The following is a 144,179-nucleotide window of genomic DNA, read 5'->3' on the forward strand; positions in this document are numbered from 1 at the left end:
GTACAGCGCGGAGGAAGTGGGATGGAGTTCGGGACCCACGTGCTCAGGAAAGTTGAGGTCCCGGCGCCAGACAAATATCCTGTAGATAGGTGATAATAGTAGATTCAGGGGTAACCCCTTTTAGGGTGTAATAATAGTCCCTCACTTACGTTGTATTTCCGGGGTTGTAAAAATCCTCTGGAAAACTACAATGTGCGCAAAAATATTCTGTAACTAGATTTCTCTAGTTCTTGTATCACAAAATATTATTCTCATACACCTACAATGTAAAGCTTTCTGCAGCCTATTGTGTGTACGAAAATACAACGCAGGAGCGCCACGTGCGAGCGCACCCTGAGAGAGCCGGGATTCCCTGAGAGAGCCGGGATTCATTTTTTACTTTTTTTTTTTTTTTAAATAGATGGACCCTGTCAAAGAAATTAGTAGATTCAAAAATAAAAACTAAATAATAATAATAATAATAATAATAATAATAATAAAAAATAATAAAGACAAAATAATAAAACATAAAAGGACTTCATTGACCATGAATGTTCTATTCTGCGGACATCAGTTGCTCGGTTAACACTGGCGCCCCGACACAAGGATGAACGTTGCGCCACCACCTTTGGTTATTTATATTTATTTTGAAATCGCGTTTGCGGAGAAAAGCAGCGTCCTTATAACACCGACATCTCTCTCAATGTCGAGGTCGATTCACTGCAGAACAGATCCAAAAACATCAAAACATCACATTCAAAGTTTTTAACTCTAAAATATATATATTTTCAGCCTCCATTTTTTTTATAACCTGTGTTCAGAGAATATTTTCATCTTTCCTGGATAAAGAGAAGCGAATAAATACTGTCCATGAAAATGTACCAACATATTAAGATCTCAAGGATATTTCCTTCATGTGCTTAGATGTCACCGTGCAGGTTAATGGAGAAAAAACAAAAAAACATTTTTTCCTGCCATAACAATGCAAAGACAATGGAAGCTGCGCAATTGTAGATTGGTTTATAAAAGCAGCAGCAACTTTTTTTTTTTTTTAAGGGAATGTATTACAGGAAGCAGATGAGACGTAATATAAAAAGCGTTAAGTAATATTCAGCCTCAGCCGTTAACACTTTTTGTATGGATAATGTTTCATTAATCTGTCCGTACCCCGAGGAGTCCAATCTATTTTTAATGCAAGTTACACTGGAAAATGCAACAATAAATCCGTGCTTGTTCTGTAGTAAGAAACATTATAGGAATTTGCTTATGTTCTGGTTGGGCATTGGTACAATGTTTTACGAGTGACATCACCCTCCTGTTGGCATGGGGGGGACGACACATGACGTTTCAGCCCATGTGACCGCTGTAGCCAATCACAGACTGCAGCGGTCACATGGGATTAAAAGTCATCCCGGGAGGGAGAGTATGTATTTTTTTTTCCCTACATGCAGTTTTCCGCAGCGGACATTGGCTGCCGTTTCTCAGCAGGAGTCTAAATAAGAAACAAGCTACAGTAAGGCCTCGTTCACATCTGCGTTGGAGGCTCCATTAGGCGCCTCTGTCACATCCAGCCGAGATTACCGGAGACAATAGCGAAGCATGCTGCGCTATTGTTTCAGTTAAGCCTTTCCCGACATTTGTCGTATGGATAAGTCACGGAAAGCCAGTGCTTCCCGCATTTTGCCGTATCCATACGACCAATGGATGGCACCGGCTCAGAGGCTGAGTCGGTGCCATCATCGCCGATTGTCAGCAGTGTATTACCGTTGACATCTGGCTGTAACGGTGGGGACTGAAATTTGCTTCGATCACTGCCATTAACCCCTTAAATGCAGTGGTCAAAAGCGATCGCTGCATTTAAGGAGTTTGCAGCTCATCGGCACCCCAGCAATGACATTGCCAGGGTTCCGGTGGCTGCAATGGCAACCGGATGCCTAATACTGGCAGGGCCTGAAAGGCTTCCATAGCAGACAAGATGGCGTCGGCTCAGGAGACGAGCCAGCGTCATCAGTGGTGGATGTCAGCTGTATATTACAGCGGACATCCACCTGTAATGGCAGGAACCAGAGCTAGCAGCGATCCCTGCCATTAACCCCTTAGATGCAGCTATCGATCACTGCATCTTAGAGGTTGCTAGTAGATCGGAAGCCCTGCCATGCAATCAGGGCTGCCGACTGCTATTATGGCAACAGGAGGCCTAACAATGGCCTCCTGCTCTGCCATTAGGGAAGCAGATTAGGCCCAGTCAGGAGGCGAAGCTTAATCAGCATGCGGTCCGTGAAGGACTGGCCGACAGAATACATTGCACTACATAGGTTGTGCCCAAACCGCAGTTTATGACCATAAATGGGGTATTGCTGTACTCGGAAGAAATAGCTTTACAAATGTTGGGGTTCTTTTTCCTTTATTTGTTGAGAAAATGAAATTTTGAACTAAAGCTACGTCTTATTGAAGAAAAAGGACTGTTTTTATTTCCACTGCCCAATTCTAATAAATTCTATCAAACACCTGTGGGGTCAAAAAGCTCACTACACCCCTATATGAATTCCTCAAGGGGTGTAGTTTCCTAAATGGAGTCACTTTTTGGGTGGTTTCACGGTTTTGGTCCCTCAGGGGCTTTGCAAATGCGACATGGCCTCCGCAAACCATTCCAAGCTTAAAAATGAGCTAAACCTACATTTTCTTTGAAAAAAATGTAAAATTTTCTACTTTCAATAAATTTCACTATATCCCTAGATGATTTCCTTGAGGGGTGTACTCTGTCACTTTTGGTGGATTTCCACTGTTTTGGCACCGCAAGAGCCCTTCAAACCTGACATGGTGCCTAAAATATATTCTAATAAAATGGATGCCCAAAATCCTCTAGGTGCTCCTTTGATTCTGAGGCCGGTGCGTCACTCTTACCGCACTAGGGCCACATGTGGGATATTTTCTAAATCTGCAGAACCTGGGCAATAAATATGGAGTTGCATGTCTTTAAATTCTGCAAAACAAAATAACATTTGTAAATGTCACCTCTGTTTTCCTTTAATTCTTGTGAAACGCGGTTTTAAAAACTTTGAGGGGTGACGTTTTTTTTAAGATGGGGTGACTTATTGGGGGCATATAAGGCCCTCAAAGCCACTTCACAACTGAACTGGCCCCTGTAAAAATAGCCTTTTGAAATTTTCTTGAAAACGTGAGAAATTGCTGCTAAAGTTCTAAGCCTTGTAACGTCCTAGAAAAATAAAAAAAAGGACGTTCAAAAAAAAAATGATGACAATCGAAAGTAGACATAAGGGGGATGTTAATTAGCAACAATTGTGTGTGTGGTATAACTGACTGTCTTACAAACATTTCAATTTAGAAAAATGCTAATTTTTTGCAAAATTTGGGTGTTTTTCACAATTAAATACCGAATGCAAATTTTGCCAGTAACATAAAGTCCAATGTGTCACGAGAAAACAGTCTCTGAATCACTTGGATAGGTAAGAGCATTCCAAAGTTATCACCACATAAAGTGAAACATGTCAGTTCTGAAAAATAAGGCTCTGTCAGGAAGGTCAAAAGTGGCCAAAGAGGGAAGGGGTTAACACCACGGACTCCGACAGAACCCATTGAAGTCAATGGGTTCCGTTGACTGCCAAAGGTAACCATTGAGGAGCAGAACAGGGGAATATGGTAGGAACTGTTCTGTTGCACAGACTGAGCAGAATGGAATACACCGATACAGGTGTGAACATAGCCGAAAGATGAAACTCATTTATTAAGAGGCACACGGCTCCTGATAAATTTGTTGCATCTTCAGTTGACCGTGCGTGAATGAATCTACGCCAGCCAATATCATCCTAATACCGATTAACTTAGATTGGTATTAGAGTTATATAGTGCGTCAAAAAGGTACACAAGAGCCGCTGTCATCCGAGCCATCGGTACAGCTGTCTGACGGATTTGGCTTACAGCGGAATTCTGCAGCTTCACCGTACGAAGGATAAATAGTAGCTGCAGCACAAAAACAAAAACACAATTTGGAATACATTTCTATTATAAAAAGGTGTAACAAAAAAAACACTAAACACATACAACCAATAATAATCAAAACGGCTTCAAATGGTCATAGTCTTGAGCTGCACCGAACGGATATGGAACTGTAGGTGGAAAATAGGAATACTGATAATTTGGGCTTTTTTTCTCAGAGATAGCAAGAAAGTGATCTATAGTCAGTTAGATCAGTTCGGACGCCCTTGCCACGTCACATTCAGGACTGGGACAGAACGCAGCTCCATAGTGTGAGGACCCAGCAAACAGCTCCACATATCTCAGCTTCATAGACCACTGTGAATGAGAAGTGGGATATTGTAATTAACTTCTGTATGGACCAAGTAAGAGGGGCATTTTAACCTTAGAATGGGGCATTGGAACTCACTCAATGCGGATTGTTTGGATGAAGTCCATGCCCACAAGGCAGGGAATTTTTTTTTTTTTAAATTATAGGTCTTCGGACTTTCCAAATTTCATTATAATGAACTGCAGTTACGGCAAAAATGATCAGATTTGGTCTGTAATTAGGCTATAACCGTATACTACATTGGAGTTATGATGAGGGTAGTAGTCACCCGGTCACATTTCATAGGTAGGACATCAGTTCTTCTCAACTCTGAGAAACCCTATAGATAAAAAAAAAAAACCTTCCCGATCCTGCAGCATAATCTAGGTTACCACACCACATGCAGGAGATGATCAAGGGGCTTCTTTTCCTAAGTTCCTCAGCTTTGTGTATTCTTGCCATCGTCTGTGTTCACACTTTAAGAGGTAATTGAAGTGTCTTCTGACAAAGTTACACAGATTCCTTCCAGAAAACAACAACTTTACCTTTGCATGTGTTTAGTGTTCAGTTATTGCCAAGGGAACGGTGTTCGCACATTCTTCTATTGCTTTTATCACCCCGGTTTCTCTGATCAAGAGACTCATTTACCGCTGATTGTAGAACTCTTGAACCTGTCCCGGTAGCTGCGCGGTGTTCTGCCTTCCAGATAACGATTTACATATTCATGGCAAATACTTTTACCTCTGCTTTGAAGACCTGTTGACAAAGAAAAAATAAGTAAATAATCCATGTTCCTTCGGTCTTCTAACGTTGTTGTGTTATTTTGTCTTTGTGCTGCAGAAAACCGGGTACCGGTGCTGGAAAGGTCGCGCTCGAGGCATCAGGGAAGGATGGTCGCTACATGAGTCTCCAGGCGCACCAAGAAGATTTTGGCACGGCTCCCTTCACCAATAGAAACAGAACAACGCTGAGAATGCAAAGAAATTCCGCTCAGACGAAGAAGGAAAAAAAATAAAAATTCCAGTATCGGAGAAATGTCCTTGATATTAAGCTGCATTTTGGCCTTTCGAAAAAAAAAAATGCAAAAATTTTTGCTCAGTGTTAGAGACATACGGTTAAATGTCGTTACTTCTTTGTCATCCTATTGAGCAGGAAGGCAATAAAGATATTCTAAAATAGGTTTTATGTACAAGATTATAGCTAGGGTATATATATATTATATATGGAGATGAATATAGTGAAGACTTGAGTTTTTGATAATATAAAATATAGCAAGAACTAGGAGTGGTCCCCGGTTCATAAAGAAACCTGTATTGCACGTCGGGAGACCTCTGGCCTCATTCACACTATGATGTTAATGTGCAGTAATTGCCACTAATGATAATTTTTGAGTTTATGATAATTACCATAATTCACTCTTCTGCTTCTCACATTTGCTGATCTCAACACTGGAATAAATTACGTCAATTGGGGTTGGGAGTATTTTAAGTCACAGAGGCCAAAGTTACACAAACCTCCTAGTAGCTCATTCACAGTCCAACCTGTCATCACTTCTTGTGAACCTTCATGGTGGACCTTTTTGTTTACGGTTATGGATTGGGGCAATTAAAAAACAAAACAAAACGCTATTCGAGTAAAGTAAAATTCCTAAAAAACTGCAATGGCCCATGGAACTTTTTGGTAGCATGGCGGGGGTGCTAGAAATTGTCTGCATAAGCCACTTGACATGGACAGCTGTGGTTGAATATATATAATTACGCATTTTGAAGGAGAAGTCCATGTTGGGATGTTTTTGGATGTTTGGTGGGGGTCAAGATTCTTACAGCGGGTCTTTAGAGTTCATGCTCTTGTGTCATTATGCAGCCAACTTTGACTCAAGTAATGGTCAAGTGGTTGAAACTAGTCAACGTTGGGTGTGGGAGGTTGTGGTGATAATGGAGGAGGTGTGGTAGAAGTTTTGGTCGGGATGCAGTATCCAAATCCCTACAAAAAAAAATGGGACATATCCATTATAAGCTGCTCATTGCCTACATACCATAACCGATTCACTATTTAATGGGGCATCCCCATGATGTCAGGAGTTCCTCATGGGCTTATTACTCATTTTATACTCCTGATCTTCCAGTAAATATTTGCTCCCACTAAACAGTATGTAACCCAATAGTATATGGAATTTAAAAAGTTTTACAAAAAGTTAACGTAATCTGGGTACGGACGTTTTAAATTGATTAAGCAGAATGTGCTTTGTACTTGGCCTCGTAGCCTTTAGTGTAACTTCCTGTAGGTATATATATAATGTAAGCCGCTATGGAGTTGAATCTTTCGCCTTTTTACCACCGAGTTCTATTCTGCCACGTCCCATTGTGTAAACATTAGATCATCTGTAAACTCTGCACGTCCTGACACCACTGAGCATCCATATTGGAGCAGAGACGGTAGAGCAGATTCACCAGCGTTGAGGTTCGCCTTTTGGATACTCAATATAGAAGGGAAATTTAAGAATTGCGCTGGTCTCTGCTCAGCACCATCTAGTCAGCAGTTATCAAGGGTTGTGGATCATCTTTGTTTATGGACTAAGTGTGTGTTTGGTTTTACAGCAGATACAATGTTACTCAACAACCTAACACATTTTCAGCTCTGGGTTGTTCTCCATTGAGCAATGGGTCAAATCCAAGAGGGGTTCCAACAGCATGATGAGCAGCACAGGAGTAGGATTGTATTAGGGTATGTTCACACACTAGACTAAAAAAAAAAAAAAGTCTAAAATACGGAGCGGTTTTCAAGGAAAAACAGCTCCTGATTTTCAGACTTTTTTTTTTTAGCCACTCACGTTTTTGGCGGCGGTTTTCGCAGCGTTTTCTACGGCCATTTTTGGAGCAGTTTTCAATAGTCTATGAAAAACGGCTCCAAAAACGTCCCAAGAAGTGACCTGCACTTGTTTTTCGCGGCAGTTTTTCCAAACGGCCGCACGAAAAAAACGTCCCGTCGGAGCAGAACGCAGTTTTTCCCATTGCAATCAATGGGCAGATGTTTGGTGGCGTTCTGCTTCCGATTTTTCAGCCGTTTACGGCCCTAAAAACGGCCGTGTGAACATACCCTTACTTATGACCAGTAGAAAAAGGAGTTGTAGAGGTTGCAATTGCAACTGGCTGCACCATTCTGTGGGATCCATAGAACCCCCTGCCACATCAGAGAACATGCTTTGGGGTCTATAGGACCTTCCTGTGACCGAGAACATCCTCGGGAGTCTATAAGACCCTCCGGGGACATCAGAGAACATCCTTGGGAGTCCATAGGACCTCCTCAACCACACAAGAGGATCCAATTGAGTTCACGTTTTATAAATGAATATATCGTATATAGTTTCAGTAAGGTATGACAGCACCGGTAGTTGGGTAACGCACCCTAATATATCCTACGAGGTTCAAGCAATGCTTCTGGCCGGCCATGAAATTTCTCCAGAAGCACCGAGGCCTCATGCACATGGCCTAATGACCGCTCTGTTGCGTACCGAGCCGTAGTAGGGCAGCCATAGAAGTGCATGAGACCTCCACAGGAAAAATAAATAAATAAATATGCTCCCCTGGACTCCGTATGTTTGGAAGAATTCTTCCATGGAAGCACGGATTCTAGTAGAGAATATCTCCATACATACAGCACCCCACGGTCTCCTCTGCGCACTCCCATATAGGCTCCGCGCACTTGGCTCTGCTATGTGTAGGAGTCCTAACCATTGGGATCAGGATTTGAAACCCCATTGACTAATATAACCTATTAAGTGCCTAAATACCGTCTTTTAATGACTTTAGGAAATACGGAATACTCCATGATAACGTAACAGTGATTGACCCTAAAAGTCGCCTCCCCAGTGGGTGATCTACATCATGCAGCAAATGTAGGCAACCAAAGCTAATCCAATACTACAGCAGCCGATCTGTAATTTATTTGAAGAGTTTTCTGATTCTGCATTTACAATATTGTACTTTTTTTACAAAATTTTTGAATAACTATCGCTCATTTTATTGCCGTGTTCATGAACTTTTAGGAAAGAAATGAATTTATATGATTAAAAACTTATTTTATGCTCCCTTTTACATGTTGTATTGTTATCCGTCCCCCTTACTCTATAATTAACTCTATAGTCACAGGTGGTAATTTTACGGGTAATCTGTATAAAAAAAAATAATTGGATTTATCTTAAAGGAGCATCTTCTGGTTGTCCCCTTTACGGCATTTTAACAAGTGAACTATTATGTTATCTTATTCCAGTACTAAATCTAAAGTTTCAAGCAAATTACAGGCCTCTGTTAATAGCTTCTCTGCCTGTGTCCCTATGATAACACTCCTTGCTCTTAACTTCTGGAAGCTCAGAATACACTGGGGCTCATGACAACTTAAGTGAAAGCCGATTTTTAATAAGAAAATCAAACCGATCAGAGTGTCTGCAATGAGGTTTAGGCTACATACAATAGTATTACGTTTCCTAGGTACTAGAGCAGCAAGTGTTGTCATGGGGACAGCGCTCTATTTTCAACCACCGAAAACGTTTCCAAAGAATAACATTTGTAAAACACGTTGCCGCATTTTACATATGCTAAAAGTGTCTCGAATAGTACATTTCTGGTAGTTCCTCTTTAAATCTATAAATCCCAAAATTACCATAGCATGGATTTTTGTAGCTACAAAGCCTTCTTTCAAGTTATCAGTTCAGTTTCCATATTTGCAAATACAAAAGCAGTTCTTTTTATTTTATTTAATTGATAAATGGACTAAAACTACTGTGTATTATAATGAAACAAAACAACGAGAAAAACTTCAGTGTTACACCAATTCTATAATTACTTCGATATAGAAATAAAGATACCATGTAATATTTGGGCACAAAGTTAAAGCTTATATCATTTACAAAAACCACTATTACTATTACACAGATGTATGTAGATTAACCAACATCATATCGTAATGGACAGGTCACTGCCTCCTACAAGGATCATACATTTATATCCTGAAATACTCTGTGCTGCTGGGAACCCCTTCTCTCCATTCCCCTTCTTCCCGTCACACGCATCCCTATCCCCACTATCATCCTCATATGAACGAGCAGGTCACTGCCTTCACAAGATCAGTACACTCCTCTCCTGAAATACTCTGTGCTTCTTTAGTCCATACAGGAGACCGAGAAAGGTCTCTAAAACAGATTTACCCATTACATACATCTGTAAATCCCATAAGTTATTGAAAAGCTTTATACTTCTAGGACAATTTGGAAAAGAGCAACTCTTCTTGCCTTTAGTGCTATAATGAATAATGGTAAGGGATGCCCAGGAAAATGGGGGAAAAATATCAGCATAGGGCAAAAAAAATAAAAAAACACTGCGCTAAATAACTTACGATACTTGTTTGGCATTGGGCAGAGATCTCTAGAATTTGTGACCGCCAATATAGCATCTTCCGAACAGTAGGAAGGGAAGGGGAGGGGAGATCAGACCAGTCTCAGATTGGGAGGGAACTTGCTGCAGCAGAAAGCTTCTCCCATGACTATCTTCAATGAGAAACACTGCATGCCAATTCCCACCCCTTATCCAAGATCCTCCCAAGTTGGTCACCAACCAACATGGAACGAAGGAAATAGATGGGAGGTTTCTACAAGCCTATTTTATTCTGGCATCTTAAGACTTAAAGTGACGTGTGGCGCCCCGACTTTAGGTTTAGTTTCCCTTTAAGAGAATTTCCAACCAGCCCATAAAGGCGTTTGGGTGGATGACCAATGTGGCCCCTTTGTTTCTGGAAAATCATTGGGGTTGTCATCTAATGGATCATATAAGGCTCCGTTCACATGTCAGCATAAAATCAGACGTGTTTTTTTCTGCTGCAGAAATGTGAGACCGACCACCCCCCAATTTCTTAGGCAAATGTGCTGCCAAGTGTTAAGATCCGCACGAGGAGATTAGCCCTATTGTCATTCAATGGAGTCAATCCTCCGTTTTGTCGTCTGAAATAAGTAGCACTTATTTCCACAACTTTTTTCCCGACATGCACACTGCGCAGAAACTTTCCGTTGCATGAGAACAGGGTTGCAGAAACCCTATACACATGCATGGAATGCAGATTTCCGCACGGAGTCCATTTCAAAATGTGTGTCAAATCCAAAACACGTGTAAACAGGACCTACTGGGGCTCAAAATGCCAAATGGAAACGAGTCCAGTTTAAAAGACCGTGCTCTTTTAGAGAGATGTCCATCCATAACCCCCAGTATTTTACCGCATATCACATCCTCCATATGACCCTATCCAACAAAACAAGATTCAGTCCCTGGAGGCTGCACTTTTTTCACTTTACATAAATATATATGGCAGCAAAATGATTGAATGAAGTTATATTTTTTGGTTTACATTAATATATTACTAGTTACTATTACTATGGCTTAGAAGATCCACAATGTAGATGTTAATATAAATGAGAGATGTCCTCCATGTTCTTGTAGTAGTGCCAAGAGGGATCTGTCAGGGGCTGAAGAAATGTACTGCCAAGAACCCATTATCTTGGGGGCCTATGTCCTTCCTTAAAGGTGTTGTACAAGGTAAGAAAAGCATGGCTACCGTCTTCCAAAAACAGCACCGCACCTGGCCATGGGTCCTCTGGTACCGCACCTCAGCTCTATTAGAGGGGTTTTCCAGCTTCTGACAACGGATATCCACTGGATAGGTCATCAGTACATGATCTGTGGGGGTCTGACACCCGGGCCCCGCACAGATCAGCTGGTCCGGTGCCTCCGTGCACTGGACTCACATGCCAGAAGCACTTAGCTCCGGCCACGGAATAGCGGCCAAGCAGGAGTATTCAAGTGAATAGGAGCGGACCTGCAGTTCTGCAGCACAGCCACTATTCCATGTACGGAGTCAACTGCTTCCGGGCTCTGTACATAGCATTATGTGCAATAACATCCGGTGCCCACAGGCCACTAGAGCAGCTTATCCATCCGGGTGTCGGACCCGCACCGATGACATACTGATGACCTATCCGGTGGACAGGTCATCAGTTATCAGAAGGTGGACAACCCCTTTAAAGGTGAATAGGGCTGAGCGGTAATCCCACAAACGACCCGTGGACGGGTGTTGTTGGGCGGTTTATGGAAGGAAGCAGCCTTGTTTTTCTAATTCTTGACCGCTCCTTCAAAAAGACCCTTCTTCAGGAAGCGACCCACAGAGTTGCAGAACATCATAGTAGACTTCATGTTGGCTGAAGGACCAATGTGCCCAAGGTAGTTTCTAGTTACTGTGTGTACGCACGCACAGCGTTACTTTGTACTAACAATAGTGGTGTCCACAAGTTGGACGGTTTTATATTCTGTTGCAGAATGAGGCTCATTGAAGACCCCGAAGGACTGATCTGCAGAATGCTACTCAAATCTTTTTGTATGATCTTTAAATAGTATATTTTGCATATATCTCACATGGTACTAACACGGCTGGTTAAATAACCGATGCTTAGGTATTTTTGTAATGTCCTTTATGGTATCTGAATGTGCCGGTTACTTGGATATGTATGTACACCGTATAAAAACCGCTTGTATTCTACCTTAAAGAGCAACTCCAGTCATAAAAGAATCTTCTGCCTATTCTGGTCCACAGGGGCAGTAAGTTGTCCCATTACCCACAGCCTTTTTGTAGCGCATACATAAGCCTCTCTCAACAGGGGGCGATAATTAGCACAGGAGAAAACTACTCGCAGGATAATGACAGATTTGTGCTCCACCCCGAGGCATGATGGGAGGGACATTCAGAAGAACGAACACAGCCTTTTATTTATTCCACGTGTCTTCGCAATTGTCATTGAGGTTAATATTATTGACTGGAATTGCTCTTTAAGATGAAAACCGTATATGGAGTTTTTGGGTGCACATCGGTGACATAAGTCGCCGTAACTCTGCACATTTACAGTTTTGTTCACAGCATATTTCCTGTACATTGTAACTATAGAGACTATGCATATTATAACACTATGCATACTTACTTATTCATTTATTGACTTTCCTCCTGTACCAGGTGACCATAAAAATAAATACATTTTTGACAAAAATCTTGTTTGCCACTTTTGTTTTTTTACTTTACTACTCCAGTCAGAAGACAGCCAGGGTTTGACCTTGTGGCAGTAAATGTCTTGTGGGTTCTTCATATAGTAGCGGAGGAGATGGTCTCACCACAGCACACTGTGCTATTTCTGCGTAGACGTACAAGGGTCATGCCTCATCAAAATCTTCCCAACACGCCAATTTTGACAGGACCGGACCACTAATGACATATCAGGGAAAGGAGGATTGGGCATGTTGGATATCAATATGGCCGATACTTTGTTTCCGCAGTAGATAAGCCACTGCCAGAATAACAGGCCAGTAGCTTATTCCGCTCTCCCCATTGAAGAATATGCACGCTCGGTTGAGACAAGTTTTACCGGTGGAGCTTGGAGGAATATCTATTTGCTGACAGCTACCTAAAGTGTATAGTCTCCTCTAGAGAAGAGAAAGGAGTCAGTGTTTGGAGCTAGAGCGAAATTAATGGATACAATAGACAAATGCGGAAATCAAAATAATGTCCATACACATGGTAGCAGTTGGCCGGATGGTCGTTTTGCCGACAGCCATCTCACTGATTTAGGTTTATTTCAAGAGGGCGAGGGGCGAACAAGCCTCACACTTCTGGCAGCATCTTATCTCCTGTGGAACCAATAATTAAGCATGTTGGATTTCAACATGTCCAATCCTTGTTTTGTCAGGGTTCGATGGGGCTTCCTCCATACACAGAGCCTGGGAAGTACATTCAACTAAATGTGTATGCAACATCGGACTGTCCCACCACAGGATCCTCCGATGGGCCCAGACTCAGACCCAATGAGTCTCAATTGGAGCCAAGCACTTGCCACTAGGGTCTTTCTCACGGGTGATACCCAACCTATTAGACCTTATTGACAATTTGTCCCATGTGTACAACAAGTGGAAGTGCACATATTCTGTAGAGATGGTGGGTGGAAAGGAATAAAGTAACCCGGCCATGCACCTTAAAACAGTGGCCAATCAGCCGTTCAGAAATCTTACGAACGATTGCTCCAAAATGCGGATCAGACTGAATGGGCGTGAAGGTCATAACCATATAATATATGTTTTAAAGGACATTACTGGCTGATGTAGGAAACAAGACGTGTAAAAGACACGAACAATCAGCCAGCAATGCCATCCACATGCCGCACCATGAAAAATCAAGAGTCCATCCAACATGACGTCAGCAGATATCTATCAAGTATCAGCAATCGTTTTACAGAAACAGCCAAACTATTAGAAATATGCCATCGGGGGTCACATTCTAGACAGATTTCAGATTCATATCACGATTTTGATTTTTACGGCTAATGGTAGTGGGCAGAGAAGTGTCTCACGCAGTGGAAGTTCTGAGGTGGAGCGGTTTGTGCTCATAGCTCTCCAAGAGTAGACCCTACCAATCTAGAAGAGCTATAACCATGGAGGTCCCATCAAATTGCATCAGCTCCATGTACGAATTCATGTATTTGTCCATTTTTAACGCATGCTCGGCTGGATAATCAAAATGTACTTAACGTGGAAACGTCTCTTAATCTTTGTAACATTATAAAACCCCTAAGCTCTAAAGAGAATCCTGGAAGAAGGAGATTGTGAGATGAAGTAGATAACCTGTTCCCCGTTGTCCCTGAAAATGGATCAGCCCTCCGTTCCGTCATCCGCCTGGATGACTCGTGTTTATGGAAATGGTTCAATTGCACTTCATACTCTGGTGACCTTGTTCAATAAAACAGTATCCACGCTGCCGATTTCACACTATTGCATTTACATAATACAGGCCGTACCGCACGACAACGTGTCCTCTATTCTGAATTAGACGCGTAATTGGTTTATAGCAGTTAATGGGTAAGTGTTTGTGCCAAATGAAAGCTCTCCACATGCCGCAATCCAGTACAACAATCAAGGATGCCGGCACCTTATGCTTCATTTTCAAACAAGCAAAATTATGTATCAGCAGGTAAGATTAACCCTTGCCAGCCGGGCTCGTCTAACAACGTGGGACGGTCCGTAGGTAGAATCAAAAACAGGTCAAGCTGGTCCAAAAAGATCACCTATACAGATACAGGACTAGTGATTGCTCCGTAGCCATGTCTCACGAGATACTCTAGACAGACAGTTCATAATTTAAGGAGTTTTATCAAATTGGACGACAATTGGAACCCCCAACAATCTCAAGAATCACAGACCTAGGAGTTTTGACCACGTGTGATCCCCGCCACTGAAATTCAAGGGAGATACAAGAACTTTTAGAGCGCTCTCATACAGACAGATTTCTCTGACTCCCAATAATTTCAACAGAGGGGAACCACGCTGGACTGTTGTGTTGATGTCAAATCAGAGCCGGTTCTACCTACTTGACCCCATTTGACACCTACAACCAGAGGTGTCACCTGATGCACATGGAACCCAATGCAAAATCTGTAACAGGGCCCCCCACATACCACGTGCCATTTATGAAACGGTATCATAGTCCACTTAAAATACTTCTGTCAAGGGTTCCTTTTTAAAGCTTAAAATTTGGGTTTGACAAAACTTAATGGGTAGTCCGCTGTCAGCAAATGAATGTTATTTTGTATAATTAGAAGGAAAACTATTTTTCCAATATACACTCTGTATTCATTCCTCTATGGGACAAATAATCATTCAGTAGATATAGAAGGGGATTTAGTGGTAGATCAGAGCAGAGTGTGTCAGAAATTAGAGGTTTAATCTCGTCCCAGAAGAAGTGTATTCCGGGACCGGTCCAAAAAATATGGAATAGAGACCCTCTGGCCATTTGACATCTCCAGCATGCAGGCAGGCTAGTAGGGTTCAAACAGTGGAGGGATTCAGGGGTATGGTACCAGTACATCATCACTTTATATGGGTTCTCCCTGTATATTGTGCATACTGAAGTTTCGGCAGCCCTTCTCCAAACAGTCTTTCACGTAGCATCGGAGATCGGCCTTCTCAGATATCCTTCCCATCGCTGCATGTAAGTGCCTGGGTGGGTGGGTTTAGCAATAAGTGGTAGATAGCACAAATAAGTCCTTTGGTGGAGGTGCCCAGCCTACATAGTCTCTCGAACGAGGTAGGAATGGATACTGGTTGACCTCGGAAGAGGGAGTTGGCATAATGCATTATTAGTATGTTGTGGGATTTGCTCTGAATAGGTAGGGAGACTTTGTCTAGGAGCCAGTCAAAAGGATGTATCTTTCGGGTGTTGTGATCTACTATGTCGGCAAAATTAAATAGGCCCTTGTTAAACCAGGGCCTAGATAACGGAGCTGTCTGGCCATCGGGAAAGTGTGGACGATATAGAAACTATGTCAGGGTGGAGTTTGTTGAACGGAGAGGTAATCTGGAGCACGTCTTCCAGTTGTCACGGGTGTGCCACATCGTACCCAACAGGAGGGTCTGAGGTGGAGAGTATGGGATGTTCCATAATCTCAAATTCGGGTGTGTAGGGGCTAACCATATAGTTTATCAATTTCCATCCATTTGGTATAGGCCAGAAGCGTAGACCAAGCTGAGATACATACACCGTAGATGTGAGGCCCAATAATAATAGAGGATGTTTGGAACTGCAAGGCCAACGGAATACCGGTCATCCATCATGACCGATTTTGCAATGTGATGTCTTTCGCACCCATATGAAATGCAATAGAGCGGCTTGTATAGCTTTCAGATCTCCCATTGGCACAGGAATAGGAAGCTTTTCAAATAGGTAAAGTAGTTTTGGTAGCAGTCATTTTGACTGCAGAAATATGGCCAAAGAGAGACAGGTTTAACCATTTGTCCAACAAGGCATGTATATTCCCATACACAGGAGGGAAATCGGAAGCATAACATCAGTGATAAGTGGGACTCCCAAATAATTAAGAGTTGGTTTGCCAGTGAAATGAAAAATTGGCCTTCAGTCTTTGCAAAGAGTCAGGAGGGATGTACAGCGGAAGAGCCTCAGTTTTACTGGTATCAACCTTATACCCGGAAAGATGGACAAAATCCCGCAATAGGGCATGGAGATTAGGGAGAGTGGTAAGTGCGTGAGAGTAAGCAAAATATAGGTCTGCAAAAAAGGGATATTTAAAATTCTCAAGCCTTCACGCCTCGAATGTCTGGATGAGATTGTATGGCAGCAGCTAGAGGTTAAATAGAAAGGGCAAAAAGTAATGGGGAGAGGGGGCATCCCTGACGTGTGCCATTTCAGATACGAAATAAACGAGTGGAGGTATGTGGAAGCTTAATTGTTGCTGTCGGGTTGGAGTAGAGTTAGGGCACATAGGAAGGGACCAGACAGACCAAAAGCCCTCAGGCAAGAGCACATGAAAGGCCACCCCAGGCGATCAAACACCTTTTCGACGCCAAGGTTCAATAATAAGGTGGGCTCTGGAGCTCTATTAGTGACTTCAATAAGGTCAATAATTCTTAGAGCATTGTCCCCTCCTTGCTGAAACGGGACAAACCCCACTTTATCTTTGTGGATAAGTGACGGTAGCCAAACGTTGAGGGGTGTGGCTAGAATTTGTGTGAAGAGTTTGAGATCAGCGTTCAAGAACGCGATGGGTCTACAGTTTTTGCAGTCTGTCTGGTCCCTGCCCAATTTAGGATTTAAGGAATAAAAGCAAAAAAGCCAAAAAAACGGGTGTCTATGCGCTATTGATCAATAGCGCATAGAAGACACCCGTTTTTTTGGCTTTTTTGCTTTTATTCCTTCATTCATTATTGAGACTTTGTACTTCAAGTTCTCAAACCGGGTCCTATGCTGCAAGCTGATCCTGCCACCAATCTACCGTGGAGGCTACCTAAGTGGAATTTGTTACACTGGATGTTATGCTCCCAGCATAACCCCACCAGGTGAGCGTATTTAGAACCTTGTTCACACGTGTAAAATCACAGTGTCACGCACTATTGTGCGCTTTGTGTTTTTTCTACCTTTCTCCAATTTAGGATTTAAGGTAATGTGGGAATGTAGCATAGTAGGAGATAGGGTCCCCAGACAGGAAGGAGTTAAAAGGAGGTAATAGACAAGGTAACACATCAGAGCTAAATATTTAGTAGTAAAGATAAGTCAGTCCATTAGGGCCTGGAGATTTCTCGTTAGGTAGGTCTTTGATGGCAGAGTCAATGTCCTCAATGGTGATGGGCTCATTAAGGGAAGCAAGGGGAGAGAGTGGGTAGATTGCAAGACTCAAGGAAGGAGTTCAAGCGGTCCACCCTCTCCTCCATATTGTCCGGTAGACAGTCAGACAAGGAATATAGCTTAGAGAGTTGTAATCCTGGCAGACGCCAGCAATAGCATCCGGATCATATGTATCCTGGCCATCACTTCCCCTAAGAGCACATGGTATCGATTGTTCATTTTGGTCACAAAGTTGTTTGGCTGTAAGAGTTTATTGCCTCTTTCATAGCACTTCTGTCTAGTGTAGAGAAGCAGTCTGTCCACTTTGTGAACTAGTAGGTCTTTAATGTGGGCACGAGTGTCTATTAAGTGTTTCAGTGTACGTTAGGTAGGGTTAAGCGCCATATTAGATTCTAGAAAGCGCATGTCTAGTTCAGAGCTCAGTCCGTTTAAGGGTTGAATCTTCTTTAAGACTAGAGTAAGGCTGGGTTAACACGACCTATTTTCAGACGTAAACGAGGCGTATTATGCCTCGTTTTACGTCTGAAAATAGGGCTCCAATACGTCGGCAAACATCTGCCCATTCATTTGAATGGGTTTGCCGACGTACTGTGCAGACGACCTGTTATTTACGCGTCGTCGTTTGACAGCTGTCAAACGACGACGCGTAAAAATACAGCCTCGTCAAAAGAAGTGCAGGACACTTCTTTGGACGTTTTTGGAGCTGTTTTCTCATAGACTCCAATGAAAACAGCTCCAAAAACGGACGTAAAAACGCTGCGAAAAACGCGAGTTGGTAAAAAAACGTCTGAAAAGCAGGGTCTGTTTTCCCTTGAAAACAGCTCTGGATTTTCAGACGTTTTTGGTCACTACGTGTGCACATACCCTAAAAAGCAATACAGTGTCCCCTCAGGACAGCCTTATGCGCCTCCCAAAGGGTGGACTCCAGTCAGACAGATCTGACATTTTGGTCAAAGAACGGTCGTAGATGTGAGCGGAGTTGTTCCCTAGTCTGCGGTCTCTTAAGGAGAGTCTTGTTAAGCCTCCTATGGCACACACTAGTGTGGACCTGTGAGGTCCTAAGGGATACAGTGACTGGAGAATAATCCGACCAGGTCACAGAAACCATACGGGCATCCATCATATGCAAAAGCGGGGTGTTTCCAAACAATCTTTACAGGTATGGGTTCCATTCACCGGCGAGAAGGAGTACGACTTGTCAGCGGGATTATTAATTCGTCAAAGGTCGTATAAGGAGGACCTACTTATAAGCTTTCTGAAGTCTGAGGGAAGTGTGGATTGGTTATGGTGTGGGGGATCTGCCTGTCAGGGAGAGTCGGTCTACATGGTCGGAGAATATTACATTATAGTCACCCCCAAGTAGAAGAGCGGCAGAGGGGAGGTTAGCCAACTTAGTGAGTATTCTAGAAATGAAGAAGCCGATTCGGGATTTGTTAGGTGCATATGAATTGCAGGAGATGATTGTGGAGCCCCAAAGTGTCCCATGGAGGATGACATATCTGCCTTCAGGGTCAAGTTGTGAGGAGGTAATTTGCAGAGGGCACGTAGCGGGCGATAAACTGCCAGTGCCTTTTTGCGGGCATTGGCAGTGGAGTATCTTCTGGCCAAGTTAAACGACCCTGTAGAGTCAAAGTGGATCTCCTGAAGTAAAGCCACACCAGATTTCAGAGCCCTGAGTTCATTAAGTGCCAGACGCTTCTTCGTATTGGAGTGAAGACTTCTGACATTTAATGTAACACAGTTCAACATGGTGGAGATATGTGCAAGGGAGGAAGAGCAAGAATGTACTCACCCTAGTGACCGTCCACAAGCAGCGAGGAACACCAGTCTCAGCGAGGGAAGAAGTAGATGCGGTTTGCAGTCTGGAAGTATGACGGGAGAACCAATATTCAAGTAGCGATGAAGGGAAACGGATCACAAGATCATATATATATATGCGCAGGAGCACCAGAGAACAAGAGATTCAGTACTCTTCCAGTTGTAGAGGGAAATTTTTTTAAAAAAAATCCCCTGTTGTAGGGGTGCCCAAATATAAGCACGGTCAAACAAATGTAAACTAAAAAAGTAAAATAAACCTCAGCAAAAAAGTCCTCAACCTGTAAAAGACGTATAAACTTTTCAGGACATCAAATGCAATGATGTAGATTGAGTAAGTCCTCTTGAATGAACATCGGAGTGGTAGCCAATGTGCGGCTCCGTGGGTTCTAGACTGTAGTATAATGGCTGCGTCGTTCAAGGTGGGAAAGTCAGCGCTTAGGAGACACTCTAGGTGACACTCTAGGCGACATTCCAGATGAACCCACAGAGGGGGGGGGGGGATGTTGTCGCTTGCTCTGGCCTGGTGTCCAATTAGGCGGAGTAGGAGGTGATGGAGAAGCTGCCAGTCCGAAGATAGTTTCCAGAGTGACCCGTAGGTCTTAGTCTCCTGGTGCCTCAGGGAAGCTGTCTATTCTGATGGTTTCTATAGCCTCTAGGTGACGAGCAGTGCCTTTCAGTGCCATCCCATGAATGTGCAGTCTCTTGAAGACGAGAGATGTACGAACAGGTATCAGTGTGAGCCTTTTCCAGGGCGTCTACCTGGGTTGTGAGTTGTTGGAGATCTTTGTGAACCACCGCTATTTTGGATTCACATGTTTGGGGCTTCGTCCCGAAGGGGTTAAATTCAGCAGGTTTTGCTCTGTGGTTATTCGTAGCTTGGGATAGGACCGGGACAGTCCGGAAGCTTGTCGCTGGGATTACATTACATACTGGTGCTAGGGAGTCATGTGGTACATCTCAGAAAACATCATGTTATACAAGAGGCTCACATGTTCCTCCAAAATTAGGGGTTCACATAATGTTTGTCAGGCAGATAAAATATTAGGTGGTTTGTAAAATTTTGTCCATTGCAAAAAACCGTAAGTGCTTTTGTTCAAAACCCGTGGGGAAAAAAACTAGAACTAGACCGAAGCCTAGGGAAATGGGGCTGGAACCCCTGCGGAAGCTGTAGTAATGGTAATGATGGTCACCCAGAAACCCATCCAGGAAACGGGTCATCAACTGAGGGACTTAATGAGGGGGAGGAGTAAAATCTAACCTTAATTTGTCAAGAAAAAAATAAATAATTGCGAAGAGCTAAACTTTATATTGGCTTACTACACAGGGAAAAAAAAACTTAGGGGGTGGTGGGGTTTAATAATATAGTAAGTATAAATTGTGGGTGGAGGGGGTGGGGGAGGGGAATTTTGCCATCTACGTCATTAACACCAACATACTTGGAAAACCCCCCCATTTATAAATCCTTTCCTACCAATATATTGGCTTGAGATTTAGCTATTGGGAAATGCTCCCTGGGAAAAAAAAAAAAAGTATGTAAAATAGCTCTTCTACAGAAGGAGGAGTGTTCTTTTGCACCCGCCTATAGGTGGCACTAGAGACCTTTTTTTTCCTTCTGGAGAGCCATTTCAGCTTCCTAGATGTGGCACTAGGGACCCTTTTCTTTCTGGAGGAGAGTTATTGTGCAGCCGCCTATAGGTGGCACTAGAGAGGTCCTCTTCTTCCTTCTGGAGGAGAGGCATTTCAGCTTCCTATAGGTGGCATGAGAGACCCTCTTTTCTAGAGGTTAGCTATTTTGCATACCCGAGTAGCTGAAATCATGGCAGTTAGATCAATGCCGTGTCGGTCTATCCAGCCACAATCATGAGGTTTTCAGAACAGCCAAGAAAGTGTCAAAATCAGGCATGGGGCTGGCCTCAATCCCTCCCTAAGCATTTAGCCAGTTGGCATTTCATTAGCCGACAATTCTTTTTATATGCACCCGCTTAACAATGCATCATAATGACTATGATTACTTGTAAAATCCACATGGAGTTGTTGCACTTTGTTCGCCACCCTGGTGGAACGACTTCAATAACTTCTCATTCATACGTGCAATAATATTACATTGAGATGTTAAGATGGTCGCAGAAAAAAAAAAAATTCCCAAGAAAACCCTTCACGAGCACAGAGGCCTTTATGAGGCTCAGATCCGGCAGATTCCTCTTGTAAACTCCCATTTTCCAAGCAGCGTGAGAATAGAGAGAGAAAGTGCCGCAACTGCTCGTCGCTTTATACGCGACTATCCTCAGCCAGCTCAAGGTCACACGGCGTTAAAGGGCTTGTCAAATCCTATGACGGCTAGTGGACGGAGGACTTCTAATGAATTTATCACTCTTTATAATGCAGGATACCTTCCTAAGGAAACTTTATTTAAAGGCTCCATATTATATACACTTAAAGGGGAGCTCCACGTCAAATTTTATAATTACGAATCTCATCCATGAAAGAATTTTCTCCAAAAACAACAAACACAATGGCAGCAAACAAAACCTTGAATAACACGGTCAACTCTTCAGGCATTTCTTAGATCTTAAAAAAAATACTGGGTGACAACCAGTATGACCTCCATTATGGCGTCTCCAGGGGTTGTCACCCAGCTTAGAGATCTATAAATACACCACTGCCCCCTTATAGCTGCAGAACTGGGCAGATTTGTTATTTCAGGGTCTAAAGGTTGGTTGATAACCAAGGCAGGATTCCGATCAGTGTTCCCTCGAATGCAGACCATACACGCGATAACTTTCTCTCCCGACTCCTCTATATACATTCACAATCGAATCAGCAGAGCATGCATGTGTATTACATGGGAAGCTCCGGTCTGACAGATCGGTCTTTGTTCCTGCAGGAGATAAGGATCGGTCAGAGGGGGGAGGTCCCCATACTAATACGTTCATCAGCCGATCCTGCTGAAATGGTCGAGTTCGGACAATGTGTACAGCCAGTACTGCAATGACCGTTATTTTGGTTGTCACTCACACATACACATTTGACAAACTTCTGACGTGTCATGTGAGTGATCAGCCGATTTGGATCAGTTCGGCTTTTTCCAGAAATCAAAGTTTCAGAGTACAGGCTAAATACAAAGCCTATACTCCGTTTTTGTTCGGCTTTTTCAGGAAAGCCGATGTATCGAAGTGGCTGAGTGCTCACACAAGCTCTTCTGCCGCTTAGTTTTAGCGATTGGTCTCATAAGTTTTGATTGATGGGGGTCCGAGCACTGACATGTCACTAGGGACACGTTTGACAAACTTCTAACCTTTACACTTTAAAAGATCTATCCGTGCCTAAAACGCTGCGAAAAAAATAAAAAAAAAGCTGCAGGGGCTCCGGAATGTGGTGTAAATACATGAATTATGTTTATTTCCATCATGTCCATTATTAAAGCATAATTTGCATTTACCGTTTTCTAAAAGACTTCCCTACTGTAGGCGGAGCTTCTGTGTCATGACATGACGGTGGAGCCTCTGAGGAGTGGAGCCGGACAGGGCTGTAGCTAAAGGCTCAGGGGCCCTAGTAAAATAATTCAGCTTGGGGCCCCCCTATCCCTCCCTAACCCCACCAGACCCCTATGCACGCCTATGCCCAGCCACCTTGCCCAACAGACACCATGAATGCCCCTGATAGCTGCCCCATACAGTACAATGCCCCCATATAGTATAATGCCCCCTCAGCAGCTACCATATCAGCCCCCCTTCCCATACACATTATAATACCCCCATAGGCACGTACCGAATACAAAATATTTTAATTACTTACCTATCCCGTTCCCCCGCCGGGTGGAGAATCCTTCTCCTGCTCCGCACTGTGCTTTGAGTGACTCTATGTAGACAGGCATGATGACGTCACTGCATCGCGCCTGCCTCCGCCGAGCCGTTCGCAGCACAGTGAATGCTGGCGCAAGGCTGAGGGTGCAGATACAGTTGGAAACGGGACCAGCACTGTGGCAACGGGAGCCCTGCGGGCCCTATAGCTACGCCACTGGAGCCCGACATCTTGCTGGTGTGGGAGAACATGTCAAGAACCTCCAGCTGCCACATAATTGGAATCACGTGGTGTAAATGAATACAGGGAAGAGGTTACAAATATGACAACGTTACTATAAAAGGTTTTTCTTTGTTTTTCCTCTTTAGGCTATGCTCACATATGGTGGATATGCGGCGTGACTGTACACAGCGCAACCACTATGGACCCAACAAAAATTGTTGCAATTCATTAACCAGAATGTCCACTGCGTAAAAAAATAAATTGATTTTACTTACCCGTTGTCATGGTGGCGCATCCCTCTGATGTCCTGCAGCCCGGCCTCCAGGGATGACGTTTCATCCCATGTAACCACTGCAGAATGATTGGCTGCAGCAGTCACATGGGATGAAGCATCAACCCTGGTGAGCGGGCTGGACGTAGGAGCAAAGAGTAAGTATAAGTGTAAGTATACATAGTTGGTTTTTTTCGGAGTTGCGACTTTTGCGGCAGAATTGCAGCTTTTCCGCCGTAAAAATTGCAACATTTAACCTCCCATTGAATTCAATGTAAAAAACCTGCAACAGAAAGCCAGCGATTTATAAACCAGCGATCAATAAATTTACATGCTGTGGCTTAAAACTGCTAGTCGATGTAAAAAACAAATATTACATTCCCAGTGGTGAACTCAGGACTAGCAGGGGGAAATCTGGGACATTTTGGAGGCGTAGATTAGTCACACACACTCATCTGCAGGACTGGATCATCTGCAGGGTGAAGAGAACTAGGTCAACTCAGCGCCTTCAGATTTATCATCAAGTTTTCAAAGTTCATGTTTTTTTTCTGTATTTTCTATGTATTTCAGTCCCATAATCCTCCGTTATATCTTCTATCTGCCGCATCCTCATTAACATACAGAATAATCTTAGATAAATCATAAGCTCAATTTAAATTGATGACATATCCTTAGGATAGGACCCCCGAGACACCCAATAATCAGCAGAACGTTCCAGCAAGCACCGTGGCCCCTGTACGGTCGTACTAGACAGCGGCGCTTCCATTCAGGGGGTTCTTACAGAAACCAGGACTTTGATATTGATGACCTATCCGGATCGGTGGGGGTCCAACTCCCGGCACCCTCACGATCATCTGATTAAAAGTGCCACGTGGCTCCGGTGAGTGCTGCAGACTGTTCATGGCTTACCAGGCACAGCGCCGTACATTAGTTAGTGGTGGTGCCGGTATTGCAGATCTTTGCAGCGAAGTCCCATTCAAGGGAAAGAGATTGAGCTGCAGTACCAGGCACAGCCACTAACGAATGTACAGCGCTGTGCTTGGTAAGCCATGAACAGTCTCCAACGCTCCCCAGATCAGGTGATCGCTGAAGGTGCCAAATGTTTCAAGTCAGATCATCATCAAGATGCAGGTTCGTAAAGAGAAATCTTCAAACACACGATTTATTGGCCGATGTACGTAGGTAATACGCTGGTTGCAGAGTCTGTACAGACGCTATGTGGCCGGCTTCACCGTATTTGCAGAGGAATTTCAGTTGCAGATTCTGCAGCACGTAAAATACAGAGCAATGCAAGTGAAGAGGTTTTGTAAAAAAACAAACAAACCCTACTACAGATTCAAGGCATGTTGCAGTTTTCAAATGTTATAATTTAAGATCTCTGCTTGCAGTTTGCGAATGAGAACACTTGTTTACGTCCAGAAAACCTGTGACAACGTAAGGGGATGTTCACACTGAGTTTTTTTGCTGGCCGAAAATTTTGCCCCAAAATTCCATTTGGAATTTTGAGGCAGATTTTGATCTGCCTGCATTCCGTTTGCCGTGATTTTCGCTCGCAGCCATTGAGCGCCACGGGCAAAAACAGTGAAATACACTTTCTCTGCCTCCCATTGAAGTCAATGGGAGACATTTTCGGCCGTTTTTTTGGTGAGTTTTCAGATGCAGTTTCTGCGTCAAAACTGTGAACTAGGCCTAAATACTTCACAGCTGAGGATTTGCTAAAATAGTATCAAGTCTAGACAATCCTTTGTGAGCTTAACAGCAGCACAAAAGTCTCTCCTGTTTCACAATTTTTCTATGATGTATCAATGGAGGGTAAGGGTCAACGCACACTATGCGTATTACGTGCGATTCCGCCAAGCAAATCCGCAGCGTAATACGGTACCAGCATAGTCAACGAGACTCCAGTAAATTTCCTGTACGTGCTGCGGTATTTTTCCCACACGTAAATTGACCTGCAGTGTAGATTTTAAAATCTGCAGCATGTTAATTTATTTAGCGTTTCCGCTTGTGAATTGTGTCTGCCTAGTGCCGAGGAAAACCGCACCAAAACCCTCAGCATGAAAACGTGCCGTAAAACGCATCAAAACAACGCATCGAATAACGCACGATTAGGTGCATATTTTACCTGCGAATTTCCAGCGGTTTTGGTGCGTATTTTCCACAGCAATGTGTGCAGGCAGCCTAAAATGTGTCTGGAGCTTTATTTAAATAAAATTGAAAAAATAAAATAAAAAACACTTTACAAGATTGTAATGAATAGATATTGGAGACAAAACCAGCATCAATCTATCGACCCACCGATTTATCTACAGAATATCTAATATGTATCTATTATCTAATATCTGATACAATTAGGTGCTTTATTTTGCATAGGACGCCTTCACTATCCTTGTTACGATTTACTCGCTCCTTAAAGGTTCATTCTTATTTTAGCATTTTCTGACAGCTGTAGCGATCAGACCCCCACTCTATAAACAGTGGCGGATCATCATATGGGCGTTTCGGGTGGCCGCCCGGGGCCCGAGGCTCCCAGGGGGCCCATGGCAGCCCGAACCGCACATCATCTCCTAAATCTATTCAGCGCGCTAGCGCTGCTAACGGCCGAAGAGGAGCAGGAGCAGGGAATTGGCCGGGAAATAGGTAGGACACGCCTCCCTGACAAGTGCGGGCCTCCGCCATTGAGTAACAGAACAGCGACGGACGGCTGTTCTGTTACTCCAAAGCAGCAAGAGAAGAGCCGGGCGGGCGGTCACCGACGCTGAGGTCAGTACAGGCTTATCCTCCTGTCCAACTGGTTCCCGACCGCTGGCTGTATTTTTACGGCCAGCGGTCAGGGACGGGTCCTTAAAACTCGAGCCATAGACTTTCTACGGCTCGGGTTTTAACTTGCTGCCCGCGCGATCGGGCAGCTGAATGTCGGGTCTCCGGCTGTCAGTGACTGCCGGGGACCCTGAGGAGAAGATAGAAGCAGCTTTCGCTGCTTCTGTCTTCTCTGATCTCTTTTACACAGCGTTCAATGAACGCTGTGTATAGGAATAGAGACAGCAGCAGCGGCACTGTCTCTATTCCTCCCGGTGATCATGTGACTGGTCACATGATCGCCGGGTGCCGTTAGTGGCAGACTGCTGCTGGGTCGGTCTTACAAGACCCAGCACAGCCCTATTAGTGACAATCGTCACTATGAGAGGGCTGATTTCCCTGCTGTGCAGCTCCAGTTACAGGGGAAAAGATGGTGTAAAAGAAAGAAAAAAATTATATAAAGTTCCCCAAAGGTCTTTTTTGACCTTTGGGGGACAGACCATAGTAATAAAAAAATAGTAAAGTGCAAAAAAAAATAAAAATAATAAATACACATAAAATACCCACCCCAAAAAAAACCGTTCCCCCCCGCCAATCATTGTAGTAACGCTAGCGCTGACCCAATTACCCTAATATAGACATGTAATATATTAAAATTTACGGTAGACAATGGACGATCACAAATAAAAGGTCTATTTTAGGGTAAAACTATGTTATTACTAAAAAAAAAAATAGCTGAAACGTAAAAAAGCTTATTTTTTTTACTATTATTTTCAAACTTTATGAATAAAAATTCTAAAATAGCAAAAAAGGTGTGTATAAAAATGATAAAAAATGAAACTTGCATTGCCTACGGAAAAAAAACGTCGCAAAAATCACGTCGGTTTTATTTATTTTTAATAAAAATGTGTGTTTGGGGCAACTTTGTAATTATGTTTTATTAAAAAATATTTTCACTTTCTGAGATACAGCTGCTTTGTATCCTGTATCCGTCAGGTCAGCAGGACTGACGGGATCAGTGAAACGGGCCCTGCGCTAAATTATAATCTTAAATGTGATAGATTTGAGGTGGATCCTGCGTGTCACTGATCCTGTCAGTCCTGCTGACCTGACGGATACAGGATACAAAGCAGCTGTATCACAAAAAGTAAAGATATTTTTTAATAAAATCAATCACACTGATACACACATACATTATATATATATATATATATAATTATAATATAAAGTTTTTAAATGTGTACATAACCTTGTGGCACTATATACAAGGGGGAGCGCTGTGAGGCACTATATACAAGAGTGAGCGCTGTGAGGCACTATATACAAGAGTGAGCGCTGTGAGGCACTATATACAAGAGTGAGCGCTGTGAGGCACTATATACAAGAGTGAGCGCTGTGAGGCACTATATACAAGAGTGAGCGCTGTGAGGCACTATATACAAGAGTGAGCGCTGTGAGGCACTATATACAAGAGTGAGCGCTGTGAGGCACTATATACAAGAGTGAGCGCTGTGAGGCACTATATACAAGAGTGAGCGCTGTGAGGCACTATATACAAGAGTGAGCGCTGTGAGGCACTATATACAAGAGTGAGCGCTGTGAGGCACTATATACAAGAGTGAGCGCTGTGAGGCACTATATACAAGAGTGAGCGCTGTGAGGCACTATATACAAGAGTGAGCGCTGTGAGGCACTATATACAAGAGTGAGCGCTGTGAGGCACTATATACAAGAGTGAGCGCTGTGAGGCACTGTATACAAGAGTGAGCGCTGTGAGGCACTGTATACAAGAGTGAGCGCTGTGAGGCACTATATACAAGAGTGAGCGCTGTGAGGCACTATATACAAGAGTGAGCGCTGTGAGGCACTATATACAAGAGTGAGCGCTGTGAGGCACTATATACAAGAGTGAGCGCTGTGAGGCACTATATACAAGAGTGAGCGCTGTGAGGCACTATATACAAGAGTGAGCGCTGTGAGGCACTATATACAAGAGTGAGCGCTGTGAGGCACTATATACAAGAGTGAGCGCTGTGAGGCACTATATACAAGAGTGAGCGCTGTGAGGCACTATATACAAGAGTGAGCGCTGTGAGGCACTATATACAAGAGTGAGCGCTGTGAGGCACTATATACAAGAGTGAGCGCTGTGAGGCACTATATACAAGGGGGAGCGCTGTGAGGCACTATATACAAGGGGGAGCGCTGTGAGGCACTATATACAAGGGGGAGCGCTGTGAGGCACTATATACAAGGGGGAGCGCTGTGAGGCACTATATACAAGGGGGAGCGCTGTGAGGCACTATATACAAGGGGGAGCGCTGTGAGGCACTATATACAAGGGGGAGCGCTGTGAGGCACTATATACAAGGGGGAGCGCTGTGAGGCACTATATACAAGGGGGAGCGCTGTGAGGCACTATATACAAGGGGGAGCGCTGTGAGGCACTATATACAAGGGGGAGCGCTGTGAGGCACTATATACAAGGGGGAGCGCTGTGAGGCACTATATACAAGGGGGAGCGCTGTGAGGCACTATATACAAGGGGGAGCGCTGTGAGGCACTATATACAAGGGGGAGCGCTGTGAGGCACTATATACAAGGGGGAGCGCTGTGAGGCACTATATACAAGGGGGAGCGCTGTGAGGCACTATATACAAGGGGGAGCGCTGTGAGGCACTATATACAAGGGGGAGCGCTGTGAGGCACTATATACAAGGGGGAGCGCTGTGAGGCACTATATACAAGGGGGAGCGCTGTGAGGCACTATATACAAGGGGGAGCGCTGTGAGGCACTATATACAAGGGGGAGCGCTGTGAGGCACTATATACAAGGGGGAGCGCTGTGAGGCACTATATACAAGGGGGAGCGCTGTGAGGCACTATATACAAGGGGGAGCGCTGTGAGGCACTATATACAAGGGGGAGCGCTGTGAGGCACTATATACAAGGGGGAGCGCTGTGAGGCACTATATACAAGGGGGAGCGCTGTGAGGCACTATATACAAGGGGGAGCGCTGTGAGGCACTATATACAAGGGGGAGCGCTGTGAGGCACTATATACAAGGGGGAGCGCTGTGAGGCACTATATACAAGGGGGAGCGCTGTGAGGCACTATATACAAGGGGGAGCGCTGTGAGGCACTATATACAAGGGGGAGCGCTGTGAGGCACTATATACAAGGGGGAGCGCTGTGAGGCACTATATACAAGGGGGAGCGCTGTGAGGCACTATATACAAGGGGGAGCGCTGTGAGGCACTATATACAAGGGGGAGCGCTGTGAGGCACTATATACAAGGAGGAGCGCTGTGTGGCACTATATATAAGGAGGAGCGCTGTGTGGCACTATATACAAGGGGGAGCGCTGTGTGGCACTATATACAAGGGGGGGGCTGTGTAGTGCTATCCACAGTGGTATGTGTGTGGCGCTCTTTATAGGGGGGGCTTTTGGTGCTATTTACCAGAGGGGGAGGGCTCTCTACTGGGGGGCTGTGTGTAACGCTCTCTACGAGGGGGATGTGTGATATATAGAGGGGGCTGTGTATGGCGATATCTATGGGGGTGTGTAATATCTACAGGGGCTGTGTGGCACTATGTACAGGGGCCTGTGTGTATGTGGTGTTTTACAGTGTGTGGTATTATATTCAGGCGCGCAGTGTTTGGTGCTATTATATTTAGGGGTACAGTATGTGGCACCATGATAACTTTATTTTCGTTTATAGCTGTGGAAATGTTGGAAAAGTGAGCAGACGTCTGAGTGGCAAATTCTGCAGAAATGCGTCATGGCCGGGAGAAGTCGTCATGAGCGCTGGACCGGATGGAGAAGAAAAGAGGAAAAAAACTACTAGAATCTGAGACGTCGGCACCTGTGAGTCACTAGATTTATAGAGAATCTGTCACCTCTCCTGACATGTTTATTATAGGAAATCCTTGTATTTCAAAAAGTCTTTCTGCAGTCCAGGACTGATAGACAATTCCCCTTGTCAGGAGGTTGTGTCCCTGCACAGTGTGATCCTGTCAGTATGTAGGGACACCGCGCTGTGACAAGGGAAATCGTAACACTGTTAATGCTTGCCCAAAAAGGTAGTGTTAAAAATAGTTACGGCGCGGCAGGGCGGCGGTGAGGAAGGGGGGCCCAAGTTTGGGTAACAGCCCAGGGCCCATGGTCTACTTAATCCGCCACTGTCTATAAAGGTCACCACCTGTCAGAAGTCCCAAAAAGTTCAGCAATGAAAGGTTTTACGGCTGATTTCAGCAGTGACTGCCCCAAAAGTTTCCATTACAAGGGACTAATAGAGAGATATCAAGTTTCTCAGACGTAAGCCCCTCCCCTGAATATCCTACCCACCCGTTTCAAACCCACCCCTGCTTAGCGAATCAAGCAACAAAAAATCTGTGCTTCAGTGCCCAGAGGAAATGATGCCTTTTTTTTTGTGTGTGTGTGCCAAAGTGTCTTATCAAGACGCAGTGTTCATTCCCAGACTACAACCTCATCGTCCCAACACAGTGAAGCCAATCACCGACTTCTGGCATGTGACTACTTCTTCCTGTCTCCAGAAATATGTATATGCATGAGCAGCAACATATAACCGATCGCTGCTGGAAATAAGGGCTGTCAACTCCCTGGCCAGGTGCCAGTGTCAATTTCTAGAAATAACCCTCAAATTTTTAGGGTAGGAACACACACTGTATTCAGGGCGGACAACGATTTTTGCTGCGGAATCAACCTGCAACAGAAGAGCCGCGATTCCACAGCATTAATGGACACGCTGCGGTTGAAGAATTGGTGCGCGTTTTTTTGCAGTGCGGGGACGAGATTTGTTGAAATCTCCCAGACACTGCTGCTACTGTAATACACTGCGGATTTTCCGCTATTAATCCATTGCGGAAAATCTGTTTACGTTGTATGTGTTCGTACCCTTAGGCTCCTCGATATTGCTAAACTAGAGGACTGAAGGGTGAACTTCTAGAACTCGGCTGTTGTAATTATATTGGATATAAACTTTCCAGCACAGCCGGATATATTTTGGAAGGTGATTTATTTTTTAACTTGAAAAACCAAAAATAAAAACCAGATGGATGGTGTTACTCCTGTATGTGGTCTCCTGGGCACAGGAGCTAGCAGTTATTTGGGCCAGCATTAATTGCCACAAAAGTTTTAGAAAAACTGGGGCAGATACAATTAGGACGTGGCCTGAGAATCTCCTCTCCTGTGCGCTCCGAAAGCTTCTCCCCTTCACTCCCTGACACTTTCCATTGACAAGCAGAGACTCCCGAAATGCCTAATTAGTTGTTCATACAGATGGCAAACAATAACATAACCAGGGCCAGTCATGCCAAGCGTCCCACGGTACTGGGATTTAGGGTTTATTTTCAGAAAGATTGTTAGCTCTTCAGAGTACAAGACTAATTCTAGTTTACATCTGAAGGAAAATAAAATAGCTCAGTCACTGATTTCAACCAAACTAAAAAACACATTATGCATAAAATAGAAAACTGAAAGATGAAATAAAATTATGTTGATAAATCCATGGCAGACACAATCCGACCATCATACAATTATATTACACTCTGAACACAGAACAGCCTACATGTCCCGAGCACTGCACATCATAACTCTAATATACTCTAAACAGAAGACACTACAACCCCCAACATGACCATAATACAATTCTATTATACTCTAGACATAGAACACTACAACCCCCAACAGAACCAGTCAATTGGGCACGTCAATAATACAATTCTATTATACTGTATTCATTTTCTTAGTAGAACAGGACATAATACTTCTCGCTTCCTCCAGTTGGGCGGTTAGTGCGGTGGGTTATACCAGGATTATAGCAAGACGTAATTGGAGTTCTCACAGGCAGTAATATTTGGGGAAGGGGGTAACAATTGTTCTAAACAATCTAGAAACTGAAAATGTCCAAAAAAATACATACATAAAAAAAAAAAAAGTGAAGGGAAGGAGCGTGCAGATTAAACTGGTTTAACATCTTCATGGTGAAGAAGATCCATCCATTGCCAGCTCACTCCTGACCTCCCAGACGCCCAATCAGTTTAGTTGAGACTTCACAAGGGTGTAGGTGGCGAAACTTAGAAGATTTATCATTTAATCCTATGCCAGCCACATCACAACTATTAGAGAAATATTGGGCTGATCCAACCACATGTGTATAACCCCCCCCCCCCCCAAAAAAAAAAGTTCCCCTATCTAGCATTGCTCCCCTATGCAGTGGGAATATCCTGCAGGGACATTATCTGGTCAGTGTTGTGGTCATCCTTCTGTTCGGGCTGAGCCTATTTTACAGACACATTAGGCACATCTAGAATATAACATGATGGGTATAAATTATTCGTACACGAGCCACACATACTGCACTTACTCCAGCAATAATAGGCAGATGCAGTAATCCAATGGATATGCACAGTCCAAAAACGCCAGCAACCCATATCAACGCTCTCTAGATGAAGATAACTAGGGGCACAGCCGCCCATTAGTCTGCCTTGGGGGGGGCCAATGAGAACATCTCATCTGTGATCAGAAGACCAAAGGTGAGTGACATCACTAAACTTCCATTTACAGGTAGAACAACATGTATTGGATGTACACAAGAAGGTAGTTTAAAGGGGGCTTCCGTACATATGACATGTTAAAGTAACACTCCGGGTAAGACAGATGCACTATTATATCTAGTGCAGGATCTTTGGGGATGGCGAGAGAAAGAACATTAAGAATCCTTGAGTCATATACCATCTCCTCAGGTCCTATATATTGCAAGAGCCATACGGCGAGGGGTCTTATATCTGAAAAAAATAAAGGATGCCCTGGAACGAATTCATAGTGAGACGACCGTGTATGAGTGACCATCTCTCGGTGGAAGTCAATAAGGCCATGTTCACACAGTTTCTTGCAGGCAGAAAAATCTGCCTCAAAATTCCTTGAGGAATTTTGAGGAAGAGTTTAACCTGCCTGCACTTGATTTGCCACGTTTCTTGGCCGCGGCTATTGAGCATCGCAGGAAAAACAAACAAACAGCGAAAGCACTTTCTCTGCCTCCCGTTGATATCAAATGGGAGGTCAGAGACGGAACCGCGAGAACAAAAGAGCACATCACATTTTTTCCCGCTCACGGGAAAAACCATCTCTGACTCATTAAAATCAATGGGAGGTGATTTGACTTTTTGGGCGTGGTTGCTGCATAAAAACAGCGCCAAAAAACTGTGTGACCTAGCCCTTAAAGTTTTAGTCCACGTCTACTTTTCATCCTCATTTTGTTTATATTTTGGCTCAATTCATCTAAAGAAAATCTTAATATGCCCAAAATTCTGTACGGATTAATTTTATAATACATCCAGCTTCATTAAGGTTAGAGCAGATACACTGCACCAAAACTACCCTTCACACAACCATGGGTTAAAATGATAAAATTATTTCTGCCTGCAGCCACCACTAGGGGGAGCTTACTGCATTAAACATTGATCTTATCCATAAAGCTGCATGCAATCTGCTCTAAAGCTCCATCTAGTGGCGGCAGCAGACAATCTTTACATCCATGCAGAGGACTTGGAGCTCTGTATCAGAAAACTGGAGCTTTGATCCCCATAAAGATATATTAAGAAATTACTCAGCACAGAATGTTGGACCTAAAAATTAAACACTTCCAAAAAGGCAGAAAATCCCTTTAAGAAAACCATCTACAGTTATTGTATTGGGGGTCTCAGGATGACCCCCATGATAGAACAGTCTATCCTGGAAAAGCGCTACATTTCTATTAGCCCTACTAATCGCCCAATTTCCAGAATGTTCCTTATTGTATTAAAGAAAATGGAGATAAGAGCTTCACACTCGCGAGCAGGAATCCATCATAGTTAATATACCTTTAAAACCCAACATATTTTTATGGCGCAGCAGGAAATCCAGGCTGAATGTAATCGTGGAGCACATTTCGGTGCATAATTCTGATTTGAAACACACATCTTTTATGTATCTCTTGTAATGTGTAACTTCAGAGAGTGCTGTCACTTCTCAGATGCTAGGAAAGTGGATGGCATACTTGAATAGTTTATTTTTATGCAGTAGGATGGTATAAAACCACAGGAAAGATCTGAAGTGATGCAAATTTAATTTGCACTGATACCAATGCAGGTTTCACATCTCAACTTTAAATGCCAGAGAAAGTGAATAATAGGCAGTTAAAATAGACTTTCCGAAGTCGGAGGAGACGTCATTTTTTTTTTCTTCTACTTTCAGGAAGTTTGAAATGTTATTTTTCTTCCATCGTAGATTAAAGCCTCTTCACGGCTCCTCTTGTTTTAATTAACTCCACACAAGTGCGGGATGAGCCGGATTTGGCTGGAACGCTTTCTGCCGCCAATGACGACTTCTGAAGAAACTGATCTAATCCTGACATCAAAATAACGCTGGCGCCAAAGAACACGTACGCCTACAATTAAGAAATGTTGTCTTGTAATCTATTCATCTGATTCAGAGCAGAGGTGTAGCTAGGACACCGGGCCCCATAGCATACTATTGACTGCCCCCCCCCACACACACAGCCCCACCTGTAGATTTTGCCATACAGCACCCCCCCCAGTAGATAGTGCCAGGCAGCCCCCCCCTGCAGTATCACACTGCCTTGTAGATAGTGCCCCGCTCCCCTTGTACATAGGGGAGCCCCCCCACCTCCCCCTTGTAGACTGCCACACAGAACCCAAAAAAAAAAAAAAAAAAAAAACTCACCTAACGAACGTAGCTGCTCCACAACGGACGGAATCTTTGTGTGGGCCGGCGCGATCTCACGACGTCATCATGGCGGCCTGCACAGGGATTCTGTGCCAGCGCCCGATAGGCTGCAGCCTAGAAAACTGCGGAGCAGGGATATACCTCTCAGCTTGCCATCGTGTTGATCGTATCTGCGTCCCAAGATGCAGATACTATGAAATGTGGCGTCGCTACCGCTGTAGTAGTCATAACAGCTGCTAGAGGCGCCCTCTACTGGCCCCCCTCATGCCGCAGGCTCCGTAGCAGGCGCTATGGCTGCTACATCGAGAGTTACGCCACTGACTGAGATATCTTGGTTTCTAATAAAAGTGACAGATGTGTATTATGACGTTCTGCAGCAGCTGAGGTTATGATTAAGACATTCTGCAGAAGCCGGGACACAACGGTGTCACACACAACGCAGCTGCTGAAGAACCTTTTTAAAGCAACAAGGAGAACTACAGGTCTGTCAGTGGTTGACACAAAAGACGGGACTTCCTATAAGGCTATGTTCACATGCTAAACAAAAGACTGCTGTAAAATATGGCGCTGTTTAAGGGATAACCGCCTCAGATTTTCAACCGTTTAACCATCAAGCGTTTTTTTATGGCCGTTTTTAGAGCCGTTTTTCTATTGACACAATGAAAAATGGCTCCAAAAACGGCTCAAGAAGGGACATGCACTTTATACGGGGCCTTTTCTTTTTACGCAACATTTTTTCAAACGGCCGCGTAGAAAAAGTGCTCTCTGTCTGAACGAACCACCATTTGCCCCATTGAAATCAGGCGTTCAGTTTCCGTATTTCCAGCCGCTTTTTTTGGGGCGTTTACGGCCAGAAAAACAGCTGAAAAGAAGAAGTTGTGTGAACATACCCTAAAGGTGGTCTGTGACAGAAAGAGATAAGTAGTGCCCATGTAGCGCCGCTCATCTATATATAATGATCAGGTTCCCACATCAGAATTTCCCCCATAAATATTATTTACAGTCACAGCCGTGGATAATATGGATTTATAGGTCTCTATATTATAAGCAGCCAGACATTTGTCTTACCCTGAACATTAAATCTAGACACGCCCGCTGCAACGCAAACAACCGCAGCGATCTAGTGTCCGTAATAAGATCTCAGACTTGATAATCACCTCAGAAGCCAAATCACAATCTCATTCATTAAAACCTTTTTTTCATCAACTTCAAAGAAATACATGAATTGAAAGAAAATCTAATTCCTACAGATTCCTCTTTTGGCCGTGATAAGTTTTACTGTTCCTGGGGCTTGAATTATATGTCAATTATTTTTTGGTTGCTCTTGTGCCTCTAAAATGAAAACCCCCCCAAAAAAAAAGTGCCAATTCTGCTAATTTGACAGTATTGTGTATTCAGCTCCTGTGCCGATTTAGGTTTCTCCATGGTAACAGACTACAAACAGGTGTAGTCTGAGTCATGTGGTACTCCATTCCCTCCTCTTCTTGATGTACTACTACTTCTACCCTCCTGTAGGTTATGATCAGACCACACAGAGGGCTTGTTTGTAGCCGGAAACCTTGGAGACACATAGGTCTGCATAAAAGCTGTATACACACATCGTTATACTAAAAATAATCCTTATCGTTTTATCAAAGGGCTCTATAACAAAGTCATGACTTGGCCCCTACCACCAGTAAACAGTAAGGCTGGATTCACACGAGCACGTTCGGTCCCTGCAGTGTGTTCGGTCCGGGACTTGTGGCTGAAATACCTTCCATCCTTTACGGACCGAACATGCTCGTGTGAACCCAGCCTTATACAAACAGCATGACCCGCATGATGTACGAATATCTGCCTAAAAACAGCAACAGCGTTTCTGCACCTAGTAAAGCCCCCAAGCTGTTGCTGTGTTCCAATATGCTCATGCAACATACCCCTTAATCCTGCAACAGTCCAAAGGGTCCAGTATGGGCCACAATCCAATTTCTGTTTTAGGCCGGGTACACACGTAGCGTAAATACTGCAGATTTTCTGCAACAGAATTTTTTGTTGCGGATAATACGCAGCATAATACAGTAGCAGCAGAGTGGATAATAATTGAACAAATCTCCTCCACACGTTGCGGAAATAACCAGAAAAATGCTCAAAAATTGACCTGCGGTTTGTTTTTTTAATCCGAATCGTGTCAATTGTATTTGCGGAATCGCTGCTTTCTTGAAGGTTTTCCCCATTGAATTCAATGTGGAGGTAAAACCTGCAACAAATTGCAAATGTTTTTATATTTTGCGGCGGAAAAGCTGCAATTCCGCTGCAAAATTCACAACTCAGAAAAAATTAAAAAAAATAAAATTTATACTAAGGCCCCATGCACACGACTGTGCCCGTAATCTGGCCCAATTGTGGGCACGGCTAGCCGTGGTCAGCCTCCAGCACTCTCATTCTGTGCTCCCACACGAAGTATGGGGGCACGGCCTGTAAAAAGCAAAAAAGATAGGACATTTCCCACCCTATGCGGTACACTTCTATGGCCCGGACACCTCCCCGTTAATAAAACGCGAATGTGTCCGTGGACAATAGAAGTGAATGGGTCCGCAATTACGGACGATTTTTAGGCTGCAGGACGGCAGAGAGACCCATCACATGGCTACGGGTAAGTACAAAACTTTTTTTCTTGTTTTTATGTGCAGTTTGCCGTAGCCAACATTTCAGCCGAAAAACCGCCACAATTTGGTGCCGTTTTTCGGCCGTAATTCCCTTGCGGCGACCAGGACGGATTCGCAGGGTTATCCTCCTTCTGTGAACGTGCTATGGCCACTTCAGATTGTCTCCTTTAGGAATAACACCCTATACCTGCAGTACTGGGCACTGACCGATACTGCACCCCACCACTACGGACAGAAAGCATAGTAAATGCATAAATTGACCAGATAATAAAATAGTGTTAAAAAAAAAATAAAAAAATTTCAAAAAATACATGAAACTGAAAAATAAATAAGGATTGAAATGAGTGACTCTTGGAAAGTCAGATACTGTAGACGTCTTATTTGTAGCCAAAGGGATGAAGCGTAGAAACCGTTACTCCGCGTTCTGCATAAATGTTCTGAGCCGCTAACAAAACTATAATAACTCAGATCTTTTATTCAGAGAAAAGCTGGAGAATTTGATAAATGAGTAACCTTCTCCTTTGTGCTCACTTCTTCCATGCACGTGTAAAGCTGCGGCCCACCGTGGGACAGAGAGGATTAAGAACACATCTGGACGTCCATAAGGCTCGGTACATCACATGTGCAGTTTTATACAAGACTAAGAAAAAAAAAACAGGTCAGGGCATAAAACACAGCGGCATCTTCAGAGACCTCCGGGCAAATCATTATTCAAAGTAGATTACAAATGGGCTACGGTTCCTTATCAAGCCAAGACACAACCGAGGCGAAGACTTCACTGGCCTCTTTATGGAAATGCTACATTCCTGTTTCTATAAAAAGGGAAAAAAAAATTATAGAATAATATATATTTTTTTTAAAAACTTACATTGGCTACAAAACAGGGTATTTGGTTTAATATTTTTAGATATAAAAACACTACAACCACGTTACATTTACAATAAAGGTGAATTAGAAAGTAGAAGGAGTGCGGGATGTGGAGCCCCAGGAGGGCCAGCGCCGGACGTAGAGCCCCAGCACCGGACGTAGAGCCCCAGGGAGTGCCAGCGCCGGACGTAGAGCCCCAGCGCCGGACGTAGAGCCCCAGGGAGGGCCAGCGCCGGACGTAGAGCCCCAGCGCCGGACGTAGAGCCCCAGGGAGGGCCAGCGCCGGACGTAGAGCCCCAGGGAGGGCCAGCGCCGGACGTAGAGCCCCAGGGAGGGCCAGCGCCGGACGTAGAGCCCCAGGGAGGGCCAGCGCCGGACGTAGAGCCCCAGGGAGGGCCAGCGCCGGACGTAGAGCCCCAGGGAGGGCCAGCGCCGGACGTAGAGCCCCAGGGAGGGCCAGCGCCGGACGTAGAGCCCCAGGGAGGGCCAGCGCCGGACGTAGAGCCCCAGGGAGGGCCAGCGCCGGACGTAGAGCCCCAGGGAGGGCCAGCGCCGGACGTAGAGCCCCAGTACAGGATGTGGAGCCCCAGAATTTTTGATTTTTGTTTCTTTCCAAATTACAACACGCTCTCTGGTGGTTTGGATATTTGTCACCTATATTTACTGTCATCCTGTTTATAGATTTCTCTATATGGAACAAAGTCCAGCAGAGTAAATATGTCACCCTACAGCGTTTCCTTCATAGGGGAAATTTTCTAGTAGAAGGCCGTATTTGCCTCATAAGACAATTGAGGATGAAATCGTGGGGTTAAAGGGTTTTGGCCTCCATTGTTTTAGATGTGGATAATATAGGATTGTTGGTCAGTGAAACGCCAGGAAGTTTGTTTTTATTTTTAAACTCTTCTTCATCTCTGGTATCCATTATCCCTTGTCCACCCGTCATAATTACCACCCATTGGCAGGGACAGACCTGACCACCATAGTATCTTCTGGTGGGCCCAAGTTGTGGATCCACAATAGGCCCCCAAAAAAACAACCCCATTTTAAGCCAATTACTTTCCACTACTGTTCTGTACAAATGGAGACTGGACTCTCAAAATAGTTTCCTCTGGTTGGCCCAAGGAACTTCAGTCCAACACCACACATGTTTACGTGTTTTTTTTTTTTTTGTTTTTTTTTCAGTGCAATAATCCATATAGAACGCCTTAATAAAAAAAAAACAAAAAAAAAAAAAAACCTTTCCCGACATGGGATAGTAGGGTGGGCCACAACAAAATTTAAGGCGTTGTCCAGAGTAAAGAAGAAGAAAGAACATGGCTGCCACAGTGCCACACATGCTTCAGGTTGGGTCTGGTATTGCAGATCAGCTCTTTTGAGATAAATGGAGCCAAGCTGCAATACCACACACAACCTGTGAACAGGGGTGGCACTGTTTTTGGAATAATCCAGCCATATTTCCCCTTTAAAGTCACGCTCTGTCTTCTTACCATCCCATAAATCTGTACTCTTTCATACATCTTCATTCATTGCAAATCTACCACTCAATTCTGATATAACATTTTCCAGTGTGAACGTGGTCTTGGCGCAGGCTTTTTGGATTTGTCAGTACTCAACCTCCCTGCGTGAACTCAGCTGAACGGCAAATCTGATTTATTATTAGAATTGGAATATAAGGAACTGAAGAGACTTCTAATTTAATACGACCTCCTGGTTTTCCAAGTGAAACCCTTTAATTGCCCTGTCCATTTCGATCTCGTCATCAGAACGCCGCGATCTCTCGCGCTGACCTCGCCGTCTACACCTGTGCTCCAATCCCTCCCGTCACGTAGCTCTACATAGCTCGGCCAAGAACGGTTTGTCCGCGCTGTCAGGACGCATCATTATCCTCCAATACTTTATCCTCCAACCTTTCCATGTTCCTGTAAGGCCCCGACGCACAGAGTTTTTTCAAGCATCCATTGCCTGATTTTTTATTTTGGGTCACTGGGCCAAGCCCGCTCTTCGTTTTTGTAAGAGTTTTATAGTTCATCATCTGAAGACCCCTCAAGTCCTTCACACAGACGTCTTAAGACGAGAGCTGCTCGGCGGGCAGGACCACTTTGTAACCAGAGCCACCGGGGCAGTAGGTGAGGCACTCATCAAAATACTTCCCATAATCCTCTCCGTTCATAAGACATCTGGACGCACTGACGTTTACAAAAATTGCTCTTGTGTTTTGTTTTTTTCTACTTTATATATATTTTTTTGTTAAATTTCCTTTAGTTCGTGACTGAATGATAAGACGGTCGGAATCCTTCCAGAAATAAGAAACTAGAACATGACGCGCAGAAAAGGCGAAGACCCCAAGTTATTCACAAGTTTACATCTCATCAATAGGAATTTACTTACTTATTTTCGTCTTCGGAAATTGAATTTAAGAAATTCACCTACGTGAAAATTTGGATGGAAACCCTTCGTCCAGTTGCACACGGTTATACAGGCACGCGTATTAGGGCTGGACTTGCGGCCGTAGTTACTTCCTCCGTATTACGCTTGTGTGAAATTGGCCTTAAAGGGACAGTACAAGTCTAAAGTCTATCACATCTATAGTAGGCCGGGGGATTCCACGAGTCAGATACGCTGGGTAAAAACGGAGCAGAGTATCCAACCCGGAACCCGCAGCACCATTAGTCCGAAAAACTACACCACATTGTGGTACGTCTTTAAGAACGGAATTTCTGCTGCGAAAAAAACAAACAAAAAGCTGTTCATTCTGCTCTTCTCTGCACGGATTCCGGTCTCCGTGGATGATGTTGCAGACCATGTGATGCTGCAGAGGTCACATGGGATGCAACGTCGTCCCAGGAGGCCGGACTGCAGGAATAATGCAGTAGATGACGTCGTTACATCCTGTAAAAAAAATAATAATACACTTCTGATAAATGGAGACCATATTAGCCTATGGGTGGCGAGTGCCAATGTACGGCATCGGATTAATGGAGACATCAGGGGACTTTCAATAGCTTTTCTATGACGTATCTGATAAACTGACGCTTTTAGGCTACGTTCACACAGGGCGGATACGCTGCGTAAAAGCACACAGCATACCCACCAGGAAAGTCTGGCTGAAAACCTGCACCAAATCTGCAGCGGTCACATGGGATGAAACGTCATACCAGGCGGCCGGCCAGAGTTCTGGGTAAGATTATTTTTTCTGAGTTGCGATTTTTGTGGCGGAAATCACAGCTTTTTCCAACATCTGCTATTTGTTGCCGCTTTTACCTCCCTATTGAAAAACAACAGAAAACCGGAGATTACACAAATACAATAGACATGCGGAGAATAAAAAAACAAAAAAAAAACAAAAAAAAAAACGCACCACAAGTCAATTTGAGCGCTTTTATCCGCAGCGGGTGGAGGAGATTTGTTCACCCCTCCCTTCGCTGCTACTGTATTATGCTGCCGATTTTCCAAATAATCTGCTGTGGAAAAACCGCTGTATTTACGCAACGTGTTAACTCAGCCTTGTAGTCTATGGGTGACGGATACGTTCAATGAATCCCCAATAGTGGCTTCCATCACTCATAGAATATAATATTATAATGACGTCCATTTATCGGATACATAATGAAATGGCGCACGACATATCCATCAAACAGATCCCACATTAGTCTGGGTTACAGGGGACATTGTTAGGTGTCGGTCACATCCTCCGTTTAACATGTCAGAGCTTTTCGCAGCACATGCATTAAAGGGCAACTAAAAATTCAACAAACTTTTGACAGGGTGGAGGTCCGAGCACAGAGACCCCCACCGATCGCTAAAACGAAGATGCAGAAGTGCTCGTGTGAGTGCTCAGCCGCTTAGTTTCTGTTCGGCTTTTTCCCGTAAGCCGATGTATCGGAGTACGGACTCAGACTTTCTATTGAGCTTGTACTCCGCTACATTGATTTCTGGAAAAACCTGAACGGAAACGAAGCAGCAGAGGTCTCACCCGAGCACTTCTGCAGATTCATTTTAGCAATTGGTGGGGGTCTCCGTGCTCAGACCCCCACCAGTCAAAACTGGACATGTCAGAAGTTTGTTGAACATTGTTACCCTTTAAAACTGACAAACGCAGTGTGAACCCGGCCTTAGATGTGCGCTATTTGCGATCCTGTTAACCGCCTTTTCAGCTTAAGGCAAGGCCTGACTATTATTCTTCACGGCATTGGCTACTTCCATGATTATGGTCAAGGGGTTATAAGATATTAGGACATGGGGCTGAGCTGCAATACCAGATACAACCTAGAGTGGCGCTGTTTTTCAAATTTCATAAGTTGTATGATAGAAAACACATTTGTTAGACCACGGCCATATCAAGGATTCTTATCAATCAGATCCCGAATATGGTGACATTGCAGGATCCACGCACACTGCGCGGTTGGAAATCACATTTCGGACGTATTAAAAAAATATAAAAAAAAAAAGTTAGACGCTAGTCGACCGCATGGCTAATTCATGAGCGCATGTTTTTCCCACAATTCGCAGCAAAAAAAAAAATATTTAAATGTGACATGAGATTCCAGTCTAAGGCCGGATTCACACGGGCGTTGCGCATCTCAGACGTGAAAAACTGCAGTGCATCCATGCTGTACGCTGCGGGTCGCGAGGTCACGCATCCCCCATAGACTACAGTCTATGGAGAGATGCGTGAAGCGCAAAAAAAAATAAAAAATAGGACATGTCCTATCTTCTCACGGACCCTTCACACGGTCTGTTGAAACGATTGTCGAGTGACCGGCCACATTGAATTATATAGGTCCGTGTGAATAAGGCCTAAGGGTAGGTTCACACGGCTTATTTTTATTTTTCGGAAATTCTTTATTTGAATTTTTTATCTACTACAAGTGTTACCAAGTGACCTCCCTTTGACGTTTTTCAATAAACGTAAAAAGATAACAACATTTCTATGGCAATCAAATATTCAACACGTCTAAAAACCAAAAAAGCAGGTGGAATTGGCCAAGCAGACAGCGTTTCTGTAATTTTCTATCCAGTTATACAGATGCGTGGACCGGCAAAGCTCTACAAAACGCAAGCTCTGGGTCAAACGCGAGTGGAGTTTATTAATAACCAACGTTGAAGATATTTTATGGCCAACACCTTATAATAGATTCAAATACTCGGATATACTTAATCCTTTGACTAATCAGAACCTGCCACAAACTGAACAACACACACCATTTTATACGTAATATATGTATCCACACACTAAGCTACTATCCCATACCGAATAAACTTAAAGTGCAGCTAAACGTTCGACAAACTTCTGACATCTCATAGTAATGTGTCAGAAGTTTGGATTGGTTCGGGTCCGAGCACGGAGACCCCCACCAATCGCTAGAACCAAGCAGCTAAAGATCTCGTGTGAGCGCTCAGCCGCTTCGTGTCTGTTTGACTTTTTAAAGAAATAAATGTATCGTGTACGGACTCAATAGAAAGTCTATGAGCCCGCACTCCGATACATCGGCTTTCCGGAAGAAGCCAAACAGACACGAAGCGGCTGAGCGATCACACGAGACCTTCAGCTGCTTCGTTCTAGCAATTGGTGGGGGTCTCAGTGCTCGGAGCCCACCAGTCCAAACTTCTGACATGTCACTATGAGATGTCAGAAGTTTGTTTAGCTACACTAAGAAATTATCTACGAACTTGAAAGAAGCTTCAGGCCCTGTTAACAGAGTTTTTTGCCGCGGCAAACGGCCAAAATTGACTCCCGTTGATTTCAATGGGAGGTAGAGGAGTTTTTTACCGCGAGCAAAAAAAAAGAAAAAAAAAAAAAAAAGCGACATGCCCTATCTTGAGGCGTTTTCAGCCTCAAGAACCCTATTGAAATCAATCGGAGACAAAAATACACATTTGATGCTTTTTTGGCCGCGACTTTCGGCAAAAAACGTACGCCTATTCCATCTCTGTTGGAGATCGCTTAAAAAAAAAGCGGCAAAAATATGGGTCAAATCACAGCAAAAAAAACAAAAGAAAAAACATGTGGTGCAAAGCCACTTAAAAAACAAAAACGGAGCTGATTTTTCCAGGCAGAATCTTCTGTCTGCAAAAAGAACTCGGTATGAACAGACGCCAACTCCCAGCAAGTAATTTTATTCTAAACAAAAATGTGATTACAATGGAAGAAATGAAAAACACACTTCCTAATCTCATGTGAGGAGCAGAAATTCAATATAAGGGTATGTTCACACGCAAACGCAAAATACGGAGCCGTTTTCAGGCAAAAACAGCTCCTGATTTTCAGACTTTTTTTTTTTTTTTAACAACTCTCGTTTATCACTGCATTTTCTACGGCCGTTTTTGGAGCGTTTTTTCAATGGAGTCAATGAAAAACGCCCCAAGAAGTGTCCTGCACTTCTTTTGACGAGCCGTCATTTTACGCGCCGTATTTTGACAGCGACACGTAAAATAAAGGCTCGTGGGAACAGAACATCGTAATTCCCATTGAAAGCAATGGGCAGATGTTTGTAAGCGTATTAGGAGAGTTTCAGGTGTAATTCGAGGCGTAAAACACCTAACTTTTATTCCGCCAAGATTATTCCCAAAAACAGTTTCAAAAATTCACCAACTTCTCACCACTAATTCAGAAATATGACAAATTTATGAAAGAGAATTAGGTAAAACGTTCACCAAGGAACAGACGGATCGAATTTTAAAACGCTCAATCCATTTCCAGTTCTACAAAAATACAAGAACTAAATGATAAAGTCATCGCACGTCGGTACAAAACGCCAGAACTTCTGAGCAGAACAGATCAGATCCCAGCCAAAGCCCAACGTGCTGGCGCTGCAAAAAAGAACACAACTTGTCACATCTGGTTTAATTGTGATCTAATCAAGCCATTCCGGAAAAACATTAGAACTAGTAATCCTTAGGCTATGTGCGCACACAAAATAAAAAACGTATCTGCTTTCAAGGGAAAACCGCTGGCGATTTTCAGACGTTTAAGCCGCTTGCGATTTTCGCTGCCTTTTTTCTATAGAGTCTATGAAAAACACTCCAAAAACGGCTGAAGTAGTGACATGCACTTCTTTTTCGCGGCCGTTGTGAAAAACAGCCGCATAAAAAACGCCCCGTCTGTACAGGACTCTGTTTTTCCCATTGAAATTAATGGGCAGATGTTTGGAGGCGTTCAGCTTCCGATTTTTCAGAACGTTTACGGCACAAAAAATGACTGAACACACTCCGTGTGAACATAGCCTCAATCCAGATATTTCCTTCCCGATCATAAACCACAAATCCATAATTCCCCATCTTTTAAATGCGGCAAGACTTATAAATTACCAGTCACACGGCTTGTTTTAAGCAGTTTTTCGTGCCGTAAATGTCTGAAAAAATGTCTGAAAACACAGAGGCTGAACGCCTCCAAACATCTGCCCATTGGGGAAAACGGCGTTCTGTTTCCACGGGGTGTTTGTAAATACGGCACGTAAAACAACTGCCCGTAAAGAAGAAGTGCATGTCACTTCTTGAGCCGTTTTCTTGGAGAAGTTTCATTGTCTCAATAGAAAAACAGCTCCAAACACGGACGTAAAAAACGCATCAAAGAACGTCTGACGCATAAAAAAAACTGCTGAAAATCAGGAGGCGATTTACCCATGGAAAGCTCCGTATTTGACATCCGTTTTTTGTTAAGCGTGTGAACAGAGCCTTAAGCCTGTGCAAAAAAGCGGAGCGCTGTCAGGTTAAAGTAAAGATCATCCCCAATCCAGTAGACTCCTCCCCTTAACCGCGATTTACTTATCTTGTGCGATTCACATTTCAAGACTTCGCAGGACAAATTATCGCGGAGCGGCAGCCGCAGGAATAAAGACAAACGTCGCAATTAAAAGGGGAGAATCAGAAATGTAACTCACGACATCACAACGGAGACAGGACATCCGGCAGGAGGATAGCGAGGAATCCGTATACCTGGGACCGCCCCCGACAGGGTCTTAAAGTTACTATATTGTCTAGATTTATAAGACCTTGTTCACACTGTGCAGATTTTACATACATTTTTTAAGCCAAATACAGAATTGGATCCAGGAGAGCTGATCTATCCGACCTTCCTTTATAGATTTCTTGTGTTTAGGTTTTGTGCTGGTTTTGGCTTAGAAATATACATGTAAAAGCTGCAGCAAATCTTCACTGTGTGAACAAGGCTTAAGGATGTATTTAGACCTTGCAGTTGAGGTGCGATTAAAACCGCATTCAAGAACTGCATGCATTTTACAGAGATTTGATGCATTTTTCGATGCGCTGCAGTAAAGCAAATGCGGTTTTTCCATGCAGTTTTAACCGCACCTCATCCGCAACGTTTGACTCCTGAGGGTCTAGTAACAAGTTGCGGTCATAACAATTTTTGGCAAAATTCAGATTTTAAAGTTTCTCCGAAAAAAAAAAGTGATTTGACACATGAATAAACATTGACAAATGAGACCCAAGCGCACAGCCAGGCCTCGCTGCCACAGCAACCAATCAGAGCTCAGCTTTTTATTTCTTAAACTACAAGAGCTCGTCCACAGGTAACAGAATTGCTGCAGAAAATAAACATGGCGGCCAGAAGTCAAACCCAACTGACCACACTAGTAATAATACACGAAACCATCCTACCTGGTGCCCGTCGTCCCGTAGTCGCTGCGCTCTCGTTGGTCAGTCTGGGGCAGCCATCTTTATCACGATTTTATTGGCGGTTAGCGCCGTCGGTGCGGTTTCTCGCGTCCATTTTACACGTTGTTGTTGGATTTTACAGACAAATCCGCGGCAGTTTCCATGGTGGATAATATCGTCTCACACTCAGGAGTCGGATTTGCAGGTTTTCCCCATCCGGTTGCGGTTTTCTCCATTGGTTTGGCGCAACTCACTGGGCACGACATTTTTTTCCCCCTTTCTCACACCGCCTACGTCCGGGATAAATTGCACCAGTATTTTGGTTCTTTAACGTAAAACACGATCGCGCTCACAGTAAAAAGCCCCGTACCAACGGAGTGGGGTGACTCCGAGCTGGGACTCTGGACGTACCGGGACATCGAGTAAAGCAAAAGAAAAACGCCCATCAAGCGACTGGTTGCCTCTTCCTTTTCAGCTCTGCGGCACCTGATCTGCTGCAGCTGCGGTCCCTGATCTGCTGCAGCTGCGGTCCCTGATCTGCTGCAGCTGCGGGTTATTGCCCTTCATGTTGTGTTCAGGGTTGTCAGTCCAGAATCACATGTGCGGACAATGTGGAAAAAAACGAAATCCCCCAGAAGGCGACATTTCACGGTCAAAAATAAAAAATAAATCGTTCGGACCTTGCGGAACACGTCCGTATTATATTCTGGGGTAAGAAATGCTCCTGTGTTCATAAAGGAATATTTACTGCATGAGACTTTTTTTTTTTTTTTTTACTGCAAATTTTTTAAATTCCTCCAAAAAACAAACAAAAAACAAAGTGGCAAAACTAAAAAAAAGTCTCATGTAAACACAACCCAGGGGGTCATGTACGCGTCGGTATAATGATGGCGCTTCTATAGAGGTGCACGAGGCTTCCACTGTCTGCACTTCTGTCCGCCTCCGATTTCATAGAAAAACAGACCGAGGTTTTTTTTTACGTATTCCGTACGAATCTGACCAAAAAAAAGAGAGCGGCCTGCGCCATATACAGCCGTACAGCGCTGCTTCTAGGGGAGAATATCTGCACGCAAGTCGGAAGGAGTCGGAATGGCAGCGCACGGAGGCTGTATGACCCTTAGGCCTTATTCACACCCGTGTTACGCGAGTTAAAACAACGGACGTCACACGGACCTACGCAATTCAATGGGTCCATTCAGACATCCAGTGTTTTCCACGCAGCGTGTGTCCGCTGCGTGAAACTCACTGCATGTCCTATACTTGTGCATTTTTGCGCATCACGCACCCATTGAAGTCAACAGGTGCGTGAAAAAAACTGACACCACGCGGACGTCATCCGTGATTCACGCAGCAGTTGCTAAAGAAATGATGAGAAAAAGAAAAACACCTCCTTCAGTTTTTTCTACTGACGTTAAAAACGCGTGAGATGCGGATGACATACGCACGTAAAAAGCACAGACGCGCACCGTACACGGATGTCACACGGAACTGCAACGTGTGCAAAACATTACATTTTTTACTCGAGCAAAACGGACACGCTCGTGTGAATAAGGCCATGGGCTACGTTCACATGGCTTATTTTCAGCCGTTTTTCAGGGCGTAAACGGCCCGAAAAACGGCTGAAAAATAGGAAGCAGAACGCCAACAAACATCTGCCCATTCATTTCAATGGGAAATACGGCGTTCTGTTCTGACGGAGCGCTATTTTACACCTCATTTTCAAATAACGCTGCGTAAAAAGATGCCCCGTAAAAAGAAGGGCATGTCACTTCTTGAGCCATTTTTGGAGCCGTTTTTCATTGACTTTTTTTTTCCCCGTCAAAATCTGCTATAGTATTTTTGAGAAAGCGTCAAAAACCGTATCGAGCCGCACGGCGTGTTTTTTTTTTTCCTGATTCCAATTGATTTCAGAAGTAGGATACATATATTTGCTCGTTTTCTTGCTGGTTTGTGCGCTCGCACTTACAAAAAATTCTAAAAGTTTTGCAAGCAATGCGAAATTGTGGTCGCATGAAACAATATGTAGACTTGGGTTTCACTGCCACCCCCATAGCCCAATGTTAGCGGCTATAATGCGCAACATCACACGGCGTTCTACCGTAATGGCGCAGTGCGATGAACGCTCTGTATTATTCAGCTGTATTGGATCCGCACCGGACTCGCTGCCGGGCGGCACTTGCTTTTGAAATTCGAAAAGAAAACAAGTTACTGACACGACCAGCGACCGCCACATGTGACAGGTGTGAAGACTTCTGCAATTAAGAGGTCAACGCTATTGTGGTAATAGATCTGCGCTTCTGGGTGATACTTAGACCCGTCACATCACGTTTATTGCGCTACGTTTGACAAATACGTCATGAAAAACTGTTAAAAAGCCCACGACCGATACGTTAAACCGATGCCTGTGATGTATGCCGTACAGTGGCGACGTCACTTATAGGCTCCCATTTTTAGAAAAACGTATAACGCGCAGTTTCCTTTTTTTTATGAGATTTCGCTGTATGGAATAACATAGTCTGATACGCTATTCCATACTTAAGAAAAAAAAAAGCATACTGTCGTAGATCAGTCCGAACGAGCCCACAATGACCCACTTTTGGCCTCCGTAGTACCAATGGAGCTCTGTGGACACGTTTAGCGTACACGCCGGGAGCTCTGTCTCATCAGAGGGTCAAGCTGCTGCTCTGTCCCTTTCCCAAGCTTTACACTGCAGCTGTGCTCCATTAGGACACAGCTATGAACATCAACTCTAGTTGAACTGCATTGTCTAGAAGAATCTGAGCTAGACCGTAATCTACCTCCTATCTCTTTAGAGACTCAATCTGCTGCTCTGTTCTTTCTCCATGCTCTACACTGCGGCTCTGCTCCTTTAACTAACAGCCACTGTATGATCATCAATCCCAGTTTAGCTGCATTGTTTATAAGTATCTAAAATAAACTTAAATCCACGTCCTAATGCCTCATAGGCAAAAGCTGCTGTTCTATCCCTCCCCGATGCTTTACACTGCAGCTCTGCTCCATTAGGGCACAACTATGATCATTGACTCCAATTAAGCTGCATTGTCCAGTCTGAGATGGACTTTCGGCTATCTCAGATTCTATCTCGTCTCATTAGAGACTCAAGAAGCTGCTCTGTCCCAACCCCACTCTTTACACTGCAGCTCTGCTCCAATAGGATACCGCCATGATTAGTGACTCCAGTTTAGCTGCATTGCTTATCATAATCTGAATTCAGACTGAAATCCACCTCCTGTTTTATCAGGGACTCAGACCGCTGCTCCCTCCGTACTCCGCACTGAAGATCGGCTTGTTCAGATTGGCTGCTGTGAATAAGCACAAGCTCAGCAGGAAGTCGCTGCACGGAGAGATGATTTCCATTACAACAGGGAGCGGATGATTATAAAGTACAAAATTAAGATCATCAGGTAGATCCCGGAACAAAGACTGAGGGGGACGAGCTCGGAGAGCGGCTCGTTCTACGTAGTAATAATCCCCGTGGTCTCTTATAGAAAAATAAGTTCTTGCGCTGCATTCAATTCAATTATATTGAAGAAAAAAAGAAATCTCTTCGCTAGTTCTGCAAGACAGTGTAATGTATCAGCTAAAATGTGTCAGCGCCATATACCCCGATAATGCCATTATCCACTTACTGCACGCACCTCCCCTGACCGTGATGCATGGCGAGCCGGATGATTAGCCACATAAAGGTCAGGGCTATTTTAGTTGTTGGCTTTATATTTTTTCCTATTTTATATGGAGACTAAATGATTGATGCTCTTTTCTCTGCAGTAAATCCTTCAGATCTTACTGTATTTGGGATCAGTTTCTCCAGTAACCCTACAGATGTAGCTGAGCTGAATTTGTCATTGAACTTTTTCTTCGTTGCACTTTGATAACTCTCTAGATTTGCTTCCAGTCATAGAAATGTGCAGATGGTGAAATCCCCATCGTTGTGTTAGGCGTCGTTCACACCCGTCGAATCGGACGCAGATTTCGGCGCCGATTGCGTGCTGAAATCTGCGTCAAATCTAATGACCGTCCGCATTCTATACCTGTGAATAGGGCTCTGGAAATCCCGTTCACGTGCCGCCGAAAACTTCCTTGCAAATTTTTGTCTGCTCATGTCAATACACGGACAAGAATATGTAGGAAAAAAGCAGCATTTTTTACACGTGCAAATCGGACACGCTCGTCTGAATGTCGCCTAACCCGCCGTTAATTCAGCATAATCCAGGCGCTCAGCCTTTCAGTTTATCTACGGTCAAATCGCATTGATCATTGTAATATTGTGCGGTTAGTTACTCAGAACAATAATAATAAAAGTTACATAGTAATTAAATTCTTGTACATTAGGCTTCGTTCACATCTGCGTCGGGGCTCCGTTTTTGGGTTCCGTCTGAGCTTTTCGTCAGGGGAATCCATGAACGGAATCCAAACTGAAACAAACGGAAACCATTGGTTTCCGTTTGCATCACCATTGATTTCAATGGTGACAGATCCGGTGCCACTGGTTTCCGTTTGTCACCGTTGTGTAAGGGTTCCGTTTTTTCGACGGAATGAATAGCGCAGTCAATGTTGGCACTGATTCCATCAAAACAACGGAACCCATAAACAATGGTGACAAACGGAAACAACGGAAAATAGCTGATGTCTAGTCAGGAATGGATGTTATGGGAGCAATCCAGCCGTCACTATTCATGGGGAAACTAGTTACACTGTTATGGGGAACTATGATTGGCACTATTCACGGGGGCACCAGAGTTGACACTGTTTTGAGGGTACTCACGATTGTATTATTCATGAGGGCACCCTGGATGTCTATGTTATAAACAAGTTCCTGCTTGCACTATTCATGGGGGCACCCAGACTAGAGTATTCTAGCTGACACAATCCATAGAGAGACACTGGATGACACAGTTATGGGGGAGCAGTTGCTGTCACTTTTATGAGGGCAGTTCGACAGGCTGGTACTCTTTCTGATTCTCTCGCTGGCACTATTCCTCGGGCACTCTGTTATGGGGGTACTCTAATTAAAAGGACTAGTTATGAGGGTAATTTGGCTGTGTTTTAGAGTTGGATTTATACATTAAAAAAAAAGAAAAAATTGAATTTCCTTGAAAACTGAAATGTTGGCAGCTCTGAAGGTTTTCTTCACATAGCGGAGTTCCCTTCCTGCGACAGTATCGGTTCCTACATATACAGGCAGGTACACGCGCCCCGCTCTGTCCTCCGCACACACAGATGTCAACATTACAATCATCAGTTCCTTTTCATTTTACCAATTAAAATCTGTGTTGTGCAGCAAAAAACACAGACCCCGGAGTCCCATCATCCCCGAGTTGGAGCAGTAGTAGGGAGCGGCTGCCATTCACCACACGCTGAGTGTTTTCTTCAATTCGGTCGCTTTAAGGGTATGTTCACACACAAACTCAAAAACGTCTGAAAATACAGAGGGAAAACAGCTCCTGATTTTCAGAAGTTTTTTTAAGCCACTCGCGATTTTGGAGGCGTTTTTTGTGGCGTTTTTAACGGCCGTTTTTTGGAGCTGTTTTCCATAGAGTCAATAAAAAACAGCTCCAAAAACATCCCAAGAAGTGACCTGCACTTCTTTTTCGTGGCCATCTTTTTACGCGGCAGTTTTTCAAAACGGACGCGTAAAAAATCGGCCCATCGGAACAGAACGCTGTTTTTCCCATTGAAATCAATGGGAAGATGTTTGGAGGCGTTCTGCTTCCGATTTTTCGGCCGTTTTTCAGGCGTTTAAAGCCCGAAAAATGGTCGAAAATGTGCCGTGTGAACATACCCTAAGGGTATGTTCACACGCAGTGACTAAAAACGTCTGAAAATACGGAGCGGTTTTCAAGCGAAAACAGCTCCTGATTTTCAGACGTTTTTTTAAAAACTCGCATTTTTGGCGGCGTATTTTACGGCCATTATTGGAACTGTTTTTCAATGAAGTCAATGATAAACGCCTCCAAAAACATCCCAAGAAGTGACATCCACTTCTTTTTCGCGGGCGTCTTTTTTGCGCTGTATTTTGACAGCAGAGCGTAAAATTAAGCCTCGTCGGAACAGAACACCGTGAAACCCATTGCAAGCAATGGGCAGATGTTTGTAGGTGTAATGGAGACGTTTTTTCTTGCGTAATTTGAGGCGTGAAACGTCCGAATTACGTCTGAAACCACTGCGTGTGAACATACCCTTATTGTTCTGATCCGTCATAGTCTTCAAATACATTTTATTTAATGATTTATTGAGGTCGCAGATTCACGTGAATTTTTTAGAAACTTATGAGCAAAAGTCAACACTGATCCTATTGTTAAAGTCGGATCTTATTACAAAAAAACGATAACATTGTATCAAAACTGCAAAAAATAATTACAAGTGCCTTCATCTTCTGTAGTAAGGACAGCGCTCATTGGTTACTCAGCAGCGCCTGTCACAGCTCCGAGTTATGTCTGTGTGATAGGAACCTGCATGTAACCAATCAACACTCTCCCCTGTAGTGAAGAAAACGGGCGGCCAATGAGGACAGAGGTGAAAATGTGTATAATAGAAAGAAATGACTTTGCAATCAGAGGGCCCCCTATTATAGTGCCAGCAGAGTGCCCCCTATTATTACTAGTGCAAGTACAGTGTCACACATTATTAATAGTGCCAGCAGTGCCCCCCCATTATTAATAGTGCCAGCAGTGCCCCCACATTATTAATAGTGCCAGCAGTTACCCCTTATTATTAATAGTTCCAGGAGAGTGCCCACTATTATTAATAGAGCCATCTGAGTCCCCATTTTTAATAGCGCCATCCAGAGTGCCCCCAATTATTCCTAGTGCCACCCAGAGTGCCCCCATTATTACTAGTGCCATCCAGAGTTTCCTCTGTTATTGCTAGTGCCATCCAGAGTGCCCCCTATTATTACCAGTGCCACCCGGAGTGCCTCTATTATTACCAGTGCCCCCTATTATTACCAGTACCACCCACAGTGCCGCCTACTATTATCAGTTTCCCCCGGAGTACTGCCTATTATTACCAGTGCCATCCAGAGTGCCGCCTATTATTACCAGTGCCATCTAGATTGCCGCTACTGAAAAAAGTTGGCCGCAAAATAAATTGTGCTTGGGCCACCCTACAGGTCTTTAAACTGTTAGCGGTTTAAATTTTATTGCGGCCCCTTGGAGTAGCACAATCTGGAAATATGGCCCTCAGTCCAAGAAAAGATAGCGCCCCCTGCTCTATAGACACGACATGTACCTCCTGGAGGACTCCCAGTACAGGTTAGGACCTAGGATTTACACCCACTTACATCTCTTCACTGGGCAGATTATACACGGTGGTTGGTTTACAGCACATCCTTCCAATAATCTGTCATTTCCGATAATCCGGCGTCTCATCAATCCTGTGCCGTATTATCAGAATTGTACTGTGTTATGGGAATTTATAGTTACATATAGAGAAGAGGAAGCGGCGTTAACATTTACACAAAATGCTGCAAAATTAGGATCCGACACAAAGAAGTAAAACCGGCGCTGAGAAGCGATCTTCAGGAATCTTCACTTTCAGACGTTCTGGGAAACAGTTATTTATAGTCTGCCGGGCGAGTAAAAATGTAAGAAAAAATATATATACATCAAAAAGAGAGTGATCTATGGGAAGCAGGTGCAGCGTCTGGGGATTACCGGAGCTCGCGTTTCAGACGGGATGATTACAACTCATTTAGAACAATTCTGGAGGTGGACACTTATGTTTGTAAAATGTATATTGGCGGAATCCTAGAACCATGGATATAGATGTAGCAGAGCTGAATGTGTTATTTAAAGGGCTCGTCCAGGCTTTTATGAAAAATTCTGCACCTTTCTTTTATACTTCTTTTCAATTACTCACCATTTTCAAGATCACTGCTTGGTGTCAGTGAATTGGAATGTTGTTGGTTACATTCAGATGGAGAAAGCTTGTCTGGACCTAGCCCTGCTGGTTGCGTTATAGTATAGGTAAGAGCTATGAGTCTGGAGCTCAATTCAGGGGAGGTACTCGCACTACAATATGTTTAGCTCACAGAGGATTGCAGGCACTGATCCATTGTAATAAGCAATCAGATTTGTGAGGACTTGGACAGGACAGGTTTGCATCCTCCGAATGTAAACAAGTATGTTTTAATTCACTGACAGCAAGCAGAATTGAAACAAAATATATTAGAAAGTTGCAGAACTTTTCATAAGACAACAATTAAGCCTGAAGGGGTTGTCTCAACCACTTTTTATATTGAAAACAACCCAGTGATCAATTGATCGCCGCAGGTCCAGCTTCAGACACCCAAAACTGCGGTCGGTCACACATTTCCACTGCAGGGGAAATGTGGTATTGCATGATGGGACATTCTGCCAAATTGAGAGCTGCTGATTGCAGCGTCTCTCTGTTTTGCCTGGTAGAGAAAGGTCCCAAGCTGGGCACCCCCTCTATGATGTATATATGTCCTTATAGCGTTTATATGGAAAGGGGATGTCTTGGTGAAACAATCCCTTTAATCATTGTATAATGTACTGTAAGTGTATGCTACAGTTTTATTTATAAGGCTGGACCATTCCTTTAAAGCTTTACAGGGAACCTGTGGTGTAGAAAGAGTAGTCCTATCTGCGGGCAGCATTGTGTAGAGGAGCAGGAGGATCAGAGCAAATTGATATATAGCTTTGCGGGAAAAGATTCAGTAGAACTTGCAATTTATTAATCTAAATCTCTGCACATTCTTGGCTTAGGAGTCCAGTGGGCGGTCTTAATCAGTGATCGAAAACCTTCCCTGTACAAATGTGCGTACAAAAATAGCTGTCAATCATTGAGTAGGACCGCCCACTGGACTCTAAAGCCCAGAATGAGCAGTGGTTTAGATCAATACATCACATGTTGTACTGAATATTTCCCCACAAATCTATATGTCAATCTGCTCCGCTCCTCCTGCTCTATAACATGCTGCATTTTCAACGTGACAGGTTCCCTTTAAGACTACATAATTTTTGCATTGTGATAATTCAGATAATGCAGTCCTATGAAGAACCACATATAACACATTATGGTAAAGGACAAATCCAATTCTGCTACATCTGTAGTTAAAAAGATTTTGCTCTACAGACCTATATACATATGACTTACTGTATCCATTTGAAATGCCATAAATGTCTGATGGTGAACCTCACTGTTCTCCATACCCAAGGGGGTACCTGTTCCCCATACCCAAGGGGGTACCTATTCTCTATACCCAAGGGGGTACCTGTTCTCCATACCCAAGGGGGTACTTGTTCTCCATACCCAAGGGGGTACCTGTTCTCCATACCCAAAGGGGTACCTATTCTCCATACCCAAAGGGGTACCTATTCTCCATACCCAAAGGGGTACCTATTCTCTATACCCAAGGGGGTACCTGTTCTCCTTACCCAAGGGGGTACCTGTTCTCCATACCCAAGGGGGTACCTATTCTCCATACCCAAGGGGGTACCTATTCTCTATACCCAAGGGGGTACCTATTCTCTATACCCAAGGGGGTACCTGTTCCCCATACCCAAGGGGGTACCTATTCTCCATACCCAAGGGGGTACCTATTCTCCATACCCAAGGGGGTACCTATTCTCCATACCCAAGGGGGTACCTATTTTCTATACCCATCGGAGAAAAGTGTCATTCTAGGGAATAGGAGATGTGGAAACATCATAGTGAGTGCACTTACATCAATATAAAATAAATATCTGAAGCGGAAAAATCTTTCTAATGGGAATTGGTTAATGGAATAGACACTTTTGCATCTAATATATTTTACAGATCCCCAACGATTGAACTGGAAGGTTCCAATGTGTTGTAAGTGGGGACCCCCATAATGTAGATGTTAAAGGAATATAAACATTTTGGGGTTCAGGTTCGTTTCTAATGATCGCATGTTGTTGGGGTGATGAGATCAGTTACGTCATGGTCTTTATCCCAATAGGTAAGATTTAAGAAGACGTAAAAAAAAGATGTTCCTTGTAGAGTAAGACCCTGGTATTGTGTAATGTGCGAGGGATAAAGTCAGTGAACGGAGTCAGTAAAGTGTTCAATAAGTATTTTCTTGGATCACATAGCATATTATAATATACTAAAGACAATGGCAAATCATTTGAGGCTCGGATCCGCGTTCGGAAAGATTGACTAGACAGAATGCCCATTCGTTTTAATGGGCCACAGTAGCTGCTTCTCTATGATTATAGTAGTTTTATGAGCAAAGAAAATTATAAAATTTAATAGTTATTTTCACTCAAATTACCTCTGTTCTGGCTGCCATCTGCTCTAAAGAAAATGTTAGATTTTGTAGGTAAACCCAATTTCCTGGCATCAGCGCATCTGATAAAAATCATCTGCAATGGAAAGAAAATTCTTACCAAAATTCATAATAAATATATGAAAAAAATAATTATATCTGATACAAGAAACCCCATTACCCATATAGACCTGCACCCGCTACTCTAGGAGCCTCCCAGTAGATTGCAGCCATAAGGCGCTCTCCAACAACTCCCTGCACTGCACTTCCCTGTCTGAGCGAGATCTATAGTGTTCATCCTGAGCTACCTGGTTCATGAATATAATGGAGGAACTGCAACAATTTGCCAGCGCTACTGTGTCTGAGAAGTCAGAGGATAAGAGCATGGGTAACCGATGTGCAGCTAGAAGGGATCCGGCCGTCATATAAAATCTGTAACAGCCGCACATCCCTACTATTACACCGATGTCCTTTTATGTGGCCGTTGGACTGCAACCCGTGGATCCCTATTGTTAAACATCTGAATAGGGACTGTAACTCTACATAATAATACTTATTGTCATTCAGAATCTGTGGAAAGCTGGATAAGAACTGCCACGGGCACTATTATTACGACGGCTATTAATTCTACCATCTTTGTATATAGAGCATCACAGGGGCCAGGATATCTCAGAGACATCGGAATAGAAAGAATGGATGTGTTATACTCCTTTACAATAGCCGACCGAATCAATTAATAAGAGAACAATGGCCGGCACCCAGACTCAGATTTGGGGTGCTATATAGTGAGTGTCCACTAGGTTAAACCTGCATGGCCTTCACGTGGACAGGTGATGTTAGAAAAGTTTTAGAAACTTTTTAAAAGCTGGGGCCATTCACATCGGATCTATGCTGCCGCCTTCTGACTCTACTGTGGCTTGGCCGTGGTGGTTACTTGTCTATATAGAGATCCCTAATTCATGTCCATGCAGGACGTTGAAATACCATAAATGTGTCCCAAAGGCAAGATGGTAAAACCAATTAGAAGTTGACTTCCATTAGCCGGCGTGAGACGCCCTCACCTGAACCAAGAAAATAAGGTCCAAAAAATGGTCTATCCAACTCAGCCACTGGCCATTGTCATCCAATTTATAGATCCACGTCCGAAATGGGGCATGGAAACCAGTGATGTAACCTCAACCACCATAAGTATCCAGATGATTGGCCCAACGGCTTGAAGCAATATGGCCATCCCTTGAATGTTTACCCTGTGGCGCGGGCCTCTTGAGGTACCAATCCAAGGTCCAGAAGAAGTAAGCTCTGCACCACTGGTAGGCTGCCGATACAATATACGTGCTCTTATGGCCGACAGCTATCTCCCCAAATTCCCTCATAGATATTTACGCCTGGCTTAGCTAAACGTGCATGATTATTTCTATAGGGAGAGGGGAATAAGACGCTTCTAGAGGAGTCTGGTAGCAGCTTACGTCCCACTTCAACAAAGTATAGGGCATGCTGAAATCCAACATCTCCGAAACTTCATATTCGCCGACTTTTATTTACTGTGTATGCTCCACTTTAGAAACACGACAATAACTGCTTCTAGAAGTCAGGATTGCATATCCAGTGTTCATATTGGACACTTCAGGTGGCCACACAGTTGGTGTAATTGGCCCACGACCCGGGGGCCAAAGGACCAATGGTGGGCACACTGGGTTGTTAACAGTTTTGATGTCAGCTAGGAAATGAAGTCTAGGGATTATCCGCTCTTTACTCCTAACCCCTTTATAACCGTATGAACTTTCCCAAAGGGAATCCTCAGGTCGTAATCCTGGAATAGTGACGGATGGCAACAGCTGACATTTGTAGCACAGCACCGAGAAGACCATAGATAAAAATGTAGTCATGCGAAAGCCGGAATCGGGGAGGCGGAATTCTTGCAGAATGGGTAACCAAACACAGGGTAAGGGTAGGCAGCGTCTATAAAGAAAAGTCAGGCGTCAAACCAGATAAATGTAACAGGGAACACCTGTGCAGATCACAGGAACTAAATTAACCTATTGCTCGTTCAAGGAAGAGAAGTCCCAAACAGAGTTTAACAGTCAGCGGTGCTCGGCCAGAGGATGGGTACGGAGTGGACGTTCCTGCAGTTGTGCAGAAAGGAAAGGACGTCCGCCACAGATGTTATATACTCTCTAGTTAACTACCTAGTAAGATGACAAAATTGAGCCCCTTGGGTACATGCGCCGCTGCCGCCAAGGCACAATCAGCTGTATGGCACTGTGATGGTTTGGGTTCAGTTATTTATACAGCATGGTGAACAACATAGAAGTAAAACCCCCAAAAATTGTAGAATACCCCTTTTTTCTTCTTTCACCTACAATTTTTATTTTTTTTTAAATAAAAGTTGAATAAATTATTTTTACCCCAAAATGATGCCATTAATAAATATGAATCTTTTGGCAAAAAAAACCCCCTATATTTTGGATGACAATGGGCAGATTTACCTTAAAAAATCGTGGATTCTAAACAAACAAGTAAAATTCTGCAATAAAGAAGAAGAATACATGATTGTTTCCTCTCTGGTTTTCTTCTGTAAACTGCATTTTCACATCCACTAAAGAAGTAGAAAAAACTATCCATGCCTCACAAATCTTTTTACACCTGCACTTTAAATAAGGCCGGCGGCCATTCCTGCCACTGAATCTGATCATGTTTTTCCTTATAAGTTATCAAAGATGCCCTTGTTTTATAAGGAGCTAACTTTTCAGTGATCCTGTTAATCACGCTCATATTGGATGCCCAGAAGATGTACAGGGTACAGTATAGACCTGCACAAGATCCTAATGAGTTTGCTACAGCAATTTTTCATTTAGCCTTTAGCAATAAAAGCACAAGACCTGTCAGAGTCTCATGCCTTCCTTCCATTTTTCTTATGGTTTTGAAAGTCTCCTTTATCCTATTTGATTCACACAGTTTATATATTTTTTAAATTATCCCCTCGAATGGCAACATTTTTATGGTGCCCAAAAAATACCACTTTCATTTCTTTACCACACCCGCCGATGTCCAAACCTTGGTCGTCTGTCATGGACATCTTCTTGTTGGCCTCCTAATATACTATGACTATTTTCTGGTAATGTTGAGTCATAGCATCTACTATCGGATGACCTTGAGGGATAATGGGGAGTCTGTGATGACCCTGTGAAATAACATCCCACCAAATGGATCAAGAGAAAAACCCCAATCCATTGCTAGTGACCGCAATGGTTTAGCCTTGGGGAAGACTGGTAGATCATGTGCCCTGGGTGCTTAGTCCCTGGGGGTGCCAAAAAGTCATGCTATTTAGAGATTTAGTAATGTTTTTGAATACTCCGAGGCGACAATGGGCACAAATCTCTGTCCAACATGAACAGTATGTTTCTTCTAAAAGCATGATGGAAAGAATAGACAAAAAAAAGCATTTAACAAAATGTTTTTAAGAACATTTTTTTATAAGAGCTATTTCTCATATAAGGGGATGACAAGTGAACCAGGGGCGTTACTTTCCTCTGTTACTGGATTTGTTCTTTAATTGTATCCTTGATCAGGACTTCCGCTTCGTACTACGGTGTCCCTGCGCGCGCACATGAAAAAAATCATCAATTAACCCATGATCACCCTGGACTATAAAAAGGGCTCTGCCCTTTCACTCATTGCCTGAGGGTTGTGCTTATCCGTGTTAGTCTTGCAAATGGTCCTTTAGTGTTATCCTGGTTCCAGTGTTCCTGTACCTGCTACCTGTATCCTGTATCCCGTGCTACCATTGTTCCTGTGCCTTAGAAAGTTGGAGTCGTGTTGTTCCATCTGTCTCACCTGCTGTGTTAAACCATGCCTGGTGTCTGCTGCCAAGATCCCATCTGAGCCTAGCCGTTACTACTGTCTGAACTGCTACAGGAACCCTTGTGCTTGGACTATATAGACATTGACTTGGTACACTGTTGGGCCAGCTGCTATCCCACTACGGCAGTATGACCCAGTGGGTCCACATACCCACAGATCGTGACAGTACGCTCAGGCCATGAACCCCGCTGGTCAACCCAAGACCACGACGACGTCACAAGCCATGCAGGCAGACCTGCGAGACCTTCAGTCACGACAAGACCAACTCCTCCTGGCAGTGAACTCCATTGCACAGGGACTGGATGCGCAAGCTGCAGCCATCCCGGCACCTGTTCCTGTTGCTCCCTCTGTTCCTCCTACTACACCTCCTGTCAGTACCGATGCCAACTCCCAATTTTCGCTGCCACTACCAAGCGAGCACCTGCAGGGGATTTCTGAACCAGTGCCAGATACACCTCAGTCTACATGCCAGAGCATTACCTTTCCGATGGCGCAAGGATCACTTTCATCATCTCTCTCCCTACTGGCAAGGCCGTAGCATTGACGAATCCTATCTAGGAGCACCAGGGACCCGGTGACTTCCAGTGTTTCCTACAGACTTTTTGCACTGTATTTAAGGAACCTGGACGAGTCTTGTCAGCAGCTGCATCTCTACTGACCCTTCGCCAGGGAGACATCTCCGTGGGTGAGTACGCCATTCAGTTTCGCACCCTGGTGGCAGAGCTGTCCTGGAACAACAAGGCCTTGGTGGCTACATTCTGGCAGGGACTGTCTTCCCGAGATTAAAGACGAACTTGCTACTCGTGATCTGCCACCTATCTATCTACAGAGGTGGGCTATATGAGGAGCACTATCTACAGAGGCTTCTATGTAGGGCATGATCTACAGAGGCTCTATGGGGGTCACTATCAGTAGTGGGGCAAGAGCTATATATAGGGAATCACGGTGGCTCAGTGGTTAGCACTATTGCCTTGCAGCTCTGGAGTCCATATGTGGGCACTATCTACAGAGGCTCCATGGGGGTTACTGTCCACAGGGGGCTATGGGTGCACTAACTACATGGGGCACGGTGTGTGTGGGGGGGGGACACAGTGTATGGTACTATTATAATAAGGGACACAGTGTATAGTTCTATTATAATTAGAGGTGCAGTGTATGGCGCTATTATATTTAGAGGTGTTGAGTATTTTATCTTCGTTTATAGGTGCAGAAATGTTTTAAAAGTGGGAAGCTGAAGACATCTGAGCGGAAAACTGCAGAAATGGGTCGTGGCTGGGAGAAGTCATCATAGAGGTCTGGACCAGATGGAGAAGAAAAGAAAAAAAGAACTAGAATCTGAGACGTTACCGGTGGGCCACTTAATGTACATGTTTATTCTGCCTCTAATCAGTAATGTGGCAACTGTATGATCTGCAGCGAGATGATGGTTGGTTTGATTTTGATATGATTTTTTTTGTGAATCCGCATCTCCAAGCATATCCTTGAAAATTGTTCGGGCCATGCTGGGAGCTGTAGTTTTACGCCGTACAAACCTATATGGCAGGGGTTGTACTAAATTGAGCTGTATTGTTCTGGAGTTTTATGTATGTACTGAGCTTGGTTCTGGTGTTGTATATATGTACTGAGCTTGGTTCTAGTGCTGTATATATGTCAGAGGTTGGTTCTGGAGCTGTATATATGCTCTGATCTTGGCTCTGGTCCTGTGTTTATGTACTGAGCTTTGTTCTGGTGCTATATATATGTACTGATCTTGGTTCTGGGGCTGTGTTTATGTATTACTCTTGGTTCTGATGCCTATATATGTACTGATCTTTGTTCTGGTGCTGTATATATGTACTGAGCTTGGTTGTAGTGCTGTATATGTGTCAGAGCTTGGTTGTAGTGCTTTATTTATTTTACTGTGGTTGGTTCTGTTGCTGTATATATGTATTGAGCTTTGTTCTGGTGCTATATATATGTACTTAGGTTTGTTCTGGTGCTTTATATATGTACTCAGCTTGGCTCTCGTGCCATATATATGTATGAGCTTGGTTCTGGAGCTGTAACTATAAAGGATATCTTTATAATAACAAAATTTCAGGGCAGATGGAATTGTTTTCAATACATTGTATATTTAATGGGAACCTGTCTGGTAGTTTTAAACCCTTGAACCGCCACCATGTGGTAATACATGACCTGACAATATTCCCCTGTATGTTTTTTTCAGATGCAGCAAACTCTATCAAATCAACTTTTAAAACGGCGCACACTATATGCTAATTACTCATTAAAGGGTCATGGGGCGGTGCCACTATCCTGAAGAGTGGTTGGCAAGGTAAGTACAATATATATATTTTTTGGGGAGGGGGGGTTGTGTGGCACTATATACAAGGGGGGAGCATGGTGGCACTATATTCAACGGGGGAGCAGGATGGCACTATATACAAGGGGAGAAGCAGGGTGGCACTATATACAAGGGGGGAAGCAGGGTGGCACTATATACTAGGGGGGCTGTGTGGCACTATAAACAAGGGGGAGTTGTGTGGCACTATAAGGAGCTCTGTGGCACTACTAAGGGGGCGCTGTGTGGCACTACTAAGGGGGGGGGCTTTATGGCAATATCTACAAGGGGGCTTAATGGCACTATCTACAAGGGGGAGGAGGGGGCGCTAGCTACGAGTGGGGTGTGACACTATCTACAGTGGTGGCTGTAGAGCACTGTCTACAGGGCGGCCATATGGCACGATCTACATGGGGCACTACCTATAAGGGGTGCTGACTGTGGCACCTGGCGGGGGCCCAGTCAAAAGTCACGCACCTTCTACTAATAACGAGAATCTTCTATTACTACTAGTAGTAATGATAATAAAAAGATACACTGTTATTTGTACTAATAGTATATTATTACTACTATTGCTGATGATAATCATAATAAAAATAACAAGAATAATGATATACTCTGATACAGTCTGATCGCCACCTAGAATCAAGAGGAACATTTTTCTTTTTCAGGGCAGATTGGTTCATACTGTACCTATTATTATTATTTTTTTTGTTTTTTTTTACCTTCCTCTGGATCAATAGGAAACAAAGTTTGAGAGTTTAGTAATACCCCTTCCCTTTATCCCCATTCTCTCCCATCCCTTGGTTGTATTTGGTGGACATATGTTTTGTTTTTGTTTTTTAACTATACTATGTAACTTTTAGGGCTTATTCAGACAAGCGTGTAACTCATCAGTGTGACTGCTGTTAAAAAAAAACGGCCATCACTTGATCGCATGTATTTTAATGGGGCTGTTTACACGGCCGTTGTTCTAACGGACTGTATGAAGGGTCCATGGAAAAATAGGACGTCCTATTTTCATTTGTTTACACGGATCCGTCAATAGATTCAAGTCTATTAGGGATCCGCGAAAATGGGTCCCGCGCGCGTGCTACTCGGATGTGAAAAACGATTGTTTTTCACATCCCAGTTTGCACTCGTTCCTGTGAACCTGCCCTTACTATTATACGTTCTACTATTACTACTAATGCTGTTATTAATTATTAGTATATTTTATTATTTATTATTATTATTATCATTTTCATTAGTAATATTAGTAGAAGACAAACATTTTGTGAACGCTTAAGTCAGTCATTTTCATTGGTTCCTAGTTTCTTTTCTTGGTTCCTCCCAATTGTTTACACATTACTTTGACCAAGGTTTATAAAGTTCAAACCGAAACATTGTATCAACCAAAGAGTACCAGTAATCAATCATTAATCAATCGATCAATCAAACTATCGGTCAGATTTAATTTCTCATTTCTTTGGGTTTGATTGGAAAAAGAAAGCTGTGACTAGAACGATTGTCTTCGGTGATTTATCCCTTTGCTCTGCTTTATTCTCTACCCTTCCCCCTTCACATGTACTTTTAAATAGTTTTCTTTTTAACTCTCGTCATAACGTATTTTGCAACTTTTAATTAGAACCACAATTCCGGATCATTAAATGTTTATTTGTGGTTTAGCCAGTCTTGTTTCGTCTCCATTCGACATTGTTTTTGTTGAGATTTCAGAAGCATCAAAAAATAAAAATCGGAATTAGCCATCGAGCTTGACAAATCATCGCCCTGATTCGTGACTGATTTTTAACGAGGTGCAAAACGACCCCTAATTGTCTTGTCGCCTATTTATATCTGAAGTACATCATCCACGGCTGAGACTCAGTTGCTAAAATGTCACGGACAGGGGGTGCTTAATTATTGAGTGAACTGCAAGAAAGACTAAACATCTTAATGGCACAAGGCAATAATTATTTTTTTTCCTCCCAAAGTCTAATGCTGTAACCAAGTATCTGAAGTTTAACAGAGTATTACAAATGGCCATAGGTAAAAACGATAAAAATGGACAATATCATATTAACCCTATAAAATTAAACTCAAGGAAAGGTGTTAATTATGTCTGGTGAGGGAGACCGGTAGATGCATCTCCTGTTTTTTTTTTTTTTGTAGGGACTGGTAGCCAGTAATTCCATAACTATAACACACAACATATATTTATGGAAGTCGGTCCAAAAACGTGCAAAACCATTTTTGGGTTCTTCTTTGTATCTTGGGGCGTTGTCATGGGGAAAAACCTTCCCCGAATCAATGCCAAAACATTGGAAAGCCCACTTTTTTTTATTTTTATAATGTCATGAAGGAAGTCATTTTTGGGGGGGAATCCACTCATGTCATACCTGAGGATCCCTTGGAAGACCTATGGAGATTTTACAGATGGCTTATGCCTACAATCTACAGAATAAGGCTTTCCAGTTCATCCTCACCAGCAGCCTCTATACAATGTTTTTGTTTTCATGAATTACCATGTAGCTACTACCCCCTATGGTCCTAGATCTCTTGTATGATATCCATTGTACTATTTCTTAAGGCAACCCTGACATAAAAGTACGTCAAGACCATTAAAGTGTCTTCTCTTCATGGTTGTGTATACAAATCACTGGTAAGAGTGATCTAATGGACCGTTACCATTAACGTACTGTTATCAGTGATCTGTAAATGGGAAGAGAAGGAAACATACACATTGTGCTTCCTGCTGACTTGTACCCCCATAGTAAAGAAAATAAATTAATAAATAAATAAATATAGTAAAATATAATTTTACACCATTGATATACCAGCATACGTACACGTATAGTGTTGGTCGGTCCATGTACCTCTATGCCATAGTTATACCAGCATATGTACTGGTATAGTGTTGATTGGTTCATGTATCTCTATACTATAGTTATACCAGCATACGAACATGTATAGTGTTGATTGGTCCATGTATCTCTATACTATAGTTATACCAGCATACGAACATGTATAGTGTTGATTGGTCCATGTATCTCTATACTATAGTTATACCAGCATACGTACATGTATAGTGTTGATTGGTCCATGTACCTCTATACTATAGTTATACCAGCATACGTACATGTATAGTGTTGATTGGTCCATGTACCTTTATACTATAGTTATACCAGCATACGAACATGTATAGTGTTGATCGGTCCATGTACCTTTATACCATTGTTATACCAGCATACGTACATGTATAGTGTTGATTGACCCATGTATCTCTATACAATAGTTATACCAATATACGTACATGTATAGTGTTGATTGGTCCATGTACCTCTATACCATTGTTATACCAGCATACGTACATGTATAGTGTTGATTGACCCATGTATCTCTATACAATAGTTATACCAGCATACGTACATGTATAGTGTTGATTGGTCCATGTACCTCTATACCATTGTTATACCAGCATACGTACATGTATAGTGTTGATTGACCCATGTATCTCTATACAATAGTTATACCAATATACGTACATGTATAGTGTTGATTGGTCCATGTACCTCTATACTATTGTTATACCAGCATATGTACATGTATAGTGTTGATCGGTCCATGAACCTCTATACCATTGTTATACCAGCATACGTACATGTATAGTGTTGATCGGTCCATGTACCTCTATACCATTGATATACCAGCATACGTACCTGTATAGTGTTGATCGGTCCATGTACCTCTATACCATTGATATACCAGCATACGTACATGTATAGTGTTGATCGGTCCATGTACCTCTATACCATTGATATACCAGCATACGTACATGTATAGTGTTGATTGGTCCATGTACCTTTATACTATAGTTATACCAGCATACGAACATGTATAGTGTTGATCGGTCCATGTACCTTTATACCATTGTTATACCAGCATACGTACATGTATAGTGTTGATTGACCCATGTATCTCTATACAATAGTTATACCAATATACGTACATGTATAGTGTTGATTGGTCCATGTACCTCTATACCATTGTTATACCAGCATACGTACATGTATAGTGTTGATTGACCCATGTATCTCTATACAATAGTTATACCAGCATACGTACATGTATAGTGTTGATTGGTCCATGTACCTCTATACCATTGTTATACCAGCATACGTACATGTATAGTGTTGATTGACCCATGTATCTCTATACAATAGTTATACCAATATACGTACATGTATAGTGTTGATTGGTCCATGTACCTCTATACTATTGTTATACCAGCATATGTACATGTATAGTGTTGATCGGTCCATGAACCTCTATACCATTGTTATACCAGCATACGTACATGTATAGTGTTGATTGACCCATGTATCTCTATACAATAGTTATACCAATATACGTACATGTATAGTGTTGATTGGTCCATGTACCTCTATACCATTGATATACCAGCATACGTACCTGTATAGTGTTGATCGGTCCATGTACCTCTATACCATTGATATACCAGCATACGTACATGTATAGTGTTGATCGGTCCATGTACCTCTATACCTTTAATATACCAGCATACGTACATGTATAGTGTTGATCGGTCCATGTATCTCTATACTATTGTTATACCAGCATACATACATGAATAGTGTTGATCGGTCCATGTACCTTTATACCAGTGATATACCAGCATACGTACATGTATAGTATTGATCGGTCCATGTACCTCTATACCATTGATATACCAGCATACGTACCTGTATAGTGTTGATCGGTCCATGTATCTCTATACTATTGTTATACCAGCATACGTACATGTATAGTGTTGATCGGTCCATGTACCTTTATACCAGTGATATACCAGCATACGTACCTGTATAGTGTTGATCGGTCCATGTATCTCTATACTATTGTTATACCAGCATACGTACATGTATACTGTTGATCGGTCCATGTACCTTTATACTATAGTTATACCAGCATACGTACATGTATAGTGTTGATCGGTCCATGTATCTCTATACTATTGTTATACCAGCATACATACATGAATAGTGTTGATCGGTCCATGTACCTTTATACCAGTGATATACCAGCATACGTACATGTATAGTATTGATCGGTCCATGTACCTCTATACCATTGATATACCAGCATACGTACCTGTATAGTGTTGATCGGTCCATGTATCTCTATACTATTGTTATACCAGCATACATACATGAATAGTGTTGATCGGTCCATGTACCTTTATACCAGTGATATACCAGCATACGTACATGTATAGTGTTGATCGGTCCATGTTCCTCTATACCATTGATATACCAGCATACGTACCTGTATAGTGTTGATCGGTCCGTGTATCTCTATACTATAGTTATACCAGCATACATACATGTATAGTGTTGATCGGTCCATGTATCTCTATACTATTGTTATACCAGCATACATACATGAATAGTGTTGATCGGTCCATGTACCTCTATACCATTGATATACCAGCATACGTACCTGTATAGTGTTGATCGGTCCATGTACCTCTATACCATTGATATACCAGCATACGTACCTGTATAGTGTTGATCGGTCCATGTATCTCTATACTATAGTTATACCAGCATATGTACATGGATACTGTTGATCGGTCCATGTACCTTTATACTATAGTTATACCAATATACGTACATGTATAGTGTTGATCGGTCCATGTACCTCTATATCATTGATATACCAGCATACGTACATGTATAGTGTTGATCGGTCCATGTACCTTTATACCATTGATATACCAGCATACGTACATGTATAGTGTTGATCGGTCCATGTACCTTTATACCATTGATATACCAGCATACGTACATGTATAGTGTTGATCGGTCCATGTACCTTTATACCATTGATATATCAGCATACGTACATGTATAGTGTTGATCGGTCCATGTACCTCTATATCATTGATATACCAGCATTGTTGATTTGTGAATGTATCTTTATTCCATATTAATAGTCATTCCACAGTCAAAATCAACTCAAACGATTCAGGTGTCTGGTCTGCACAACAGCTGAACTTTTGCCGCTTGTAAGCATTAAATTGCAGCCACGTGATTGGCTGATTAAATATTTGCATGGGCGAGCAGGTGGACAGGTGACCGGATAGAGTGGTTAGTGAGTGTATAAGCATTTAGTTCATATATTGTATTCTGCTATATTTTATTTAGTGAAAAGCGAATGTCCCAAAATTAGTTTTGGGTCCAATGCCATTAAAACCATCATCCGATTCCATCAAAATAAATTTGCAGCGAATCGCAAGTATGACGATTGCCCTGAAAATTTGTGCCTCACTCTCTGATGTCTTCTAAGACTGTATCCAACCCCTTTCAAGCCCTTAACGCCAAGCCAGCATTAGTAGTGTCATCCACCTATAACCCACATGATTGGCTGTGCTAGAGGAAGGGATAATCACAGGGCATCTTGGGAAGTTTGCCTGTAAGGCATTATGGAGAAGTCAGCCCAAGGTCATGTGATTCTTTTCATATTCTGTGAAACTGTGGCCGACACTTGCGGGCGGCAGCCATTTTGTCGCCATTTGTGTGCTGCGTACCCCAAAACCTCGGATTTCACAGAATCTAATACTTTTGGGAATTTCGGCCCGTATACGATTCGTGTAGAATCAATTTGCTGATTTCTAATTCTCTGTTCTGTGTCTGTTGTCGCAAAAGCTTAAAGTCATAATGAAAAAACTGAAAATAGAAAATACAACTATTGCCCAGAGTAAAGTTGCAGTTGCCCATCCTAGATTCAAAGTCTTACTGAACGCCTTTAACTATCGTAATTATTTTCAGCAGGAAAAGGAATTTCAAGAAAGTTTGCAAAACTTGGGACACACTGTTCTGTTACACAGTATATTAGGACTTGTATAACTATTTTGGGTGACAACCACTATCATGAATATTTAATATTAGACCAGAAATCCTACTCACGTTGAAACAGAAATCACTTTCTTTATGAGGTACAGAGAAAATATCCCTATTTTGGTGACATATTTAATGAGGTTGATGTGAATCCAATAAATCAAATGCTCTAAGCAAAGGGCTAAATCTGGATAAAAACAGTAAAGAGTGGAAAATAAATTGTAACTGGGATACCAGAAGGAAAATGCTAGGAATAGCAGACTGGCAGATCCAGGGTTATTTTCTATTTTTTTTAGTATTTTTTTTTCCTGTAGCGAAAGCAATTATTTTGCATTGTGGCAGTTTTGCATGTAGGCAAGTTTCTGGAAATCTTCAAGAAGTTTGGAAGTGTGATTTATTCTGGCATTTAAGGGAAATCCCTTATGTTCAGAGTTCGGGTAGAAAAAAAAGTCTATCCTTCTACAAAGGGGTTTCCCAAATTACAAATATTATTATATAAAGTATGGAGCCTGAATTCTTCTTACAGCGTATTTCCGGCTATGCATTTAAAATTACTCCAGGGTGTGCTTTAAAAATATATAATTTTTAATTTAACCATTTCTTGCTCCCTACCAAGGTGCATGTGGACTATCATGTGGGCATTCCTACCTTAATGTTTGTATATCCTCCCCTTGTGTGGTAGTCTAATTACTTACATAAGACACAAGGGTATGAACCTTGGAAGTATTATATACAAGGCTGATAGACATGAAGATAGGGAAGAGTTAAGAGGAAAGAAAAAGCTGTTTGTTTATGATCAATGACCGGGTGACCATAGACAGCTCTCCAGAGCCTCCAAAATGGCTCCCAATGGTTGAGATTTCATACGCCAGATATGGAGAGACGAGAAGTTCTAGACACAAACTTATGCTTTACAAGGGAAATGCTGGGCAGACTAAGAGAAGAAGAACGTTCATGTGCACATGTAAGTTTGTAAAATCTAGATTTTTATGTAAGTAATTGAATTGGACGGCACTTTAAAAAATACTCACCTTTAATGCACCTACACTCATTTTTTAAGCAAGTGTATAAATATTGATTGCCTAATATTTATTTGTTATCTTACTTTGACAATAGCTATGCGGGGCTGCAGGGAATTAAGGTCCCACATCCTCCGGCCGGACTGGGAATTTTGCAGGGATCTTAAGAGATTAAAATGTAATTTTGTCTTTCAAAAACAGCGCAACTCCTCGCTTGGATTGTCATTGGTATTGCAGCTTGAATGCCAGAGAAAGCCCATGGGCAAGAGTGTAGCTGTTTTTGGAAAAATAATATGCATAGAAAAAGCACGGTTCATCTTTTGTCCAAAAATTGGACTGACACTTGCTCTACTTGTGTATGAAGTCTTATGGAGCCTTGGTTCTTACCATAAACCTTGCTGGGGCATTCTGGAGTCTTGGTTTCAAGAGAAGTTTCTAATCAGGAACAGATGCCAAACATAACAAAGCAACATGAAGTAATGTTGAAAGTGAGACCTGTAGACAGCAGAAGACATGGTTGAGGAAATGATCGTGGAACACGGTCAAGGTCATAACATAGATAAGCCACAAACGTGCTAAACTTGATCCGCAGATATAGCCAATTGCATCACTGAGGACTGGGACCAGAAGACATTGGACACAGACATTGGACAAGCCATAGGATGATCCTAAATCGGAAACCAAGGAATGGTGTGGATGTCAGAAGCAAGATAAGATCAATAGAGCAGGAGAGGACTAGAGTCCGAAATATACAGTATACATCAAATTATGGATATAAAATATGTAACATGATATGGGATAACACTAAGAGTAGTGGTGTTTATGAAGTTGAGTCTGTTACTGTGGAGGCAACCTTTCCATGAAGTGGCCACCAAAAAGACACACTGTATGTTTTAACCTAGCAGTCATGTACCCAAGAACAAAAACACAAACACAAAGGCCATTTTCCCAGTAGAAAGTGAAGACAATCTTCCCAGGAGACCAAATACACGAAGTCAGGAGCTAAAAGGTGTCATCCGGCAGGCAACGGAAAGCAAAGTCTCTAATTGGCTCCATAGAATGAAGATTTATATGACATAAGGTATCTAAAATGTAGACAATTTATTTTCGAACTGCTGGTCATGAGAATGACATTACACAATCTAATCGTGAGATACAGTAGAGGCAGCAATATTTACAAACCATCTACAAGGCAAATAAATTACAGAAACCGATCCACCGATGAGCTAAAGAGCGTTAAGCAGCGTGCAAGACCCCATCCAGCAGCCAATTCTAAAAATTGATTGCGGCAGTGTAGCCGGGGAAATCAATGTGGAATAATGTTGCTTGGCAGCTGTAAAAAGTAACAGCAGTGACTTACACAAGTTTCTAACTAATGAAAAGAAATTACTTGCTCGAACATTGCAACAACTACCAAACCGAAGTGAAAACTACAAATTGTGACAGAGGATTAAAAAGGACTCCGAGTAAAATCAATATCTTACATGAAGAAATAAATTTAATGAGAGGAGTATTAGAAGAGTCGGCTAATATAGATTGAATAAGGGCAGAATTAGACGGTCTGCAGGTAATGTGTACAATAAGCTGATTACATGTTGAACTACACTCTTGGTGGTGTATTTTTACGAGCCCGAAAACTGGTAGCACAAATTAAATTATGAGTTCAGACAAAGGCTATTACACCACGGCAATTATTTCTACAGCTTAATTAGCAGAATCCATTGAGTCTATCAAGGGGACGAATATACTATATTGGTAAGAATAAAATTAGATTCAATTTTATTTTAACCTGCAAGAACATCTATGGTGCATTGGTGTAATTTAAAGGAGCTATAAACCCCCTATACTGCAATCTTTGCATTCGAGTAACTGGGTAAAGGCTTCACAGGAGTAATTGTGAGTGTCCTGGTTTTAGTACCAAATCATTAACTACTATAATATAATAATAATCTAATGGCCTCTTGATAAAAAGTCAAATCCTAGCAAAATTGAAAATCCTAAAATTTCACTGTAATTAACCTCAATGGTTTTCCCCGTCATAAAGTAGTCATCTTCCTAGACCAGGTGTGAAAACTCGACTATAAAGAAGAGAGTTCAGACTACAAATTTTGATGTTGGTGAAGACCATCGATAGCGGGGAAAACAGTCGCCTGGCCAAATCAAACGGACTTGATTCAAGAATGACCAGAGTGAAGCTTTGTCTTATTCTGGATACATTTTGAGAAAACCCAAATCATTGAAAGGACCGTTATGTTGAGAAGAGTTGATGGAAAAAGAGGAAGAGGGAAACCAGCAATTAGATGATCATGAAGAGGTCATTGAGAAGCTTGAAGTCCCAAACAGAAGACCAAACCTCTCGAAAGTACATGTCCACCGTTTTCACACCATGTCATTTTTAGGTCCAAAATTCTGTGCTTGTAATTTTCAGAATATATCTTTATACTGTAGGCTTTTGAACTTTGTTTGTTTCTGATTTTTTTCCCAAGCTTCCTCTACTTCTCCATGGTAAGGATCAAAGTCTACCAGCGCCCTTCTTTTGGGACTCATGGTTTACTCTTCTGCTGGGTGCTTATCTAAGGTACTTTTTTTGGGGGTTGTCGTCACACTGAATTTTCAGTCCATACCTGAACAGTTGTTACCTTGAACTTATTGCTGTCAAGTTTTTGCTTCTCCAGAGCGTCTAGTCTTGTGTTTGAGTCTCTATACTTCGTAATGACTGGTTCTTGATTTCTGTGATTGCCTTTATACATGTTCTTGTTCGTCATCCTCTTCCTCTTTTCACATCAATTCTTCCAAGAATATTTGTCTTTTCATAATATATCCAGAATAAGATGCGTATGAAGAGGAAGGTTCAGCATTTTTGGCCGAGGGTCCATTATTTGTTTTTCATTAACACTTTTCTTGTGTCTCTACTTTATGGAGTTGTTTTCATACCCACTCCGCAGATGTGATATGTGTCACTCTGGTAGAGGTAGAGGTTAATATTAGTCAAATAGGAATATTCATGTTTGGCTGGATTTTTCCTGTAGCTCAATGGTCCTCTGGATTTTGGTCACCAGACATGTGCGGTGCTTGAAGATTATTCCAATTGTGCCAAGTTTTTACCAGTTTTCACCGGTCCACTGGACAGGTGATAATTGGTAGATCGGCGGAGGTCTGACCACTGGTACTCCCACCAATTGCTAGAACAGTGGTCCCATGTACCCCAAGGTATCTATCTATTTATCTATCTATCTATCTATCTATCTATCTATCTATCTATCTATCTATCTATCTATCTATCTATCTATCTATCTATCTATCTATCTATCTATCTATCTATCTATCTATCTATCTATCTATCTATCGATCTATCATCTATTTTTACATTCGGCACACACACTGGGATACTTCCCTGACATATATACTGCATATAAACCAATAACGTAATGTAAACCGAGCCAAATTTGTTGTACCACTCTTCGGTGACTTTTGAGGGAGATGCTCTATGACAAGTGCCTTGTGCCAAGAAAATGAGCTCTAGATATACAAGGGGCCTATTCGCTGTACTTAAACAAGGGTCCTCTGCCGTTTCTATCTGACCCTCATATATCTTTACAGAAACATTGTTGCAATGAAAGATTTCATGAAAAGGAACTACAAGAGAGACGATGCTTATCAATATCTGAGCGATACCTATGATTTAAGTTTTTGATTTTTTTACATTGGTTACATGATGAAGTTCACATAGAGCGACGTCATGTCTCGTAAACCTGTATCCCTTCATGTCTAGACAGGTTAAAAGAAGTAACATGAGGTCAGATGATGGAATAATTGTTGTCATTGCTGAAGGAAAAGCAAGTAGAGAAGAAAGATTTGAGGAGATTAGCAGAGGGTTGAGGAATTGCTACAGGAGGAGACAGGTAATCAGCCAAAGAAGGTAATTATCTCGTAATCCTTCAGCTTTGGGAACCTGCAGATACTTTTTTAACACAATATATCGTATCAAGCAGCTCAACAGACACAAGGACATTTAACTCCTTTGAGCCTTTTCGCTCCCTGAATCCCTCGTCATAAATATCCAGGACCGTGAAACAAACATCGCCTGTGTACTCATTTTCTTCTGTGGCTGTTTTTCTTTTTAATTTATTCTCTTTGTTTGCTTTTATTCTTATTTGAGATCTGCAAATGTTCTCCAAAGTGTTTATAATGAAAAACAACTATTGCTCCATGCAACGTTAACCATATGCTTTCATGTAGAGTACAGCTTGTAATTAAATACGCAGGCAAGAGATTCCCTGAACTCACCTCTTCCCAGTATTTTGCATTTTGACTGACTACAAGATGCATCTTTTAAAGGTTATTTATCAAAGTACAAGTAATGTCATATCGTAAGAAGTTTTATCTTTGTAATTATCAAGCTGCTCTTAGCAAATATGTGTTTTCTAGATACAGATTGTCAGCTGACACCTACAGAATATGTTTGTGGAGAGGGAGGAGGGTGCCCGGCTCGAGACCAATTCTATTGAACAAGGCTTTGCATTTGATACTGTGAAAATGGAATGGGGGTCATTGGGGGATGGGTGGTTGTTGGGACCCCTTTTAGTATTTGTCCTATGATATGACCTCTTCTATATTTTGTCTTACCCATTTTGGAACATATGGCCTTATGGAGGTATATAAGTGCTGAACATGGACCGTTTAGACCAGTAGCTGCCAAATTGTAGGTTTCCATCTACTGGTAGACTTGAGAGCATGGACCAGTAGACCTTGATGATGTGTCCACGGGCTGATATCTTAATAGATTCTACATAGAAGGGGGAAAACGGCCTCCTGAGATTTTTAGGTTTTAATCTATCTACACTTTTTGGTCATTGATCGTTGGCACACAATATGGATGCCAGTAGTGTTATCAGAATATACACATATTCCCCAGCATGGTCATGGATGAAGACGGCTCGGCTGTGTAGTAAATGGCTATAGCTGCTTTCTGTGGCTATCACTGGACCATCTGAAAAAGGGACATGCAAAAGTAGATCCCATACTGAAAAGAATGACTACTTCCGATTTAGGTTGATGTGATATAAATGTAGCAGGGCTGTAATGCGTTGGGTCTATATTGATTACGTATTATCTGGGCACATTTCTCAAAATTTGTTGTAATTGGGCATCCGATTAGGTTGGACCGATTACATTTTACGCAGTTTCTAGTCTTATCATTGAGCATCAAAAAAAGAATTGGTTTCCCCAAAGCATCACACGATCGCTGTCACTATGTCAGACCATTGAAAACGTAGCCTTTATAAATATATATCACGCCGTCCTGAGTGCCGCTCGTTACAATCCCGTTCCGAGAGTCGGGAGTATAACACTCACCAGGGGTACTGGCTCTTCCATATTTTGATTGTATATTTTCATCGTTTATACAACTTTTTTGCTCTGATTTATTGTTTTCTGATGAACCTTCAGTGGGGAAATGCGTTGGGACATTAGGAACGCAGTTACGGTATTAACAGGGCAGGGTGCCATCAGGGTATTTGTTTGGGCTTTTACAGGGGTAGTTTCCATTGTGGGGATGCATTTTTTTGGGCGATAACTCTGCTTAACCCAAGGGATAGGTGTTAGGGTTCACTAGGGATACTTTTGCATCATTCATTATAACTTTACTCCTTTGATGTAATCCCTTTATATATTTTCTTTATAATTTGCAGGGTAAGCCTTTAGCCTCGCTGCCAATATTTGTGGTTGAGTCCCTGGTTTGTGACTCTTGTTGAGTAGAGTAATGGCGCTATTAACATTTATTGGTATCCTATTTTTTGTTTTCATTTTAGGCTTTGTTCACATTTGCGTTGGAGGCTCCGTTAGGGACCTCCATCATGGATTCCGTAAATTTTCAGGGTCAAAACAGCACAGTAAGCACACTTCTGTCCGGCAAAACCATGGACAACGTGACGGAATTTAGAGAGTCTGCACTTTCATCAAACTTTTGATATGTCATAGAGGCATATCAAAAGTTTGGGCTGGTCGGGTGCCAGGTGCTGAGCTGCTCCACGTGAGCTGACTTTAGCCTGACGGGGAGCGCTGATCACAGCCGAAGGTGCAAAGCGATCAGCTGACCACTTCTGCCGCCTCGTTTCAGAGATGGTGGGTGTCTCAGCACCCGAACCCCACCAATCAAAACTTCTGATATGTCACTGTGACATATTGAAAGTTTGATGACAGTGCACTTATTCTTGAATTGGTTCCATCGGGCGCTGTTGGTTTCTTTCATGCGACTGATCCAGCGGCTGGTTTTTTCGTTGTTTTGCACCTGTGAGACCAGAACAATGGAAAACCTGAACGCAGATATGAGCAGCACCTAAGGTTTATAATAAATATGTGTATATGACGACCTATAGCAAAACTTAAGCCACTTCGCATAAGTAGTCAGTTTTTTTTCCAGAGATTTTTGTATTCAACTGTTTTAAACACCTTTTTTTACTATTGATTCTGTAACAACTATTCATTTTATTGAATGTCCCAGAATGGCCGGCAGGGACGCCGGGCGGTGCATAGGCAGAGAGAACGACCATCCGATTAGTCACAGAGCAATGCGCCTTATATTAAGCACCTGCGCCCTGGAATTATTTAACTCTTGGCTGTTACGCTTAGCAACCATATCTCCAATTTCCCAATCATTTGTCTGACTCCAATTCTGTTTTATGTTATTAGGGGAATTATATATCTGCCTCCAGCTATCCCGGTGGTTGAGTTAGTGGTGTGGGAATACAGGCATATAGAGGTCGAAGGGTAAAGTGGTTTAGGGGTATAGGGATATATCGTTATATAAATATAGGGGTATGGTGCTTAGGGATATAGGAGTATAGGGTTATAGAGGTATATGGTAATGGAAAATAGGGATATAGGGGTACAGTGGTTTTGGGTAGGATATAGTTATATAAGCATATAAGATAGAGATATAGGGATATCGGGTATAAAGATATAGAATATAGAGGTATAAGTACATAGGGTATAAGGATATAGAGGTATAAGTGCATAGGGTATAAGGATATAGAGGTATAAGTATATAGGATATAAGTATGTAGGGGTATAATTATATAGGGTATAGGGGTATAAGGATATATAATATAGGGGTATAAGGATTGTAAGCTCTTGTGATCAGGGTCCTCACTGCCTGTGTTTGAATTGTAAAGTAGTTTTGTCACTATGTAATGTCTGATTTTGTCTGTACATGAATCCTCTAAATTGTAAAGTTCTGCGGAATTCGTTGGTGCTATATAAATAAAGATTATTATTATAAGGATAAAGAGTATAGAGTTATAGGAGTATAAAAATCTAGAATATAGAGGTATAAGGATATAAGTATATAGGGGTGTAATTATATAAAGTTTAAGGATATACAATGTCACGGTCTGTGGGTATGTAGACTCACTAGGCCGTATTGCCGTAGCGGGGAGGCAGCTGGCCAAACAACAGGGAACCCCAGCAATACAAAGTCCCGCACAAGGGTACCTGGATAGTCCAGACAGTGGCCGCAGCTCTGGCACAGATGGAGGTGGGAGCAGCAGCTAACGCCAGACGTGGCGGATGATAGCAGGTGCCGCAGGTTGCGCCAGACGTGGCGAATCACACTGGACGTGGCAGATGACACAGGACGTGGCAAACAACAGCAGGTGCAGTAGACACGACTCCAACTAGTAGGCACAGGAACAAGAACACAGCACGGGATACAGGAACAGGTAACGGCACAGGTAACAACTAAAACGGGAAACACTAAGGGACCATTTGCAAGACAGACTTGGGATATACAAACAACGCTCAGGCAAGGATCAGAAGGGCTGGGGCCTTCTTATAGTCCAGGAAGTCATGTGAGTTGATGATTATGATTGTCTTCATGTGCGCGCGCTGGCCGTTTAAGAGCGGGCACGAGCGTGCGCGCCCACCCTATGGGACACAGCGGACCAGAGCGGAAGTGAACGCTGCCATCTCCTAGGATGGAGATGGGGACCAGCGCTCACAGATCCATGGCTGTGGGCATCAGGAGGTGAGTAAACCCGACGGCCCGCGGCCATGGACGCTACATACAATATATCAGGATATAGGGGTTGGGTATAAAATATTCTGCGTCGACCATTCCATAAATATAACTATATTTTATATTCTGTCACTTCAATATCTGCAGTAATAATAACTAAACAAGGCCACGGCGATTCTTCGAGTTTTTATCATAGGAAACAGATTGCCTTGATCAACATAAGATTTTTGAAGTTGTTTCCAAGGTGACAATTGAGTTACTTTATATTCTTGAGCAAGATCCTCGTGTATGTTTCACGTATATGAATAATTTGTTTTTATTTATGTATGGCTTTCCTAGTCACAATGCTCTTATTAATTTGTATCTTGTAACTTGCCAGATAGATACCGATGGATAGAAAGAAAGATCGATATTTTGTATGTCTTATGCAGAATGCGCTCTCCTATGGGCAAAACATTATATTATTAAAAAAAATAGCTCTATATAGGAGAGATCTTGTTAGTCGAGATGTCCAAAAATATTTAATGTCTCGCCTCCCCCCACAAGCCTAGCATTTGGTGCAGAATGGAAAAACTATGATGACGTACATTAGAAACTGAATGAAGTGTGAGAATGACCGGGCTGTAGAAGGCAGTATGAGAATGTTCTTCTCAGGGACAATTGTTTGCAACATTGTATCAGTTTCTTCTGTAGCCACTTGTTCTTTTAATCTGTTATACTTAAACTAAAGAGAATCAGAATGTTTCCTGTGTATTATAGTACAAAGATTACAGGGAGCACAGAACAATCCCATAGAACAATCCATGACATCTTCCGTCTGGGTCAGCTTTGGTCACATGACTCAGCAGGGATATCGCTTGTAAAATTTCTGGCGCACGTTGTGCTAATTGTATTTATCAGTAAACATTTTGAGATTCTTTGCAGATGCAGAAGTAGAATAGCGAGAAACGAATCCGCATCCTGGTGTGAGGGAATCTATACCATCGCTAATGTTTTGGCATTGAAAATTAGTTAATTGCAGTAGAAAAGTCGCTCTTACCTCGGAGAACACGGCTCCATCATTCCGGAAACAAACAGAAGAAAAAAAGAATTAAGACTTACCGTTATTTCTAAATCTCAGCTGTCCGAATTATCATTATTGTTGTCATTTTCTTACTACTTCCATTATTTTGAATTTTTAGAAAGGAGGTAAATCCCGCAGTTTAGTGATATGAGGAGAGTGGAGAATAGTTAGAGACCAGAAACTGTTAGGACTAGTCCACAGCAGCCCAGAGTATTTAAGCAAATTGGTGTGCTGATCTTGTGGGAGGTCACAGACTGAGAGCAAGCTTGTAGAAGGAGCAAGTCAATTCCACCAGAAGCACAGAGTATTTCAGGAGAAGAGTGTGCTGATCCAATAGGTAGTTACAAACTGACAGTTATGTAGTAGCACAGAGTATTTCAGAAATGTACTGATCTTTGTGACTTTTCTAGTTATGTTATGTTGTTAATGAGTACAGGACCAGGGGTGTAGCTATACGAAGTACCGGGGTGTGTGACAGTCAAGCCTTGGTGTCTGAGGGGTCCAAGGGCTCTACTGCTACATAAGAAGACACCAATATAAATGGCACATTCTAGGTGGGGACTGACTGCTGAAAAATAATCTCTACAGAACAGGAAGGGTCAGTCTATTATGAATGGTGGATCCTGTGTTATCTATATGTAGGTGTTACCTGTCAGTGTAATCCTGCATGTGTTAGTAATGAAATGGCTGCTGAGAAGTGATCTCTATAGAACAGGAATAATCAGTCAATTACAAGAGTGAAAACTGCAAAATTTCCGAATTTTTAAAAATTCTTAAAAAATATGTTTAGCATAAAAACTAGATTTAAGCAATAGGTCATTTTTCTGACTACACATTTGCTTCTGTAGTCAGGACAGTTCTTCTGACCTCCTGATTGCCACTTCAGGGAACATGTATTTGGTACAATCAGGGCCAACATTAGAAATTTCTGGGCCCCTTATGGGCAAATGGCCTTTGAACTCCCTATTACAGTATGTCCATCAATCTCCAATTCTCCATCTTGTACCCTATTGAATACATTTAATGGGCACCTTATTAAGACTGTTATACTTCTTCTCAAGCAAAGCGACCCCTTGATTTTAAAATAAAAGGGAACAATATGCTGTATTATACCATCACATATTTTTAATGGGTCCATTGAGGAGGGGGGGGGGGCGACAGATTAATAATTGGAGCCTATAAATTTACACATATGTGAAATGAAGGTCACCATGTTGGGAACCGGGTTTGCCCATTATTGCCCATTAAGTTGGCCCATTCATTGCAAAAGTTAATGTTTAAAGCTCTCGTTCAATGTCTGGTGGGTAACAGACCACAGGAGCGTTTGGGGGCCTTTATTTGCTTGGGCCCCTGACAGTTGTAACACCTGTATTAACCTTATGTCGACTCTGGATACAATGGTGCCAACGAAATCGGCGTTGACATAAGTATCCCAATCTAGGGAGAAGCTGTCCTTGTGAAAGATCCGCTTTAAATCACTATATGGTGGAAGAGTCCCTTTAAATCGCTATATAGCAATTTTTTGCCAAATACCAAGGATTCATAGTGACTATTGAAGCATTTATAGATTTTCTTGAAGTGTCGGGCTGGGAGGGGGGCTTATTTGGTCATTGATTGTTACATTTCCACTTTAACAATACAACATATACCTTCAGGCTACTTTATCTAAGACTTTCTTATGAATCTCCTCCCAAGTATTTCTCTGCCGCCCTCCTGCTGTTTTTTTTGTCATCTCAATATGAGAAGCGGAGGAAACAGATAGATAAGTTAGACATGTGGAGCCAGCGGGAGGCCACTGTTCAGATATAACTTAATGGCCACACTAACTGATCCGGGCAGCCTCTGATTCACATAGATAAGACCTTAAACTCCATTATTATGGGAAGGAATGTCGTCCATCGCCTCCTGGATACAGATTAGTCATTCCTTACACAACACTAAGAACTAAATCACACATTATATCAGAACCCGGACAAACATAATTAGAACGCTAAGCCACTGTATAATATGGGGAAGGGAAGGCAGTCAATTACTCTACAAGCCCTTGGTCCGTTGGAAATGTCAAAAAATCTCCAATTACATTCTTGTCTATGTCGAAACAAAATAATTATTTTGTTTAGGATGAAGGTAAAATTGGGCTCCAGATACTTGAGGATAAAGAAATATTAGAGAAGATGATTGCGATTTGCAGGAATAATAAGGACCTGGGCTTCACGACGACGTAAAATGAATGTGGACAGATGTATTATTATTTAATATCCCTTGTGTCTTTACAGTATTAACATTTTGAAGCTTGCATAATTTACTATATTATGTAGCAAACTTCTCCGATTCGAGACACTTGCAGCATTTTTCATGCATGGAATATTATAAGGGAATGGAAATGATTTTAATGGTGACATCAAATAAATATTTTCCTATTATTTAATGACACCGAAGAAGGTAAAAATGCAGCATGTGGTCCCGGGGGTAGTCCATAAACTTCACAAGTGGCACCAAGAAGAAGGCGGCTGGGTTAATCCACTGTGGCGGTGGGACCATTGGTCAGGCATTATTTCCCCCTGGGCCGGGAACATTGAGTCTTTGCTGCCTTTCACTAGGTCTCTGTAGACTTTCAGCTCGAAAAGTGCTTTTGCTAATGGATTTAACTTGCAAAAGTTGCAGTACGGTAGAAAGATGATTGATGTTTGAAGTGGCAGATTTTTTTCTCTCCTTGTGATAAAGCAAAGCAAAAGCTTACTCGGCTCCGTACAGGAATTTTAAGAAATGACATTTTGGAAATATATGTACTTTACTTTATCTTGTACTAAAAACATCTCAGACAATTTCTGAGACCTCGTGTGACTTTTGTAAACGTCACCCCCAAAAATGATCATTGAGAACCACATTTGAGTCATTCACAATCCACTTTATAGTCACCTGCAGGGTGTAATCTACAGACTGCGCTTTATATGTCATGGATTATTCAACAATTTATGGAGTCATTCACAGTAGAGGATCAGAGTATTCAGTATATCAGAAAGATCTATCTATCTATCTATCTATCTATCTATCTATCTATCTATCTATCTATCTATCTATCTATCTATCTATCTATCTATCTATCTATCATCTATCTATCATCTATCTATCTATCTATCTATCTATCTATCTATCTATCTATCTATCTATCTATCTATCTATCTATCTATCTATCTATCTATCTATCTATCTATCTATCTATCTATCTATCTATCTATCTCATATCTATCTATCTCATATCTATCTATCTATCTATCTCATATCTATCTATCTATCTATCTCATATCTATCTATCTATCTATCTATCTATCTATCTATCTATCTATCTATCTATCTATCTATCTATCTATCTATCTATCTATCTATCTATCTCTCTCTATCTCTATATCTCTATATCTCTATATCTCTCTATATCTCTCTATATCTCTCTATATCTCTCTATATCTCTCTATATCTCTCTATATCTCTCTATATCTCTCTCTCATATCTCTCTATATCTCTCTATATCTCTCTCTCATATCTCTCTATATCTCTCATATCTCTCTCTCTCATATCTCTCTCTCTCATATCTCTCTCTCTCATATATCTCTCTCTCTCATATATCTCTCTCTCTCATATATCTCTCTCTCTCATATATCTCTCTCTCTCTCATATATCTCTCTCTCTCTCATATATCTCTCTCTCTCTCATATATCTCTCTCTCTCTCATATATCTCTCTCTCTCTCATATCTCTCTCTCTCTCATATCTCTCTCTCTCATATCTCTCTCTCTCTCTCATATCTCTCTCTCTCTCATATCTCTCTCTCTCTCATATCTCTCTCTCTCTCATATCTCTCTCTCTCTCATATCTCTCTCTCTCTCATATCTCTCTCTCTCTCATATCTATCTCTCTCTCATATCTATCTCTCTCTCATATCTATCTCTCTATCTCTGTCATATCTATCTCTCTATCTCTGTCATATCTATCTCTCTATCTCTGTCATATCTATCTCTCTATCGCTGTCATAAGTAATTGTCTACTGTATCTTAGGCCTCATTTACACGAGCGTGTGCGTTTTGCGCGCGCAAAAGGCACTTGACAGCTCCGTGTGTCATCTGTGTATGATGCGCGGCTGCGTGATTTTCGCGCAGCCGCCATCATAGAGATGAGGCTAGTCGACGCCCGTCACTGTCCAAGGTGCTGAAAGAGCTAACTGATCGGCAGTAACTCTTTCAGCACCCTCGACAGTGCATTCCGATCACCATATCGAGTAACCTGTTTAAAAAAAAAGAGGTTCGTACTTACCGAGAACTTCCCGGCCGTTGCCTTGGTGACGCGTCCTTGGTGACGCGCCTCTCTTGACATCTGGCCCCACCTCCCTGGATGACGCAGCAGTCCATGTGACCGCTGCAGCCTGTGCTTGGCTTGTGATTGGCTGCAGCTGTCACTTGGACTGAATTGTCATCCCGGGAGGTCAGACTGGAGGAAGAAGCCGGGAGTTATCGGTAAGTCAGAACTTTTTTTTTTTTTTACACGTTCACGTATATTGGGATCGGAAGTCACTGTCCAGGGTGCTGAACCAGTTTAACTCTTTCAACACCCTACACAGTGACTGTCTCCTGCCGGGTTCGGTCAAAACGAGTTCGGCCGAACCCGGTAAAGTTCGGTTCGCTCATGTCTAAGACACTCCGTTCGGATGTTTGTAAACAGAAAAGCACGTGGTGCTTTTCTGTTTACATTCAGTTTGACAGCTCTTGCGCGAATCACGCAGTTCGCACGGAAGTGCTTCCGTGCGACCTTCGTGGTTTTCACGCACCCATTGACTTCAATGGGTGCGTGATGTACGAAAAACGCACGATTATAGAACATGTCGTGAGTTTTACACAACGCACGCGCACTGCGCAAAAATCACGCATCGTCTACACTGCTCCGTAGAGTAATATAGGTGCGTACGACACGCGTGAAAAGCACGCGCGTCGCACGCGCGTATATTACGCTCGTGTAAATGAGGCCTTATTCTATGCCATTGGCACTGCAAACCATGCAATCAATATAAGCTGCATTCAAGTAAAAGTAATTATTATATAAAGAGCAAATTGATTGCTTCTAATAATGAATAGGTAATCTATAGTAAAAATGCAAGATGGTAGTTTTTTTAATCTTTTGGTTTTCCTCCTTAGGGAGGGTTGGTTCTTACTGTTAAAATGTAGTTGTTTCATCCATGCAAATTATTTGTGAAGTTACTGCCACTAGGTGTCTCCCTTCCTGTAATCTGCTGTCCATTTGTTGTTGTCAATTAAAATCCGTCCCTAGTTACAGAGCAGAGGAGATAACTACAGGAAGTGGAGGTGTGTCTCTTCACTGCCTTCCCATAAAAGTCCATGGAGAGAGGAGGAGGCAGCAGGAGCAGAGAGATGAAACAGACATGCTGCCAAAACAAGTCTATGGAGAGGGTAGGAGGTAGCAGATGCAGAGTGAACCTGGATGCTCAGGATGAAGAAAATGAGTGCTGCAATGCATGGCATTGTGGGAAGTCCCATAAAATGGTTTATTTAAATGGTGAATAAATGTTTCCTTACTATGTAAACTGAAACAAACTCTTTTTTTTTTTCTTATCTGTTGTTAATTTTATGATTGCATATTTTTATTCTATTTGCCTGAGCTACAGCAACACCAGTTTCAGAGCTTCGCTTCTAGTCAGATAATGAGTCATTGCCTTCCATAGGAAAGTGTAGTGAGCATGCTCCGTGACATATATTCAGGGGACATATTCAGGGAAAACTTTGCAAGAAGGGGAAGAAGAGAAGTGCTGGCATCATTATCTATTGTCAATGGTCTGATCCTGTGTTATCTGCCCCTAGACTAATATTAGGGTTCTCAGAAGCACCCACTTTTATTAGCAGAAGTGATGCCCCTTTTAAAGACAATCACGTGAAAACTTGGGAGTTATGGTGTTACTTTTAATTGTAACGATGCCCTCTGATGATAATGAGATGACCGCTGACCCTGCCTGCAAAATACACAGCACAAGCTGAAAAGTGACAAGTAGTGTCAGCCTATTGTGAGGGCTCAGTGGTCAGTATAAGATCTGCAATATTTCAGGATTTTGTGTAAGTATATGGAAATAAAAAATAAAATAAAAACAATATCAAAAATGCTTTACATAAAACTTGATTGAAACAGTTTAGCATTTTTTAAAGTTAGATACCCTTAAAAATATAGAATACGTAGCAATGTAGAATATATCAGTTTAGTTTATGACCTGTGCTCTTACCCACTGAGTCAGCTCCCATCAATGTCCTGGATATTTAGAGATTTCTAAAAGGTCTACAACTTCTGCTGCACTTTGGTGTAATTTTAAAATGTTCAAGCACTTTCTATATACAGTAACTGATTTTCCAGCACAGAAGTTTCCAGAGTCGAGTGGAACATTGTACCAGCAGAGAGCAATCTACGACAGGGACGGAGACTTTTAAAATGTCACATCGTGTTTTAAAGAGCCCCGGCCTCGTTGCCGGCTGTATTACTGTAATAACGATCCATAGGAGTACAGGGAAAGTTTTGCTCTTCTGCCTTCATTTGTACTTTCTGCTTCTCTTTTGTGCCACAGAGTTGTTATAGGTTAACGACATTCATCACCTCGGCTTTGAGTTTTCCTTCTGTGTCCTGTACTTTCTGTATGATATGTGTTTGCAGCCGAGCCATTCATTCCGCCCTGATGGTCTCCTGTTGTGTTCCTATTTCAGTTGCTGATGGAACATCTTAGCTGTAACATTCTCCCGCAGCATTTACCTGAAAAGCTGTCCGTGCAATGCAGCAAAAGGTCACTCTCCGCTGTTTCCGGTACATTCATTGTGGACGCCGCTAACCTGGCGTGGGTTTTACAGAGGCACATTAACTAAAAAAGAGACTGGTGCAGGGGCCGCTCTCTTATTATTATTTTTATGTAGAATTAGGCTTCAGTAACGCTGCACTTTAACATGAGAAAAAGGAAGAAAAAAAAGCACAAAAGGAAAAAGAACCGGAGCACATGACGTTAGTTGCTGGGGAGCATTTTTCTATAGATCAGCAGCTCAGTATACAGCACTATAAAACACTGCAGATCCCTGTGTACTCCGCCTGTATAGTACTGCCTGGAGGCTTTACTGAGTACCGAGCTGAACACTAGTGACTGGAGGCTTTACTGAGTATCGAGCTGTACACTAGTGACTGGAGGCTGTACTGAGAATTGAGCTGTACTCTAGTGACTGGAGGCTTTACTGAGTACAGAGCTGTACGCTAGTGACTGGAGGTTGTACTGAGAATTGAGCTGTACTCTAGTGACTGGAGGCTTTACTGAGTACAGAGCTGTACGCTAGTGACTGGAGGTTGTACTGAGTATTGAGCTGTACTCTAGTGACTGGAGGCTTTACTGAGTACCGAGCTGAACACTAGTGACTGGAGGTTGTACTGAGTATTGAGCTGTGCACTAGTGACTGGAGGTTGTACTGAGTACTGAGCTGTACGCTAGTGACTGGAGGCTATACTGAGTACCGAGCTGTACACTAGTGACTGGAGGTTGTACTGAGTACCGAGCTGTACACTAGTGACTAGAGGTTGTACTGAGTATTGAGCTGTACACTAGTGACTGGAGGTTGTACTGAGTACTGAGCTGTACACTAGTGACTGGAGGTTGTACTGAGTACTGAGCTGAACAAGATTGACTGGAGGCTGTATTGAGTACTGAGCTGTACACTAGTGACTGGAGGTTGTACTGAGTACTGAGCTGAACAAGAGTGGCTGGAGGCTGTACTGAGTACCGAGCTGAACACTAGTGACTGGAGTTTGTACTGAGTATCGAGCTGTACACTAATGACTGGAGTTTGTACTGAGTACCGAGCTGAACACTAGTGACTGGAGTTTGTACTGAGTATTGAGATGTACGCTAGTGACTGGAGGCTTTACTGAGTACAGAGCTGTACACTAGTGACTGGAGGCTGTACTGAGTATCGAGCTGTACGCTAGTGACTGGAGGCTATACTGAGTATCGAGCTGTACGCTAGTGACTGGAGGCTTTACTGAGTACAGAGCTGTACACTAGTGACTGGAGGCTGTACTGAGTATCGAGCTGTACTCTAGTGACTGGAGGCTGTACTGAGTATTGAGCTGTACACTAGTGACTGGAGGTTGTACGGAGTATCGAGCTGTACACTAGTGACTGGAGGCTGTACTGAGTATCGAGCTGTACACTAGTGACTGGAGGCTGTACTGAGTATTGAGCTGTACACTAGTGACTGGAGGCTGTACTGAGTATCGAGCTGTACACTAGTGATTGGTGGCTGTACTGAGTACAGAGCTGTACACTAGTGACTGGAGGTTGTACTGAGTATTGAGCTGTACACTAGTGATTGGAGGCAGTACTGAGTATCGAGCTGTACACTAGTGACTGGAGGGTGTACTGAGTACTGAGCTGTACACTAGTGACTGGAGGCTGTACTGAGTATCGAGCTGTACACTAGTGACTGGAGGCTGTACTGAGTACTGAGCTGTACACTAGTGACTGGAGGCTGTATTGAGTATCGAGCTGTACACTAGTGACTGGAGGCTGTACTGAGTATCGAGCTGTACACTAGTGTACGGCGTAGCTATAGGGGTGCAGAGGTTGAATTTGCACTGGCCCTGGAGCCAGAGCGGGTCCAAAAGCCCCTCAGACGCATAAGACACCAGTATTATTAATGGTCTAAGGTAGGTGGGGGCCCGTCATAGAGTTTTATTGGGGCCCAGGAGCTCTAAGTTACGCCTCTGCCTCCCCGTACTGCTGTATAAACTCCATCAAGTGCCCTATGTATGGAAATATTCTCCTCTGGAAACATTGCATCGTTATGTCTCCGCATATACGGTATCTAATGGAGAATGGCAAGATTTTTTTTTTTGCCATTTTTTTTTTAACTGGTCCGAATTTATTGATGGGCTCGAAAAATTGAGGTCACATCACGGTCGTGTTATTGCTACAATATTAACGTGACTCGTAGGTGACCAAATATCGCCGTGTAGCCTTATTAGAAGATGTTGATGTATATAAATAATTCAATTTTATTTAATGGTAATGGGGACACATTCTATGAGCACAATTTTTTTTCATTATTCCAATATTAATAAATAAAGCCGAATGCCTCATTATCATAAAAAACTGATGAAACCGTCCTCCTGGCTGCAGCGAGTGATCTGAAATCCTGGTAATACCGTATGACACGCTGCAACAGCATTTAAAATAAATATCACCTGATGTCTGTGGATCAAACAGCCAAGAACTGCTTTGGAGAATTTTGCTGCTGTAGGTGCTGATTGCAAAGCACCAAGTTATCTTCATAATCTAGCATGGTATATCAAATAAATATCAGGAGGCTTGATAGGCCAGACAAGAAGCGACTTTCTGATATTGCTTCTGCTGATGAACACAAAGGTTTGAATTACAAAGCTGTAGAATATTTAAGTAACTCATGACAGGCATCAAAATTCCAAAATGTCTTCCTATTTCGATACTTTTCTTATTCTTATAATTTAATATTATTCAATTGTGTTGTTTAAATAACAATTCCACTTAATAATATAAAAATGTATAGCAACTACTAGGCCAGGATCACACAAACCGTTTGGATTTTTTGAGAAAAACGCAGTAGTAGACACACTCTTTTATTTATACCGTTTTTCCATTTGGATCCACTTCTGTCTTTTGGCTCAATAAACTGGGACAAAAAATGTAACAAAAAAGGCATCAAAATGGTGTGTAATCCTGGCCTAATACTGCCCCCTATATCCAACAATATAATTACTATAATACTGCCCCTATATACAACAATATAATTACTATAATACTGCCCCCTATATACAAGAATATAACTACTATAATACTGGCCCCTACATACAAGAATAGAACTACTATAATACTGCCTCCTATATACAAGAATATAACTACTATAATACTGCCCCTATATACAAGAATATAACTACTATAATACTGCCACCTATATACAAGAATATATCTACTATAATACTGCTCCTATATACAAGAATATAACTACTATAATACTGTCCCCTATATGCAAGAATAGAACTACTATAATACTGCCCCCTATATACAAGAATATAACTACTATAATACTGCCCCCTATATACAACAATATAATGACTATAATACTGCCCCTATATACAAGAATACAGCAACTATAATACCGCCCCCTATATACAAGAATATAACTACAATAATACTGCCCCCTATATACAAGAATATAACTACTATAATACCGCCCCCTATATACAACAATATAATTACTATAATACTGCCCCCTATATACAAGAATATAACTACTATAATACTGCCTCCTATATACAATAATATAACTACTATAATACTGCCCCTATATACAAGAATATAACTACTATAATACTGCTCCTCTATACAAGAATATAACTACTATAATACTGCCCACTATGTACAAGAATATAACTACTATAATACTGCCCCCTATGTACAAGAATAGAACTACTGTAATACTGCCCCTATATACAAGAATATAACTACTATAATACTGCCACTATATACAAGAATATAATTACTATAATACTGCCCCTATATACAAGAATATAACTACTATAATACTGCTCCTATATACAAGAATATAACTACTATAATACTGCCCCTATATACAAGAATATAACTACTATAATACTGCTCCTATATACAAGAATATAACTACTATAATACTGCCCCCTATATACAAGAATATAACTACTATAATACTGCCCCCTATATACAAGAATATAACTACTATAATACTGCTCCTATATACAAGTATATAACTACTATAATACTGCCCCTATATACAAGAATATAACTACTATAATACTGCCCCTATATACAGGAATATAACTACTATAATACTGCTCCTATATACAAGAATATAACTACTATAATATTGCCTCCTATATACAAGAATATAACTACTATAATACTGCTCCTATATACAAGAATATAACTACTATAATATTGCCCCCTATATACAAGAATATAACTACTATAATACTGCCCCTATATACAGGAATATAACTACTATAATACTGCTCCTATATACAAGAATATAACTACTATAATACTGCTCCTATATACAAGAATATAACTACTATAATACTGCCCCCTATATACAAGAATATAACTACTATAATACTGCCCCCTATATACAAGAATATAATTACTATAATACTGCCCCTATATACAAGAATATAACTACTATAATACTGCTCCTATATACAAGAATATAACTACTATAATACTGCCCACTATGTACAAGAATATAACTACTATAATACTGCCCCCTATATACAAGAATATAACTACTATAATACTGCCCCCTATATACAAGAATATAATTACTATAATACTGCCCCTATATACAAGAATATAACTACTATAATACTGCTCCTATATACAAGAATATAACTACTATAATACTGCCCCCTATATACAAGAATATAACTACTATAATACTGCCCCCTATATACAAGAATATAATTACTATAATACTGCCCCTATATACAAGAATATAACTACTATAATACTGCTCCTATATACAAGAATATAACTACTATAATACTGCCCCTATATACAAGAATATAACTACTATAATACTGCTCCTATATACAAGAATATAACTACTATAATACTGCCCCCTATATACAAGAATATAACTACTATAATACTGCCCCCTATATACAAGAATATAACTACTATAATACTGCCCCCTATATACAAGAATATAACTACTATAATACTGCCCCTATATACAGGAATATAACTACTATAATACTGCTCCTATATACAAGAATATAACTACTATAATACTACCCCCTATATACAAGAATATAACTACTATAATACTGTCCCTATATACAAGAATATAACTACTATAATACTGCTCCTATATACAAGAATATAACTACTATAATACTGCCCCCTATATACAAGAATATAACTACTATAATACTGCCCCCTATATACAAGAATATAACTACTATAATACTGCCCCCTATATACAAGAATATAACTACTATAATACTGCCCCTATATACAGGAATATAACTACTATAATACTGCTCCTATATACAAGTATATAACTACTATAATACTGCCCCCTATATACAAGAATATAACTACTATAATACTGCCCCCTATATACAAGAATATAACTACTATAATACTGCCCCCTATATACAAGAATATACCTACTATAATACTGCTCCTATATACAAGAATATAACTACTATAATACTGCCCCCTATATACAACAATATAATTACTATAATGCTGCCCCCTATATACAAGAATATAACTACTATAGTACTGGTCCTATATACAAGAATATAACTACTATAATACTGCCCCCTATATACAAGAATATAACTACTATAATACTGCCCCCTATATACAAGAATATAACTACTATAGTACTGGTCCTATATACAAGAATATAACTACTATAATACTGCCCCCTATATACAAGAATATAACTACTATAATACTGCCCCCTATATACAAGAATATAACTACTATAATACTGCCCCCTATATACAAGAATATAACTACTATAATACTGCCCCTATATACAGGAATATAACTACTATAATACTGCTCCTATATACAAGAATATAACTACTATAATACTGCCCCCTATATACAAGAATATAACTACTATAGTACTGGTCCTATATACAAGAATATAACTACTATAATACTGCCCCCTATATACAAGAATATAACTACTATAATACTGCCCCCTATATACAAGAATATAACTACTATAATACTGCCCCCTATATACAAGAATATAACTACTATAATACTGCCCCTATATACAGGAATATAACTACTATTAGGGCACGGCCAGACTTGGCGGAATTCCTCCGCAACTGTCCGCATCAATGCCGCACAGAATCTGCGTTGCAGATTCTGCTGCGGATCTGCACAAAATGTGCAGAAAATTGATGCGGACTAGCTGCTGCGGACTGCGGGAAAAGTGCTTCCCTTCTCTCTATCAGTGCAGGATAGAGAGAAGGGACAGCACTTTCCCTAGGGAAAGTAAAAGAATTTCATACTTACCGGCCGTTGTCTTGGTGACGCGTCCCTCTTTCGGCATCCAGCCCGACCTCCCTGGATGACGCACCAGTCCATGTGACCGCTGCAGCCTGTGCTTGGCCTGTGATTGGCTGCAGCCGTCACTTAGACTGAAACGTCATCCTGGGAGGCTGGACTGGAGACAGAAGCAGGGAGTTCTCGGTAAGTATGAACTTATATGTTTTTTACAGATACATGTATATTGAGATCGGTAGTCACTGTCCCGGGTGCAGAAACAGTTACTGCCGATCGCTTAACTCTTTCAGCACCCTGGACAGTGACTATTTACAGACGTCTCCAAGCAACGCTCCCGTCATTACGGGAGCCCCATTGACTTCCTCAGTCTGGCTGTAGACCTAGAAATACATAGGTCCAGCCAGAATGAAGAAATGTCATGGTAGTAAAAACAATACGCTCCGCAGCACACATAAGATCGGCGGACTTCATTGCGGAATTTTGACTCTCCATTGAAGTCAATGGAGAAATTCCGCCATGAGTCCGCCACTGCTCCGCAACAGACAGAGCATGCTGCGGACACCAAATTCCGCTCCGCAGCCTATGCTCCGCAGCGGAATTTTACGCCTCGTCTAAACGAACACTGCTAAATTAAAGTGTAAGTCAATGGACAAACGGCACCGCTGCGGATTAACGCTGCGGAGTGTCCGCAGCGGAATTTAAGTGAAATTCCGCCACGTGTGAACCCGCCCTAATATTGCTCCTATATACAAGAATATAACTACTATAATACAACCCCCTATATACAAGAATATAACTACTATAATACTGTCCCTATATACAAGAATATAACTACTATAATACTGCTCCTATATACAAGAATATAACTACTATAATATTGCTCCTATATACAAGTATATAACTACTATAATACTGCCCCCTATATACAAGAATATAACTACTATAATACTGCCCCTATATACAAGAATATAACTACTATAATACTGCCCCTATATACAAGAATATAACTACTATAATACTTCTCCTATATACAAGAATATAACTACTATAATACTTCTCCTATATACAAGAATATAACTACTATAAAACTGCTCCTATATACAAGAATATAACTACTATAATACTGCCCCCTATATACAACAATATAATTACTATAATACTGCCCCCTATATACAAGAATATACCTATTATAATACTACCCCTATATAAAAGAATATAACTACTATAATATTGCAGAAAAGAAGAAAGGACGATCCAGCGCTGTGTCGGATTTTAAAAAGGAAATGTAATTCCCAATTTTATTGGAGATATAATTAAAAAACGGAAAGGAGACGCAGTCATGGAGAATACATTTTCTGCCATGACTAAGAGCACTGCACATGCTCGAAACGTGTAGGCTTGGGCTATCAGCCCGCTACCACACTCCACCTTGAGACTGCGTCTCCTTTCCGTTTTTTAATTATATCTCCAATAAAATTGGGAATTGCATTTCCTTTTTAAAATCCGACACAGCGCTGGATCGTCCCTTCTTCTTTTCTGCTGTGTTTACCGCTGGCCGTCGCGGGGATCCGAGCGAAGTGTCTGGAGACGCAGCTACCGGTGAGCTGGAGGTTTCCTCCCTTCTTCTACTATACTATAATATTGCCCCTATATACAAGATTATAACTACTATAATACTGCCCCTATATACAAGAATATAACTACTATAATACTGCTGCTATATACAAGAATAGAACTTATATAATACTGCCCCCTATATACAAGAATATAACTAATGCCCCCTATATACAAGAATATAACTATTATAATACTGCCCCTATATAAAAGAATATAACAACTATAATACTGCCCCTATATACAAGAATATAATTACTATAATACTGCTCCCTATGTACAAGAATATAACTACTATAATACTGCTCCCTATATACAAGAATATAACTACTATAATACTGCCCCTATATACAAGAATATAACTACTATAAGGGCATGACCACACGTGGCGGATTTCCTCCGCAACTGTCCGCATCAATGCCGCACAGAATCTGCGTTGCAGATTCTGCTGCGGATCTGCACAAAATGTGCAGAAAATTGATGCGGACTAGCTGCTGCGGACTGCGGGAAAAGTGCTTCCCTTCTCCCTATCAGTGCAGGATAGAGAGAAGGGACAGCACTTTCCCTAGGGAAAGTAAAAGAATTTCATACTTACCGGCCGTTGTCTTGGTGACGCGTCCCTCTTTCGGCATCCAGCCCGACCTCCCTGGATGACGCACCAGTCCATGTGACCGCTGCAGCCTGTTATTAGCCTGTGATTGGCTGCAGCCGTCACTTACACTGAAACGTCATCCTGGGAGGCCGGACTGGAGACAGACGCAGGGAGTTCTCGGTAAGTATGAACTTATATATTTTTTAACAGATACATGTATATTGAGATCGGTAGTCACTGTCCCGGGTGCAGAAACAGTTACTGCCGAGCGCTTAACTCTTTCAGCACCCTGGACAGTGACTATTTACAGACGTCTCCTAGCAACGCTCCCGTCATTACGGGAGCCCCATTGACTTCCTCAGTCTGGCTGTAGACCTAGAAATACATAGGTCCAGCCAGAATGAAGAAATGTCATGGTAGTAAAAACAATACGCTCCGCAGCACACATAAGATCTGCGGACTTCATTGCGGAATTTTGACTCTCCATTGAAGTCAATGGAGAAATTCCGCCATGAGTCCGCCACTGCTCCGCAACAGACAGAGCATGCTGCGGACACCAAATTCCGCTCCGCAGCCTATGCTCCGCAGCGGAATTTTACGCCTCGTCTAAACGAACACTGCTAAATTAAAGTGTAAGTCAATGGACAAACGGCACCGCTGCGGATTAACGCTGCGGAGTGTCCGCAGCGGAATTTAAGTGAAATTCCGCCACTTGTGAACCCGCCCTAATACTGCCACCTATATACAAGAATATAATTACTATAATACTACCCCTATATAAAATAATATAATTACTATAATACTGCCCCCTATATACAAGAATATAACTACTATAATACTGCTCATATATACAAGAATATATCTACTATAATACTGCCCCCATATACAAGAATATAACTACTATAATACTGCCCCCTATATACAAGAATATAACTACTATAATACTGCCCCCTATATACAAGAATATAACTACTATAATACTGCCCCTATGTACAAGAATATAACTACTATAATACTGCTCCCTATATACAAGAATATAACTACTATAATACTGCCCCCTATATACAAGAATATAACTACTATAATACTGCCCCCTATATACAAGAATATAACTACTATAATACTGCCCCTATATACAAGAATATAACTACTATAATACTGCCCCTATATACAAGAATATAACTACTATAATACTGCCCCTATGTACAAGAATATAACTACTATAATACTACCCCCTATATAAAAGAATATAACTACTATAATACTGCCTCCTATATACAAGAATATAACTACTATAATACTGCCCCTATATACAAGAATATAACTACTATAATACTGCCCCTATATACAAGAATATAACTACTATAATACTGCCCCTATATACAAGAATATAACTACTATAATACTGCCCCTATATACAAGAATATAACTACTATAATACTGCCCCTATATACAAGAATATAACTACTATAATACTGCCTCCTATGTACAATAATATAACTACTATAATACTGCCCCTATATACAAGAATATAACTACTATAATACTGCCCCCCTATATACAAAAATATAACTACTATAATACTGCTCCTATATATAAGAATATAACCACTATAATACTGCTCCTATGTACAAGAAAATAACTACTATAATACTGCCCCTATATACAAGAATATAACTACTGTAATACTGCCCCCTATATACAAGAATATAACTACTATAATACTGCCTCTTATATACAAGAATATAACTACTATAATACTGCCTCCTATGTACAAGTATAACTACTATAATACTGCCCCCTATGTACAAGAATATAACTACTATAATACTGCCCCCTATATACAAGAATATAACTACTATAATACTACCCCCTATATACAAGAATATAACTACTATAATACTGCCTCCTATATATATAAGAATATAACTACTATAATACTGCCCTATATACAAGAATATAACTACTATAATACTGCTCCCTATATACAAGAATATAATTACTATAATACTGCTCCTATATACAAGAATATAACTACTATAATACTGCCCCCTATATACAAGAATATAACTACTATAATACTGCCCTCTATATACAAGAATATAACTACTATAATACTGCCTCCTATATACAAGAATATAACTACTATAATACTGTCCCCTAGGTACAAGACTATAACCACTATAATACTGCTCCTATATACAAGACTATAATTACTATAATACTGCCCCTATATACAAGAATATAATTACTATAATACTGCCCCCTATATACAAGCATATAACTACTATAATACTGCTCCTATATACAAGAATATATCTACTATAATACTGCCCCCATATACAAGAATATAACTACTATAATACTGCCCCCTATATACAAGAATATAACTACTATAATACTGTCCCCTATATACAAGAATATAACTACTATAATACTGCCCCTATGTACAAGAATATAACTACTATAATACTGTTCCCTATATACAAGAATATAACTACTATAATACTACCCCCTATATAAAAGAATATAACTACTATAATACTGCCTCCTATATACAAGAATATAACTACTATAATACTGCCCCTATATACAAGAATATAACTACTATAATACTGCCCCTATATACAAGAATATAACTACTATAATACTACCCCTATATACAAGAATATAACTACTATAATACTGCCCCTATATACAAGAATATAACTACTATAATACTGCCCCTATATACAAGAATATAACTACTATAATACTGCCTCCTATGTACAATAATATAACTACTATAATACTGCCCCTATATACAAGAATATAACTACTATAATACTGCCCCCCTATATACAAAAATATAACTACTATAATACTGCTCCTATATATAAGAATATAACCACTATAATACTGCTCCTATGTACAAGAAAATAACTACTATAATACTGCCCCTATATACAAGAATATAACTACTGTAATACTGCCCCCTATATACAAGAATATAACTACTATAATACTGCCTCTTATATACAAGAATATAACTACTATAATACTGCCTCCTATGTACAAGTATAACTACTATAATACTGCCCCCTATGTACAAGAATATAACTACTATAATACTGCCCCCTATATACAAGAATATAACTACTATAATACTACCCCCTATATACAAGAATATAACTACTATAATACTGCCTCCTATATATATAAGAATATAACTACTATAATACTGCCCTATATACAAGAATATAACTACTATAATACTGCTCCCTATATACAAGAATATAATTACTATAATACTGCTCCTATATACAAGAATATAACTACTATAATACTGCCCCCTATATACAAGAATATAACTACTATAATACTGCCCTCTATATACAAGAATATAACTACTATAATACTGCCTCCTATATACAAGAATATAACTACTATAATACTGTCCCCTAGGTACAAGACTATAACCACTATAATACTACTCCTATATACAAGACTATAATTGCTATAATACTGCCTCTATATACAAGAATATAATTACTATAATACTGCTCCCTATATACAAGAATATAACTACTATAATACTGCCACCTATATACAAGAATATAACTACTATAATACTGCTCCTATATACAAGAATATAACTACTATAATACTGCCCCCTATATACAAGAATATAACTACTATAATACTGCCCCCTATATACAAGAATATAACTACTATAATACTGCCCTCTATATACAAGAATATAACTACTATAATACTGCCTTCTATATACAAGAATATAACTACTATAATACTGCCCCCTATGTATAAGAATATATCTGATGTAGCAAATAGGATTACTAAATGTAATCTTCCCTTTAAGAATGATGTCCGTTGGCTACATGGCGTGTGTACAGTTTGGTCCTTTCCCTGCTCTTCCCCTTGTTCTGCTTTTCTCAGATTTTTTTGCCGGCTTCCCCTTCATTCGTGTACAAAAATGTTCTGTAAGAAATTATCCATGGAAATGATAACTTTTAAGATTTCACAATCACATGAAAGTTGTAATGCAAAGAATCATAGAAATTAATTAAAAATATGTTTAGCATTTTATTCTCCAAGTAATTATCGCAATTCCAATCCGGAACCCCTTTAGGCAAAATTCTGTAACTTACAATCCACACAGAGAAGCTCGAACTTACTGCAACATAATGTCATTTATCCGGTGTGTAAACGACTGTCAGGAAAAGTAAGTGAAGCTTCTGTTGTTATTTCCATATTTAGTAATATTACAACTCATCTCCAAGAACCCCCAACCTTTTTATTGAGCCTCATTTCACTCTATGGGGGCCAGTTACCTAGAAATCCTCGACTACAGGTACATGCTCCCATTGCCTAAATTATTGGGCGCTTCATAATTATAACTTAACAAACATTTATAGGCAATAAATAGAAAATGAACAAAGGACACTCTTCTTATGGCTTTAGGTGGAAGGCCACAGGTTTTATTAACAATAACATCATGCCCAGCTAACCTGGGCAGCAACCGTTTGGTACGTCCAAACACTGACTAGAGGTGGACATGTATACATTACTGCATGGCCAAACGGCTTGCCCGCCACAACGGGCGCCGCGTAAACCTATGCAGAAAGTTTGCCTTCTAAATCCCGTCTTGTAATTCCAGGAGAAAAATTTCTTGTCCAATAGGGTTAAAATTAATGCCCTCCTGGGTCAACAAATCCTTATTGTCCCCTTCCAGTTCCCGATGGCGAACCACCAAACCCCTCATGCCTCTGACATAGCGGGACACTCGAACGTTCAGGACCCTTCTGGCCCGCGCAATAGCGTCCAGGTTGCGTGCTCCACGACACACAACACGCTGTACTACATCCAACCACGCCAACACCATCTTCCGGAAAAAACAGGAATGCTATCCAAATCGGACTTGATGAGGGAGATGAGCTCCCCCAGTTTTACCACACAAAGATCATTTCCTCCTGCGTGCACCACCATCACCACTGGACCAGAAGTTTCATTGCTGAACTTGACCACTTCAGGTAGCACTCGCAACCACCTCATTCGTCTGACGCCGCTCCAATAAACATCAGCGTCACCGAAACCTAGATGCGACCCAATGGGTCGAACCGCTGCCCTCTGCGCAGCCCAATGATTGAAGGAATGCCCAAGGATACAGACCTGGGGGCGACCAGCACATGGAACAAAAGGAGAATAAAATAACAGCAAAACATGTAAGGAGAAAAAACACGCAATAGAAATAATTACAAAACAAGTTCAGGCCGAATATAAGTACGATAATTCTGCGACCGCCATCGGCCTAATCGCATAATGTCGGTTCCAGACAAACCTAGCGCATCCACCATAGTAGCAGCCCCGATGTGGAAAAAATGGGTCCCAAACTCGCTAGCAGTCAAGCAAGTTTTAAAAAGCGACTCAAACTAAAATTTTGTCAGAGGAGACCCATCTGCATGCAGTAAAAAAGGAGGAGGCTAAGAAGGACCACCAGGTCAGCAACGCTCACAGCATACTCACCCACAATAGCCACAGGGCAAACAACCATGTGCCCCTGCCCAAAGACTCCGTTTTTGACATGCGCACGCGCAATTTTAACCCGGGAGAATTTGATTTAAAACTTTTGCGGTGCTTTTTCTACTTTAGTCCTTGTGGAAATGAGAAAAAAATAGCTAAACCTACATTTTCTTTGAAAAAATTGTCATTTTAATTTTCACGGCCTACTTCCAATAATTTCTGCAATAAACCTGTGGGGTCAAAATGCTCACTATACCCCTAGATAAATTCCGTGAGGGATTTAGTTTCCCAAATTAGGTCACTTTTGGGGGATTTCCACTATTTTGGAACCGCAAGAGCCCTTCAAACCTGACATGGTGCCTAAAATATAGTCTAATAAAAGGGAGGCCCAAAATCCTCTAGGTGCTCCTTTGCTTCTGAGGCCAGTGCTTCGGTCCAGTAGCGCACTAGGACCACATGTGGGACATTTCCTAAAACTGCAGAACCTGGGCAATAAATATTGAGTTGCATTTCTCTGGTAAAACTTTCTGTGTTACAAAAATGTTTTATTAAAATGAATTTCTGCAAAAAAGAAAAAAAATGAAATTTGTAAATTTCACAACTTCTTTGCTTTAATTCCTGTGAAACGTCTAAAGGGTTAAGAAACTTTGTGAATGCTGTTTTGAGGGGTGCAGTTTTTATAATGTGGTGACTTATTGGGGGTTTCTAATATTTAAGGCCCTCAAAACCACTTCACAACTGAACTGGCCCCTGTAAAAATAGCCTTTTTCAATTTTCTTGAAAATGTGAGAAATTGCTGCTAAAGTTCTAAGCCTTGTAACGTCCTTGAAAAATAAAATGATGTTCCCAAAACTATGGCAATCTAATGTAGACATGTGGGAGGTGTTAATTAGCAACAATTTTGTGTGGTATAACTGCCTGTCTTACCAGCAGATACATTTAAATTTAGAAAAATGCAAATATTTGCAAAGTTTTTTTTCACAATTAAATACTGAATTTATCGAGCAAATTTTCCCAGTATCATGAAGTCCAATGTGTCAGGAGAGAACATTCTCAGAATCGCTTGGATAGGTAAAAGCATTCAGAAGTTATTACCACATAAAGTGAAACATGTCAGATTTGAAAAATAAGGCTCTGTCAGGAAGGTCAAGAGTGGCCAAAGCGGGAAGGGGTTAAATAGTCCCTGACTAATACCACGTCATCTGACACCAAACCGGCCGGACGTTTCGCACTCGGGGGCACCAACTCACCGATGCGAAGGGCACCAAAAAAAGGACAAAACAATGAAAGCGCGCAATAACTATGCTTAAAACAGGGAAGTACCAACAGACGTTGAAGATTGACAAAAAAAAAAACCAACAGATCCAAAGACACAGGATGTCTTCGATCAACCGGTGAGATTTCCTTCCTCCAACCCCTAATCACCTGACCAACAATGAACCTGTTTTGTGACATCCAGGAAGCCATTTAATTTCAGCATAAAAGCCACTCCACACAGTCGTCTGGCCAACGTAGCCGACACCTCCAGGCCACTAAGAAACGCTTAATAGTCTAAGACCACAGTTGCATGAATTTTGTCGGAAGACGAGTAACAACCCCCTGCCACCGACAACCACTCAGCTCAGGCCTTACCATGACCACTCCACGTGGACAGAGCGACAGATCTTACAACCAAGTTCATAAGTTGGCCTCGACCAATACCATCAAGCTGACAGGGCACGCATCTCTCAGTTCCCGCGCCGAGGGGTGAAACTCTCAAAAACGACAAACCTGGAAGTGAGACAAAGCATCAGAAACAGCATTATTAACTCGAGGGACGTGTCTAGCCCTTAACCAAATATTCATCTGCAGGCAACGTAATACCAAACATCTAACCAATGCCAATACCAACAAAGAACCAGAGAACAGATTATTCAGCACATGCACTACAGACAAATTATCAGTCCAGAATACAATTCGATGATCAACCATATTGCTGTCCCACAACTCAACGGCCACCAAAATTTGGAACAATTCCAACAAAGTCACGTTCCCAGTGATACCGATGTCATACCAATATGCTGGCCAGACACCGCTGCTTCATCTGACTCTGAAAACAGCACCAGCCACGTCTGTGAACAACTCCAAATCTGCACTAGACTGCTCCGCGTCCTACAAAAATAAAATCATCAAGATTCGATAAGGACCATCCATACCAAGAAAGTACTGAAAGACTCAAAATATGAACACGATATTAAAAACCCCATAGGGAGGCACATGTCCTCATAATAAGTACCATGTTGCATGCATCCTAACAGGGGAAACACTCCGGGTGAACCAGCAGCAAGCGGAAAGCAGACCAAAGAAACAGTTCTATTAAAAGAAACGTAAGACACTGCCGACTCAAACTTAGAAATTCCGTCATTCTCTGAATCGCCCTTAGGAAAATATGAATTAGGCAAAACTTCCCTGGTTCCCTCTTGGGCACCAGACTCAAGGGAGAAACATGCAAATTACCAAAAGGAGAGGCAGTAAAAGTGTCGGCTATGCACCCCAAACTGACCTCATGCAATTTTTGTCTTGCAACATCTATGTTTTAGTTAATTGAAGCCAAATTATCAACTAACAGTAAACAAATACCCGGCACATAAAGGATAAAGAAATCAAAAGTAAAACCGTTATTTAGAAACTCAGCTTCCTGTCTCTTGGGGTACAGATCGAGCCACCGCCACATTGCGATAGCGCTCACTGGTATTCTCTGCCCCACCTGAGGAGCGCACCCGGGCAGGCTTCCTCTGTTTTCGGTAGCAGCGGATCGCCGAATGCGCTCCTCCGCAGATCGAACACTCATGCCGGAATTTGCAAGTGGCATAGAATCTGCAGTGTCCTTCATTATATTGCCAGCAGTCTCCTGTGGGTTTATTGGCTGCAGGCTCCGGCGAAACTCCGGAGCTGGCGGCCCCAGTATGAAAGGGACGCGTCGGACGCTGAGATATCATGAGTTGGATCCAGACGTCGGTGGCCTTTGTTGCCCATCTCACAGACGGGCTCAAGGCCAAATGACGACTAATCTCCTCACCATAGCGCCACCAAGCTGCATCACTGTGCAGCTTGAAGGTGCTATGCACCGTACCCAGATAACCAAAGAGTTCCGAACACCTCTCTAGGAACTGCTGGCAAAGCACATGCTCTAATACTGAAAAACATTGTAACCAATTACCGAATGTCTTAGCAACTCTGACTTTCTTTTCAGAACCCCTTTCAAAAACACGCTCCTTATCGATGGTCAACTGCTCCACCGAAATCAGATATCAACGTACTCCCCTTTTTGGATTTTTTTCTCTGGTTTCAGCAGACAAATGACCACCGAGAGGAGCAACTCCACAAAAAGCAGAGTTCCGAAAAGTATTCCCCGAAGGACCTGGGAGTAGCTCCAGAGGAGAGGAGGCAGCAGCAGCGATTCCAAACGAAGGAGGTACAGTCGGCTGGAGAGACTGGTGGCTCAGAATCAGGGGGGGGGGTTCATGTAAATGGTGCGATGTCCCCGCACAACCGCCAGTCCCAGAGGAACAGCTGTAGGTGGTGCAGATCGGCGAATCTTACCGGTAAGTGGAACACCTGGCCGGCGGAACTCGAGTGCCGCCAATTGCCACCACGGTTACCAGGCAAAAGCCACCCATACCGGCGCCCATGGTACGTGCGTGAACCACGTCTGCGGAAACGAGCCCTTCCATTGCCGCCAGAGGTGTCAGAGGATGATGAGGACCACCTGGAGGGGTAGCTACACCTAATGTTTTTTCGCCCTATGCCTGGCAAAGCGAAGGGAACCACAGTGGGAGGAATGGGCGGAGCATCAATGGGGTTGACTTGCTCCTCAACAAAAACCGTCGGAGCTGGAGGTGTAATGGGGAGAGTGGGAGGTGCAGGGGTATAGAGGACAGGCGGTGCATCCAAACCACATATATATAATGGGCCACCTGAGTGACAACGACATAGGCAGGTGGTCCTGTTGGCACGAGACCGCCGCCTGAGCATGGCGCAGCAGAGACAGCCTTAAGGACACCGGAAGGAGCTGTCACAGACATGGGGATATAATTGGTCTGTGACCTGGGAATCACTGGAAAAAGAGGTCCCTGTTTTTGCAGAGGGGAATCTCAGGGTATTCCCACAACTTTGCTTCTCCACAACCGGAGCAGCACACAGCAGCGTCAGCTGCTCATCCTTTAACTGGGCGGGGGAGCTTTGGAACCGTTCCTCCCACTTTCATAAGCACTACACATGAGAGGAGGGGCGGAGCAGGACGTCCCCTCATTAGCAGAGGTGCGCCCGGCCTGCCCTAGGGGCAGAGCCGGCTTCCGACCGCAAGCCGGCCCGCCGGATCTACGCATAGCAGGCACGCTGCTGGGGGAGCCAGTGTAGGCAGCGGGGTAGGAGGCACAATATTGGATCGCCCGTTGCTGTTCTCATCAATCAGCAGCGGCGATCCGGACGTCACGGCCACAGTGCAAGGATGGCCGCCATGTTTTGCAGCGGGAGGGGGGCTGGTTCTGAAGGTGGGCCAGACTGTCTCTGGGGTCTACCCACCACAGGTGCCCTCAGGCCGGCATCAGTTGAAGGAGCGGAATGGGAAGGAATGACAGGGTAGGTTGTGATAGGGCGCAACTACAAATCCCCCTCTAACCAGGTGGAACCCTCATTCCTCACCTTCTCTAAGATCAAAGCGGTTAGCTCCTCAGGAGAAATGGAAGACTTTCCCAACTTGTGCGGGATCAGCTTGCAAAGAGGTAATTTAACAACAACGCGTAGTTTATATACACTCTACAACCCCCCACCCCCCATGAGCTATGTATTATTAACAAGAAAAAGGTGGCAGGGGGAAGAGGGAGCCGAAAAACACTTTATTCACGCCCTGACCTGTATTTTGCCTCTTAACCCCCTCATTACCCTGTAGTCAAAGGCACCTGCCTTATACAGTATGGTGCCTGCTATTTTTCTCACCTTCTGTCCTTGCTGTAATGAAATCAGCTCTCCATACACTGACATGGAACCTAGACACACTACATTAATGGAGTTATGTGGGGACCAAAAATTATTAGTAGTGTAGTCACTGCATCATGTGAGTTCTCGCTAATATACATTTCGTTCCCCCGTCGCGCTGACTCTGAGATTTTCATGGATTTTTATAGCGCTGGCGGGGGACCGGAAATCTAGTTGCACAGCCTTCTTTGATGACGATACGACCCTTTTTCATGTGACCAGCCCCGATGTACTCTATGTATAAGCAGCAGCAGTAGTACAGCGAGTACATAGAGTATAACGAGGCCGGTCATGTGACTGAGTCATATCGTCATCAAAGAAGGCTGTGCAACTAGACTTCCAGTCCCACGGCAGCGCTATAAAAATCTATGAAGATCTCAGAATTAGCGCGACGGGGTCCGGAATGTATATTAGCAAGTGTAGTCGCGTACTGCAGGGAGTACACTGATAATAATTTTTGGTCCCCACATAAACCCTTTAAGCACCTAAAAACAGGACTGATTGATACATTTCAACTGCACCAATAAATTGTAGCAAACTGGACAGAATTGTGCAACGATAGACAGACAGACAGACAGACAGACAGACAGACAGACAGACAGACAGACAGACCAATTTAGCGCACAGAGGATTGCCTAGACTGGATACACTCTAAGCTGTCAGAAGTATTAGGTCTGCTCAGGTTTCCAACCTCTGGATGTAAACAAGAATGTTCTTACTGACAGCAAGCGGAGATCTTGAAAATAATGTGGAGTTCAAACACAAAGTATATTTGAGTTGTTATACAACTTTTATTTTCTTCTATGATTAAGATTCATTTACATAAAACAAGTAAAGTTTGTTAAAAAAAAAAAGCTACATTGTAATGTCTATAAAAAGGTACAAAAGTGTAAAAAACGCTGAAACGTCAATACCGTGAATTGTCCTAATGTCTCTGTAAATGTGATTATTGCAACACGATACAGACATAATGTTTACCTTACAACAAAGTTTCTGAAACCTAAGCAAATCACATGAAAATAAACCTTTTTAGACCACAGAACCTGAAGAATCCACCTCAGCATGTGAATAATTGTATCAAATCGAGTTACGTCTTGTGGGTTCATCATCATTAAACTCTGACAAACTTGAAATAAGATTTCCCATCAGCTTCCGAGGCCACCCACACCGAGTTATTCTGCGAACGCTCAGACCATCCCCGCTGAAGATGCTTTCACCCCCATCTGCTAATCCCACATACTAATACAATTAGCTCTGCAAAGGAACAAAAGGACAAGTGAAAATGTAATAGGTCTGGGCAATACTTGACGACCTTCATTAATATTCTCTTAGATTAATTTAAATCTTAGAGCTGAGATGAGGAATTAGTGCTGTAAACCCAGAATATTGCATTGCAAGCCATGAACCCTCATGGGTCAGTGTTGTAATCTATATGGTTGATTGTTTGCATTTCACAATGTATATTTTTTAAATTTACCATGAAAAATCACCCGCTCGTAGTTAATTTGCACCTCATGATTCCATGGGGCACCTGACTGTTGTTATTGGCTGGTCATCCACAGAATATTACTTTAATAGATGTATAGGTGGAGTTTTAAAATTATATGTCATCACCTCGATATCTCTGCTCCATTAGGAATCCACAGCTATGATCAGTGAGTCCAACTTAACTGCATTGTCTATTGGAGTCTAAGGTAGTCTGAGGCTCAGATAGCTCTACTGTCCCTCCCTCATATTTTATACTACAGCTCTGCTCCATTAGGGCACAGCTATGATCAGTGACTCCAGCTTAGCTGCATTGTCTATTGAAGCCAATGATAGTCTAAAATCCATCCATGTCTCACCAGAGGCACAGGCTGCTGCTCTGTCCCTTCCTCATGTTTTATACTGCAGTTCTGCACTATTAGGGAACTGCTACGATCAGTGACTCCAGCTATGCTACATTGTCTATTGGAGTCTATGGTAGTCTGAAATCCACCTTCTGTTTTAACAGAGGCTTAGTCTGTTGCTCTGTCCCCACCATGCTTTACCCTGCAGTAATGCTTGTTTAGATTGGCTGCTGTGTATAAGCACAAGCTCAGCAGGAAGGAAGTACATGGATAAGTGTTTTTCCATTATGGCAAGGAGGTTTGGGCAGAGAAACGGAAAATTATGTTTAATGTGGATAAATGTAAGGTTATGTACCTGGGCCCAGGAAAAATGTTTACAGTTATGCAATCAATGGTAAAACATTGGGTAAAACTACCACTGAAAAAGATTTGGGGATATTGGTGGACAGTAAATTTACCTTTATCAACCAGTGCCAGGCAGCTGCTGCCAAGGCACATAAAATCATGGGATACATCAAAAGAGACCTAGATGCTCAAGACAAGAACATAGTTATTCCTCTAAACAATTCATTATTATCGATCTAATTACAATGTACAAATCTATAACTGGACAGTACAGAGATCTTTCTAATGATCTTTTTACATCTAAGCCTGTAACAAGGACAGAGGAAAACAGAGGGAAAAAAGTTTCACCGCCGTCACTGACAGGGATTCTTTACTGTGGGACTATGGGACTCTATGCCGCAGGGTGCTGTGATGGTTCATTCTTTGAACAAGTTCAGGAAGGGCCTCTCTTGATAAATATAATATTACAGGTTATGAGTCCCAGATTCTGGAGAGGGGACGTTTATTCTGATTCCCATATTTGGAGTCATGGAGGAATTTTTCCCCTAATGGGGCAATTGACATCAACCTTATGGGGGCTTTGCCTAACTCTGGATTAACACGGTAGGATTATAGGTTGGACTCAGTGGCGGATTAAGTAGACCATGGGCCCTGGGCTGTTACCCAAACTTGGGCCCCCCTTCCTCACCGTAACTATTTTTAACACTACCTTTTTGGGCAAGCATTAACAGTGTTACGATTCCCCTTGTCACAGCGCGGTGTCCCTACATACTGACAGGATCACACTGTGCAGGGACACAACCTCCTGACAAGGGGAATTGTCTATCAGTCCTGGACCGCAGAAAGACTTTTTGTGAAATACAAGGATTTCCTATAATAAACATGTCAGGAGAGGTGACAGATTCTCTATAAATCTAGTGACTCACAGGTGACGACGTCTCAGATTCTAGTAGTTTTTTTCCTCTTTTCTTCTCCATCCGGTCCAGCGCTCATGACGACTTCTCCCGGCCATGACTCATTTCTGCAGAATTTGCCACTTAGACGTCTCCTCACTTTTCCAACATTTCCACACCTATAAACGAAAATAAAGTTATCATGGTGCCACATAGTGTACCCCTAAATATAATAGCAAAAAACACTGCGCGCCTGAATATAATACCACACACTGTAAAACACCATACACACAGCCCCCTGTACATAGTGCCACACACAGCCCCTGTAGATATTACACACCCCCATAGATATCGCCATACACAGCCCCCTCTATATATCACACATCCCCCTCGTAGAGAGCGTTACACACAGCCCCCTATAGATAGTGCCATACAGCCCCCCTGTAGAGCGCCACACAGCCCTCCCCCTCTTGTAAATAGCACCAAAAAGCCCCCCCTATAAAGAGCGCCACACACATACCACGGTGGATAGCACTACACAGCCCCCCCTTGCCTCACAGCGCTCCCCCTTGTATATAGTGCCTCACAGCGCTCCCCCTTGTATATAGTGCCTCACAGCGCTCCCCCTTGTATATAGTGCCTCACAGCGCTCCCCCTTGTATATAGTGCCTCACAGCGCTCCCCCTTGTATATAGTGCCTCACAGCGCTCACCCTTGTATATAGTGCCTCACAGCGCTCCCCCTTGTATATAGTGTCACACAGCGCTCCCCCTTGTATATAGTGCCACACAGAGCTCCCCCTTGTATATAGTGCCACACAGCGCTCCCCCTTGTATATAGTGCCACAAGGTTATGTACACATTTAAAAACTTTATATTATAATTATATATATATATATATATAGTATGTCTGTGTATCAGTGTGATTGATTGATTTTATTAAAAAATATTTTTACTTTTTGAGATACGGCTGCTTTGTATCCTGTATCCGTCAGGTCAGCAGGACTGACGGGATCAGTGACACGCAGGATCCACCTCAAATCTATCACATCTAAGATTATAATTTAGCGCAGGGCCCGTTTCACTGATCCCGTCAGTCCTGCTGACCTGACGGATACAGGATACAAAGCAGCTGTATCTCAAAAAGTGAAAATATTTTTTAATAAAACGTAATTACAAAGTTGCACCAAACACACATTTTTATTAAAAAAAAATAAAACCGACGTTATTTTTGCGACGTTTTTTCCGTAGACAATGCAGGTTTCGTTTTTTATCGTTTTTATGCACACATTTTTTGCCATTTTAGAATTTTTATTCATAAAGTTTGAAAATAATAGTAAAAAAAGAAGCTTTTTTACGTTTCAGCTATTTTTTTTTGGTAATAACATTGTTTTACCCTAAAATAGACCTTTTATCTGTGATCGTCATTGTCTACCGTAAATTTTAATATATTACATGTCTATATTAGGGTAATTGGGTCAGCGCTAGCGTTACAACAATGATTGGCGGGGGGGGGGGAACGTTTTTTTTGGGGTGGGTATTTTATGTGTATTTATTATTATTTCTTTTTTTTGCACTTTACTATTTTTTATTACTATGTTCTGATCCTCAAAGGTCAAAAAAGACCTTTGGGGAACTTTATATCTACTTTCTCTTTGTTTTACACCATGTTTTTCCACTGTAACTGGAGCTGCACAGCAGCCCCAGTTACAGGGGAAATAAGCCCTCTCATAGTGACGATTGTCACTAATAGGGCTGTGCTGGGTCTAGTAAGACCCAGCAACAGTCTGCCACTAACGGCACCCGGCGATCATGTGACCAGTCACATGATCACCGGGAGGAATAGAGACAGCGCCGCTGCTGCTGTCTCTATTCCTATACACAGCGTTCATTGAACGCTGTGTAAGACATCGGAGAAGACAGAAGCAGAATAGCTGCTTCTGTCTTCTCCTCAGGGTCCCCGGCAGTCACTGACAGCCGGAGACCCGACATTCAGCTGCCCGATCGCGCGGGCAGCAAGTTAAAACCCGAGCCGTAGAAAGTCTATGGCTCGGGTTTTAAGCACCCGTCCCTGACCGCTGGCCGTAAAAATACAGCCAGCGGTCGGGAACCAGTTGGGCAGGAGGATAATCCTGTACTGACCTCAGCGCCGGTGACCGCCCGCCGGCTCTTCTCTTGCTGCTTTGGAGTAACAGAACAGCCGTCCGTCGCTGTTCTGTTACTCAATGGCGGCGGCCCGCACTGTCAGGGAGGCGTGTCCTACCCCTGGATCCCGGCGAATTCCCTGCTCCTCCCCATCTTCGTCCGTTAGCAGCGCTAGCGCGCTGAATAGATTTACGAGATAATGTGCGTTTCGGGCTGCCATGGGCCCCCTGGAAGCCTCGGGCCCCGGGCGGCCGCCCGAAACGCCCATATGATAATCCGCCACTGGTTGGACTTGATGGACCTGTGTCTTTTTTAAACCTCATCCACTATGTGACTATGTAAGAACAGAATGATTATAAAGTACATAAAACTGAACAGCGAGTGAGAAGGAGAAGAATTAAAGGTTAGCTGCTGCCCCTAGAACAAGGGAATGAACCTCCATAAGTGTGTGTTAAATATCTGCTTATATTCCAACTATGCTTTCAATGGAAAAAAAAGTCTGACAATGGCCAGTCACATGCAAGAACTCCCAATAATTTTGTAAACGTCTTTTTTTTCCCTTGCACAACTTCAGTGACATCATGTCCTTTACTGTGGTCACATTCAGAGCTGCATTTATAATTCTGCTGCTTTCCTGACAGTTCTCAGGCTGAGGCAGTTCATATATAACTTCAACACTATGTTGGTTTGGGGATGTGATGTTTATACAAGTATCTGATTATGATGCACATAAGTGGCATAGTGGGTACAGAGGTTAAAATCACATTTGGGCCCTGGTGCCTCAGAAACTAAAAAGGCTTATCTTCGATAGATAGATTAGATAGATAGATAGATAGATAGATATGACAGAGGCATAGCTAGGTTCTCCAGCACCCGGGGCAAATATTTCGTTTGGCGCCCCCCCAACCTCTTTCCCGACATCTCCTTCCTCCTTGCTGTGTTTGTTTTCTCTACCAATCAATGACGTGTCATTTATTTTCCAATTTTTTTTTATGTAACTCGAGCATAAAAATATTTTTACATTTTACAAGTAATATAGTTCTATACACAACACCAGAACCAAGCTCAGTACATAAATACAGCATCGGAACCAAGCTCAGTACATAAATACAGCTCCAGTACCAAGCTCTGTACATATATACAGCACAGAATAAAGCTCATTACATATATACAGCACCAGAACACAGCTCATTACATATATTCAGTACCAGAACCAAGCTCAGTACATAAATACAGCTCCTGAACCAAGATCATTACATATATAAAGCACCACAACCAAGCTCAGTACATAAATACAGCTCCAGAACAAAGCTCAGTACATAAATACAGCACCAGAGCCAAGATCAGAACATATATACAGCTCCAGAACCAACCTCAGTACATAAATACAGCACTAGAACCAAGCTCAGTACATAAATACAGCACCAGAACAAAGCTCAGTACAAAAATACAGCTCCAGAACAAAGTTCAGTACATATATACAACACCAGAACAAAGCTCAGTACATAAATACAGCACCAGAACAAAGCTCAGTACATATATATAGTACCAGAACCAAGCTCAGTTCATATATATATATACAACACCAGCACAAATACAGCTCAATTCGGTGCATCCCTGCCGTATAGGTTTGCACTAATTTGTTTCCAGCTCCCAGCATGGCCCGAACAATGGTAAGGATATGCTGGGAGTTGCTGTTTCATAAAAAAAAATCATATCATAATCATACCACCCATCATCTCACTGTAGATCATACAGTGACTACATTACTGATTAGAGGCAGAATAAACATTTACATTAAGTGACTCACCGGTGACGTCTCAGATTCTAGTTCTTTTTCTCCATCCCGTCCAGACCTCTATGATGACTTCTCCCGGTCACATCCCATTTCTGCAGTTTGCCGCTCACATGTCTTCAGCTTCTCACTTTTCAAACATTTCTACACCTATAAATAAAGACAAAGTTCTCATTATACCACACACTATGCCCCTAAATATAATAGCGCCATACACTGCACCTCTATTTATAATAGCACCACACACACACACACACACACACACCGTGCCCCCTGTTGATAGTGCATGCCATAGAACCCCCTGTAGATAGTGCCCTACATATATCTCCCCTATAAATAGTGATCCACATATAGCCTACCCCTGTATATAGTGCCTCATATGTAGCTCCCCCTATAGTGCTCCACATATAGCCCACCACTGTAAATAACCCCCTTGTATATATATAGCCCACCCCTGTATATAGTGCTCCACATATTGCCCACCCCTGTATATAGTGCTCCACAGATAGCCCACCCCTGTATATAGCCCCCCTGTAGATATAGCCCACCCCTGTATATAGTGCTCCACATATAGACCACCCCAGTATATAGCCCCCCTGTAGGTAGAGCCCCCTATAGATAAAGCCCCCCATAGATAAAGCCCCCCATGTAGATAAAGCCACCCCCCGTATATAAAGCCACCCCCTCCCCATCGATAAAGCCACGCTGTAGATAATGCCACACAATTTTTTATTAGGATAAAAAAACAAACTATACAAACTCACCTTAATCCCGTTCCCGCACCGTCCAGCGACAATGGAGACCTGCTGCCTTCTGCGCAGGTCTCCTGGGATTGAACATCGCAAGCAGCCTGATGACGTGATTGCGCCGCTTGCGTCTATGAAAGGCGCTGATTGGCAGGGTAGAATTACTTTCCTTGTCAATCAGTGCCTTTCAACGACACACACGGCGCAAAGTATCAGGCCGCTTTACTCGTAGAATGGCGCTGAATGGCCGGGCACGGAATGTACCCGGCCATTCATTGCTTCTAATTGTACCTGTGTCCTATAGACGCAGGTAAAATTATAGTGCAGGAGGGGGTGGCGGCGATTGGTTTCAGTGGTTCCGCCGACCCCTCAGAGAGGCAGCAGGACCCCGTCATGGACGGTGCGGCCATGGCACCCCCCTCTAATTCCGTTTCCCAAATATTTTCAGTTGTAAGAGCCCAAATAGATCAGAATTGCAAATTAGTTTCTAGACTTTGTATTCGGGCGATTATTAGCAATCAGCCGCAGGCTTCATTTATTATGCTAATAGGGGAATGTACAATATTCTTTTTCTTCGTCCTGTCATGGAGTACTTGTTTCACGCCTTTCCCCTTTTTTATAATATCTCAGTAAGATTCCTACGATTAAAAAGAACTAGAAGAGAGTAAAAGAGACACGGCGCCACATGGTGCAAATAAAAGCAGGGTAACAAGGGAGCAACTAGATAACCAAAAAGTGCTCACCTTGAATTGTGGACACTGGTAAGTGTCACAAAGGTACGAAAGCTGCTGCCAGGTCCAAACACAATCAAACAGAGTTTGTTGTCAGAGGGATAGTTGAGCAGAGTAAAAACGGACCAAAGGCGCTGCTAAAATCATCGATGTAATATGCTTTAGACAGGCATGAGTTTCAAAAGTATTTAATAACACAGGGGAGGCTACGCGTTTCAACGCCGGACCGGCGTCTTGATTGGCCTGATGAAGACGCCGGTCCGGCGTTGAAACGCGTAGCCTCCCCTGTGTTATTAAATACTTTTGAAACTCATGCCTGTCTAAAGCATATTACATCGATGATTTTAGCAGCGCCTTTGGTCCGTTTTTACTCTCCTCAACTAAGATTAAAAAGAAGCACACATAGGGCTCTGTTCACACTGCTGTCAGAGGCTCCATTCTTAACCTCCATCATCAGCTCTGTTCTACCCATAAAATTACGGACACCACAAAGAAACCAGATGAAGCTCGTTGTAAGTCAATGAGGTCCGTCGGGTGACGTTGGTATCCAAAATAGGAAACAGATTCCGACACCGGCCACTGCATAAAATCTGGGGCCTGGATGCCGCCGTAGCAGCAGATCGGTCCCGGTGTCAGACCCTTACGATCACATACTGATTACCTATTCTGTGGATAGATCATCAGCATGAAAAACTGCCCCGTGCCCAGACAAATACGGTTTTAGAGGGGTTGTCTAGGCATAGAAAACATGACTGTTTTCTTCCAAAAACAGCACCACCCCGTCTATGGGTTGTGTCTGGTATTGCAGCTCAGCTATATTGTGTTAAAAAAAAAAATTGGCGCATCTATGCATTTTTGGGGCGCAATTTGGGCCAGAAATCATGTGCATTTTGTTTAGTAAATCTTCCCCAAGGTCCGCAGCACAGCGAACATGATAAATATCAGACAGAAGTATATTATCACCACAATTAGGTCGGTTTGGCGGTGCATACCAGTTCGTGGACCAGCAACATTTCCATATTTCATGTTACAAAACCATATTTCCACCCTATAAGACATTGCAGGATAAAATATAGGTCAATACTTGAGCATCCATTGTCTTAAAAGGTGGAAATACAGTTCTGTAATAGGAAACTCAGCAACTATATTTTGCTCATCTCTAATCAGAATCTCTCGGTAGTGCAGCTTCGGGCTTTGGATCTGTAACTTCAAGCAAATACCTCTCCGCATAGAAATAAATATGAAAATGTTCATTTGGTAGGTCTCCTTTAAGATGAAGATTTGATCACCTGTCTACAAGCTGGAGCTAAAGTGGAACTGTCTCTACATCGAGAGAAAACAGGAAAAATATGGATTGGCCAAGATCTGACTAGAAAGCAATAAAAATTCTGGGGCAGAACGCCTGAAATGCGTAATTCATCCATGAGAACCTCTCACAACATTTACATAGACATATATGGGAGTGAGATTAGGGGCTCGTCTTATAAGCGTTACTTTTATATGGTATTGGCTTTGGGTTCAGTGCAGGGTTGCGAACTGTCCGCAAATTTACGGATAGCCCACAAAAATGGGTGTTTTTTTCTGCCCTCCATAGCGTCCGGCAGAAAAAAGCACCGTCTGGTATTTTTCCTCATTCTCCCGGAACTTTGCACTGCGCATGCGCTAAAATGTACAGTGCAAAGGAAGAATAAGCCACAGCGGTGCATATTTTTAGATTCCAGTTGACTTCTACAGAATCTGAAAATATGCAGGCCGCTGCCAAGTGAGGTCGGTGCGGGAAATGGACCAATCCTGTCACCTCACCTCAGCAACGTGAGGTCAGGTGACTGGACTGGTCCACTCACGGGCAGTCATGGACCCCAGTCAGAAGTGGAACTCCGCCGCTGGGTCGCATGATGTCCTTGGCTCCTCCTAGTCACGTCAGGCAGAGCGGGGAGTGGAAGCAGTAGGCTACAAGGGGAGCTTTGTGGCGGTATGTACAAGGGTGGTACTGTGTGGCGCTATTTACAAGGGGGAGCTGTGTGGCGCTATCTACAAGGGGGAGCTGTGTGGCGCTATCTACAAGGGGGAGCTGTTTGGCGCAATCTACAAGTTGGGAGCTATGTGGCGCTATCTACAAGGGGGCTGTATGGCTATCTACAAGGGGGGCTATGTGTGGGTATCTACAAGGGGGGCTGTGTGTAGCTATCTACAAGGGGGCTGTGTGGCTATCTACAAGGGGGGCTGTGTGGCTATCTACAAGTGGGCTGTGTGTGGCTATCTACAAGGGGGCTGTGTGGCTATCTACAAGGGGGCTGTGTGGCTATCTACAAGGGGGCTGTGTGGCTATCTACAAGGGGGGCTGTGTGGCTATCTACAAGGGGGGGGGGCAGTGTGGAGCTATCTACAAGGGGGGCTGTGTGTGGCTATCTACAAGGGGGGCTGTGTGACTATCTACAAGGGGGGCTGTGTGTGGCTATCTACAAGGGGGCTGTGTGGCTATCTACAAGGGGGCTGTGTGGCTCTATCTGCAGGGGGCACAGTTACTGATGGGGCACTTTTATTGTGTTGAGCACTGAAGGATCATTATTACCATCTGGATCACGGGTTTGTTTAGAGGATGGGGTATAGGTGTGGAGGGTGCTGGAAAAGCGAGAAACCAACATGTCTGTGTGTCAAATTCTGCAGAGACCAGTCGTGGCTGGAATAAGTCATCACAGCGGTCCGGATGGAGAAAAAAAAGGGAAAGTGAACGACTCTAATTAGAGAAAACATCACCTAACTTAGCGGGGAAAGCTACAAGCGGAGCTGTGATTGGCGAGTCACTCCTAGCACACTGCACAGGCAATGATTTTGGAATGTGTCCGTAAAAATGTTGGCCTGTCCGTGATTTTTAGCTCAGTTGTCCAGAAGTTTCTGAAGTGGAGGTTGGCAGCCCTGGTTCAGTGGTCCTACTCAGTAGTTCAGCCTTAAGCTGTGGATCTGTAACTTCAAGCGATCACTCAGCATCAAAGTAAAATATGAAAATGTAATTTTCCTTTGCTAGATCCCCTTTAAGAGTATTTGAAAACCTGTTCATGATGAAATTAAATCGAGTTATGCAGCAAGATTATGTTTCAATATCTGAGAAGAAACAAGGGGGAAGTTATAGTTTGGCCAATTCTTGACTAGAACCTAACAGAAATTCTGAGGCAGAACCTGAAACGCACGGTCAGCAAAGAAAGTGCTAAAATTCAAGGGGAATGAAACCGCATTTATATATGAAATTTCTTGCAACCCCCATATGATAATTACTAAAGGGAATAACAGTCGATATTTCACTGCAATCTACCATGATCATATGCAATGATGGCCGTGCGAAAATCGCCATGGCGTCCTGTCCTTGAAATTTTTTTGTGTCAAGGCTTAAATGTGCAGAACAATTACTTGAAGCACATGAACCAACTTTACCAGGTCTACCACCACCGGATCAATAATAATTTTGTGTCCCACCACAATGCCGCATTGTATTAATAGATAATACAATAATTTATTATTAATTAACCCTTTGGAGCCTTGATGCCCAGAGAAAAATGTCACCTTTTGGAATGCTACATTTTAGAGGCAATATTTATTTATTTTTTAGTCTACCCCAAATTTTTGTTTCTTTTCTTGCTTACTTAGGACTAGTTTTTTTAAATTTAAAATTCAAACTGATTTTAATCCTCTAATTCTAGCATGCGCAGCGATGTAAATATGTGTACATTGTGTAACGTATGACGTCAAGAACTATTACTCCATTTAAGTTTTACACGTACAATATCTCCCTCCCTTGGCTTTAGACACCACCGCTGCACATGGATGATATTCATCTAGGTTCAGATTTGTTTTAGTAAAGGCTCAAAAGTAGATAGGCCCCTGTAGAACAGGTTAAAATTGGTGTTTGGGATTATTATTATTATATGTTTGGGGCAATATTCATTCTGCGTGATAAGAATGTATTCATGGATTAGGAAAGAATATGATCCAGCGCTGCAGGTATGTGATTTAAAAAGGATCTCGATCCCACTTTTATTTGTATCAAAAATTTAAAATTCGATATCAGGTGCATTCAGGCATCAAGGCAGTATTTTGTAGGTGTTCAGCGCCTACGCGTTTCAAGCACGACTAGTGCTCTTAATCATGGCATCCATTCACACACTGGGGCCCATGGATATGAACTTATATACTGTGTTTTACTAGGTGGAGCTAGGAGGCCAGCTGAATTAAATGATTGCGAACAGCTTGTGTGTTTCTAAAACACAGGAAAATTTGTCTTATCTTTTAAATCATTATATATGTCAGTTTGTATACAAAGTACAGAAATCTGACTTATTATTCCATTGTTATTGCAAAAAAGAATTGTTATGCGAGCAACATTGGCTCAGTTGCTATATTTTCCCTTTGCTGTATTATCTTACTATTTAAAAGAGCCCCGATGTAAGAAAGGGGAAAATATACTGGCTTACTTCAGAACCGCATGAGAAACCGTGGTTCAAGCTTTCCACAATAAATAGAAATAGGGCTTAGTATCTGTGTGTGAATGGGTGCTGAATTAATACCGATGTTACATCTTGTTTCGAAATTAGACAATTATGTGTAAAAACAAACCGTTCTAAATAGAAAAGTCAAAACATAAGACAGAAAGAAAACATATAAAATTAGACTTTACGAATACCAACAAATAGTGTGCTGGAATCTGAAGATAATTAACATAATAAAATAAATGAGTATATCATGGATATTACATCTAAGAATATAAAATATTTTGATATTTTTTATTTCTGTAGTACCTCGCCGTGGTATTCATTGTAAGATAGTGGAAAAAACTCTATATATGCATATAAATTAATTTCTATACAGAACATTACTGTGTCATATTTACTCAGCTATATAAGATAGAATTCATTGCTAAGCGCAATTATATATAGCTATGTTGCAATGCATATCTTTACTATAATCGATGTGCTGCCTGAATATTTTCTGTGCATATATATTTATTTTTTATAGTTTATCATTTAATGTTAACATAATTCGATCAATATGAAATAATTATTGATGAGTAGCTGTTATTTTTAATTGAACATATTGTATATGTGTAGATTTTCAAGTTTATAGTATGTTTATCATACGGTATGAAGTTATATAAACTGGATCTATGTTAGATAAAGAGATATGGGAATTGACAATCCTGCTATTGAAAACATGAATTTGAGAATTAACTTGTATCTCATATGCTACAACATATATTGACTACATTGCCAACTTATTTTAACTGTAACCTCTAGATTTTGTATGACAGATTACATTCATATTTATTCTTTTTTCCAATGGAACATCTACAATCGAGCAGGATGGAAAGGCTTCCTATTGTGTACACACTCTCCCGCAAAACACTCCCACTCCGATTGTAAACCAATGACACTCAAATTGCGTCTGGCTATGGGTTATGAGGTATGTATTATTTCAATTTGGTTTTTCCAATTTATTTTTCCCATAGGCAATTTATTTATCCATTTTTAATTTTTGGTTAATATAGGAACATTAGCTCTCTTTTTAAATTAAGTCCGTGCGGAAACCTTGTTTGTAAATTAAATATCCAAAAGGCTTCTCGTGTTAGGAGTGATTTTTTAAGATTTCCCCCACGAGCCGTGTGTTTAATTTTTTCGATGGCATATGTTTTTAGATATGTGGTATTTCTGTCATGACACGTAATAAAATGTCGTGCGGCATTCGATATGTTGACAATTGCCGGGTTCCTAATGTAACCAAGATGTTCTAAGATTCTTGTTTTGTATTTCCTGGTGGTACTTCCTACATATTTCAAGTTACAGCTGGTACATTCTATTATATATATTACAAAATCGCTGTTGCAATTAATGTATGATTTAATGGGATGACTCTGTTGTCCACTAGAGTTTTCAAATTTTTGGACTATTCTCGTGTAATTGCATATTTTACAAGGGTGGGATCCACACTTATAGAAACCCAATTGCTCCAACCATGTGGCTTTAGTAGTGTTTGATGGTAGTAGTGAGGGGGACAATGTGTTCCCTATTGTTAGACCTCTTCGTGCTACAATTCTGCATCCTTGTTTTAATATATCTACTAGTTTGTCATCATCATATAATAGTGGAATGTACTTTTGTACCATACTTCTGATAGTGGAGAATTGATTGCTGTATTGCAAACTTAATGTAGGAATTGCTTTGGTTGGTTTATTGGTATTGGTCGCTACATACTCTTTGTCCATTAATAGAGTGTGTCTATCCTTGGTCCTAACAATTTCCTTGGCCCTGTTCAACATCCAATTCTTGTACCCCCTTTTGGCCAGTTTTTTACTCATGTTTGATTGTTCTTTCTCAAAACTCTGTGTTGTACTACAATTCCTTTTGGCTCTTGTGAGTTCGCCTACCGGTATAGATGTAATCGTATGTTTTGGATGGTTCGAACTGGCGTGTAATATGGTGTTTCCTGAGATAGGTTTTTGATATATTTCAGAATGTATCACTTCATTACTTGTAGCAACTATGTTTAAATCTAGGAAATTGATGTTGTTCCTGCCTTTTTTCCTGTGTTTTAGAAACACACAAGCTGTTCGCAATCATTTAATTCAGCTGGCCTCCTAGCTCCACCTAGTAAAACACAGTATATAAGTTCATATCCATGGGCCCCAGTGTGTGAATGGATGCCATGATTAAGAGCACTAGTCTAACAATAGGGAACACATTGTCCCCCTCACTACTACCATCAAACACTACTAAAGCCACATGGTTGGAGCAATTGGGTTTCTATAAGTGTGGATCCCACCCTTGTAAAATATGCAATTACACGAGAATAGTCCAAAAATTTGAAAACTCTAGTGGACAACAGAGTCATCCCATTAAATCATACATTAATTGCAACAGCGATTTTGTAATATATATAATAGAATGTACCAGCTGTAACTTGAAATATGTAGGAAGTACCACCAGGAAATACAAAACAAGAATCTTAGAACATCTTGGTTACATTAGGAACCCGGCAATTGTCAACATATCGAATGCCGCACGACATTTTATTACGTGTCATGACAGAAATACCACATATCTAAAAACATATGCCATCGAAAAAATTAAACACACGGCTCGTGGGGGAAATCTTAAAAAATCACTCCTAACACGAGAAGCCTTTTGGATATTTAATTTACAAACAAGGTTTCCGCACGGACTTAATTTAAAAAGAGAGCTAATGTTCCTATATTAACCAAAAATTAAAAATGGATAAATAAATTGCCTATGGGAAAAATAAATTGGAAAAACCAAATTGAAATAATACATACCTCATAACCCATAGCCAGACGCAATTTGAGTGTCATTGGTTTACAATCGGAGTGGGAGTGTTTTGCGGGAGAGTGTGTACACAATAGGAAGCCTTTCCATCCTGCTCGATTGTAGATGTTCCATTGGAAAAAAGAATAAATATGAATGTAATCTGTCATACAAAATCTAGAGGTTACAGTTAAAATAAGTTGGCAATGTAGTCAATATATGTTGTAGCATATGAGATACAAGTTAATTCTCAAATTCATGTTTTCAATAGCAGGATTGTCAATTCCCATATCTCTTTATCTAACATAGATCCAGTTTATATAACTTCATACCGTATGATAAACATACTATAAACTTGAAAATCTACACATATACAATATGTTCAATTAAAAATAACAGCTACTCATCAATAATTATTTCATATTGATCGAATTATGTTAACATTAAATGATAAACTATAAAAAATAAATATATATGCACAGAAAATATTCAGGCAGCACATCGATTATAGTAAAGATATGCATTGCAACATAGCTATATATAATTGCGCTTAGCAATGAATTCTATCTTATATAGCTGAGTAAATATGACACAGTAATGTTCTGTATAGAAATTAATTTATATGCATATATAGAGTTTTTTCCACTATCTTACAATGAATACCACGGCGAGGTACTACAGAAATAAAAAATATCAAAATATTTTATATTCTTAGATGTAATATCCATGATATACTCATTTATTTTATTATGTTAATTATCTTCAGATTCCAGCACACTATTTGTTGGTATTCGTAAAGTCTAATTTTATATGTTTTCTTTCTGTCTTATGTTTTGACTTTTCTATTTAGAACGGTTTGTTTTTACACATAATTGTCTAATTTCGAAACAAGATGTAACATCGGTATTAATTCAGCACCCATTCACACACAGATACTAAGCCCTATTTCTATTTATTGTGGAAAGCTTGAACCACGGTTTCTCATGCGGTTCTGAAGTAAGCCAGTATATTTTCCCCTTTCTTACATCGGGGCTCTTTTAAATAGTAAGATAATACAGCAAAGGGAAAATATAGCAACTGAGCCAATGTTGCTCGCATAACAATTCTTTTTTGCAATAACAATGGAATAATAAGTCAGATTTCTGTACTTTGTATACAAACTGACATATATAATGATTTAAAAGATAAGACAAATTTTCCTGTGTTTTAGAAACACACAAGCTGTTCGCAATCATTTAATTCAGCTGGCCTCCTAGCTCCACCTAGTAAAACACAGTATATAAGTTCATATCCATGGGCCCCAGTGTGTGAATGGATGCCATGATTAAGAGCACTAGTCGTGCTTGAAACGCGTAGGCGCTGAACACCTACAAAATACTGCCTTGATGCCTGAATGCACCTGATATCGAATTTTAAATTTTTGATACAAATAAAAGTGGGATCGAGATCCTTTTTAAATCACATACCTGCAGCGCTGGATCATATTCTTTCCTAATCCACTATTGTTTGCCGCGGACCGTCGCGGAGATCCGGGCGAGGCGAAGGTGTCGGGTGCTGGAACGGTGAGCTGGAGGCTTCCTCCCCTTTACTCTAGTCATTACGGTCATATCTCTCGTGCTCACCTACACACATATCAAGAGTAACTATATGCAATATATATTGTTCAGTGAACAACAAATGATTACAGTTACCATACAAGGCAGCATATGTTCATTCTTTGTTTTATACATATAACCATCAAATAAGGAAAACAAATGAAAGTTATCTGGCTACAATTCAAGATATTAAAGTGGAATTAATTATATCGATCAATATGTCACACAACCAGCAGAGTTCAAGAGCTGAACTGGCAGCCTCGGTTTTTCTTGATAATGGTGATCACCACAACATGGATCTCTCACTACAAAACCAATTCAGAGAGTTGGAAAAAGTGTCGACGCAAGAGACCAAAATATGGTGGGATCTCACCACATTACGCAATTATCTTACCAAGAAAATGATTCCCCGAGGACTGCGTTTAAGAAAAACGCCAACGTTTGCTTATTCTCCCAACTTTACAGCGGAGTGGAATAACATATTATCGCAGTGTTCCTTAAGTTTGATGAATCTTATTGTGGAACAGGAAGAGCTAAAATTGGTAGAATTACAAGTGGATATCAAAACTCTCAAAGAGGAAATCCAAAAATCCTCCACCCTACCAGACTACAGAAAGTTGGAAATAAGAACATCACAATATTTGGAACAACTGGATAAATCGATTGCCGAGACCAAAAAAAGCAAATTCACGAGAGATATGAATGACTATGCCAAAAATGAAGTATACAACTGGAATCATCGGGATTATAGCAGACAAGGAACAAGATCTATCCTGAAAAAACCGAGAAAATTTAAAAGACGCAATGTGAGTCCCCATAGAGTAAGCTTCAGTTCAACAGAAATGGAAACTTCGGATGAAGCCATAGGAGGATTGGACGTGGATTTTCCAGCAAGCCATTATGCACAAAGATCCAATTACAGAGAAATATCAAACATGTCAAAAAACGGGGAAAAAGGGGGGGCAGGAAACACAAATCCAGCGGTAAATTACCCACCTCGGAAATTGAGGAATCAGAAGTACTAAACATGGACGTTATCAACTTGTCCTCTACTGTACTCACAAAGGCCCAAATAGAGGTACTGACGCTGGGTCTTAATTTCGTGCCGACCAGAGATTTTGACATCTTTACTACACTATTGGACATTAACAAGTTCATTAGGAACCTTACAATAAGGAGACATTTTTCATCTCAAGTGGAAACGGACATACTTTCGGCACTATCAGATGTCCCCCTTACAAAGAAAAATTCGAATGAATACCGACAATTCATGTTTCAAGAACAGTTGACGCTTATAAATCTGGAAGAACTTGCAGATAACACTGTAAAAGAACCAATTTCAAAATTGAACAATTTCACGACATCCAACTCAGCATATTATCCTATCAATTCAAGGACTGAGTCTATGGACAAATTTCAAGCCATTATAGAAAAAGAATTATTACACTTACAAGAATCTACTAGAGGGGGCCAACATAGACACAACTTATCCATTGCACATAAAAAAGCCATCAAGTCACTACAAGACAACAGGAATTTAGTTGTACGTATGTCCGACAAAGGGGGTAGCGTGACAGTATTGGATACGGATATATATGTCCAACAAATTATGGAGCTTCTTATGGATACAGAGACGTATGTAAAATTAGATCATAACCCAACCCAAATCTATCAGTTAGAACTAAAAGATCTACTAAACATTGGTTTAGATAATGGGGTTATCTCCAAAAAAGAATTGGATTATATACTTACCGAGCATCCCATTATACCCATATTTCACGCCCTACCCAAAACTCACAAGGGTATAGTCCCACCCCCTATGCGACCTATAGTGTCGGGCATAGGGTCTCTCACAGAGAGGCTCTCAGAATGGCTCGATCTGTTATTACAGCCTCTTGTGCAGAGGGTCCCTGGTCATCTTAGGGACACGAAAGACGTCCTCCAGATATTTTCCAACAAAGTATGGGAACAGGATTATTCTTGGTTAAGTTGCGATGTGATCGCATTATATACAAGTATACCACACACAATTGCGGTCAAAGCTCTCAATTTTCACTTACTTAAATATGGCACATATGACAAGCATTTACAGGATTTTGCGAGAAATTCCCTTATCTTCCTTATGTCCCATAACTACTTCAAATTCAATGGCCAGTACTATCTCCAAAAACGTGGAGTCTCCATGGGAGCCAAATTTTCACCATCAGTAGCCAACCTCGTTATGGCCTGGTGGGAAGAAATTACCATCTTTTCTATGTCCAATCCCTTCAACAAATACATACATTGGTATGGCAGATACATCGATGACCTCCTACTCATATGGGAGGGAGATGTATCTGCCATACAAGACTTTCTTACCTACCTTAACAACAATGAATTCAATTTGAGATTCACACATAAAATAGGCAGGAACAACATCAATTTCCTAGATTTAAACATAGTTGCTACAAGTAATGAAGTGATACATTCTGAAATATATCAAAAACCTATCTCAGGAAACACCATATTACACGCCAGTTCGAACCATCCAAAACATACGATTACATCTATACCGGTAGGCGAACTCACAAGAGCCAAAAGGAATTGTAGTACAACACAGAGTTTTGAGAAAGAACAATCAAACATGAGTAAAAAACTGGCCAAAAGGGGGTACAAGAATTGGATGTTGAACAGGGCCAAGGAAATTGTTAGGACCAAGGATAGACACACTCTATTAATGGACAAAGAGTATGTAGCGACCAATACCAATAAACCAACCAAAGCAATTCCTACATTAAGTTTGCAATACAGCAATCAATTCTCCACTATCAGAAGTATGGTACAAAAGTACATTCCACTATTATATGATGATGACAAACTAGTAGATATATTAAAACAAGGATGCAGAATTGTAGCACGAAGAGGTCTAACAATAGGGAACACATTGTCCCCCTCACTACTACCATCAAACACTACTAAAGCCACATGGTTGGAGCAATTGGGTTTCTATAAGTGTGGATCCCACCCTTGTAAAATATGCAATTACACGAGAATAGTCCAAAAATTTGAAAACTCTAGTGGACAACAGAGTCATCCCATTAAATCATACATTAATTGCAACAGCGATTTTGTAATATATATAATAGAATGTACCAGCTGTAACTTGAAATATGTAGGAAGTACCACCAGGAAATACAAAACAAGAATCTTAGAACATCTTGGTTACATTAGGAACCCGGCAATTGTCAACATATCGAATGCCGCACGACATTTTATTACGTGTCATGACAGAAATACCACATATCTAAAAACATATGCCATCGAAAAAATTAAACACACGGCTCGTGGGGGAAATCTTAAAAAATCACTCCTAACACGAGAAGCCTTTTGGATATTTAATTTACAAACAAGGTTTCCGCACGGACTTAATTTAAAAAGAGAGCTAATGTTCCTATATTAACCAAAAATTAAAAATGGATAAATAAATTGCCTATGGGAAAAATAAATTGGAAAAACCAAATTGAAATAATACATACCTCATAACCCATAGCCAGACGCAATTTGAGTGTCATTGGTTTACAATCGGAGTGGGAGTGTTTTGCGGGAGAGTGTGTACACAATAGGAAGCCTTTCCATCCTGCTCGATTGTAGATGTTCCATTGGAAAAAAGAATAAATATGAATGTAATCTGTCATACAAAATCTAGAGGTTACAGTTAAAATAAGTTGGCAATGTAGTCAATATATGTTGTAGCATATGAGATACAAGTTAATTCTCAAATTCATGTTTTCAATAGCAGGATTGTCAATTCCCATATCTCTTTATCTAACATAGATCCAGTTTATATAACTTCATACCGTATGATAAACATACTATAAACTTGAAAATCTACACATATACAATATGTTCAATTAAAAATAACAGCTACTCATCAATAATTATTTCATATTGATCGAATTATGTTAACATTAAATGATAAACTATAAAAAATAAATATATATGCACAGAAAATATTCAGGCAGCACATCGATTATAGTAAAGATATGCATTGCAACATAGCTATATATAATTGCGCTTAGCAATGAATTCTATCTTATATAGCTGAGTAAATATGACACAGTAATGTTCTGTATAGAAATTAATTTATATGCATATATAGAGTTTTTTCCACTATCTTACAATGAATACCACGGCGAGGTACTACAGAAATAAAAAATATCAAAATATTTTATATTCTTAGATGTAATATCCATGATATACTCATTTATTTTATTATGTTAATTATCTTCAGATTCCAGCACACTATTTGTTGGTATTCGTAAAGTCTAATTTTATATGTTTTCTTTCTGTCTTATGTTTTGACTTTTCTATTTAGAACGGTTTGTTTTTACACATAATTGTCTAATTTCGAAACAAGATGTAACATCGGTATTAATTCAGCACCCATTCACACACAGATACTAAGCCCTATTTCTATTTATTGTGGAAAGCTTGAACCACGGTTTCTCATGCGGTTCTGAAGTAAGCCAGTATATTTTCCCCTTTCTTACATCGGGGCTCTTTTAAATAGTAAGATAATACAGCAAAGGGAAAATATAGCAACTGAGCCAATGTTGCTCGCATAACAATTCTTTTTTGCAATAACAATGGAATAATAAGTCAGATTTCTGTACTTTGTATACAAACTGACATATATAATGATTTAAAAGATAAGACAAATTTTCCTGTGTTTTAGAAACACACAAGCTGTTCGCAATCATTTAATTCAGCTGGCCTCCTAGCTCCACCTAGTAAAACACAGTATATAAGTTCATATCCATGGGCCCCAGTGTGTGAATGGATGCCATGATTAAGAGCACTAGTCGTGCTTGAAACGCGTAGGCGCTGAACACCTACAAAATACTGCCTTGATGCCTGAATGCACCTGATATCGAATTTTAAATTTTTGATACAAATAAAAGTGGGATCGAGATCCTTTTTAAATCACATACCTGCAGCGCTGGATCATATTCTTTCCTAATCCACTATTGTTTGCCGCGGACCGTCGCGGAGATCCGGGCGAGGCGAAGGTGTCGGGTGCTGGAACGGTGAGCTGGAGGCTTCCTCCCCTTTACTCTAAGAATGTATTCATGTCTAAACACCTGACATGTAAAATGCTTTTGGGTCACGCAGGAGATCTAACACTGATGTGTGTCGATTTAGACAGGTGTGCACTTTTTTAAGGGGAGTTTAATTTCGATTTCATTTTGATTTTATTATTTTTGGTTTATTTTTATTATTTTTATTTTATATATTTAACGTTATTTCCTTTAACTTTTTCATTTTTTTTCTCATTTTATATATTTATTATTTTACAACTTACAGTGAAACCTTCCCAGACGATCACCCCTTTGAAAGACCCCATTACATCCAGACCAAATTTTTCTATTACCAATTTTCCCCACTATCATTGTCTATGGATGATGCATGTTTAAAAGTAAACCACCCCCTAATCCAACCAAAGGCCACTTTTTTTTCAAGGACTTTTTCAGTAGGAACCACTTTGAAAAGACCACAGATTGGACTTACATGCTCTGTAACTTATCTGGATGCGGGCGTGCACCGCATCACCGAACCGGAGCGAGCAGGAGGCGGAGACATGCTTGGCACATCAGCGGAGAGAAGCTGCCAGCATCGCACTTCAGCGTTGGGGCCAAAAAGAGCAGGATAAGGAGCATTTCCAGCACTATGGAGCATCAAACGAAAGGAGGAAGTAGGAGGAAAGCGGCTGTTACAGAAGGGGAGGGTGAGAACGTGTCATGCTGGACTGAACAGCCCACGGGATTGTGGAGCAAACTGCCATTGTGATGTCCAGGTTGACAGCCGGGGGGGATAAGGAAAGCAGAGCCTGACTGATGTCTAAGAATAAAGGAAGACATGCTGGTAAGCTGTACTGTATAAGAATGTGAGCAGGAGCCATGCCGGGGACTAGGAATGAGAACAGAGCCCTAATGGGGAACAGGAATGAGAGGGGAGCCATGCTGTGGACGAGGAATCAGAGGGTGGCCATGCCTGGGACTAGTAATGTGGGACGGGCCTATAGGGACTACGATTGAGGAGGGCCATGCTGGGGATCAGGTATGACAGGTAGTCATGTTTGGGACCAGGAATGAGAGCGGAATTGTGCTGGGGACTAAGAATGAGAGGGGAGTCATGTTGGGGAGTAGGAATAAGAGGGGAGACATTCTGGGGACCAGGAATGAAAGGGGGCCATGATGGGGACCAGGAATGAGAGGTAAGCCATGCTGGAGATTAGGAATGAGAGGTGAGCCATGTCAGGAACCAGGAATGAGAGGGGAGCCATGCAGGGGACCAGAAATGAGAGTGGTGCTATGCTGATGACCAGGAATGAGAGGGGGGCCATACTGGGCACTAGGGATTAGAGTAAAGTCATGCTGTGGACTAGGACTAAAAGGGAGCCATGCTGGGGACTAAAAATGAGAGGGATGTTTGCTTGTGTCCTGTACATGTTTGCTGACTGCATTACACACTTTAACCTGCATTCTGTCTACTATTTTTTTTTGCAGAACCATACCGATAAAAGGCCATTTTTCTGTGCAATTTTGAGTTGCCGGCTTTAAGAGGTTTCACTGTTCTATATTTACTTATTTTTAATTTATTTCTATTTTCTATGAAGGCACAGATTAGCAGGGAACACATGATCACTGTGTCCAGGGGCTTTCAGTGACATGGAACTGATTATTTCAGTTCCCTGTCACAGAATAGGATCGGGCTGTCAGTGTGACAGCCTTATCCTCATGATGGCACTCCGTGCAGGAGCGTGCAGTGCCATCAAAGATGATAGGTTAATTAACAGGCTAATGAGATAGGCACGCCTGTGGAGCAGGTACTAGGGGTTATTATAACGACCTCATATAGTGCTCATAAAGCTTGTGTAGTGTGATCAATTAGCATTTAAGTCAGTATAGCAACACATCATCCCCTTTACTGCAACTGTTGACTTATATGGAAGGAGGGTCCATAGGTCTCCCAGGAGTAGGGATCCAGTTGCACCCAGTGCACCCACTATATCCACAGCTCTACGCGTGTCAGACTAATATCTGCCTCAGTGTACAGTTTTTTAGCAGCAGAAATGTTAACCCAGCTAATCTCAGAAAACATGCTTGCCTGTGTACTCAGTGTAAAATAAATTACTAACAGCCTCCTTGAAAAATAAAGTTCATTATTGAGACCACAGATGGAGTAGGCAATGAAGCCGGAGAATTAAACAGAATTTTTTTTTGATGTGCAAAATTCTGTATAATTGTGCTAATTTCACTTGTCTTCCAACATACTTGGCAATAAAACAACTCCCACAAAATGCTGAGCCTCAGAAGTTGTTTATTGCCTCATAAAACCAGGAAACAAAATGATCGCTCAAATAAGTGAAATCTGTAAATCGTAGAGAGAGAAGCGGCAACCATGAGAAAGCAGCCAGGAGGGCTAAATATGTCAGATGTTAGAGAAAGCCCCATGGGGAGACGGGTCTACTGGTCTAGGTAAATGCGAGAATATTTTGCCAGAATTGCTTTTTCTCCTTCATTTTATCTTCTGGAAGCCTCTCAACGCCGCACGCATTAATGCAAATTTAAATGTGTAGCAAACCTATTATAATTTAGGGCTTGTATGCATCTTTAGTACGCATCTGCATGAAGTATAAACCACACAATGTATAGAATGCCAATATACGCTGTGTTCTGTTCATATACAAAAGCATTTAAAATACATCACAAATGTTCTAGAAAATTAGGTAAAACCGAAATCTATATATGCGAAAAAAATTACAAGACTGATTTGCCAAGTTGCACCCTTCACGCTGTTATACACTATACTTGCAAATATTCAAAAATCTTTCGAGAACTTTCCCGCAACCAAACCCAAAAAGGGGCAGAGTCTATGGTAATTTAGATGCACTGATTTGCAAGATGGTAAATCACAAATTAAAAACTATAAAAAAAATGGGGTTAGAATTTTTTTTAAAAGCTCACATTTTAAGACCTCTTTGTGATATATCACAGCGATGCTCTATTGTAGTTATACTAGTGAGTGTAATTGTGTCTAAAGAGCATAATGGGGAGGGGCTAAAAAGAAAGCACTTGCTGCTCACATGATCCCTCTCAACAAGTCAGCATCTCTGACAAGGATCATGTGACATACTGTAACGTCCGTGGTCGCTGACCACGAACTCCTTCCATCCAGTCGACGCTCTTCTCTCAAGAGATGTCTGCACATACGGCCGCACTGCTCCACAGTGACCACCAGGGTGCGCTCACAAGCTCAGTCCAGACTTAAGAAGCCAGAGCGCATGCATGTTGGTGATTGAGCTAATTGCTCCAGATCACCCTGGGCTATAAGAAGGTCCCAGTCCCATCCTCCCACGCCTGAGCTTTGATGTTATATTAAGTCTGTCTTAATATAAGACAGACTTAATATAACTTAGTGTTTCCTGCTCCCAGTGTTCCCTGTTCCTGTATCCTGTAACCTGTATCCTGATCTAGTGCCATGCTTAGCTGTAGCCGTGCTGTGCTGTATACCACGCCTGTCCTGCTTCTCCACACCTGATGTCTACCTGCTGCCTAGTTCCTGCCAAGCCTGCCTTGCTAGGTCCGAGCTGCCACAGGTACCCTATATGAACTATAGACTCTGACCTGCGCCCTGTTGGCCAGCTGCCATACCACCAAGGCGGTACGGCCCAGTGGGTCCATGAACCCTACGTGACACATACACTCTAGGACACCTCAGAAACAGAAGTTGCCTTTCAGAGCTGTTGACTGGCTGAGTGGTATCATGTGACACCACATGCTTCCACAGAACAAGAAAGTGCAATAATAATAATAACTATTATTATTATTATTATTAGTAGTAGTAGTACTGTTATTTGTTGTTTATAATAATAATAATAATAATAATAATAACGATCAATAAATAACAACAAATAATAATAATAAATAATAATAATAATAATAATAATAACAAATAATAACAATCAATAAATAAGAATAATAACAACAACAAATAATAGTAATAATAATTCATAATCATAATAATAAATAATAATAATAATAATAATAATAATAATAATAACAACAAATAATAACAATCAATAAATAAGAATAATAACAACAACAAATAATAGTAATAATAATTCATAATCATAATAATAAATAATAGTAATAATAAATAATAGTACTACTAATAATAGTAATAATAATTAATATAAAAAAAAAATAATAAAAATAATAATAGTAACAGTAGATAATAATAATAATAATAATAGTACTACATAGTAATAGTGATAATGGTAATAGTAATAATAATAATTTATAATAATAAATAATAGCCATAATAATAATAATAATAATTAATAGTAATAATAATAGTAGTAATATTTGTTTTTTTATTATTATTATTTTTATTTTTATTATTTTTATTATTATTATTATTATTATTATTATTATGCTCATCGTCAACATTTCATCATTCTTTCTCCTCTTCCACTTTCTGTTTTATTGGACTGTGCGTCTCTGAATACAGTAACATTTATTAACCCCTTAGTGACCACCAATACGCCTTTTCACGTGAGTCACTAATGGGCTTTAGGCTAGGCTGACGCCTTTTCACGTCAGCCTAGTCTAAGTCCTGCACGGGTCTCCCGTGCAGGCAGGAGCCGGGGCTCTGCTGTCTGATGACAGCTGAGCTCCTGCTCCAACGCCCGCGATCGAAGTTTACTTCGATCGCGGCCGTTTAACCCGTTAAATGCCGCCGTCAATAGCGACCGCGGCATTTAACTTTGTTTACAAAGGGAGTGCACTCCCTCTGTCACCCATCGGCGGCCCGCGAATGCAATCGCGGGTCTCCGATGGGGTGTCATGGCAGCCGGGGGCTTGATAAAAGCCCCCAGGTCTGCCCTGGACATATGCCTGTTAGGACGCGCCGGAGGCACGTCCTAACAGATTGCCTGTCAGATTTACACTGACAGGCAATAATGCTCTGGTATACGAAGTATACCAGAGCATTATAGCAGCGATCGGAACATCGCACAGTAAAGTCCCCTAGTGAGACTAATAAAATCAGTCATCAAAGTGAAATAAATATTAATAATAAAAAGTACAGTAAAAAAATAAATAAAACCATTTTTTTCCATAAAAAGTGGTTTTATTTAGTAAAAGTGTAAAAAAAAAAAAAAAAGTACACATATGTGGTATCGCCGCGACCGTAATGACTCCATTAATAAAGTTAATATGTCATTTAAACCGCAAGGCGAACACCGTAAAAAAAAAACGCAAAAAACCATGGCGAAATTGCTATTTTTTTCCATTGCCCCCCAAAAAGTCATAATAAAAATGAATCAATAAGTCCCTTGCACCCCAAAACAGTACCATTCAAAACTACGTCTTGTCCCGCAGAAAACAAGCCCAAAAAATCACTACATTGATGGAAAAATAAAAAAATTACGGCTCTTGCAAAGCGATGATGAAAAAACAAATAATTTTAGTTCAAAAGTGTTTTTATTGTGCAAAAGTCGTAAAACATAAAAAAACCTCTACATATGTGGTATCGCCGTAATCGTACCGACCCATAGAATAAAGGTAACATGTTAATTACGTCGCACAGTGAACGGCATCAATTTAAAAACGCATAGAACAATGGCGGAATTTCAGGTTTTTGTTATAATCCCCCCCAAAAAGGTTAATAAAAGTTAATATAAAAATTATATGTACCCAAAAATGGTGCTATTAAAAAGCACAACTAATCCCGCAAAAAACAAGTCCTCATACAGCTATGTAGACGAAAAAATAAAAAAGTTATAGCTCTTTGAATGCGACTATAGAAAAACGAATAAAATAGCTTGGTCATTAGGGCCTAAAATGGGCTGGTCACTAAGGGGTTAATTATGAAAAGATTTCTTGGAGTGAAGATAACTCCTCTTCAGAGCCTGTTGAAGGTTCCCACTTAAAAAACAAATAACTCCTTGTCCATCTGCTGCGCTTATGTAATTTGCTTCCTCTTCTGTAACTTTTTCTCTTCTGCTCAAATCTTGCCCAACAAGTGGTGTAAACAAGTCTCCGCAAGTTGTGTTGGATTCCGCTCTAATTTATTGGCTGTGAAACCTATGAAGTCATGCTACACGCCGTCCTCTCCACTTCTGTGTCTGCCACCTGCATAACAACTCCACTTGTTGATGTTTTATTTTTCAGGAGGACAAATGTTTTGCTCTGTATATCTTGTCACATTGTCAAATACAGACAAGCTGCAGTGAGAATGTTTTTATTATTTTGGAAGGATTCCTGCTTTGGATCTGGGCTGTGTGAAAAGTCAGCTTCAAAAAGAAACAAAATAGACTTGTGGAAATATGAATGAACATTCTGTGCGATTCTCTCATCAAGAGTGTAGAAAGTGGATGTCAGCTCACAAAGCTACAGATAGAGCAGGCGCCGGGGTACCAGTGTTTGAGGTAACCGGCCATTACCCCAAACTCTCGCTAACTCTGTGATATATTAAGACTACTCCACCTGTGACATAACATCACTTTATTGTGTTCTACAACATCAAAACTGGATGCTCCTAAAATGTGATGTATTTACACATTCTGTTCTACACATGTAGCAGAGCTGAAGTTTTTTTTAATTTAACTATTTTATGTTGTGCATTGTGATAAACAAAGAAAAACACTTTTTTTTACACTATGACTTGTAAGAATATGACAAAATATGCTACATATACAATCTTGTGTTCGTTCTATCTATCTATCTATCTATCTATCTATCTATCTATCTATCTATCTATCTATCTATCTATCTATCTATCTATCTATCTATCTATCTATCTGTAATGATAGGGTTAGGGAAACGGACAAGTGAGCCCTAATCTACCCGCCACTCTGTCCCTGCCTACTTGCAACGACCCGCCCTAGGCGACGAGGTACAACTGGGCGGCGGTCCCTACGCTCAGTAAGTGCACAAGACAAACATACAAGGGAATATAAAGCAAAGGGAAAGGGGCAGTTGCCCACGGCAACACCGTGAGCAACAGAGTGGTGAACGAGCCAAGTCAAACCAGGAGAGCACGAGGTACAAAACGCAGAGCAGAAGAGTCGTCAAAAAGCCAGGGTCAGAATGGAGCAGGATCAAATTGTTAGGAGCTGTAGCTGGACCAGGAAACCACACGGAAAGAATCACAAGCAAGGAGGAACAGGAAAGGCAGGTATAAATAGACAGAGGGCGGGAGCTAGCTGAGTCTGGCCAGGCTGTGATAGGTTCTCCCACTCCTAAGCCTGCCAGCCTGAGTGGTGGAAGCTGGAGTCAGTCTCAGAGACATAGACTCAGGTGAAGACTGATTACCTCTGGAAGTTAACCCCGAAGCTGTGCCTGGCAGATCCTTTACAGTACCCCCCCTTTTATGAGGGGCCACCGGACCCTTTCTAAGTGGACCTGGTTTACTGGGGAAAAGAAGGTGGAACTTCTTGACCAATACCCCAGCGTGAACATCCCGGGCGGGTACCCAAGTCCTCTCCTCAGGCCCGTATCCTCTCCAATGGACCAGGTACTGGAGGGAGCCTTGGACCATCTTGCTGTCCACAATCTTGGCCACCTCGAATTCCACCCCCTCAGGGGTGAGAACGGGAACAGGAGGTTTCCTCGAGGGAGCCAAGGACGGGGAGCAGCGTTTAAGGAGGGAGGCATGAAACACGTCGTGTATATGAAAAGATGGGGGTAACTCCAGCCGGAAGGAGACAGGATTGAGGACTTCAATGACCTTATACGGCCCAATAAACCGGGGAGCAAACTTCTTGGACGGGACCTTAAGATGCAAGTTCCTAGATGATAACCACACCAGATCCCCGACCATAAACAAGGGGTTAGCAGAACGTTTTCTATCAGCCTGAGTTTTTTGTACGCTCTGGGACACCTCTAGGTTCTTCTGAACCTGGGCCCAGACTGTGCACAGTTCCCGATGAACGACCTCTACCTCGGGATTGTTGGAACTACCAGGTGAAACTGAGGAGAACCGTGGATTAAACCCAAAATTACAGAAAAAGGGGGAGACCCCTGACGAGTTACTGACCCGGTTATTAAGGGAAAATTCAGCGAGGGGAATGAATGAGACCCAATCATATTGACAGTCAGAGATAAAACACCTTAAATATTCTTCTAGAGATTGATTAGTCCTCTCAGTTTGGCCATTGGTTTCAGGATGGAAGGCAGAGGAGAAGGACAGATCTATCTCCAACTTCATACAGAAGGCTCTCCAAAACAAAGAAACAAATTGTACCCCTCTGTCCGAAACAATATTGACAGGGACCCCATGGAGACGCAGGATGTGTTTGACAAACAAGGTAGCTAACGTCTTGGCGTTGGGTAGTTTCTTGAGGGGCACAAAGTGGCACATCTTACTGAAGCGGTCTACTACCACCCACACCACCGACTTGCCTTGGGATGGAGGCAAATCGCTGATAAAATACATGGAGATATGTGTCCAAGGTCTCTGGGGAATGGGCAACGAACGTAGTAAGCCCGCTGTTCGGGACCTGGGAGTCTTGGACCTAGCACAAACCTCACAAGCGGCGACGTAGGCCTTAACGTCTTTAGGCAACCCAGGCCACCAATAGTTTCTGGCAATGAGGTTTGGTACCCAGGATGCCTGGATGACCAGATAGTGCGGAGTCATGATTTTCCCTAAGTACCCTTAGCCGGTATTGCAGGGGAACAAACAGCTTGTCCTCAGGAAGGTTCCCGGGAGCTGAACCTTGATCAGCTGCAATTTCAGAGACTAAATCAGAATCAATAGAAGAAATGATTATACCGGGAGGCAAAATACAAGCAGGATCTTCCTCCGAAGGAGGGCTGGCCATGAAGCTACGTGACAGTGCTTCGGCCTTAATATTTTTAGACCCAGCCCTATAGGTAACCAAAAAGTTGAATCTGGTAAAAAATAGCGCCCATCGAGCTTGTCTCGGGTTTAGCCTCCGGGCAGATTCTAGGAAAACCAGATTCTTGTGGTCGGTAAGGTCCGTTACCTGGTGCCTAGCCCCCTCCAGGAAGTGGCGCCACTCTTCAAATGCCCATTTAATGGCTAAGAGTTTGCGGTTGCCAATATCATAGTTACTTTCAGTGGGCGAAAACTTCCTGGAGAAGTAGGCACAGGGGCGGAGATGGGTGAGGGACCTGGTACCCTGGGACAAGACAGCCCCCACTCCCACCTCGGATGCGTCAACTTCCACGATAAATGGCTTTATTTGGTTGGGCTGAACCAGCACCGGGGCCGAGATAAAGCACTTCTTAAGGACCTCAAAAGCCTGGACAGCCTCTGGAGACCAGTGGAGGAGATCAGCACCTTTGCGAGTGAGGTCCGTAAGAGGCTTAGCGATGACCGAGAAGTTAGCAATGAATCTCCTGTAATAATTAGCGAACCCCAAAAAACACTGTAACGCCTTCAGGGAGGCAGGTTGGACCCATTCCGCCACAGCCTGAACCTTGGCGGGGTCCATGCGGAATTCATGAGGAGTGACGATAATCCCTGCATCAACAGTACAGAGCACTGCTCCAAATGCATGGAGCCAACAAGGAGTTCAAAAACAGGGGTATGCTGTGTAAAATAACCATTAGCAAGAGGAGTGGAGTCGATACCCACTACCGGGACAGGTTTAGGCAAATCAATCAAAGGCATAGCAAGAGACATAGCAAATTCCACAGACATGATATTAGCAGAGGACCCTGAATCCACGAAGGCGCTGCCGGTAGCAGACCTAACACCAAAAGAGACCTGAAAAGGAAGCAAGATCTTATTACGTTTCATATTTACGGGAAATACCAGTGCGCCCAAGTGACCTCCCCGATGATCACTTAGGCGCGGAAGTTCTCCGGCTGCATTCTTATGCTTAGGACAGTTGTACACTTGATGCTTGTCATCCCCACAGTAGAAGCAGAGACCATTCTTCCTGCGGAAATCTCTACGTTGTTGGGGGGACACGAAGGCCCCGAGTTGATAAGGTACCTCTGAGTCTTCCGGGGAAGAACGAAGCGACGGAACCTCGGGAGGCATCATGGGGGAGTCGGAGGAGAAAACACATAAACGTTCACAGGCTACACTTGATTCTGCAGCAGCATCAGCATTTGCAGGTAAGTAGCTACATCGACTTACCTGCAAACGCCGATGCTGCTGCAGAATCATCTGTAGCCTCTGGTGCCGACACGATGCAGGACCTGTGAGTGACGTCACAGTGCTGCACTGCCAGAAGCTGGGCGTTGTGAAGAGAAGTGGATGACACTTCTATACACAACGCCCAGCTAGTAAAAGTAGTAAACACGCCCCGATGTACGCACATAATACACGCCCAGTTGTACTTTTACTTTTCAACACGCCCAGTTGTACTTTTGCAAGCCTCATTTGCATAAATACGAAAATGGTCATAACTTGGCCAAAAATGCTCGTTTTTTAAAAATAAAAACGTTACTGTAATCTACATTGCAGCGCCTATCTGCTGCAATAGCAGATAGGGGCTGCAAAATCTGGTGACAGAGCCTCTTTAATGCTATGTCCACCTTCACAGCCGTTTTTCATTGTCCCAATACATTTAAAATTGAACATGAATTAATTTAGCAAATAGTGTTAAATAAACATTTTCTATTATTTTGTGTATACAACTCCCATTTAGACCTATGTATCTCCATGGTAACAGACTACAAATAAACCCTGTGTAGTCTGATTCTGCAGTCATACTCCCTTCCATCTCACGCCCCCTACATACATCTGGAAGGTTGGTAAGCAGTAGGGGATAGCTTGAATGGAGTATGACTGCATGATCAGACTACAAAGGATTTGTTTGTAGTCTGTTACTATGGAGACACGTGTCCTCAGTGACTATGCAGACCTAACATTTTTAATCAAGTTTATTTGCAAAGTTTCTTCATTTTAGATGCATTAGGACAATAATATTAAAAAAAAATGGCCGGGTTGGTGGACTTGGATGTTAAGGAGGAAAGCGAGCGTCGTCTTCTCATCATTGCATAAAATTGTAACAGTTGTTTCGAGTGTGAAAGAAAGAAACAAATCGCCCTCAAACATTATTTAAATCGGACATCCATCAACCACTACATTTTACATAAATGTTTACTCCAAATTACCACGTGCACTACTTTTTGACCCGGCAATGTTAACAATCTCTATGCAAAAATCTAATCAAGGTTATTGTAAACTTTTAAAGTTTCTTTCAGGAGCCCAGCGCAGATCTGAGAGCAAAACATTACAGGAAAGTGAGAAGAGATTGAAGCTGAATCTTGGAAAAAATAGAAATCTAATTTCAATGCAAAGGGTACAGAATCTTCTTTCTTCAAAAGTTTGCTACTTTCTTCTTATCTCTGCTTTCTGATAAACAGTTTTAATAATTAATCAGCGTGTCACACTTCTGGAAAATTATGTATTTCTTGAGTTAATAAATTCATTTGATGTCCTTTTTAAATAGATTTGCATATAACGGGGAACAGATACATCTGCTAGCCCAATGTGTACATATTACCAGCTGATACCAGAACACTACAGCAGATGTTGTGACAAGAGACTTGTCGGTGAGATCTGATGACATCAGCGTTCAAGTATTATGGTCTTGGGGAGCGGATCTTAAATAATAGAAACTTGATTTAGGCGGAGTTCACACTTGGAGGGAAAAAAAAAACACCTTCAGGGTATGTTCACATGAGTCAGGTTTGCTGCAGGAAAACTCCATCACATATCCGATTCCGCTGAGAATTCACGGTCGAAAGTTCATACCAAACTGTGTTCAATTTGGTGCAGATTTTTTGCCGGATTTGACGCTGCGGACAACAGGAGAGGGGTTAAAAAAACAAAAAAGACTATACTCACCTCCCCTGGTCTCCCATATCGACACTACGTAGTGATTGGCTGTAGTAGTCACATGGGATAAAACGTCATCCCAGGAAATGGGATGCACAGAAAACAGCCGGTAGAGCAGGAAGGCATCGCTACGAAAGCGCCAGGGGAGTAAAGCCTTTTTTATTTTAAACAGAAAATCTGTTATTTTCTTGCTACAAAGTCTTTTTCGCAGCAAAAATGGCAACATTTGCTATTTGTTGCAGATTTTCACTGAACAAATATGCAACCTTTTTGCAGCATAAATAGACATGCTGAGGATTAAAAAAAAAAAACGTACCGCAGGTCAATCTCTGAATCTAAATTTACCGCAGTGCGTGGATAAGATTTCAAAGTGACGCTGCAGTGGAACTGAACACTTATTGCTATTTTTCCCTGGGGTGGCGCTGCTGGGGAACTGAACATTTACTATCAAGTTACCTCTCAGATTACAGTTGATCACGGCCCGGGACGTCCCAGCACAGGGAACACTGTGATTAGTTTATTAATAACTCTTTGAACAGAAAGGAATGATGCACAGCAGACAAGCCCTTTCTGTGCAGCCTCCTGGCTCTAGCTCTGATTGTTCATTCTTGCAGAGGGAGTGATTTGGCTAATGACAGATGATGAACGAATTACTCATAATGAAATTTCTTAATATTCTATTCAAGGTGCCTCTAAACGAAAGACTCAAAGGTAATTGTCAGCATATAAACTACATCTGTATGAGTGGCCGTTGAATACACAATAGAATTGAGTATTAAGTAAGTTTCACAAATTTATCACATTTTTCCAGCACCTTTTTTTCTAGAACTTTTCTGATTTGGTCAGTTTCTTATGTGCTCTGGATGTGTTAATGGTTTGAATTATCACATTAAATGACAATATAAGTAAATGTTCCCACTTGAGACGGTACGATTTATTACTGAGACGTGCAGTCGTCAGCTTCGGAGAAACTGTGAAGCCCTTTGGAATTCTTTTGACATTAAAATGCTCAGAACTAAGTAGTCAGAATTACCAATGTCTGAAATATTAAACTATCAGAAGTGTCGCCTGTTTTCAGAAAGTAGTCATCATAACAGCTGTCACATTGTCTTCATACCATTCCACGTACTCTAGAGGTGGCAGCACACAGACAGGCTGAAAGGAAAGTGGGGGAGGGGTACCGGTTTCTGTAGCACCTGCAATTTCTTTACAAATTATATATATATATATATATATATATATATATATACATACACGGCATAAGCATGTATGACGTTACTTTAAATATTATGTCAGGGAATTGCATTATGAGCAACCGGGGCAAACAAAGAAAACAGAGTCCCTATGCAACAGTGTTTGGGTCCCTTTAAACCTAAACACCCACAATTTACTCTATATTCTCATATTTTAAATAAATAATAATTGCAAAACTTTTACTTTTTATGTCGCGGTTTTCTATCTGGACAGTCTTAAACTTCCCAGGTGGGCTAGGGTAGTGAAGGGGTTAATGATAGCATCCCTTGTGGTCTACGGCAGTGAATGGGTTATTGATACTATCATCGGGGGTGTAGGATAGTGTCATTTAGGCGTTAACTTCCTGTACTGAAGCCTGCGAGATGAGGAGAGACAAATATTACAGCATTTACTATCAGCCAATCACAGAGCAGCTCAGATATTCATAGAGGCTCTGTGATTGGCAGACTCGGATAATGTATGTATGAGGGACCCATGAAGAGTGTGAGCAGGGGGAGGGTACGACTGGAGCCGGATACTTGTTGGCCCCCTCGGGGCCCCGTGTATCTGAACAGGCTGCACAGCCTATATATCCGCCTGTAGCGCAATCTCCGAATCTTTATATATATTGGGTTTCCAATAAAAAGCAAGTCTGTAGGAAAATCCTAGTTACATTGTTACATAGTATATTGGAAATATAAAGTTTGTGGACAAAGTTTAAACCAGAAACGGGTGGTAGGTGTTGGGCAGAGATTTTTTGGAATTTGGAATGGAGCGCTAACGGGGACATCAGAACCAACCAATTTTAAAAACAGTCCAGCTATATAATACAGGCCACTGTCATTGGTGTCTACATTCTGGTAGTGATGTCTGTAGGCCAGTGGGCATTTTGATTTCGGAAATATTTCCCCTATTTATACTTTATATTCGAGGTCTGTTAATAACGCAACAGCTAAAGATAATATTTAAAGTGGCTCTAAACTAAAGCGTCCCTATAGTAACATGTCAGTGACAATCCTGAGACTGAAGAACCGGTGATATCACTGAGGTATGAGGCATGGCGGACGTTGGGGTTTATTTTTGACAATAGTGCTGCTCGTCTATCTCAATCTTCTATATTCCAGAAAAATAATCAGCAAGAATCTGACCAGCTGACTAAGAAATACCGTAAGCCAGGGGTGTCAAACTCATTTTCACCGAGGGCCACATCAGTCCTCTGGTTGCCTTGAAAGGGCCGATTGTAATTGTGAAACTGAATAAATGGAACAGCTCGCTTTACTGTTAAGGTGTAGTTACATTTACACAGTCTTACAATTACAATCGGCCCTTTGAAGACAACCATGAGGCCGAAACATATTGTTAAATAACCAGAGTGCCACACAGCCCCCCTTGTAGAGAGAGCCCCACAGCCCCCCTTGTAGAGAGTGCCCCACAGCCCCCCTTGCAGATATTGCCACACAGCCCCCTCCGTAGATAGTGCCCCATAGCCCGCCTTGTAGAGAGTGCCTCACAGCCCCCCTCTGTAGATTGTGCCCCACAGCCCCTCTTGTAGAGAGTGCCCCACAGCCCCCCTTGCAGAGAGTGCCACACAGCCCCCTCCGTAGATAGTGCCACACAGCCCCCCTTGTAGAGAGTGCCACACAGTCCACACCTTGTAGATAGTCCCACACATGGGGCTCAGAGCGCCCTAGGCTACATAGGCCCCAGAGCAGAGAGTGGTAGCTTACCGCTACCGCTCTCCACTCGGCCTGACGTGACTCACATTTGGCAGGTCACGCGGTGGCAATCTGAGTGAGGTCGGTGCCGGCACAGGAATGAACCAGTCACCTGACCTCATGTCACTGAAGTGAGGTTAGGTGACTCAGGTCAGGTGACTGGAGTGGTCCACTCCCAGCACTGACCTCACTCAGACTTAGGCCTGATTCACACGAACACTGCGCATCTCGGACGTGAAAAACTGCATCCGTTCTCAGCGCTGCGGGACGCGATGTCACGCATCCCCCATAGTTGCGAGTCTATGGAAGGATGCGTGAAAAGATAGGACATGTCTTATTTTCCCACGGACCCTTCACACGGTCCGTTGAAACAAC

The 144,179-nt window shown here is 41.8% G+C and overlaps 1 protein-coding gene across 2 annotated transcripts in view; it reads left to right on the forward strand.

Moving 5' to 3' along the window:
* DIAPH2 (diaphanous related formin 2) overlaps nt 1-5,463 on the forward strand; it is a 952,586-nt gene extending 947,123 nt beyond the window's left edge. For both annotated transcript variants that reach the window (XM_075836588.1, XM_075836590.1), the window contains one exon: nt 5,126-5,463. In XM_075836588.1, coding sequence (XP_075692703.1) covers nt 5,126-5,190 — 65 coding nt within the window. In that variant the 3' untranslated portion in view covers nt 5,191-5,463. The remainder of the gene's footprint in view (nt 1-5,125) is intronic.
* Nucleotides 5,464-144,179: the final 138,716 nt, after the last annotated feature.

This window comes from Rhinoderma darwinii, chromosome 8 (genome assembly GCF_050947455.1).
Source record: "Rhinoderma darwinii isolate aRhiDar2 chromosome 8, aRhiDar2.hap1, whole genome shotgun sequence".
NCBI classification, from domain to species: domain Eukaryota; kingdom Metazoa; phylum Chordata; class Amphibia; order Anura; family Rhinodermatidae; genus Rhinoderma; species Rhinoderma darwinii.